At 46.6% G+C, this 144,179-nt stretch overlaps 3 protein-coding genes and 1 pseudogene across 3 annotated transcripts in view; 2 read left to right on the top strand and 2 right to left on the bottom strand.

Moving 5' to 3' along the window:
• Positions 1–6,146: 6,146 nt before the first annotated feature.
• LOC146208274 (sodium-dependent nutrient amino acid transporter 1-like) lies at positions 6,147–48,452 on the top strand. Its single transcript, XM_084592428.1, has 18 exons — positions 6,147–6,184; positions 6,252–6,289; positions 11,211–11,524; positions 23,438–23,503; positions 25,267–25,417; positions 25,916–26,047; positions 27,213–27,376; positions 30,544–30,602; positions 31,997–32,129; positions 34,064–34,198; positions 39,891–39,994; positions 41,392–41,525; positions 42,374–42,489; positions 43,264–43,392; positions 44,365–44,464; positions 45,131–45,231; positions 46,037–46,195; positions 48,258–48,452. The coding sequence occupies exons 3-18, from the start codon at positions 11,501–11,503 to the stop codon at positions 48,441–48,443; spliced, it is 1,893 nt and encodes a 630-aa protein (XP_084448554.1). The 5' UTR covers positions 6,147–6,184; positions 6,252–6,289; positions 11,211–11,500; the 3' UTR covers positions 48,444–48,452.
• A 5,974-nt stretch (positions 48,453–54,426) lies between these two features.
• On the bottom strand, positions 54,427–65,266 carry LOC146208275 (uncharacterized). Its single transcript, XM_084578276.1, has 8 exons — positions 65,154–65,266; positions 64,440–64,556; positions 61,195–61,275; positions 61,047–61,154; positions 59,987–60,164; positions 58,026–58,193; positions 55,438–55,572; positions 54,427–54,585 (listed from the first exon to the last, which is right to left on the bottom strand). The coding sequence occupies exons 1-8, from the start codon at positions 65,264–65,266 to the stop codon at positions 54,427–54,429; spliced, it is 1,059 nt and encodes a 352-aa protein (XP_084434402.1).
• Positions 65,267–74,009: 8,743 nt separating this feature from the next.
• LOC146208276 (uncharacterized) lies at positions 74,010–85,604 on the bottom strand (annotated as a pseudogene).
• A 22,306-nt stretch (positions 85,605–107,910) lies between these two features.
• The window catches only part of LOC146208277 (uncharacterized), a 419,325-nt gene continuing 383,056 nt past the window's right edge, over positions 107,911–144,179 (top strand). Inside the window, exon 1 of the mRNA XM_084592449.1 lies at positions 107,911–108,423. The gene's annotated coding sequence lies outside the window, so the exon portion shown is untranslated. The remainder of the gene's footprint in view (positions 108,424–144,179) is intronic.

Below are 144,179 nucleotides of genomic sequence, written 5' to 3' on the forward strand. Positions count from 1 at the left end.
TAATGTCAAAAAAAGTTTACAGAATATAGGCATTAATATTCCCCCTTTTAATAATAATAATAATTGGTTCACAGGAAGGGAAAGGCGCAGTATCTGTCACACTTATTCTGTGGACACCTGAACCGCGCCGTAAGGGAAGGGATGAAGGTGGGAGTGAAAGCGGAAAGAGAGAAATGAGAGCCATAGTGGAGGGCTCCGGAGTAATTTTGACCACTTGGGGTGGTCGAAATTACTCCGTAGCCTTCCACTACGGCTCCCATTTCTCTCTTTCCACTTTCACTAGTTTTCGTGCAAGCGCCATGCTCTTCAGATAAAGTATTGCAAAGTTATACCTGTTGCACGCAGTAAAGAATAGCGTTTTCTCTATCCTTCTTTTCTTCGATCTTGTTCGGTACGTGTGGCTCAATGCTAAAGGTGCCTGCTTTACTCAACGGTGGTGGTAGTGGTGGTGGTAGTGGTTATTTATTGTATATACAAAAGGAAAGAAAAGATGTTTGCCAGCGCCGGTATCTGTTATCTGAAGCACCTGAACTGGGGCGGCGGAAATAAAGGGATAGCGAGGAAAGGGTAGAGGAAATCAAAGAGGTGACCGATAGGGAGAAAGAAAAGGGTAGGTAAAAATAAACGAAATATATACACTATGGCACAGTATACAGTAGTTTGCTTGAGGCCCACCCGCAACACAAGAACCAGTTTTGTTATATTTTATTGCTCCTAGCACTTTCATGCACATCCATTTATGATCAGGATAAAGCTACAGATGATATTAATTTGCGTCTTTAATACCAAAATATTGACGTAATAATAATAACACATACTATTCCTAGTACGTGGCCAGCCCTTATGCTTAAGGTTCTGCACACCAATTAACTGGTCTTTGAATTGCCACGCCCTTTTTGCTCCTTTCGGATTCATGTTCTTGTTTCTCTCAGAATCGGGATCTTGATGAGCCCTGTAGCTATACTAGCTGCAGTTGGCGAATACCCATTCCTGAGTGCTTGTACGTAAGCTTTGCTTCACTATGTTTCCCTTTTGTTTTCTGCGTAGTTCTGCTTTGGTTATTTTTCTGTGCTCTTTCGAAACCTGGTCCTCATAATCAGTGGTCAGTGCAGGAGTGTGTTAATATTATTCAATGGTATTGACTCCCGATGGTAGTTTTTATTTGCCGTTCCTGGTTGGTGGCCACATTCGCTAGCCTAGGGAAAGTTGCCCCAAGGACTAGCCATATTTCAATGCGGAGTTACGTATACGGCTTGACTGAGACGCTAATGTTCACGCCGACATAGGCTCTTTCTGTATAAACGCACATGATCTTGGTGCACATGGCGAGGCGTGTTGAATGCGTGCGTGGTCTTGATGAACAAACCACAAGGGCAATGAACACGTACAGGGGCAACCTCGCTGCTCGGCCGCCACACGCTCACAACGTTTGCGGGCCGCGGAGTGACAGATTGCGGCCGACAGCGGCAACTCTTCCGGAAGTAAACGCAATCGCTATGCTATGCGACTACGTTGGTTTTTCCTACTCCCCTTTCGGCGGCGCTCTTCTATTGTATGGTGACCCACAAATGTCGCGCCTTCTATTCGCGAAGCCATTGTAGCTACTAGGGCGGCCAGATTCGTCATACACGCGGTGGCCTATCCCGCCCCCAGGCCACCAAAGGTCGCCACACGTCTGAAGTGTATGTGCGCGCTCTTTGTGATGCCTTGCTTACAGGAAACAAGGATGCACGAAAGTAAATGCGGCTTGACGATAATCAGGTCAGACTCGGCTACCCGTAAAACTGAGGGCTATACGCATGACCTGTTTATCCGGTATTCAGAAGATCGCCTTATGCTTTTGTTTCCAGTGCGGCAATTAATACATCGAGGGAGCCTTTGGGTGTTTTTAGGCTGTTGTTCAGTTTTTAGTTGCATTCAGGTAACGACAAAAAAAAAACAAACGAAGACTGTCTTCTGGCCAATGAACTTTTTACGTTTGAAGTAGAGCGCATAAAGGGTAAGTCCTGTTCAGTTCATCTTCTATCACACAAATGATTCACCATATTCAGATGATGACTCATATGAGAATCTTGAAGTATGGCGTCCGCACTTAGAGCAGTTGGAATTTGTAAAACAGGTGTTCATTAGTACCAAAGCAGGCTAGGATGCTAGGCAAACTGCCACAATTGGAGCATTTCCCCTCGATTGAGAAGGAATTATACCAAACGGTGGACTTCAAGGTGAGGTCCTCATCACACGTGGTCCTCATCACTCTTCTTCACGGTGGTGTCCATCAATTATATTGCTTACGCGAGAAGTTTCGCTGTCGATCATGGTTTCTCTCAAGACCATTATTTCTGACATCAACGATCTACATGGAGGTTCGTTACGTTGTCGTAGCCGGTGCGAACGCAATTGATTCTCATTCGTATGCGAAGAGAAGGAATATTACGCGAAGCGCACACAACCTGTTTGGTCGTAAAAACACCGAAGTAGCCTAATTTCAAGAAAAAACATGTCGGAAAAGATGTGAACAATATTTTGTATCGGGATTTTGATGCTACCCTCTGTCCAGCATTGTGGTGTCGTAACATTTCACTTCTCATTCAGCATCCATCTGCTTGTCAAATCGGAGGCTAGTTCGCGATATGGATTTGAACCGACGACATGCCTCGGACCTGGCTGAAGCTACCTGCGCGCTAAGACGTGACGAGGACGAAGCAGTCGCGCTCGCGTGAGGTGTGCTCGAGCTGGCTCTGGTCTGGGCGATTAAAGCTCGGTCATTCTATGATCCCCCTCTACATCTACGACTGCACTTTGTCTGGTCTGTGAAATCTGGTGGAGGTGGCTCCCTAGGTATTCTCGGCTGATGCTCCATCTAAGATAGTCGAAGCCCAAGTCCGGTGTCTCTTGTGAGAACACCCGTTCATCTTGTCAGCCACAACCTCCGCGGCTTGTCCCCGGAATCGGGACTCTTGCCTCAAGAGAGTGCATCCTTGTCTGTTCCCACGGCACCAAGGTCAGACAGCGCCCCGTGCATTTCTGCTTCTTTTGTGAGCCTGCACAATCCCCGGATCTCAAAGCCCTTTCACTCCGGATGCTCGGAAGACGCCCAAGACTGGCTTGATCAGTTCGAGCGCGTCGCGCGTTTCAACGGCTGAGACGACAGTGATAAGATCCGGAAAGTCTACTTCAGCTTAGAAGATGCCGCTTGGATCTGGTATTAAAACTGTGAGGCGAGTCTTCCGACGTGGCAGGATTTTCGTCGCCAGCTGTTGGAGACTTACACCAACAGCGACCTACGCGAACGGACTGAGTGTGCATTGAGCACTTGCATTCAGCTAACAAATGAGAACGTTGCGATGTAAATTGAAGAAGTAACACAAATCGGCAACCGAGCCGACCTCCGGGTACCTCGGATTTACGCGAACACTTACCAGAGCACGGGGGAATTACTATTGGTCCAAGCTTGCCTCACGTGTGAAGCAACACGTTCGGGCCTGCCGTGAGCGCCAGCGTAGGAAGACGCCGCCTCTGAAACCGCCTGGCATGTTGCAGTCTATCATGTCTCCTAAAACAGCATTTGAACAAGTCGGCATGGACATTCTCGAACCATTTTGTTGTAGTTGTTGTAGTTTTGTTAACCTGTCATGGAGGGTGCCACGGGTGGCCCCTGTATGTGTATATATTGCCGCGATTAATCTATTAAAGAGGCTTCTTCGTTCGGCTACTGGCGTCGTGTCTGCTTAGCTGGCTGCATGTTCCACTGTGCGTGTGCCATCCGGCAATAGAACAGATGGCGACGAGGATAAACAGGAATGGGGGCCGATAAGCTACAAGATGAGCCTGCTTCGGCCACCGGAATTCCTGCCAGCGCCGGGAAGGCCAGCCGTTCCATGGAAGCAGTGGCGAAGGATGTTTGAAAATTATCTGCTGGCCTCGGGGGAAAAACGGCCACTCTACTGCTCGTCGGGAAGCCCTCTTGCTGCATTGCTTGGGCGTGGAAGGGCAGCGCATTTTCTACGCATTTTTGAAAGAACTATCATAAGCCTCAGCAGAAAACCGCAAGACTAGGAAGCGGCCGATAAGACAAGTACCAAGCAGGATGAATTTGACATCGCCATGGCAAAGCTCGAAGATTATTTCGTTGCCGCTACTAATGTCGTCGTTGAGCGACGATGGTTCCGCCAGCGTGCTCAGATGCCAGGTGAATCCGCGGATTCGTTCGTCACAGCTCTTCGAGAGCTTTCTATTACATGTGCCTTCGGTACGCAAGTGGAAAAAATTATTCGGGACCAGCTTGTAGAAAAGACGGGCCGCCACCAAGTACGAGACCGACTGCTGCTAGAAGGTTCTGCTCTGACGTTGCAACGGGCGCTCGACATTGCAAGAACAATGAAAACGACAGAACAGCATTCCCTGCAACTAACTCCACGTACAGATGTTCACGTAAATTAGCGTCATGCATCACCCAGCTGTGCCACGAAAGCGTTCTGCAGTCTGGAGAGAAGCGGCAGGCCTGCCAACAGCCTATTCTACAGTTAGTTTCCGCTGTGGCTCCCCGCGAAACATTGCAAGTTCTTCAACGTGCAGAGCTAGAACTAAGAGTTGCAACAAATGTGGTAAGTTCGGTCATTTCAAACGTATGTGCAGAAATTTGGGAGAGCCCAGGCAGTCCCTGGCTATTCGAGAAGCCACCGCCGAAGATGACATTGGAGTTATGACAGTTCAACTTAGGCCAATCCATACAACATGAATACAGGTGGACGTGCAAGTGCACGCTGTCACTATTTCACTTTTAGTGGACATCGGCTCGGCGGTCTCAATTTTGTCTGCAACTACATTCGAGAAGCTGAAGTTTTCGGCTTCGTTGCAACCATCTACAGCCACCCTCTTCGATTTTGCACGCAATCACATTGTTTTGCGGGGATGTTTCGTCACTCCCGTTGTATTCTGCGACTGCAAGGCAAATGTGCTCTTCCACGTCGTATCTAAAGGAATGAACATTCTTTTAGACGCCATCTTCGCCCTGCAACTAGAAATCGACGGCAGGTGCGTAAACTACATGAAACCTTCGTATGTGCCTCAGGGCACTGCCAGCGAATTGCACGCCAACTTCGCACACTTGTTCGATGGGAAGCTCGGGCTGGCTGAGAATTTCATTCACAAAGTGCGAGTTCGTGAAGGTGCAGCTCCAGTTGTTGCGAAGTTGCGACGATTGACGTTAGCAGTGATAGACCAAGTGTCCGAAGAACTAAACCGTCTTGAACGTGAGGGTAGCATTGAAAAATTTGACAACTCTGAATTGCTATCGCCGCTTGTCATTGTGCGAAAAAAGGACGGGTCAATACGCTTATGTATTGTATTGCGCAAGCCCAACAAGGCAATTGTCGTCGACAAGTTTCCGCTGCCCCACACAGAAAAGCTCCTGAATAAGCTGCATGGTGCAAAATATTTTTCGAGATTGCATTTAGCTACAGCGTACCACCAAGTTCCGTTGAGCCCAGAAAGCCGAGATTTAACAGCGTTTATTACGGACCGAGGATTTCACCGATTCCGACGTGTATGTTTCGGCCTTGCTTCAGCACCAGCAGCGTTTCAAAAAATGATGACTACGATTTTGCAATTGTACAGAAATACCTTCTGCTGCGTAGATGACATCATCGTTTTTGGCAGCTCACTTGACGAGCATAAGGCAAACCTCATGCAAGTTTCGCAGTGAATCAGTGATAACGGGCTGAAGTCAAAAGTGCATTTTCAGTGTGAGCGAACTTCCATTCCTCGGTCATCTCGTGAATGATAAGAGAGTGCGACCTCTGCAGAGCAACATTGATGCCATTCAGAACGCACCTGCGCCGACGGACAAGGCAACGTTACGTTATTTCCTTGGAATAAGGGGCTATCGCGCGAAGTTCATTCCGCGACACGCCGAGATGGTCGAACTTCTTCGCGAGTTGGTGCGGGAAAATTCCAAGTTCCAGTGCGATTCGAGGTGCCAAACTTGTTCTGATGAAGTCGGTCGTTTTTTTTGTTTGTCAGATGCTTGCAGCTGTTTGATCCTGCCCTTGAGACCATCGTTACAACTGATGCGTCCGGAATTGGCCTCAGAGCAGTACTGCAGCAGCGGCGGGATCAAGAAGTGGTGTTTCTGTTGCTTTCGCTTTCGGAAAAGAAGCCTTTGGCTGGCGAGCTGGAAGCCTTGGTATGCGTATTGGCCTGCGTACATTGGCGTGTGCATCTGTTAAGCCGTTCGTTTATTTTATTCGCAGATCACCAGGCTCTGGTAACTCTGCTGTCAACAAAAGGGGTGGGTCGCAGACCTTTCACAATTGCAAGATGACATGCCTGGCTGCTCGATTGCAACTACACAGTAGAATTTCAGAAGGGCAGTGAAAACGTTGTGGCGGATGCGCGGTCACGAATGCCCAATTCTGCTTTCGTGGGACACATGGAGCCGGAATGGTCTGATGACGCAGTGTGCATTGTTTCGTAGTGAATAATTAACTCATGAAGAGCTCGTTGCTTAAACTTCATAGGATCAAATACTGCAGGACGTCATGCAGTGGACTACCTCACCATGACCTCCGAGTAAGAATCTAAGATTGGTGCACACCCTTTTCATCGCATCCGAGATGAGCTGTCTGTCGCTGGAGGGATTCTTCTTCGTTGCGAGCAGTTTGTTGTGCCAGCGGCGCTAACTGAGGGCCTCCTGGTAGCAGCTCATGAGTCGCACGCAGGTATTTCCAGCACGAAACAACGGTTGCATGAAAAGTACTGGTGGCCAGGAATGAACAGACAGGTGGGCATTTGATTCAGTCTTGAGCTGTTTGACAGTCTGTGGACAAATTGGCACGACCAGTAGTGCCCCCGTCACAGCCGGTGGAGTTCCCTTTGTGTGCGTGGAAGAAAATAGGCATTAATATTGTTGGCCGATTTGCGTATGCACCCGCAGATAACCTGTTTGCCTACCAAGTTACTTTGTTGGGCGAGTTGGTAAACCTCCATTATTAATTTAAACAGCGCGTGTCTTCTTGTTCGCGCTGTTTAAATTAGTAACCGTTTTGCCATTCCACTAATCGACTACTTTAGCAAGTGGCCCAAAGCCTGCTTCACGGCTAACATCACGTCATTCAGCGTTGTGTCATTTCTACGCAGTGTATTCAGCAGGGAAGGGTATACCCCGAAGAACTTTGGACCGATCTTGGGCCTCGGTTCACATCAACGAGTTTGAAGAATTCCTGGAAGAACGAGGTATAAAGCGTACTTTTTCCGCTGTCTATGATCCACAAGCGAATGGACAGATCGAACGGTTTAACCATGTGCTTAAGGATTATGTCCAGGTTTTTTTGCAGGAAAAACGGCCCCTAAGGGTTGCCATCACTGAGTACCTTGGAATATATCGGTGCACCCCACACGCCACAACAGGCGAAAAACCTGCCCTGCTTCTGCATGGTCGTCACCCAAGAACTAAGCTGGATTTAGTCGGAGCTCCGGGTGCCCAGTTTTTTCAGAGGCCAGACATAGAGTTACAAGCGTTGCGTCACAGAGTGGCCGAACACCAGCAGTCAAGCAAACAGCACACGGCTGGGCGACGAGTTGCCAAGCATGTTGCGCTTCACCCAGGCCAACGAGTACGGGTCAAGTTGCCAGGGCACATTCTCAAAGGTGCTGTTAGGTATTCCTAGCCCCTCACTGTTGTTAAGCAGTGGCACCAAGACACCTATGAACTGGAAGATGGCCGCAGGTGGAACCGAGAGCGTTTAGTTCTGCCCGCTGGTGTCGACAGCTTTCAATTCGGCGCTACCTGGAACTACCTTCAGCCACCTCAGATGACAACGCGACAGTCTATGACATAAAGCACAACAGTTGAAGTATCACCAGCGAGAACGGAACCATCGGCAATTTCGCTATGATCAACGCTAGAGCGAAGGCAACTTGCGTGGTTCGCAGACTATAGTGTGTGATTTTGACGATGTGAAGCAGTCAAATGAGCCACCATCCTGATTCATTGTTTTTGAAGGGGGGGGGGGGGTGTTGTAGTTGTTGTAGTTTTGTTAGCCTGTCATGGAGGGTGCCACGGATGGCCCCTGTATGTGTATATATTGCCGCGACTAAACTATTAAAGGGGCTTCTTCTTCGTTCGGCTGCTGACGGCGTGTCTGCTTAGCTGGCTGCATGTTCCGCTGTGCGTGTGCCATCCGGCGATACAACATATTTCCTATGTCGTCCGGAGAAAACATGGGGATAGCGGTTGCGACAGTTTACCCCTCCGGAGTGGCGCAGTGGTTAGGGCGCTCGACTACTGTGCCCGAGGACGCGGGATCGAATCCCGGCCTCGGCGGCCGCTTTTCGATGGAGGCGAAAAGCTAGGCGCCCGTGTGCTGTGCGATGTCAGTGCACGTTAAAGAACCCCAGGTGGTCGAAATTTCCGGAGTCCTCCACTACGGCGTCTCTCATAGCCTGAGTTGCTTTGGGACGTTAAACCCCAAAACCAAACCAAACCAAACCAGATAATTTGACGCGTTACGCCGAAACGCAGGCTCTCCCTCAAGGAACAGCGTTTGAAGTTGCGCACTTCTTTAGGCGGGCAACTGTGCTCCGACGCGGAACTCCGTCCGTCGTCATTACAGATATGGGCAAGGCATTCACAGCTCAACTTGTCCATGGCATCTTCGAGCTGAGTCACACCAGCCATCCAATTACGACAGCATGCCATGCCCAAAAAATGGGCTCACAGAAGGGCTGAAAAAACACTGGCCGACATGATTCGATGTACTACATGTACATGGATGTGGAGCTCAAGAAGTGGGACCAATACTCCCTTACGTCCCATTCGCGTACATCACCGCGACTCAAGAAACAACCCGTTTTACACCATTCCAACTAGTCTACGGAAGAGCAGTGCGAATGATGCTGTACACCATGCTCCCGTGCGCCTTGACACGAGACGCGGGCTCCTTCGTCGAAGAAGCCGAGCAAACTCGCTAGCTTGCTCGCTTGCACACCAGAGCTCAACAAGGCACGGACTCTAAACGTACAACCTGCACCATTGGGAAGTTACCTACAATGCAGATGACTTTGTTGGGTGTGGGCCACCGTCCGCGTAAACTCATTATCAGCCAAACTACTTCACCGATATTTCGAAACTTATGAACCGCTCCGTCGTGTTGGCAATGTGAAACTGTGGCTTTTGGTCGTCCGAAATTACGAACCGACTTTTTGCATGTGATGCGACTGAAGTGTGCTTTTTGCGTGACAGCAATGACGCTTCACTTTAAACTGTGTTTGGTTTCTCCGTTTAATTTTATTTTTGTTTTTATAATTTTCTCCGTGCTTTTCCTTTGTACGCGCAATATGCAGCGGTAGTTCCTTTTGATTTTCTAGATTTTCGCGGGAGACTGCTGCCACGGAACTGGCTCGAGCTACCAGCGCTAAGCCGTAACGAGGACGAAGCGGTCGCGCTCGTGTGAGGTGTGCTCGAGCTGACTTTGGTTTGGGTGATTAAATCTCGGCCGTTCTACGGTCCGCCCCTACATCTACGACTGCGCTTCGCCTGGTCTGTGAAATCTCGTGGAGGTGGCTCCCTGGGTATTCTCGCTTCGTCTGGTCTATGACAATATGTACCCACAACTCTATATATGCCGTTCGTTCTAAGTTTAGGTGTCCACCAAGAAATGGAGAAGGTACTGCGGCTTCCTTTCCCCCCAAGAAACATACCCACTAAAGACGTTAGGACTTTGCAAACTCTGTGCCACTCTTTTGATGACAAAAATTTGCGAAACCAAAGGCGCTGTTGAAGCGCTGTCGCGTCTACTCTTAAGGTGAAGTATAAAGTGGTGGCGGTAGGGTTTATTAAATAATTAAACAAAAAAGAAGGAACCTAATGATACCAGCTGCCGCGGCAGTAGCTAATATATTGGCAGTTTCGATGGAGGCGGAACTGAGTGGCGCCCATGTGCTGTGCGATGTCAGTGCACTTGCAGGTCTTGCACAAGAAGGAAAGTAATTGCATCCGTCAGGTATTTACGATATTAAGCAAACAGGAGCTGGATTATGCCGATAAGGTTCGCTCAGAGTAACCTTCCTGTCGTAACAGTATATATACTTCGCACATTCTTCCGCAGCGCTGAAAGCAAAGGTATCGCCGATAATGTTTGGTTAAAGCGCAAAGAATATTGCAACGAGGCTCATGGCAATAGGCGAGGAACTCCGCTGCTCAGCGTCACATGCGCAAAGACAAAGCGACAATGAAGGAAAGCAAAACTGGGCCAAATCTCACATTCTCTCGTTGTGACGCGACGAACGACAGGAGAAGGAGTGAGCGATAGAGAAAGGAAGCAGGATGAGAAAGGGAAGAACCACGTGGCGAAAGCGAGAACGGTGTAGGGCAGCTCCTTAAGCCTGCACCGACGCTACAGGTTGCTTTGCCAGCCGGCGGTGGCAACGATACAGCGGGGGCGCGCGAACGCGCTAAGCGGATAGAGCGGCCTACATTAAACCTTCGTCCAATGGAGAGAAGGTACGGTGATCCAGACAACCGCGTCTGGGGAGAAAAAAAGAAAACGATAAAGAAATGCGGAGAAGGCAGACTCGAGAGAAAATGACTCTTCCTATTGTTTGAGGGCAGAACTTCGTCCAGAGAAAGGAGAGAATAAGAAGTCTATGCAATGAGGATGGGAAGAGAGGGTTGAAGAGAGAAAGAGGGAGTCAGAACGCATGAACGCTACTCTAAACACCACTGGCTTTCTACCGCTATTGCATTCGAACTTCCAGTAGTCACGTGGGATGAACAAAAACGAAGTAGCGAGTGTTTCCCTCTTCCTTCGCTAACCCACTCTCTTCCTCGCCTCCTCGGCAGATCCGTGCGGCGCGGCGGCATCGCGAAAAACACCGCAGAACCTGTCCGCAAGCCAACGATCAACGCCGTGGCAGCGCGTCGGCACGCAAGGCCGCTCAAAGCTGACGGTGTGCGCGCCGCTCGCGGCCCCCATACGTTATCCTTCTTGGCCACAAGGTCTGAATGCGGCCGCCGCTCACTTTTCAATCGCCGTACAGCCATCACCTTCGATCGTGCGCGCGTGCCCGACGACTACTGTTCACAGCGGCCGCTCATCTTCGCGTCTGTATCGCTGTATTATAGGACGCCTTTTGCCGATATCGCTAAGAGGTGACAGTGTTCGTGTGTTACCTTGTAAATTATACCGGCAAAAGACCCCTCTTTTTTGCAGAGCGGAACTGATGCGGGTGTGATAAAGTGCCGAGATAACGCTATCGACGACCGGTGTGTCGGGTGCGACCCGACAGTTCAGAGGCACGACAATGGGTTCCCCCCTATCGATGTGGTCACCTAGCTAGACCATGGCTGTTTAAATATTGGCTAGGGGCAAAGTGAGCCCGTATCGCCTTTCAGCGGAGGATTCCTGCGCGCCTCTGCTGCAATCGGAATAAGACACGGCAACGCAGCGGGAGGCGGACGTCTCGATTGGAAGCCGGGAGATCTGTGCTCGAAGCCGTCGAGATGCGAGACAAGTGGGAACTGCAGGTAAGATACACTCTTTCTTTTTCTTTAAGATATCCTACTGTTTTTACTGACGCGCTGAAACGCAAAAAGACTTATGCAGATGAGATGCGATATTTTGTTTTTTCTGTGTATGTGTTTTTTGTGTGTGTCTATAATCGATGCGTTCAGGTAACTCTCGTATCATATAAAGGAGAATGGTCAATTCGCCTCTTAAAAATAGTTTTGGTATTTCTTTAGTGAATTGAAGCCGTCTTGTTTGCATTGACTCTGCAGGAACGGTATTAAAGAAAGTAAAACTTTCGCTTGTAGCAAACTTAGAGAGAAAATATTACTCCGAATGTTTATAACGTTTTGTCAGACTTCATGTGCTGCTTTTAATGAAGTAGGCTTGATATGTCTCTTGAATTCTCTTCATTTCAATAATATCCCACTTGAGCATACCTCATACGAAAAACTGCTTGAATATTTCCTACTCAGTGACACTCCATTATGAAAGTAAAAATTCTACATGGTGATTTTATTTTGCACGTGAATAATTATGTATGTGGTTTTATTTTTGTTTTTGTGGCGAATACTTGTCATGTGCTTATGTAGTTTTCTGTGATACAAGTATTGTCGTTTTTCTAAGTATTGTGTACTACTTTTGCTGCCAAAGTAAACGGCTGGGTGCCTGTGGCCTTGTCAAGCTGCCTAAGAGGCAGCTTTTACTGTAGGCATCCTGCCACCATGTACTTTGCGGTGGTGAAAAAAAGTTAGTATTATTATTATTATTATGTATGATGACACTGAGTACAAAAATTCTTCGGATGGACTTGGGAAAAGGGTGACAAGTCGGGAAGGTTGCTCTGTAATGTGATGAAAGCAGGAACAGAGCTTTAAACTCAAATGAGGGCAAACGACCGCGCTAACTTACTTTCACTCCTGTTCGCGTCAAGAATCACCAGACAAAGACGAGACGTCAATATTCTCCGACAGATGTATGGCGAGATCTACATTATGTAAAGAGAAATATGAAAATTATTCTTGGTAATGTTCGCGAGCTGTGAAAGAGCGGGAAGAAATAGATTGGAGGCAGACCCCCGTCGTATTTTGACATCGCACAACGAAAGGAAAATAAATTCTACATTTGCGGCAATCGGTAAATCAGCGTTTCTGCGAGTTTTGTTTGCTCACCAAAAAAGGTCTCTTTCCCAGAAGACACATTCGGGGTCTTTGTATACGAACACGCACGAGTTCCTTTCGACCACACGAGTTGCGGGCGGCGCACGTCCGATTTTGGTCGATTTCCTATGGTCTCAAAGCAGAAAGGTAAGAAGAGAGCGTGAAGAATCGGGCAAAACCTGTTATGCTCGAGAAGTGAAGCGTAGCACAATCCTTCATCTCCTTCATTTTCTTGTTCTACTCATCTTCTAGTTGAGCCATCTTGGAATTGGCAATTTTCTTGCGTTTTCACAGAAGAGGGATCTCGATTCTTTCGTTTCCGCAAAGAAGACTATGGTGTCGTCCGGAAATGAGACCATTTGTTCGAAAAACAAGCCTTGCAGATTAAGTAACAGATTTTCGCGAAGCGTCTGTTAATAATGGTCTGCTGTCTTTATTGTGTTTTTTGGCGATTTCGAGTCTGTCGTCTACGTTAGTCTTTTCGCTGTTCTGATTTGTTTCGTGCTTTTTTCCCTGAAGGCAGGGCAATAGAACGTTCACTACCTTTTTTTTTTTTTTATGTTCGCGGCTATCTGGGGTAATATACGACAAGCGACCGAAGATAACTTGACTTCTAATTTTTGCTGGTATAAATGGCTTGACTTCGTGAAACTACCACGTGGCCTGCAACTGATCTTTCCTGTAGTCTGCTGGAGGCTGATTCTTCCACAGAAGGCCGCTGACCGTGGCATTAGAATTTTTAACATCAGCATAATTCAAGTCACATTTGCACACTTAAGTGTCATGTAGGCCATCCATGCATAATCGCGTCGATTTGCGTCGATATGCCTCGCCCAGTCCCCTACAGAACCCAACCCACCGAAATCTCTCAAAAGGCGTCGGTACTCACCCCAGCATTAGGTCGGCAATGCAGACCGATTCTTAGTATTGTTGCAGGGTCAGAGCAGCGAACACGTGAAATAGTATTCACGAGAAAATAACATCAAATTACATCACGCACGCAACATGCCATACCCCATTCTATACCATTTACACTGACATAGGCGACAAATGGCGCTGGCTTGCCGCGCGGTCACATACCTCAGTTGCACTTGCAAAAGAATCATAATTCTGATCCTAAGGGCGATCCAGTCACGAAAAAACCGGGCTTATGCGCGATGGTAATGATAGAGCATCGTATGCAACCCCGCAAAGCTTCCAAGAAGACGTCTGAACTCCTTCCAGTAATACAAAATGATTATCGCCCACTGACACTGCACGCAATATACATTGTAAGGGAACACGCACTAAATTTGATCGGTGGGAAAAGAGCAGGTATATAAGTATACAGCAGTCACGTAACTCACCATACCATGCTGCACACTGCACAGTGTTGCGGAACTGGCGTATAGTAGTGGTTGTTATATGAAAACATTCACCTAGAGAAATGGCCGTTTGTTTTGTGATTGCTCCTATAAAAGCACACGGTTCACAAACTTGTTCCGTGCAGAGGGCGATAGGAATGGAGTGTTTTCCAGGTTGGGCTTACGCTGGCTCTATAGCTCCCCCAAAGCTGCGCGCTTTTTCTCCGCGCAGAGAGAAGAAGTACATGTATCCAATCTGCGCTCGTGAGCTGCCTTTTTTATTTTTTATTATTCGTCGGTTTGTTTCGACGAGCGTCCATTCATGAACAGAGGGTAGGTAACCTGAAGGTCAGCTTTTCGGTGCACGTGTGAAATTGCGTAATTACACGGTGCGCGCTGCGGGAGAGTCGTACACTTGAGGATGGAACGTCTGCGCCCTGCGGGGGTTTTTACGCACGCTCCGCGGTGGTTTGTCGACGCAGGATACCTTGCGCTCGCTATGGCCAATTGAAGGTCGCACGTGTGAAGGGGGAGTGCCTCCATCATCCGGTCAGCAACATCCGGAAAACCCGTTCTTGCGCTTATGACGCGCCACTCGCAGGAAGGAAGCGCTCGAGAAAGAGAAGAAATACACACGAAAACAACAATAGAGGAAAGAGATGACACAAAAACCTTCAGAATTTAGAAATAAATGTGAAATCCGGTTAGCATCGGACGCATGACATGAGAAGGCTCGGGCATAGCGCTGTCTCGGTTGACGGTCTGTGTCTTTCTTGAGTCGCAGTCCTCGTGTGACTAGTTGGTCCGAAGTTGGACACTTGTTAAAAGCTGAGGTAATGCGGCGTTTTGTGGTTAGGATAATTAAATGGTCAATGCTTGAAGTGGGCCGTAAAGTACGATTGTCCAGAATTACTCAACAAGCGTAAGCTACCTGGGGTGGACTTCATAGAGAAAAACAAGCCTTACAGAGGAAGTCCACCTAAGACCCTCTGAAACCGAGATTCCTTCCGAGGAAGCAATATATTGACAGCTATAGCATATGACAAAACTTCCAGTTTTCTTTCTTTCTTTTTTTTTTTTTTGCCTTCATTGCTGATGACTACACTCCCGCAACTTCCGCTTCAGTGCTCGTGTTTGTCTTTTTTGGCTCCCGTGGTAGTATACACCTATTGCCCAAAGCAGGCGGGAACCTGAGTACCTACTTACATTTCGTTAATAATTTTACACTCCTGATTCAAACACGAAGCATATTTTCTCACCTAAATTCGTTTACCTATTAGTGCAACAGACATTGAACACATAGCAGCTGATAGAGAGAGAGAGAGAGAGAGAGAGAGAGAGAGAGAGAGAGAGAGAGAGAGAGAGAGAGAGAGAGAGAGAGAGAGAGAGAGAGAGAGAGAGAGAGAGAGAGAGAGAGAGAAAGTGCCAGTATATGTATTTGCCAGGGTTTTCTTATCCACATTTTTCAACGCAGTCAGGCGGGCTATACCGGGATGAATAGGATCGAGCGCATTATTAAGTAAATTTGATGCGTGGTGCTTCTCCCTGTGTGCTGTTGTGAGATGTTATTTTCTTGTATCTGCACGTAATTAAAAGCAAGGAAAACGGGAGACAGTCTCCAATGAACATAATCATTCGGACGGTAGTGACGAGGTGGCCTTGGAGTGGAGTGTATACTATGCAGGGGTGTGGCTGGGGTGGGGTGGGGCTGTTTCCGTGTCAGAACACCCCCAAAAGTTTCTGAGCGCTGAATTATCCTCTCGCTTTTTCGGCATTTTTGACGCTGTTTTTATACTTACACACACCGCGGCGTATAACCCCCACGAAAAACATATCTGGCTACGCCACTGATATCATATCGTACCATACCATACCGTACCATACCATACAATACCATAACACCAGCAGAGTTCCTCACAGCACTTGAGCGGTTTCCTCCATTTGTATGACCTTAGTAGAATGCGGACACCTGATTCTATGTTCAAACGCAGCACGCCAACTTTTTTGCATCCCATTAATGACCTAATTGCTTGGCTTTTCGTAGCTTCTACGTAGTTGAAAAAGAGCATCCGATTCCTGCTACCATGGCCAGTGCCTGCCTTTCTGTTGCACTACAGAGACTTGTCTGTGCACTAGAAGAAGTAACCAATACAATAAAGAGAATAGTAGCAGCGCAGAACAATCAAATGTTCCGAGTGTAACGAAGAACGAAGAAAGCATAAAAAGCAATGAAAAAGCGGAAACAAAGCTGAGGAGGATCAGGTACCTGCAGCTTTGTTGAAAGACGGTGAAGATGTCGTGATGGAAAACCTGGCCGCTCTACATACGCAATGCCTCATGATATCGAGAGTACCGAAACCAAGAAAATCGCTAACATTGTCTTTATATGGAAGAAAGGGGTCGCCAATTAAGGACATCAAAAATCCCAGACCGCTTACTAAGATACTAACTAATGGAATAAAGGCGACCTTAGATTTCAATCAATCAAAGAATCGGGCTGGATTTCGTAAAGGTTACCCGACAATACATCATATCCACATTGCCAACCAGGTGACAGGAAAAGGCTCGGTATGTAACCAACCCTTATACATAGCATTCATAGATAACGTAAGAGAGTTTGACTGGTGTAGAAACCTCAGCAGTCATGCAGGCACATTTAAATAATGTCCACCACTCACATCGTCCAAACAGCTTCCGTCACTGAGACGCAAACTAAAATAACCACCACACATCTGCAGCTGCCACGAATCGCGTTCACTCCCAATAGACCTAACGGCGAGTCCGGTTTGTAAGTTTTAACTTTAGAAAATTCATCAAGACAAGCCTTCTTTCAATCGTTTATCATCTTAGCCAACCTGGTCAGCTGCAGTTCATTACATAACACGATAGCTTTTGCTCTACTAGATTTCTTCTTAACAGGCACAAAATTCTTCTTAAGTGCCTGGGTCGCCTTCTCTTCATATAGGCCAACCGAAACAACTACGAAGCCCCCCTTCTTTGTCCGTTTGAAAAAGACGAAGGTTGTTCCTTTAAAAAAAAAAAAAAAAAAAAATCACAACTTGTAGAATGCGTTCCATCTGTATGAAGTCCATTTTTCGAGGAGCCTGTTTTTCATACTGTTAAAACTCACAAACCGGACTCGCCGCTTAGATGTATTGGGAGTGAACGTGATTCGTGGCAGCTGCAGATATGTGTAGGTTTTTTTTTAGTTTGTGCCTTAGTGACGGAGGTCGTTTGAACGATGTGAGTGGTGGATCTTGGTCTTGTATTCGTTGCTTGGGTGCTATAGCTTGGATGTGATAGTTGCAAACATTTATTGCTGACCAGAAATATCTGCTTGAGAAAGAAGAGGTCTGCTAGTGTGATGTATACTTGGGAGTAGAGAAGGAAGTTGGGCCTGGGTGTAAAAGAGGAAGTTCGGGCGGTTCCGTTTTGTATTACAGATGGTAGTGTGCGATTGGCCGATCCCCCTCTGTAGGTATGTGTCATAAGTTATTTGGACAACAGCAACAACAACAATAGTGTGCGCCTTTGGTGTGTTTCTCTCTCAGTGTTCGTCTACGTTGCGCCGCAGTTCTGGGTCACATGATCTCTCCAGCACTCTCCACCGCTCGCTTAATGGAAGTATTCAGAGACCTAAAATGAGAACAGTTATTGATAAGGGTTGATGGGAAAGAACTCAGTAATTTGTTATTCGGTGATGATATCGACTGGCTAGGTAGACGCCGCTGATTCTGATTGCGAAAGGGAAATAACTAGGGGAGTCAGATTAAAATGCAGCGTATTTGGCAAGTACTGAGAGATCATGACTAGCATCTTACCGCTATTCCTCTAGAGGAAAGTTTATAGCAGCTGTATCTTACCGGTGCATAGGGCAGAAACGTAGAGGCTAATGAACAGGGTTGTACTTAAAATGAAGATAGCGCAAAGAGCTATGCAGCGAAATGTGGTAGGTTGTGAAGTTGTGAAGTTGCGAGATAGGAAGAGCTCAGAGTTGGTCCGAGAAATAAATCGAATTAATAACATTCTAGTTGAAATTATGAAGAAGTAGGCGTGGGCAGGACATGTAATGCGAAGAGAGGATAACCAATGGTCGCTAAGGGTAACAAATTGGGTTCCAGGGAAAGGCAGGCGTAGCAAGGGGCGCCAGAAAGTTAGGTGGGCGCATGAGATTATGAAGTTTCCGGGGGTCAAGTGGATGCAGCTGGCACAAGGCTGGGTTACTCGGAGAAACATAAGAAAGCAATTTGCCTTGCTATCAAAATTTGCTGATAACAAAAACTTATTACATTACAATTACAGCCCAGGAGCACTTCAGTCACATTTAAATTGCTTTCTAGCTACACATTAAATTAAGCACACATGTCGCAAGCACTAGAATTATTGCTCATTTGTTTATTACCTCGTAAATGAGCTGCAAAGCGGGCGTCATAAATTTTCGCCGCTCAAGTCAAAGAGTGCCACAAAACAGCCGCTCTACTGACGTAAACGAGGGCGACCGTAATCATGAAATCCGTAAAACTGCTGACTTTATTCTTCAGCTCGGGTGGTGAAGTTTATCGTTCGCTATTTCTTGCTGCCCCGCCCATTTTGCTTCACAGATTTTAGAGCCCGTGTCACTTTCCCGGGCTGCGGGCATGTTGTCGCTGCTCGCCTTGCGAATATGCCCGGTCGCATTAACGCGAACAAGCTACCTTGCTGTTGCTCCATTTACTTGCCCCTGAGCCAAGTAGGCCGACATAACTTGCCTGTCATGAGGACACTGTCGTCCACTTTGCCCTTGAGCTTAAAATAAGTCTTCAAGATCGTTTTCCGTAAATCTCCTGACTGCCTTTATCGTGTTCCAGTCGAACTTACTGCGAGTGCTGTGGCATGTGCGATATGAAGAAGTCGAGGGAGAACTCGCTCCAGTGCTCGTAGTGTTTCTGTATCGTGCGCTATTCAATTGTCATGGAGTGCTCTTGGCAGCCGAGCCTATGGCACATCGATGCGTGTGAGAGTAATCAGCGATGGAAGGTACCTGGCTGCCAATTCCTTAAAAACATCTCTTATTCGTTCGTCCGTGTGTGCTGCTTCGCTTGTCTGCCGACTTCGAAGGCACTCAACCCGGCAAACGTGAAGATGGAGATTGGCCGACACTATTAGGAGCAGCGGAGCAGTTTAAAGAAAATTGTTGTAGTAATTAAATGACCTTCCTGTGAATTGGCGGCCTGAACATAATTTATTGCTGTTCACTTGTTAGCTGAGAAAATAAAAGATCATCGATGAAAGTAATTTAATTAATATAGTTTGTTTACGCAAAATTAACTCATGTATGAAGCGCAGATCCCTGACCTTAACCATGGTATACGTACGTGGCCATACCTTCAACCTTCTCAAGTCATATATGTGCTCGCGATCCCAATATGTTGTTATCAATAATTCTCGTTCCGACGTGCTACAAATCTCGAATGGCGTGCCACAGGGCAGTCTTCTGGGTCCTATACTCCTTAACGTATACACTAATGATATTGTTAATATTAGCAACGAGATAAAATGTATTATTTACGCCGACGACACCAGCTTATTCTGCTCCTCTGCTGATATTATTCATCTAACGGATTCTGCTAACAAAGTACTCGCTTCTCTGGAGGAATGGTCGCGCTTAAATTCTTTGACGGTAAACAAAGGTAAAACAAAGGATATTTCATGCTAAGGGCAAGCTAGTAGGGAATGCGCCACCTATACTTTTCGGCGGCTCAAGAGTCGAATATGTCCAATCATTCACATCCCTTGGCATAGATCTTATACCCACAATGCCATGGGATACTGAGATAAACAAGGTCTGCACTAAGCTTTCTAAATTCATAGGTATTATCTCTCGTAATAAATATATTCTACCGACGAAAACTAAACTTTACCTCTACTGTGCATTATTTTTCTCCTACTTAGGATACTGCTATTTGGTGTGGGGAAATATTACTTTGTCCAATTTGCAAAAGCTTTTTTGTTCTGCAGGAGAAAATGCTACGCGTTATAACAAATTCCTCCTATGACGCCCCAACCCGTCTCATACGGAAGAAATACAAAATAATTCCAGTCCTTAATCTGTTCGTGTACAGGTTTGCTTGTTTTTATAAAAAGCATACCGCAGGAAATGACCCATTTTTGTCCCGCATTGCACAGCTGGTGCCACACAACACGCCCTATGCTACAAGAAGCCCTGAAATATTTGAGGTGCACAGGTGTAGAACAAACTATGGTTTTGATATGTTAAAATATATACTGCCAATGTGTTTGAACAGTTTTCTTTATAGCAACATGAACAAAATGACTTCTTCTTTCCTCCGACAAATGTTCACTGATTAGGTTGTATTGATAAGAAATGCATCTGTCGACCATTCATATTTTTACTTTTTCCTTGTCATTGTATAATTTTTCTTCTGTTTCAAAGCACTGCCTCATTTTGTAAAGCGTGAATTGTTCATTTTATACGCAAAAACTGCCGCTGCTGTTCATTGTCGACTTTACGGGTGGCGAGGCCCGTCAAGCGGTCATTGCGAACTGCTTTTTTTTTCGTCACCCGCGCTTTTTGTACGACAAAAGCGGAATAAACATTCATTCATTCATTCAATGAAAAGTATCAAGTGCCAAAGTATGAACAGTGAGAAAGCATGCAAAGTATGCCAGTAAACAAATGCGAATTCTTGGCATGGTAATCGATGTCAAGAAATGGGCGTGGGCAAGGCACGTAATGGGAACGAAAGGCAACTACTAGTTGTCAAAGATAGCAGATGAATTCCAAGAGAACTCAAGCATAGCGGTGGGCGCCAAAAAGTTCGGTGAGCGGATGGAATTATGAATTTGCGGTGATTATGCAGACACTGCTGGGACAGGACTGTTTTGATTGGAGAAATGGGGGCGACGTTCGCCCTGCAGTGGGTGTGGTCAGTGTAATATGTTTCTGGGGAAACTCTACCGATAAGATGATAGTTTAGCCTACGAACACGCTTCATTTCACGTCTAGAGGCCTTCCTCCAATGCATGCAGAAAATATCGCTGTTGGCCAAAAGTCATTGCAACGGCAGGCCGTTCTACTGCTTTCTCGCCTCGTAGAGCCAGAACTGCTTTCGATGATCGGTCACCGTGTTCGAACTAGCACCATCCACTGTTTCAAGCTAGAGTAATCTCTACTAAACAGGTTATAGTGCGAAAGCACGGGCTTTTCTTTCTTCTTGCTTGTTTTAACTTGGTGTAATTCCCGTTACTGCCAGAATACCTACTGATACAAACTTTCTGTGCCGTAGTGCGCTGCAGTTTCAGCTGTACATGTACAGTCGAGCGCGATTGAATGTTATCGCGCGAGCGTCGACTGGGAACATCACACTCTCTTTTGGTTGGCGAACTTCAGAGCAGCTGGGGAGACTGGCGCTTTGGAACCGGGCTTAGTTTGAATTACCAGAGCGAGGGCGCGGGGTTGTGGCCTCACGCGACGGCACGAACAAAAAAAAAAAGGTCAGGCAAGATTCTTGGTCGGGTGTGGTGAGCGTATAGGCGCTTTCGCACTAAAGGTTGTCCTGCCTTTACGGAAACCAGTTTTCCTTCCATTCATATCTTGTAGTGGACTAGCTATGGAGCGTAAAACTAGAGGCAGTGCCTGACGTCATCTGCTCCAGCGCGCCGCGCCTGTCTTACTGTGGCACGGTTGTGAAGAGCTGCGAGACAAGACAACATTGTGAAGGAGATAGCTGATTAAGCCACTAAGTAATTGGCTGTCGCGAACGTAGAATGCACTGTGGTCGCACATCATGAGTTTATTTATTTATACACACAGTCGGTCCAATACCGATGAAAAAAGGAGTTTATTGCAAACAATAATTTAAACGCAGGCCAGTGGGAGCACATTTAGTGATGTCATCTATATTTACTACTGCCTTAAATATGCGGAAAGAAAGGATTTAAAGTGCTCCCTAGATTGTGCATTGATAACTTGGTTTGGAAGACTTTTTCCAGTCAGATATTCAGAAAAATCGCCCTGTTCGATGCGTTTATTATAGTTTGGTTGGTTAAAAAGATTGGCCGTGGTTAACCACAGTTGAACGAGTTAGGCGAGTGATAGGTTGATTTTGCAGGATTCTTAGTTTCTACTTGTTGGGATTTTTTCAAAGATATATGACCTAACTTTGTCGTGTAAAGTTTAATTTCTAAGCGAAATTACCTAATGATAGTAATTAAAACCTGGAATTTAATGCGATCGTACTCATATAAGCTATCCAATGATATGTTACTTGACGCTTCAGTGCAAGGTTAAACTTTGGTAGCAAATTGCAATCAACCAAATAATCGTAATTAATACCTATAGTTACTCCAATGTATGCCTATACTCGATATAAGCTATCTAATGATACGAGACATGATATAGCGTAAAGCAAATTATCAATTAGTATTTAGGTGTAGTTCATTGCGCCGCGTATATTTACTAAAGATCAATTATGCTAAGCATAAGCTATGGACTCGAAGGTTCTACAGTTTGATATTGCGGTTAGTTGAAGGTCAAACGGATGCAGTCCGCCTGTGCTCTGCTTTTGTATTGGGTAGAGCTCTCGGTCCAAAAGGCTTAATGTCCCAAGGCCACTCCGGCTATGAGGGATGTCGCAGTGGAGGATTCCGGAAATTTCGACCACCTAGGCTTCATTAACCTGCATTGACATCGCACAGCACACGTGCGCATACCCTTCTGCCTCCATTGAAAAGTGGCCGCCGCTGCCGGGATTAGGCACAGTAGTCCAGCGCCCTTAACCGCTGAACAGCGGGAAAATGCATATTTATTATGCTTGTTATGACGTACGAGTGTCTTTGCTTGGTTTATGAATTGTTTCTTCGCGTGTTCTAAACTATATATTACTTAAATGTAGAAAATTCTTTTTTTTTTTTATTATTTCGTCGGTGAGAAAGGGGATGAGTACAGCGGTCATAGCGGGGGGATTTTACGACGAGGTCGATAAACTGGGCTGCTTATCATTCGACACTTTAAAAAGATTGTAAGAATTTGTGCCCTCTTTGCTGACTAAAGCTATGCTATAGCATAACTATAGATAAGCGAGCAACCTGAAACACGTGTCTTGTCTCACGTGATTAGTGCGAGCAAGGGTGAAGTGCAAGCCTTAATCTTCTGGGAATTGCGGGGGCGGAAAATAACTGACGCTATGATTCTTTGTTAAAGGGCTTTCAAGGTGTGAAGTGCCGCTTTGTCGGCATCACAGATAACGGTGATAGACGCTATCATTCACCTTAGAGCTCTTATTTGCCCCCCTTTTTTTTGGGGGGGGGGGGGGGGGGGGGGGGCTAAAGCTATCTCGAAATCAGCGAGGACAATGCATAAAAAAAATGTAACGTTCTATTTGCATGCCGTGTTATAAGATACGAGCCAAGCGAATATTTTTGCACGCAGGAGCTTCCGCCTCCATACCAGGAAAAGACAAGCGAGAATGGAGTCGCACTCGGATTGCATTCAACGGTAAGGCGACTCCTTCGGTTCTCCTGGGAAGCGAAGTTGTGTAATAATACGACATTGCAGAATACTTGGTGAAGCGTTCGCGAAATCATCCAAGAATATTCAGAAAAGGCAAAAAAAAGAAAAAGAAAAAGAAACCGTGCATGCCTAGTGTGCATGTACAAGAGACATTGCACTCCACTTACCTTTACTTAGCGCCGGGAGCCCCCCCCCCCCCCCCCCCCTCTTCCTCACCCTTTGTGTGTATGTGTGTGTGTGTTAAAATTGTCGAATTCGAATTCTTGTTTCTACCATAAAAAAGAGCATTTTGTGCTTTAAAGTTTTAGCTTAGGTGTGTCGCTTGTTTTCGGGTTCATTTATATTATAGTACACTTTCTTTTTGCGATGCTCTTGGATTATTCATTGGTATTATAGGTTGTAATTTCTTGCCCATTGAATCATAATTACATTATTCCCTTTCTGCAGCTATTAGATTAATCGAATATAAGTAAATATCTCTAAAAACTGGAATTTACTAGTAAAACTGTTAACCAACAAACAAAAGTGTTTTCGCCAATAGCTTTCAGAATGTTTCGCATTGCGTTCCTGCGTGCTTGTGTGCGTTTGTGACGAAAGAAAATTTGCTGCCCCCATGCTCTCTATAACAGCGTGCAGCAATAATATCCCCACCTGAACTGCTTAGCAGTGGAGGAAGTACGGTACAAAGGCGAGGAAGAAGCTGAACTGTCAAAAACTTTTCCAGGCGGGAGGCAGAGCGACTTGCAGACTGCACTTATGAAAAAGTTGTCCTTGCCCAGTTCTCAGTATTTCATGTCGCTTCTTCTTGTAATTCAGGTCGTTTTGTTCGAGGAGCGTTTCAGAATGGATCAGCCCTACATGTGGACACTGGTGAAAGGAAGTGTTTTATCGCAGTTCTGGGAATCACATTGTTACTCAGCATTTGCTCGTTGCTTAGAAAGCACTCCGTTAACTTATCAGTGTTCATGACATGTGCGCGAAACCGGAAGGGCTTTGCTGTCCTTATCAGTGATAGCGATAACCGATATCACTAAAACGCTTGAGTGCAGTGACATCTGTTTGTCTTATTGGCGTTTTATGGGGAGCACAAAAATAAATAAAAACATAATGGAACATCATAGGACACAGGATACTAGGCAGACTTGTCCAATTAACAGCCTCCAAAGAAAGAATTCACTATGATTTGTTAGTCATAATTTTAGGAAAGGATAAGACATGTGATATCTTGCTGCGAATTTGACCATGTAAAAATAGAAAAGCAAAGGGAAAGGTGGGAAAGGCCGTTGCCGCCATTTTTTCAAAGCTAGACTACAAGTGCAGAAAGATGTGAGTGTTCACTGTTTTTTCAATGGTGTCGCATAAAACAATATCGAAAAGAACAAGACTATACAGCTGACACCAAAAGTTTATGGAATGCGTGTGGTTTTGAAAAAAAAAAAAAAGAATTAGTGCGGCCAGACGGCCAAGACGCCTGCCACTGACACATACAGACCATGCGTACGAATTCTTCACGCCTGGTGCGCCGGCTAGGAAGTATTCGCTTTTCCTCATACCATTTGTATTATCATCAGCAACGGTCAAAGTTTCGTGAGGTAGCTTCATCAACTGTACAGAAGCTCCATATTCACGTTAGTAGCGCTGGGAGTCGTTTCTGGCGGTGTTCTATTTTTTTTTTTTTTTCGTTTCCTCTACTCTTTGTCTTGACTGCTCCTTTGAGAGCGCATTGACCGACGCTTTCATTCCGTCAGCCCACAGACGAGGAGTCACCTCCGCCCGGCTCGACGCACAATAGAAAACAATGGAACAAAGGCATGCAGTTCTTCCTGTCCTGCCTGTCCATCTCTATCGGACTGGGCAACGTGTGGAGGTTCCCCACGCTTGCCTACCAGAACGGAGGAGGTAAACAGCACTTCGTTGCGCTGCTATGATTGAACCCTTACTTTTATCCTGTGCTCACATTCGGTGTCAAGTCCGTTTGCTTTCGCTTCCTATACGCGCATTGTATTGGGTTACGTTTTACATCATAGCATTGCTTTCACTAGCGTGTTTAGAAACCAGGGGAGATAATTAGGAATTCATCCAAAGAAAAAAAGTGACTGGCTTTTCCGAAAAGCATTTCAGCCTCTACAGAAACGATGGAGAATAGCTGCTGGGCGGGCGCTGACTGTGCAAACTCTATGCCTTCACTGCCGCTTGTAGCTTGTTTTACACACTCTGATTTTTCCTACGTGCTCAGTGATACGTCATCCAAAAGGGCGGCCAGATACTCAGTTTCGTGTAAAGCGGTATATACTAATGTAATTTGCGCCCTATGGTCACTTTAACAAGAACGTGTCAGATGTGAGAACCGCTCCGGAGGTTTACATGAACTCATTTTGGGATATTTATATCTTCCAGGAGCCTTCTTGATTCCATACTTTATTGTCCTGTTCCTAATCGGCAAGCCTGTTTACTTCATGGAGCTCGCCATCGGCCAATTTGTTGGGAAGAGTCATGTCAAGGTGTGGAAGTGCGTACCAGGTCTAAAAGGTGAGCAAAGCTTCAGCTATTCTAGGATAGAAGAAGTGTTACAACAGCAGCAAAAAAAAAAAAATGTTTAGGCTTGCCACTAGGGCCTTCGCTCTGGTTTGAAACTTTACACAACAGAATAAAATTAAGTGGCCAAAACAGAGAATTCAGATGATGTAATAATTCGTGAGAGGACCGACAGATCAGGACCGCGAACATTTTTGTTTTTAATTCCGGCGTGATTTTTTAAAGACGCTTCGGAGAAATTCGTGTTTCCTATTGCTTTCTACAAATCAAAGAATATGCAGACCACGTGCACTTCGTTTTATTAGCATGCCCTCGCAGTTTTTCTCAATAAAGCGCTTTTTATTTCAGGCTCTCTGTTCTGCGCTGATGTCTTTTGCTTTGACTTCATTGTAAAATGTTTTTTGGGCCAGTTTCCAGTAGCACTTACTGTTATAGTAGCCATCTGCCTTGGTCAATTTGGTCGTGTTGGATGAGCTAGCGGTATTGTTCGCATCCTATGTAAATACACTGAAGACAACGTGACCAATATTCACTGGCAACCTTTCTCCGAATTTCTAATGCACACGCGAGTGGGTATATCTAATCATTTGTTTTATAAGATAAATGAATATTCAAGGTCAGGGACAGGTCTAACATAGTCTTGTGCAGTGTATTCTACGTGATGAAACGACAACCGATATTTGTTTCGATATCTCATTTAGGCCTGGGTTTCGACGTCCCGATGTGGCTCAGGCTATGAGAGACGCCGTAGTGGAGGACTCCGGAAATTTCGACCATCTAGGACTCTTTAACGTGCACTGACATCGCACAGCACACGGGTGCTTAACTTGTCGCCTCCACCGAAAAGCGGCTTCCGAGGCCAGGATTCGATCCCGCATCTTTGGGTACAGTAGTGCGCCACCCTGGTGGGAATATCTCGTTTAGAAAGCAACACCTGTGTGAATATTAGCTTTACGTCATTCAAATGGTGGAAAGAACACATATGTCCTGTTTTATTTTTCAGACTGTAGTTGTAAGTTGTTGAGGTTTCTTAAGGTCTTGGCAAAGGCTTCACGCTTCGCCTTGGTGTGTTGGTTTCCGGAGCGAGATGATCAAGCCTTCAAATATTTACAGTTATTGTGCGGTAGAGTAGTACCACATTGGTCTGCCCTCTCCGCAGGAATTGGAGTGGCGCAGTTGTTCTCCACGTTCTACGTCACCGTGTCGTACAATTACATCATGGCGCTGTGCCTGTTCTACCTGTTTGCGTCATGGCAAAGCTATCTGCCCTGGACTCGCTGCGATCCCGAGTGGAGCGACGCCACGTGCGTTGACGCAACTATGGTAAGTGGGCGAACAACAAAAGGAAGATGATGTCTGAATACAAGAGGAGCTCAGAGAGTCTTTGTGTCAGCTACACTCTCAATCTGATTCCACATACGTTCCGGTTTTAAGTTGAACTTTTTAAACGTTCCACTTATAACTGGAACGTGAGTGAAACCAGGTTAAGCGTGTAGTTCATTATCTTGTTGGTACACTAGCTTTTTATAGTGCGTGCAATGATTTGAGGTGGAAAGGCAGTTTTCTTGGAAGGGCGTCAAACTATTGCAATATACGGGTGTGCAAATTCTGGGCAGAAACTACGCTATCAATTTGATACTGTGGGTGCACCAAAGTTAAAACGGAACGAGTGTCTATGGACGAATTACTTCACTTCCTTCGGCAGGGTTTCCAGATCTTCTAGGAAGAAAATCGAGAGAAGAATCTTAAAAGAAGCCAAGAAGTCGCCAGCTGAGAATACATTAATTTAATCGCCAGAAAAGTCGCCACGGTACGAGAGTGTAAAATAGTGAAACTTCAGTTTGCTGTGATACCTGCAAGAATGTATGGTAAGCGGACGTGTAGTGCTATTCCGAAACTATAAAACACCCCCCACTTCGCGTGCTCATGATGTGGGCACCTTCTATTATATTGTTACGTATATGCCACCGAAGAGGACGACGATAGAAAATAAAGGGAGAGACGACGAAGCTGAAGAAACCGTTGGCGCTTGCCTGAACACCTGCTGTGTTCTGCTCTGCTGTGCTGTGAACACTTGCTCATCACCTGCTGTGGTTTCCTGTGCTAGCCTTCTGCCCCGTATCAATATGTCCGTTTGGCCAGTCCAATGTAGGAGTTGAGCCAGGCTGGTTTCGGACTAGGTTATGTGAAGACTCGTACGTTCACACATCGCGAAACGCGCAGCCGGTCTGGAAATCAAGAGGAACCGGGTGCATGGTAGCTCGCAGGTAGTCCGGATGTGGAGAGAGATATACGGAGAGCAGCACAACTATTGGCGTTATTTTGTCACCCCACGAAAGGAGATATATCTTGAAATTATGGGAGAAAAAAAAAAGAACCTAACTTTTTTTCCCGATCTTATATCCTGTGGAAAAACAAGAATGGATGCAAAAGTGTTATCACGTATTCAGCTCAAACATTTACTAAAAGGATTAGTTGGTCCTTGTTTTTCGCGGATGAAAAATGACCAGAAACGAAAAGCCTTGACCAGATAATATATCATAAATCCTATTATGCAGCAAACAGGTGAACTAAAATAAAAGGACAAACCACGTACGTCAGCATCTTTAACTCAGGCTTAGATGTTACTTTTAATTTTTTTTTGCTCCATTTCATGCTGAAGCTCAAATGTAGAGGTTGTGGCGCCCATCCGGCGCAATGCGAACTTAAATCATGAGGGTAGCGACAAGCACTTCGTTTTACATTCTTTTCCGGCGTCACTATTTTTCAGTGTCTTACAATCTCGCTATCTTCCACAATCTGCATTAACACTGACACACCTTCTCGTCACTTGTAATCTTGAAAATCTGGGACAAGCAGCTTCTGCAAAGTTAAAGCACAGATAAAAATGGCCACACAAGACGAGGGCTGATTTTTCAAGAATCGATTCAGACCTATAGAGCTTATTTACGTGACGTCACTGCAGCTTTACTGGAATGGTTGGTTGGTTGGTTCATAGGAAGGGAAAGGCGCAGTATCTGTCACACTTGCTCTGTGGACACCTGAACCGCGCCGTAAGGGAAGGGATGAAGGTGGGAGTGAAAGTGGATATAGAGAAAGGGGGCCGTAGTGGAGGGCCACGGAGTAATTTCGATCACCTGGGGATCTTTAACGTGCGCTGACATCGCACAGCACACGGGCGCCACTTCGTTTCGCCTCCATCGAAACGCAGCCGCCGAGGCCGGGATTCGATCCCGGGAACTCCGGCACAATAGTCGGGCGTCTTACCACTGCACTGGAATAAAAAAATTTAAAAATTGGTTCACTGGAAGGGAAAGGCGCAGTAACTCTCTCACTCGTTTTCTGTGGACACCTGAACCGCGCCGTGAGGGAAAGAGAAAGGTGGGAGTGAAAGTGGAAAGAGAGAAAGAGGAGCCGTAGTGGAGGGCTACGGAGTAATTTCGACCACCTGGGGATCTTTAACGTGCGCTGACATCGCACAGCACACGGACGCCTCTTCGTTTCGCCGCCATCGAAACGCAGCCGCCGAGGTTGGGTTCGAGCCCGGGAATTCCGGACAGTAGTCGGGCGTCTTACCACTGTGCCACCCCGGCGGGTGGAAACCATGGCACGCACAACGCAACATCGGAGAGGGGGAAAGAGAGAGAGGGCCTACGGAGAATCATGAAACGGCGTCGGTGAAATCCGAGCTCTGGTTGGAAGGTGTTCCAAACGGCGTTTCAATTGTGTCCGACAAATGAACGGCGCGCAGTAGGAAGTACGCCGGTAGACCGGCGCCGACGCTTCGGGTACATTTTTTTGTGGGATTTTAGTTTCGAACCGCCCAACGTTATGGCGTCTCCACAATATAGAGTTGCCACAACTGCCGCCAGCTAAACCTGATAGTGAATAGGGTCTATGCACTCCTAACTTGCAGCCCTTTTCTGAATAGATGCCGAGAAATCCACTTCTGTGCAGTTTTCTATTCGGCGCCTGTGCTTTTGTGTTTGACATGCTCCATCTCAACATGTCATTTCGTATCAGACTCCCTTGGTTATTAGACGCTGCAGATTAGTTTGTACTAAGCTGTAAATATTATGCGCGTCGAAGTTGACGAACTCTTTGTGAACAGACAGTTAGCTGAAGCCGGTTGGCTAAATTTAACTGTGTGATTATTTGTGGCTTGCCGCGTCATATTAATCCTGCCTTTCTGAATGATCTGTTCGATATTTCGTGCTCCTCCAGTGTAAGGGCGTGAATAAAGATTTCTATAAGGCACAGTATTGACATTAAACTGATGAAACGACTACTCATTAGAGCGAATAACTGACAGGCACAAGGCTCACCAGATGTTTAGGATCAGTGCAACCCCATGCTTTTCGTTTGAAGATCTTTTCGTCGTTGAGTCGATCAGAGACTAACGTTATCCAAAATGTCCCAAATTATACGGCATTGTTCTTTTTGTTGCCGCTTTTGTGAACGGAGACCTGTAACGTTCTTTTTCTTTACAGAATTTGTCAGTCACGACCAACGTGACGAGTGCCTCATCAGCACCGGAGCAATACTTTCAGTACGTATACGATAAGGTAACTTGAGTTGTTTCTTTCAGAAGAAATGTCCAAGTTACATTTTCATTTCGTGAATAAGCGTTGTTATCGCTCACGATGGTCAAATTTAGCGTTGCTGACGAGAAGGCAACCGCGTCCGCCACTCCTAGTAGCCGGATTAAAATAGTTCATGGTCCATGTTCATTTCTTTCTTTTAGCGATGGACTGTTTTGAATATATGTCAGGTACTGCTATATGAAATGAACTTCTAGTCTAGGTCTAAGTCCTAATCCTAACGGCTTAAGACCTGATAAAGTTAACGAACCAAGCATTGCGCCAAGGTACAATAAAAGCTAAATAAGTGAGTTTTAGGCTATTTCACCAATTTTGTTAGATTCCTATCATACGACTCCTCGTGCCGGAACTAGTTCTGTTTTTAGAGGTGTGAAAGAAAACTGCAGCCGTACTAAGTCTTCCAATGGAAGCGCTTTTGAACTTAATTGCATTTGCTGGACAGAAAAAAAAAAAAAAAAAGAATCGTGCAATACGCAAAATCATTCTACAAGCGCAGGGCGTGCAAGCTTAGAGAAAGATAAGTTCAGAGCTGCTCAGGGAATTCTTTTTTTGGCAAACCACAGACGATTATTCATTTCACATGTCATTTCTGCTCTGGCACGTGACTTGTGGATATCATGGTTTATGTAAAAATAAATTTATAAACTTTGCAAAACAAAACTGAATCACTCTACATAATCGCAATGTTACGAGGTAGTGTTTAGAATCCTTTTGAACTTCCAGAGTGCGAATATCGTTATAATTTTAATCCGTATAAATTTTAACGTCGAAAATTTGGAGCAAGACTACTATAAGAAAGACGAACGACCGAGCACTCGTCCCGTCTGTTTGAACTAACCACTCCAATCTTCAATCATGGACCCAATGAGGCGTTGTGGAAATGATAAAAAAAAAAACGCAGAAATTTAACGCGGCTAAGACTAGTATAGCGTGCAAAAAATAACAAAAAAAAAACACATTTTGACGCAGTTTATCTTGATATATAACGTAGATGTAAATGGCAATGCCGCCGTCTTCGTTGTCATTGTCGCCTGACGCACGTGTGAAGGGCAGTGATGTATGTTGTCCTAATTGCCATGAGTGACGCAGATATAAAGCCTCACTTTACCCACGCTTGCGTGGCCTATAGAGGCAGGTTGTCTCCTTCGGCGATCTAAGAGTCTTGGAACGCTAGATTATCTGACCCTCCAATCTTTATAGGGAAGCCCCAGTTAACAGTGCATGCCCGCTAGATCTGGTTAAACCTGTCGACGTAGGGTTTTCGCGTTAAATGTTATGTAACTAAACGTGTTTCTTTCTTAATTTGCTTCAATACTCAGTTCGGCCTCAAACTTCGTTGCAGAAAGTATGTTCTTCGCGACTCCGGAGGCTTCACGCTGCCCTCGGCGCTAGACTGGCGGATGGCGCTGTGTTGCCTCCTTGCCTGGACCTGCGAGGCACTCTCCACGTACAAGGGCATCCGCTCGGTGGGCAAGGTGAGACGAAAACGCCGCACTGATCGAACCTCCTGACTTAAAAAATAATAGCTTACACTGACTAACAACTGATTGTTTTATTCAGAGCACCCTGTTTAAGTACAAGTAGCCAAGTCTGATAAATCAGAAAGGCAAAAGGACGGTAAAACAAGACAATAAATTCTATACGATGAAACAAGAAACTCGTGTTGTTGTTGTTGTTTTTTTATATGGCGATGGATGGAGTGCTAACGCATGCCGGACCTAGATTTGCAATCTGTGAAGCCTCAATGATCTCTCAGGTGACCGTACCTTTGTGATATGCTACAGCTTCACACTTTTCGACCAGTGGATGGCAAGCACAATTACGGCAATTAATCCCGATATTGCGAGCAGCATTTTTATATTATTGCAGTGTTCCCTTAACGACATGTCGTTAAGAAGGCTATTCTGACCAACATAGTATTTGCCACAGGATAGAGGGAGAGAGTCGACAATGTTGCCGTTGCAGGATACAAACTTGTTTCGGTGCTTCTACGTGCAGACGGGGACAGTATATACACACATGTTTACACGTGCGCACATGCTGCCCAGTCGCAACGGAGCCTGAATACAACGTCCATTCCCGCTTTTTCCCCCAATCCTTTTCAAATTGCCAGTCACGGCATTAAGGTACTGAATGACCGCCACATTTATTTCACTGATATAAGAGGAAGCGCTACTTTTTAAGTTTTTTAACATGCCCTCAACTGCAGAAGCGAGAAGATTTATGGAATATAACCAGAAACAGAATTTTTCGAAACCTTGTTTGCCTATTATCGGTCACAGTTTTTCAATCCTGGCTGACAGGCTCAGTGCTTCTGGTGTTGCACGATGTTGAAAGACGTGCAAAAAGTACTTCATTAACCTACAAGTCTGCATATAGCGCAGCTCTGATTTTGTTCTTACTATCACATTTAATGAGCGAGAGGTGTTGATCCTTTGGCCACATTTTCTACGTTGCCGATTTGCTCACTAGTAATATTAACCCATTAGTAATAATAATAATGTTAGTATTCAAGACTATTAATATCATGGTCTCCGCGCGTCGTCTGGGTTCCCTGTGCTCGGCTACCCCTGAGAATGAGCACGCTCACGCGCTTTCCTGCCTGCAATAGAACGATAGGTTGTCTCGGCAACAGTTCGGCCTCTGCGTAAATTGCGGAGCATGCATTAGGTACGCACTTCTAACAGGCAAAATATTTACGCGGGAGTCGCGAGGACATCCGCTTGTAGCCTCTTCCGCCGCATACTCACTCGAGAGGAAACGGGCATATATCAGCACTGCAGTTTCAAGCATATTCCTGTCTACTGGGAATCAACATGCTCTTCACTCTCCAGCGACACCCCTCAAGCATGCAGCTTATTTACAGGCGCACCGACACAGAAATTTGAATAGAGCTCATTTGAAAGTACCCGCAGATCATGGCTAGCAGCTTAACGGTATTCCTCAAGAGGAAAGTAATCCCCTATGGGACAGAAACGTAGAGGCCTAATAAAAGAGGCCAACTTAAATTGAAGATTACACAGAGTCGTGAAGAATAAAATGGTAGCAGTAACATTACGAGACAAGAAGCGTGCCGAATGGGCAAGGTGATAACTTCGAATGAATGATATTCCAATGGAAATTATGATAAAGAAATGGGCATAGGGAAGCTGATGTATTGCTGAGGGAGGATAATCGGCTGTCACTAGAGTAGCAAATTTAATTCCTGTTGAAGGTAAGCATGGAGGCAAAACATAAGGTGGACGGATGAGATTAGGAAGTTTCTGAAGGTCAAGCGAGTGCAGTTTGCAGAGGACCGGGTTAATTGAAACGGTACTGGAGGGATATGTAGTCAAGCTGATGATGAGGATGACCCCAAAATATTTTTCTCTTCATCTTTCTTTCTCTCCCGCATTTTTTCTTGCGAAAGGTGGTGTACCTGACGTCGACGATGCCGTACGTTGTTATGATCTCGTTGCTCATCATCACCTGCCTCCAAGATGGGGCCTTCAACGGCATCAAGGCATTCTTCGTACCGCACTGGGAGAAGATCTGGGAAATTGAGGTATGATTGCGTCTGCTCTCAAAATATTGTGACGACACGAAAATGATGTTATGTATTCATTCTTTGCCATGAACCAGCGACATTCCATCGTGACATCCTTCGCCGAGGAGTGTCATGCTTGAAAAAAAAAAGAAAAGAAGAAACTTTGCGTTGCGGTAATATAGTCTTTAAAAGAACATTTCATCATCATCATCATCATCATCATCATCATCATCATCATCATCATCATCATCATCATCAGCCTGATTATACCCACTGCAGGGCGAAGGCCTCTCCCATATTTCTCCACTTAACCCGGTTCTGTGCTAGCTGCATCCACTTGATCCGTGCGAACTTCTTAATCTCATCCGCCCACCTAACTTTCTGCCGCCCCCTGCTACGCTTTCCTTCCCTTGGAATCCAGTTTGTTACCCTCAGCGACCATCGGTTATCCTCTCTTCGCACTACATGCCCTGCCCATGTCCATTTCTTCTTAATTTCTACCAGAATGTCGGTAACTTGAGTTATTTCTCTGACCCACTCTGCACGCTTTCTATCTCTTCATCATCATCATCATCATCATCATCATCAGCCTGATTATACCCACTGCAGGGCGAAGGCCTCTCCCATATTTCTCCACTTAACCCGGTTCTGTGCTAGCTGCATCCACTTGACCCCTGCGAACTTCTTAATCTCATCCGCCCACCTAACTTTCTGCCTCCCCCTGCTACGCTTTCCTTCCCTTGGAATCCAGTTTGTTACCCTCAGCGACCATCGGTTATCCTCTCTTCGCACTACATGTCCTGCCCATGTCCATTTCTTCTTCTTAATTTCCACTAGAATGTCATTAACTTGAGTTATTTCTCTGACCCACTCTGCACGCTTTCTATCTCTTAATGTTACCCCTACCATTTTTCGTTCCATAGCCCTCTGGGTTGTCCTCAACTTAAGTAGAACTCTCTTGGTTAGCCTCCACGTTTCAGCCCCATAGGTGAGTACAGGCAAGATACAACTGTTGTACACTTTCCTCTTGAGCGATACCGGTAAGCTGCTAGTCATAATCTGCGAGTGCTTGCCAAATGCGCTCCATCCCAATCTTATTCTTCTTGATATTTCCTTTTCATGGTCTGGATCTGCGGTTACTACCTGTCCTAAGTAGACATATTCGACTACTATTTCCAGTATTTCGCTACCTAATGTAAACTGCTGTTCCTTCCCGAGGCTGTTGAACATTACCTTAGTCTTCTGCATATTGATTTTCAAGCCTACCATTCTACTTTTTCTGTCTAGGTCATCAATCATTATTTGCAGTTCATCCCCCGAGTTGCTTAGCAAGGCAATGTCATCTGCAAATCGCAGATTACTGAGGTATTCTCCATCTACCCTTATCCCTAACTGCTCCCATTCCAAGTCTCTGAATACTTCCTCTAAACAAGCTGTGAATAGTAATGGGGAGATTGTGTCTCCTTGCCTAACACCTTTCTTTATGGGAATTTTATTGCTTTCTTTATGTAGAACTATGGTTGCTGTGCAGCCACTATATATATCTTCCAGCACTTTCACGTACGGCTCGTCTACCCCCTGATTTCGCAATGCCTGCATCACCGCCGAGGTTTCAACTGAGTCAAATGCTTTTTCGTAATCAATGAATGCTATGTATAAGGGCTGGTTATATTCCGAACATTTTTCTATCACCTGATTGATGGTATGGATATGATCGATAGTTGAGTACCGTTTCCGAAACCCTGCTTGATCCTTTGCTTGATTGCAGTCTAAGGTTGTCCTGATTCTATTGGCGATTACCTTAGTAAATACCTTATACGTAACAGACAGTAAGCTGATTGGTCTCTAATTTTTAAGGTCCTTAGAGTCCCCTGTCTTGTGAATGAGGATAATGTTTGCATTCTTCCATGCTTCCGGTACCGTCGATGACACCAGGCACTGCGTATACAGGGTGGCCAGTTTTTCTAGCACGATATCCCCCCCGTCCTTCAGCAAATCTGTAGTTATCTGATCCTCTCCAGCTGATTTCCCCCTTTTCATAGTTTCTAGTGCTTTCTTGACCTCGTCCTTCGTCACTGGTGGAACGTCTGAGTGTTTTTCGCTACCGCCAATCTCACTACGGTCCTGACTACTTTGGCTACTGTAGAGATCTGTATAGAACTCCTCGGCTACTTTGACTATCTTGTCCATATTAGTGATGACGTTGCCCGCCTTGTCCCTTATCGCATGCATCTGGTTTTTGCCTATGCCCAATTTCTTCTTTGCCGCTTTAAGGCTTCCCCCGTTCTTTACAGCATGCTCAATTTTCTCCATGTTATACTTCCTTATATCGGCCACCTTGCGCTTATTGATTAGCTTTGATATCTCGGCCAATTCGATCTGGTCTGTTGGATTGGAAGCTTTCATACTCTGCCGTTTCTTAATCAAATCTTTCGTCTCCTTAGACAGCTTACCGGTATTCTCTTTAACTATCCTACCGCCTACTTCTACTGCGCACTCAGTAATGATATCTCTGAAATTATTGTTCATTGCCTCTAGGGTAATGTCGCCATCCTCAGTTAGAGCTGAAAACCTATTCTGTAGCGAGATTCTGAACTCTTCTGCCCTCCCCCTCACCGCTAATTCGTTGATGGGTTTCTTTCTTACTAATCTATTGCGTTCCTTCTTCAGATTTAGGCTAATTCGGGACCTCACCATCCTATGGTCACTACATCGAACTTTCCCGATTACCTCTACATCCTGCACAATGGCGGGGGTTGAACACATTATGAAGTCGATTTCATTTTTAGTCTCTCCGTTAGGACTTTTCCATGTCCATTTCCGGTTCTTCCGTTTCCTGAAGAAGGTATTCATGATTCGTAAGTTATTGCGCTCTGCAAACTCAACTAGTAACTCCCCCCTGCTATTCCTAGAACCAATGCCATAGTCACCTACTGCCTTGTCTCCTGCCTGTTTTTTCCCTACCTTGGCATTGAAGTCGCCAATTAGTACAGTATACTGCGTCTTTACTTTTCGCATTGCCGATTCTACATCTTCATAGAAGCTTTCAACTGCCTGGTCATCATAACTACACGTAGGTGCATAGGCCTGTACAACCTTCAGTTTATACCGCTTATTAAGCGTAATTACGATGCCTGCAACCCTCTCATTAATGCTATAGAATTCATCTATATTACCCGCTATATACTTATTGACAAGAAAACCTACCCCTAGTTGTCGCCTCTCTGGTAAACCTCGATAACACAGTACATGCCCATCCTTCAATACAGTATATGCCTCATTCGGCCTCCTAACCTCACTAAGCCCTATGACATCCCATTTCATGCCCTCTAGTTCCTCTAACAGCACTGCTAAACTAGCTTCACTAGCAAGGGTTCTAGCGTTAAACGTTGCCAGGGTCAGTTTCCAATGGCGGCCTGTCCAGCGGAGCCAGGCTTTCTTAGCACCCCCTGCTGCGTCACAGGTCTGACCGCCGCCGTGGTCAGTTGTTCCGCAGCCGCTGGTGACTGAGGGCCAGGGTTTTATGGAGCTTATCATAGGAGGTTGTGGCCAATTACTGCACCAGGGTGGCCAACTCCTGTTCTGGTGAGGGAGTGCGTTGCCGGAGGTGTTCACCGGCATCAGGTCGCACCCCAAACCTGTATATGCAATTCCATCGACACGCGGATTTTTTTTTTTTTTTCTATCTCTTAATGTTACCCCTAACATTTTTCGTTCCATAGCCCTCTGGGTTGTCCTCAACTTAAGTAGAACTCTCTTGGTTATCCTCCACGTTTCAGCCCCATAGGTGAGTACAGGTAAGATGCAACTGTTATATACTTTCCTATTTAGCGATACCGGTAAGCTGCTAGTCATAATCTGCGAGTGCTTGCCAAATGCACTCCATCCCAATCTTATTCTTCTTGTTATTTCCTTTTCATGGTCCGGATCTGCGGTTACTACCTGTCCTAAGTAGACATATTCGCCTACTACTTCCAGTATTTCGCTACCTAATGTAAACTGCTGTTCCTTCCCGAGGCTGTTGAACATTACCTTAGTCTTCTGCATATTGATTTTCAAGCCTACCTTTCTACTTTTTCTGTCTAGGTCATCAATCATTATTTGCAGTTCATCCCCCGAGTTGCTTAGCAAGGCAATGCGTGTCATCAGCAAATCGCAGATTACTGAAGTATTCTCCATCTACCCTTATCCCTAACTGCTCCCATTCCAAGTCTCTGAATACTTCCTCTAAACAAGCTGTGAATAGTACTGGGGAGATTGTATCTCCTTGCCTAACACCGTTCTTTATGGGAATTTTGTTACTTTCTTTATGCAGAACTACGGTTGCTGTGCAGCCACTATATATATCTTCCAGCACTTTCACGTACGGCTCGTCTACCCGCTGGTTTCGCAATGCCTGCATCACCGCCGAGGTTTCAACTGAGTCAAATGCTTTTTCGTAATCAATGAATGCTATGTATAAGGGCTGGTTATATTCCGAGTATTTTTCTATCACCTGATTGATGGTATGGATATGATCGATAGTAGAGTACCGTTTCCGAAACCCTGCTTGATCCTTTGCTTGATTGCAGTCTAAGGTTGTCCTGATTCTATTAGCGATTACCTTAGTAAATACCTTATACCTAACAGACAGTAAGCTGATTGGTCTGTGATTTTTAAGGTATAACTGTATAAAGAACAGTTACAGCTGGCCATCTGACGCACGGTCAAAACAGGATCGTGTTCTTAACAGCGGTACCGGTTCCTTGCGAGAAGCCTCCTAGGTGTTAAAAAAATGTACGCTAGAGCAATCTAATTCTGTTTACTTTTAGTCGCCTGGGGCTTCACCAATCACCTGGAAGATGCGTGCGTTCCTGCAGTAACGTCGAACCATACATATAGCTATCGACAACTCATATCGTAATTTTTCGATATGCGCATCGCCCGAGGGCTCTTCTTCCCAGAGGAGATAATCAAACTTCTCAAAATTGAACATCCCGATATAAACTTCAAAAGAAAGGCTGCGTATGAAGCAGTCATCTGTCCGTACATGATAACTAATGCAGTTGACTGGAACGTCTGCTTTGAGGATTGAATGGCGATTCGTTCTCTGGTCATGCCTGAGTATAGGATCTGCATGTTTCCGATTCCATTTTATATTTTAGCCTTTAACGAAGCTGGCTTGCACACTAACAAGCGTTATTTCCAGTATAATGCATTCAAATCGACACTTTAATTATTTCCGAAAGGCATGTGTTTTGCCTAATGAGGCTATGTTCGGGACAAAGCCATACAATGCTTGTTCCTTAATTAGTATTGATTCTGTGCCTATTCCCGGACATGTTTTTCCACGGCAGAGAAGGCGTGGATTTATTGCTGATAAAATTGAAATAAACCTTATTGTAGACACTTCAACTACAAATCATTTTAAGCTCGTGTCGTCGACTACACCGAGAAGGGTTCAATGTTATGTATTTAAAGGCTGCTTGGCATGGCCTCAGAGATCGGTGACATAGAAACGCCATTAATGCAATGGAATTCTAAGCTACGTATAAATTAGTTTTCAGGGTTGTTTCTATATATAAAAGTATTTTTTTTTCTGCGTAAGAGGGCCTTTGTAGTCATAAGGTCTTAATCTATCGATGCAGGCAAAGGTCAGTTTGTCCTAAGTGTATCTTAGACCGCAAGAAACTCATTCGATAGCCTCAACCTTATTGCTTTTTATTCTCAGGTGTGGTTCAAGGCTTGCGAACAGTCGTTTTTCTCCCTCACCACGGCATTCGGGCATCTGATAATGTACGCTAGCTACAACGACTTCAGACACCAAGTGGGAAGGTAAGCTTCATGCTCGTTATCGCCTTCCTACCCAAAGCGTCGTCGCAGTCGATGCTTATAAATGCCATAGCGCTGCGACGCAAAATGCTCCATGTTTGTCTTGTAGAACAGGCCACTATGCGTCCCTCTGTCGAACACGACGTCCTGTTTCGTATGAAGCGGGATAATTTTCTTTCACAATACTTAAAAGGAATGCTGAGAGTAACGCCTTCCACCTCTTGTCGGTGAGGGAAAGATATTTTTCGTTCTTCTCTGCAGGTTTTCTGCAGTGGAAGGCAATTTAGAGCTGAAAATACTAAATTTATACTAGGAACATTTGTCTCCCTCAAATTGACTCGGACTCATGTCTCCAAGGCCGAAAGACTCCATAGTCACCGTTTGGAAGGGAATGTAGGCGTGGCGTAGCTTGAGAGCGATGTGCAATAAAAATCATTTCGACGTCCCCTCAGTCTGCGTTTGGAAATGACCAGGGGTGAGTATGCTGATATTTCTTTTTTTTTTTCTTTCCCATGTTTACAGAAGTTGCTTTCCGACAATGTAACTTAGGCATGTTAGTCTATTGATCAGTTCAGTTCAGTCGTTCAGTCGTGTCCGACTCTCCGTCACCCAATGGACCATATCACGCCACGCTTTCTGGTCTCTCACTATCTTCCTAACATCACATAACTTCATCTGCAGCGCCTCGAGGATGCCATCTAACCATTGCGTTCGCTGCCTACCCCTTCTCCGGCGACCCTCAACCTTTCCCAACATCAAATCTTTCTCCAGCGACTCCTCTCTTCTCATCAGATGACCAAAGTAGCTAAGCTCTAACTTTAGAATATTGATATAAGCTAACAATTAGTCGTCCCCAGTGGCACCCTGAACCAAAATGGATCGGACAAGCGGAAGCTGCTGTACAGTTTATGTGAACAGAACACGGACACGTGCAATTGTGTTTTCAAATTTGATGCTATTTTTACTCCACAGTGTTGCTTGGACGAATTGATATTCTTTTAGAAAGAGGTGATATTCGAAATTGTCAACCGAAGCCATTCAAATAGCGCCGTTTCTTGACGGAGTTTTAAAAGAATACTTCAGCTAAGTCGACATTTTTTGATGAATGGTGCGGAGTTTCTTTTTAAAGTTTACTTTAAGTGTAGGAATACAAGTTATAGTAGGAATACAAGTTATCTCTAAACGATACTCTGAGACTCCGAGTGCCCACTACACGCCAAGGCGACTCTAGGTAACCTCCAAAACAAACTCCCGTGGTTTCTAGGGTGATCCGTCAGCCTTTTCAAGGGTGACTAAGTTCGCCACAAAGCACACTCATAGTCTGATAGGCCTTACGGGAAGTCAACATTCCGCTCCCCTTTCCCTTACATTCTCGTTCGTTTTGGTGTCTCTTGCAATAGGGATGCCTTCTTCATCAGCATCGCGGATACCATGACCAGCATCTTGGCAGGCTGCGTTGTCTTCGCCACCCTGGGGTCTCTGGCTCACGACCTCAACACCGATGATATCTCGCAAGTGCTCAAGGGCGAGTCTGGTGAGGGCCATTAACTCTATTTAAAAGTGTTCAGGCCAATATTTATTTGTGAAAAAGAAATCACCACAAAAGTTCCATTAAACATGTAAACAACATTCTCAAGCATGATAGAGTGGTTTTTTTGCTTTTGCGTCGTCGCCTACATTATGCACCTATTCTCTCCACTTATTTAGGTTGTCGTGCTTGCTAATCGTTCTTCATATTGTGTGCATAACTCTCGTACTGTGAAGAAGTCCAATTCACATGTGTCAGCAGATTTAGAGTAAGTCGGCCTATACTTATAGGGGTTGCAAGCACCAAACATGCATTGTGAAGAACGACAGAAATATATTTTGCCCTTGAATTTAGGGCACCAAGGGTAGCCTAATCTGCGAGAGGTCTTGAGACTGCCACCAATGCGATATTACATCATACGCAAGTGCCTCAATGGTTAAAATTCACATCGTTGTCATTTTGTGAAATCGAAATAACGATGCAGGAACCTGACGTTATCCAGGTTCTCTATACCCTCGACATTTAGACAGCACCGAACTTATAATCTGTCATCATCATAGCTTCGCATGAGGAATTCTCAGTTCTTTGCTATTCTTATACTTAATGTTATGCGTCCAGCAGACATCCAAACATTAATCAGCTGTAGTAAGAGCAGCTCGCAATATTCTTCAGTTCTTCGAGGCTGTAGCTGAATTCGTGTTTTGTTCTTCCATTTATTGGAAATATTTTTGAAGAGCAATAATGACACATTTATGCGTAAATTTCTTTATCAGTGCTCACAGATAATGTGAGATATCTTTCTTGTCACATGCCTTCATGTTATTTTTCGTGTTTACCTTTTTGCATGTTGGCAGATCTGGGCCTGGCCTTCGTGACGTATCCAGAGGCATTAAGCCGAATCTCATTCGTGCCTCAGCTGTGGTCCGTCCTCTTCTTCCTCATGCTTTTCCTCCTTGGACTTGGCACAGGCGTGAGTATGTTCGCAGAATAGCAAGGGCAGTTTAACCTCATAATGAACCGCAAAACTCGGATTCTAAATCGGGGATAAACATGAGGCTGATTACTGGAAATAAGCAGATAGTGTCGCTGCGTATCAGACTGGCATGCAATCGCTCATTGATCATTGATGATGTTCTACAATATTTTATTTCGTAGTCATATTGTATCTTCAAACCCTTCCTCCAGTTTACCTGCTTGCCACGACTAACAGGAGAATCTGTTAAATTGCAAATTTCGTACGAGTTAATATTATATATGACGCTGAGTTTTGACATATTGGGCCAAAGGCGAGTTTCTGCTCTATCCCCAGAGAGTTCTAGGAGTAGCGCCAAGATTTTGAACCTGAAGCCTTGTTGAGCAATAACTAGCTTAGACTGCGTGCCTATTTCTGCGTGTTTTATATGGGAGTCATTACTTATTACTATCCATCCAAACGAAGCTGTACAGCTACAAAAGAAATCTATACAGCTTACAAGAAGCAGTTTAGGAAACATTATTCCTGGTCCGGGGTTCGAACCTGGCACACGACTTGTTCTGGGCAGTGGCTCTACGAACTGAGCTAACGGGGACAGTTAGCGTAAGTAAGATGATATCAAATAGGCTCAAGGCATATCAGATATGTAGTAAAGGAGTAATTATACTCATTAATTGCTCGTTGATCGTCTTTTATGTCTATTCGTTATAACAATAATGGAACGAAGATAATATTTGTCACCTATATGCCTTCCTTACAATATGTTTCCAGGTCGGTGACGTGCAGGCCGTGACAACGGTGCTGACCGATCAGTTTCCCGGCCTGGCGAAATGGAGGAGCCATATATCGATCCTGTTCTGCGCCATATGCTTTGGAACGGGCCTCATCCTCTGTACCGACGTACGTCACACTCAGTTACAACAGTGGAGGAATTTTTTTTTTTCAAAACTTTAGTGCATAGAGATGTTAGTATTTTAGTTTAGAGGCACTTACCGCCGCCACCGGCAAAAGAAGTACATAAGGTTCGTTTCCTTTACCTTCGCACCAGTGTCCTACTTTGAATTTCAATGAATTATTGTATCGCAGTTCAAACACTGTATAGCTAAATTGTATATGTAGAGTTGATTATTATTATTTACTCTTTCTTTCTTTCACAAATTTTGCCAGACTTTACGTTCCACCTTTTCCTCCAATTATGTGCCGTACACATAGCAGCATGTTGGTGGACCTGACAGACATTATTATTGCTGTTTATTTTTTCCAGTAAGTGGTATATTTCTTATCGCTAGGCCTACGGAGACTATCATGCTCTACTACGTTGCAATGTATCCGGATGTGTGCCGAATTCGCGGCTAATTTACCAACATTTTGAACATTGTGTTATGGCGCAATCTGCTCGGCTCGCTCCGCTCAAACTTCCGTAACAATCGTACACGAACTGAACCACGTTTTTCTTTTTTTTTTTTTTGCATGAAGGCTGCAATGTTATACATTATCTCTGACGAAAACCTATACGTGTATCCTTAACCGTACATACACCTTTCGTTGTGTTCTAAATTAATCCTTCCTCTTTCACGCTGGCTCCTGACCAAAACAGGATTTGACATAATTAGCAATACGAGCTGACGAGTAGCACACACTTCATTATAGATAAGAGCGTCGATGGCTGAAAAGATAACCGCTGGAGTATCCTTGGGGTACAGAAATGTGATAATTTTCGTGGTAGAAGTGCATAATACACATGAATGGCATTTAATTCATAAGAAAACGAGTGTTTTCTCTCGCCTTTCGCAAATCCTCGTAGGCTTAATTTAATCGAGACCCTAACAGAGCTTCTGTGACTTCTTCCTTGTTTTACTTTCTTTCCACCAGAGCGGGAATGCGATGCGTCTTCTGTTTGACAACTACGGCGTTGGCCAAGCTGTCTTCTTGTACGCTATTTTTGAAGTTGTGGGCCTGATGTGGATCTATGGTGAGTGAAACACTCCTGGCGAGCAATATTGTTTCCTCAGAAGCCTCTAATTTGGCGTAGATGAGTGTGAAATCCTACTATTACGCTGTTAAGCTAAACTAGGTGAACATTCCTGAATGAAGTGTGTCCCAACGACTACTGAAAATTTGGATTGAAATTCCGCACTCGGGGAGTTGGTATATATGTTTGCCTGCATTAGAAAAAAAGTACGCTACAAAACAGAACGAACAGAAAAGACACATTTCACTTAATAAATCTTTCTTTGTTCTTTCTGTCTTTTTAGGATGTGCTTTGAAAAGCAAGAGCGTGAAAATTTGAATCAGGCAGAGAAAAAACCGAATCAAAAGAATACCGGAGTCTAAGAGTAAATCTGCAAAGCTGAACGCAATGAAATCCAGAAAATTGTGTGAGGACAACGCTATGGGCTATTAAGCAGACACAATCTAGTGAATGGCTTCAGATTGACCGTTTAAGCAATTTTCTTCGAAATGCAGTCACAGCGGCTTTAATTCAAGCCATCATCTCGGGTTCGGGAACCGAACGCTGTTGCCACTGAATGAGTACCTTACATAGGAGAACAAATCACCTTCCAGCTTTTAAAGAAAACTCTACTTGAGTTAAATTGTTCAAGACTGTCTTTAAATTAGATTCATGTTTTCGCTTCAGGTATCAGGAACGTTATCAGGGACTTTGAGTACATGCTCAACGGCAAGATTTCGTGGTACTGGAAGATCACCTGGGGATTCATCACGCCAGTATCTCTCATCGTAAGAAGAGCACCTATTATTTTTAATTGATAATACTTGAGTTACAAAGTTCTGATGCTGCAGAAACTCACACCTTATTCCAGGAAACAGCGATCGTTGAGAACTACGAAAAACAATACGTCGAATTATCCGAAAAAGCTTCTGTGATCTCAGACAGTAATATCGATAAAGAGAAACTGAAGTTTCCTATTGTCAGAAACTGCAAGTTTTGCGATGCTTACTGTTGTCAACTTCATCTTGAATGCCAGAATTTTCCGTCCTGCCAGTAGCTGTAATGAAGACTTACTATTTAATCCATGTTTATGCGTACAGCGCTTGTAAAATACCTGCCAATGTCGTCTATATGGGAAAAGGCCGCAAGGGTGTTTGGAAGATCTGGTACCCCCTTACCTGGCCAAATAACTCCATAAACATAGGAACCAGACCGCAGTTTCTTTATTGATAACAACAAAATGTGCTACTTTTGGTGGATCGTGTAACGAGCCTTATAGCAGAAAGATAGTCATTTAGACAATTTGGTGTGGAGTCACCGTGAATCTGCCAGCGCAAAGGACAGCGACGTGAAAAAACCGAGCCCTGTTTTATACAATCTTTATAGCGCCGTTGCATTTCGTGTCACATTTTATGCAAAGCAATAGACCGATGCTCAGCAAAGTGCACCGTTCAGTGCATTTGCAGAACGATCACAGGGGCAGGAATTGCTGCTCTGTTTATTTTTTTAAGAGTTTTTGATGATTCGCTCTGATATAAACAGCGATTTGGCGACTGTGCAATAGTGAAACATGTGGACATCCATCCGTCGCAGGCCATCTTCATCTATGGCAACGCCACCGAGGGAAGTGCATCTAGTCTGCCGCCACTGGGCCAGACCATCGGCTGGGTCCTCGCGGCCATCGCTATTGGACAAGTGCCACTGTGGATGGCCATTACTTTTGCCAAAGCACCGGGCGCTACGGTTCTCGAGGTGCGCATTTACTGCGGGGCATGTTTTGCTCTGCATAACACTCGGTGCGGGTGCATAAAACGGTCATCTCAACATACTATCGTCGTCCTCAGTAGGCTAAGGCGGATAGACGTGTGACTTGCTTATCGAACAAACTATCTCTAAAATTCGCTGAGAACTTGAAATGAACTAGTATTTTTTCCTTCTTTCTTTAACGATATTTATTGCCTGAGGGCATCAGTACGGTATGAGATGAGAAATGAGATAATGATTAAAGGAATGGAAAAAGGAAAAAGTCCAAGAGTGAGCGATGATGTGGTCCCTGAGTCCAAGCGAGATACGAGGCAGGATTGTTGGCTGAAAGTCCAGCTATCGTCAAGTGCCGGATACGTGTTGGTTTCAAAGCTGGGCAGACCCACAGCAAATGGTGAATGTCGGCTTCAACATTTTCGTCTTTAAATATCGGACTACCTGGGCGGGGATATAAGTATTGAAAATGAGACAACATCCGAGTGACAGCTGGTGTGAGGGCAACCCCTATCCGGATCCTCCTGAGCGCAACCTCCTCTGCACGCGTGAGACCGCGGGGGAGGGGTACCGCACACGGAGGGACAAGAGCACGTGTGCGGCGCCGGAGGTGTTCCTTCCTTGATAAAAGGAGGGTAGCGTCGTCCACATCAAGGAGCCGTGGTAATGATAAATCTTGGGTCACAAGACGAGTCGCTAAATCAGCTTGACTTTGTGAAGGCAGAAGGTCCAGTGGGACCCACTCAATACGTAATGACTGCGGGACGCGCGCCGCAAGCTGGTGAATGTCTTGACATATTTTTGGGCAACGGCTGACACGTCGGAGTAAACGTACCGCTTGAAGTGCGTCAGTGTAGTAATGGTGGCCACGGAGCCGAGCGCCTCCTAAACTGCCACGAGCTCGGCGCAGAAAGATGTAGGTTGTTCCGAAAGTTTAAACGTAGATGTCTGATTCAGGCTAGGTCTCAACGTACAGTAGATTGATGTTTTTGCTTCACAGCATTGTATGCTTGCTTCCGCGTACATTACAATGGATCCTTGAGGCAGGTGAGCATCTTGCTCTTGAAATATCATTTTCTCCGACCTTGCCGTCGTGGCGCAGCGGTTAAGGTGCTCGACTGCTGTACCCAAGGACGCGGGATCGAATCCTGGCCGCGGTGGTCTCTTTTCGATGGAGGCAAAAAGCAAGGCACCCATGTGCTGTTCGATCTCAGTGCACATTAAAGAGGCTCAGGTGGTCGAAATTTCCGGAGTTATTCACTACAGCACCTCTCATAGCCGGAGTCGCTTTGGGATGTTAAACCCAATAAACCATACTAAATATTTATCCATGATGGAGGGTTTATGTGTACAAATGTTTCCAGTGTTGGTAAATGCTGCGCCGACTGTGTAGGTCTGCCATAAGGGTTTGGATATAATTACGTCTTTTTGAGAAGGCAATAATTAGTTTTTTTCCCTTTCCTTCCTTCTCCAGTGTTATATAGATATAAAATATAGTGTTCATACTACCATATATTGAATATAGAAGATCTGGCTTGTCGTAATGCATATGTCTCACATTAGCTAGAGAACGTGATATGATACGAGGCAAACATATAGCATTGAAGGAGCTTAAGGGTGGACACTCTGTGGTCTGCTGAACGAGATAAAGGGTCAAAGAATATTTTCGTTGACAAACATGTGGGGTACAGAAGGGGGAAGGAAGCCACATGGTGCAATATTCAATGCAATAACTTTGATTCATTGCACAAGCTTTTCCAGGATATTAATAGGCCAGGTATTTGAGTGCATATTTGATGGCCGAGTTAATGATAGAACTGTGATGCAATAAATTGTTTTCAATACGTTTTAACGTATCCTAAACAGTAATGCAAGGTAACTTCTTGTTAAAGTGTTCTGCGTCTCGACTCCGCCCATGCCATATAACTGTGAGCAATCCTCGTAAATTATACTTGTTCTACATTGAGGATTACGTTGTGATTTCCGACGATTCTATACTAAAACATCTCTTTATAAACAATTTTTATGGCGCGCCTTTTTCTTGCTTTGTTTCCAGAAATTGAAAGCAACCTTTTCACCCACCGAGAACTATGGCCCTCGGGACCCTATGGTTCGTAGCGAATGGAACTTGTGGAAACAACAGCAGAGATCAAACAAGCTGTCGCTTGGAGCGCCTTCTCCGCCTGCCTATGCGTTGAATGGCCAAGTCAATCCAACATTCACGCCAGACAACAGTGCTTAGAACATTCACCTGAGTCCTTCTCTAGTGTTGGTGCCAGGTATTAGACTCGCTGAACATGAACTTTGGCCTCCGCTTCGAGAATGGGTGGATGCCAGTTTGTCTGAAGACTATCTACTTAGAATCAGCAAGCGATTTGCTTACAGCTATGTGCTGCCACTAGTGAGACTTGAAGAGGCATGTCGCTGGCTTACCCAAGGAACTCTGAGTCTGCGCTCTGCCACTGTGCGGTTCATACTGCAGCATTCTCGGACTCGGCAAAAGAACTACTTAATCATCTGGCTAACGGAACATGAACGAAACGTCGATAAGTGTTGTGTTGAAGCAAAGGCTTGTGGCAGCGGTGCAGCCGACAAATAGGGTTGTGCTGACCTTCAAGTGTGTTTTTAACTAAAAAAAAGGGACATTTTAATGTGGTTTTAAATAAGAGTATGCTCTCGCATCGTCTTGAGTTTTTGCCTCCTGAACTGATCGTGCAGCAGAAATCTGTGATAAAACTTCAGGGAACAAGTGATGATCTTTGTTTCCTTAAGTGCTGCCGCGACCACAAGACGACATTGAGTTGAGGCAAGATGAGAAGAAACAAGAGAATTTGAATAAACAGTCCTGCTTATCGTCTCGTCAGGTTTATGCTTTTTGTCATGGTAATGCAGCTTCCATTTAAGCGAAAATCAGCTCTTTAACGCGACATTAGGAGCCTCGTAAGGGAAAGTATCCGGCTCGCAAGGTCACAAAATTCGCTGATGTCAAGACAACGATGATGTCACGTGGTCTCGTGACTTCACCAGATTGAATTACATAATTTTTAAATCACTGCTCACCCCGCCGGGGTGGCGCAGTGATTTCGGCTCTCGACTACTGTTCCCAAGGAAGCGGGATCGAATCCCGGCCTCGGCGGCAGCTTTTCAATGGAGGCGAAAAGCCAGGCGCCCGTGTGCTGTGCGATGTTAGTGCACGTTTAAGAACCCCAGGTGGTCAAAATTTCCGGAGTCCTCCACTACGGCGTCTCTCATAGCCTGAGTCGCTTTGCGGCGTTAAACCCCACAAAACAAACAAACGAATCATTACTTGCTGTGTTACGTTGTAAAGTATAGTCGTGCTGTGTTACATATTGACTTAATGACTGCATAATTATAGCTGTCAGTGGCACCGTTGTGGTATGGCTTCAAACAGGGTGTGCGAGAGTGTCGGCGTGTTCGATTTCACATCTCGCTCTTCTGTATGAAAGGAGCTGCTTCTTACTCGGACATTTCATGTGGTATCATGACGTCATGCGATCGGCCGACCAATCTGTTCCTAGTCGTGTCACATGCCGGCTACCACCTGCCAGAGACAATCTCATGCTTTTCGTGTCTTGGATGGCGACGCTGCCACCGGCTCTTAAGCTAATGGAACATGTGATGTTTTCGCATTAAATAAAAGCTCACTTCATGGCCGCGAACGAGTTTAGAGACCGCGGTCGCCCGGACCGATTTGTTTACAAAGTACAAATAACTAATGTGGGCGGCAAGGTTGGGCCACGCATCAAAAGTGCAGAACCAGTTCGGTGGACAGCCATTTTCTGATAAAGTTTCTTTCGCTGAAACGTCATTCGGATAAAACGACTTCTGTGATGAACAGGAGCTTCAGGTTGCTTTCCAACATGCGTTGTCTTTTTTAGGAGCTGCGGACTCCGAGGAGGTAATAAATAAAATAATGCTAAAGGATCCATAATCAGGTACAGTAACCCCAAGGTATCGTTCAGTGTATTAATTGAGGACAAATTTGTTCTTTGCAGCACGTGCCAAAAAAAGAAAGTTCATGAAGTAATGTTCAATGGTTTCAGACAGATCGCACAGACGACAATCCACAGAAGACGCAAATATACATTTAAATGTAGCAATGTGCTAATAGGTGGAGGTTCGGTATGCACTTTATAGAAAAGCATTTTGGTACAAGAAGGAATATAGGCCTTCTGCGCCCTCGCGATCGTTACACTTAACACCAAATTATACAGAACTATGCATGGCAATGAGTACGTTACTTTATTGTTGGCGTCCAGATTCCCTAGCTAGCCTAAACGTCTCATCTGGCCCGTATAGCATGTTCAAGAAAAGGTATAAGGATTCATTGAACCGGACTGTCAAAACCCACATCGAAGTATAAACTTCGGCATAAATCCTAGTAAAGAGGGGTAAATCTGAAAAAATGTGAGAACACTACTAAGTTTTCTCGAGAATGCTCTATTAATCGGATGGAACAACCACGACAAAAGGGGGACGGGTGATGTCTCACGTACAGGTGCGCTTAGCCCAATCCCATTGCGTAAACAGGCATGAAGAGGTTAGTAAACCGCATGAGCGCGACTTTGAATTGCCAAAAAAAAAACGTCGCAAATATTTGATGAAAAGGCTAGATCGCTAGCGCAGTTAATTCCTTAGGCATAAAATTTTTGTTACCACCAGAAAGTTCTTGCAGATCTAGGCTCGACCAGAAATTTAACGCCAGTGAAGGGCAAAATGTTTAAGTATATCGTTCAACTATCGGAACCTTCTCGCTCCTGCAATTCGCGCGCGACTTAAACGCAGGAATCGGAATACCAAGATATTAAAAAAAAAGATTGGGTGCAGTCATTTTGCCCGACCCTATCCTGTGTCTGAGGACCGTGCTATTTCTGCAATTTTGCGTTAGCCTCGCCCGCTCATCCAATAGAGCACTGTCGTTCTGCACATGCGCACTTTAGGACCAGTATTTTCTATGCCCCGAGCCGATACGGTCCCCTGTTTCATATCTGTTTCATATATCCCTATGGACGGCATTACTTATTCGTTATGAAAGGTCTCATGACATTGCGGTGGTTGCGCCGCCTGTCGCCCGCGGTGTGAAACGCTGGTCGGGCTGCCGACGCCCTGTCTTCTGGCTTTCATCCGCAGTAGAGCTTGTGCTATCGATATTCACAAAACGTCAAAGCTCTTGCTTCACGTAATATCTGAACTAAACTAGTTTGCGTGGCCCTGCATACCAAATAGTAGCAGCTGCTATTGCTCACGTAGGGAGAGTATTTGACCGTCACAACTGATATGCCTTGCATCTTGCCGAAGAAAGCTGTCCTGCCGACAGAAATACGTTTGATAGACAGGCTATTCAGCGAAAGCTTGTACGAACGTCCTGGGCTGCTTGTGAAATTTATTTATCTATTTAAAAATACTGCAGACAGCAGCGCTGCCCAAGCAGGAGAGGGGTTACGTGTTCTGCAATCATATTTTCATTGGTGCATTCAACAATAAATTGAAGCAAACGGTTCTACTGATGTGTTGCGAGGAGGAAGTATGAATTCTGGTAAAGTTTGGTCCTGGCGAAATATGGGCTTAGTGCTTTGGAGTGGTGCAGTCTACTAGATCTCTGGGGTGCAGCAAAAATATAGGTATCACGTGACAAACCAGACATTGTTATACAGCATGTGAAATAATTTCAGCCTAGAGACCTGACGGTGTACTTTAAGGGGTTCTAGCTTAATCTGACTCAGCATGTTAGAGACCGAAGATGTTGAACAGTAATCAGAAAAAATAAATCTGGCTTAAAGACGCCGGATGTGCTCTAGTTTGATAATATCCTTATTACAACACGGGTCCCAAACTAGTGAGGCATACTCGAGAACTGGTCTGACTAGAGAGCGGTATGCTTCGTTTGACGCCAAGAGTAGCGCCTTTTAATTTTCGGCCCTACCACGTGCGCCACTGATTTATGGTGCTGCGGGTGGTGCTTAGACCTTATAGAGTGGGTATTTCGAAAGGGGGTGTCTTTTGGCCCAACGTCCCAATTTATTGAGTGACGGCACCCAGGGCCTTTCCTTAAGGGACCTCTACCAAGGGTCTTGGCTTGGTGTGCGTACAGCAACAGCAGTCACGTGATAGTATTCTCTTCAAGGTCCATAAATAAAGCTGCGTAAGATCTACCTCGGTGCAAACATCGAAGCTAACAGTTTTTCATTACAATCCAGAAATTCTGCATTAACCCTTCAATTGATTTCACTGGATTAGGGCACCTGAGCAGTCAGTCTTTTTGTAGTTACATTTAGCTAAGACACCTTATATGACTAGACATGCATGCATAAAGCCAGACAAAGAGAGTCCAGTGAGGGAGGGAGACTAAAATATTTATTCAGATAAAGAGAAAAATTGGCAAAATATATAGGCTCCCTTGGTTCAGGGCCCTGGTGCTAAGTGCATTGACTCTTCACTGGGAGATGTAGGTCACCCAGCTTAGCAGTGAAGCTACCCAGGACTCATTTGAGCAAAATGAACATTTGAGAATATTCGGAGGATGCTCGCAGGCCCACGCTATGTTGCTTACGGAGGGGAACTCCGGGCAGTGGACCTGTGGTCGCCAAAGGGGACGATCGTAGCTCACCTGATTCCGAATGCGGACAGCCAGCACTCGCCAAGCGCACTCAGGTCCTTGCTAAGGTAAGCAGCGAGGACGGCGCGTGAACACTTTTAAAAGAAAACGAGGGCAATTTTGTATAATACTTTGTGGTAAGCTAGATCTGATAGTTAGGGACATTGTGACTCTGTGGTCGCTTGTCCGGCAGCATAATACGCGTTTATTGATGAGATATTTGGATAAGGAGTTCGAAAAGTCTTTCCCGTCGTTCTGGTTCGATTTCGACAACCTCTGATGACCAATTCATAGAAAATGACGCAATTTATGCTTCCATGATTGCTTCAGCAAGCGGCGCGGACTAGGAACAGCCGAATGAAGGCTACCACCCTTCGGGTATTGCAGCATCCAGAATTAGGTGTCGCTTCGTTGGCAGTAAATTTGCTGTAGGGATAACGCTCCTAATTTTGACACCTTGGTTCTCGCGCAAATTAACACCGCATGAACATCAACGAATTCGGTTCCGCAGAGCGTGCGACGCTTTTTGGAATTTCATGACGCGATTGTGGCCTCTCAACGCAAAGAATATCCGAGCGCTGACGAGTCATCAGTGTCATCTGCGAGCGCAGAAACTGGTTTGACAGTTATCATCGCCGAGGCACCATTACCACTGATGAGTAGACATCCACACAGGCATTTTAAAATTTTGTAAGGACAGTTCTTGTAGCACTGGTTATGAAAACCAGTGCGTAGCACCGGCAGATTCACCGCTATAGTTCTTGCACAGGAAACAAACGTATTCCGATACGCTGCCTGCAAAAAGCGCTCCGAAAAGCGCATAACAGTAGCCAGTGTTATGCGCTGCAACTTCCTGTGCGCATGGGGTGCAAAACAGTTTGTGCGCGGTAACTGATAGCCGTCCACAACACAGACAACACTTATCAGCGCACAATTCACAAAGCTCAATGCGAAAGGTCTCCAGTTGTGTTTGCAATGTCCGTCATGACACATATGGCGCAGATTAAGAATTAAAAAGAATAAAATAGCGCCGGGAAGCGTCGAACCTAAGTGATAGAAACTGTCAAACAAAGAAGCAGTCTGCAGCTATACAGGTGCGAACACGCGCACACACGCACGCGCACACACACACACACACACACACACACACACACACACACACACACACACACACACACACACACACACACACACACACACACACACACACACACACACACACACACACACACACACACACACACACACACACACACACACACACACACACACACACACACACACACACACACACACACACACACACACACACACACACACACACACACACACACACACACACACACACACACACACACACACACACACACACACACACACACACACACACACACACACACGCAAAATAACGTTGCACATTTTTGCAAGAAGGCATTGCAACGACTATACATAGATCAGGAAACTGCAATGAAACTTGGTCAAGGATAAAATATCTGTCACCTCACTGAGAGTTCACATATTCGAACGCAAAAAGATCAGTCTCATGCTACGAAAAATGATGTAAAACAATATGGAGGAAATAAACAATGCAAGTAACACCTAGGCGGCGTCATAAGCCTGCGCTGTCCTGTCCGTGGCATTGTATAAGGGCGCTCATGGCTTGCGACTTCTGCAGATCTTCGGCCTGGAAAACGGTAAGGCCGATGCTGTTCATGGAGATGAATACGGCCGCCACGGCTACGCACTTGATCAAGACGCCGTACGTCACCTGTGAAAGAAACAACGTTGTAGAATCAGGTTTCGTGAAAATTTGGGCGTTGTCAGCGGTTTTAGGGGCAAATGTAAACATTGTAAACGCTACGAATAAAATCGTGCTACCTCCAATAAAGATAAATGAAAGTACTAGAGATTACCCTATTTTGAACAGTAAGGTGCGGCTTCGGGTGGCCCCAAGATCACTTCAGTCGAAAAAGAGCAGGCCAAGAGTTCATTCTCCATTGCTTGGGCAAACTGATCAGACATTCTGCATTCAGCCCTACACCGTAACAAATGCTGGCTGTATACGCTGATTAAAACGGGGGGGAGAAAGATAAGCATTGGCAGAATTTCCGCTTTAAAACGATTCATCTATATTCAGCGTAGGTCCTACCAACTTCTTTTTTAACCAGTGCCTCTTTAACCGCTTAATTCCCTAGAAGACGGCACGGTCAGATAGCCATGTAACGCAGACAGGCTTGTGTTTTTTTTTTTTTTTGTTTTTTTTTGCTCCAGCAAAACGAGGATGCTCGTGTGTCTAGCTCTGCTATGAATCAATATAACGCCTAGCTTTGATCTCCATGCGAACATAACACAGACGTCGTTTTAGTGCAAAATGTTTGGTTTTATTTGTGGGGCTTAACGCCCCGAAGCGACTGAGGCTATGAGAGACGCCGTAGTGGAGGACTCCGCAAATTTCGACCATGCACCTGGGCTCGTAACGTGCGCTGATATCGCACAGCACATGGGTGCCTTGCTTTTCGCCTCCATCGAAAAGCGACCGGGAGCGGTGCAAAAGAAATGCAACAGGTTCACCGCGGCGAAAGGCAACACTCCTGCTATTCTGATCTCGGTGGATCCTCACCATCTGGGCGCTATTGGCGCGGGTGTACTCCCGCATGACGAGCAGTGGAAGGGACACCGGCAGCACGACGTTGATAGACGCTGCCAGGCTAACCGGGACCACATAGAACGATACAGGGGTTTCAGTCATCACGGCCTGCGTAATTCACAGAAAACACAGACCTCTTTCGTTCCGCTGCTTTGAAATATCGCTTGCACTTAATGTCACCCTGCGTAGCAGTTGGAGTTGAAGATATATTACTTTTTTTCGTGCAATATTCAGCAAGTAGCCATCAAGTAATACCGGAAAAGGAAGTTTCTAGGAAAACCCTGGGATTTACATCTTTCTTCATTTTGGCCCGATAGCCTCGCATATCTCAGCGACAAAGAAACGCTGGAGCTGCGTATCCCATATGTTGTTTCATATGTCGTGGTAAAGTGATCTCTTCGGTTTTAATTCTATAGTTCGATTGCAAGCTTCCTGGCGGATGGCAGAGCATTTCCGCTTCCTGTAAACGTAAACCAGGGGTCTCAAACCCGCAGCCTGAGGACTTCTGTGGTGCGGCCCGCTGGCGCCAAATATGTCGGTCTTCGTCTTGGAAGTACGTGCCACCTTCACGAGTCCCCTTCGCCATATGTTTACTAGCTAAAACCAACCTAAAGGGTTTGTCTCAAGACTATGTGTGTGTGTGTTTTTTTTTTTTTTTTCAGAAATAAAAAGAGGCACTGGTGGCCGTTAATCTGCGTGAACCTTCAAAGGACGTCGGCTGTGTTACATTTGGGTCGCGAGTGCCGGGGTAGCGTAGTGTCTAGCGTCGTAACAACGGCACGTCAAAGTAGTCTCTGTCCCAGCGGAGTCGGCCGCTGCTTTAAATAGGTTTTCCCGTTCACAGGGAAAGGGTAAACCCTCACAGGAAAGGGAGAGCCAAACATGTTGGTTCACGACGAATGACTCAATCGCAGATGGTCCGACCTCATCTCCTCCACCTCCTGCAGACGGGCGAGGACGGCGCCCTCTCTCACGAGCTCCAGGCTTGGCCGGCGTTTGCCCACACACACGCACGCACACACATTTGGCACGTGGCAGGAACACGTCGAGTCTTGCCCGCGGGAGGAAGCGTTGCGCGGCCGATGAACGGCGTCGAAATGGCCGATCCGCTCGCGGTTCTGCCTGTTGCTATGCGGTGGCCGCGTCAGCTGTCCCACTTCTCGGTGGAGAAACGTAACAGCTGCCTTCTAAAACGAGGCACCGAAGCAGCCTCACTATTATCTATTAATCGACATTTCATAAGGCAAGTCACTGTGATATTGACCGTTGTACCATTTCCTTAGCTCTCTCTATGCCATCTTGGTATAGTGACCATGCGGAATTTATGCAGAGAGGAGTACGAGCCGCTATTCTTTTTCACTAAGAATGGCAGAATGCGGTCTGGGAACGGCACGTTTTATTTTTACATAATAGATATTTATTTGCCTATTTTCTTAATGATTGTAATTTCGTTTGCATTGTTATATTTGCCATCCTTTGGCCCCTGGCGCTCCGAAGGTGAAATTTTCTCGACGCGGCTCGCATAGCAGTACGAGTTTGGGACCCCTGATGTATGATGCTGTTACGTTATATATATGTGAACAATGTACGACTGCTGTTGTGGTTGACACTGTCGCATCAGAACTTGTGATACAACGTCTATAATGGTCTCCTTCGATTCGTCCACGACAACAGTACGCAAAGTGTGCGTGTTAAATTCAACTGCGTTGAACTGCATGTAAAGTCGTGAGCAAAAGTCGGAAGCTTCTGCCAGTCGGAAGCTTCTGACAGCCTTTGCCAAAAGTGTAGAGTCCAAAAGGTATGCTTTTGAGCCATGTAGTGACGCTAATTTTACCTTAAGGGAAGTCCTTCCCGATTGAGAGGGTAGGACAATAATCTCTCTGCCATCAATAGATTCGGAACACTGGAAATGAATTACAAGGCTTACGAATATTTATGAGAAAACCCCAAGATGGAGTAGATTCCTGGTCCCTGGACCAGGACGAATTTTATTGCGAAAGCAATCCTACTCGCGCTTTCAAGCCATCGCGTAACCCGGCCGCAGTTACGTCTTACCCACGTGACGCTGTGGCATCACACCCCACATGACTCACGGGCTGGCAGGAGCTACCAACGTGGGTCTCTCGTTTCACATGGGATGGTTATGTCAGAATGAGCCTGCTAGGACCCTGTCATTCACGTTACCCCTATAGGCCACTAATGCATGTTCATATGGGTTGGTTAAAGCGGCGCTTTATATGTGGGCTGAGGAAGAAGAAAAAGAGAAGAAAAAGAACGCTCGGTCACCCGCAGCTAATGCTTTCGCTCAATTTTGGTTCAGCAACGTTGAACCCTTGTGATTTTTTCTTTAACTATGAAGCTCTGAGAAAAGCTGTATAGCTTTCCTTTGTTGTCGTATGGCTGCGCTTGGGTGGATGTCAGTGTGTAATTACTCCCTTATAAGCCTCACGAAGCGGCTCAGAAGCAGACCCTACACTTTTGGCAAAGACTGTACGTGGCATGAGCGCTACGTTCAGCTTTTATTTAACGAGCCCGAAATCGAGTAAAACAGTGAAGCTTACCACGCGGACCACTCTGCTCGCCATGGATCGAACGACGGATTCGCCGACCAGCAGCTCCGACAGGACGGCGGCCACGCTGACCGAGATGAACTGGCTGGACTTAGAGGACCGTTGTGCCCAGAATTGGTCGTCCAGCTTGGCCAGACCCTGCTCCACCAGGCGATAGTCCTAAGCCATCACAGAGCGCAATCACGGAAACTTGAGAACCAACTTCACTGCTCACATTTCTGTTGAGGTTATGGTACGGTATATAATGCCTTGGGTCCTGAAGATTATGTTTATGTTCTGAAACGTGCAGCTACGCTGTTTGCCAGACTGGTGTGTTCGAGTTCACTAGCACCAAAATGTTTCCGCAGGAACTATAGGATTACATACCGCGAGTTTAAGCTGTACAAGTGCAATAGCCACTCCTCTGTAGCGGGGGTCTGTTAATGTTAAAATACCCTATGAGCACTAAGCAGTAGAGAGACCCTAAATGAAAGGATACAAAGCCAGATAGGTTAACCGTTTGTTAAGATCTGATTTTCTTGGGAATTCACAGAAGCGCCTCTGCAGCCCCTTCAGAACGTTCAGCTCTAATTTGGCGGTATATTTCAAACGTTCACCTGTCGTGTAGATGCACTGATGCTGAGGAGCTATCATCGGCAGCAGGTCTCTTAATCAGTCTTATCAAGCAAAGAAAAGCAGATGTTAGTGTTGTGCTCAGTGCTACATGATGGGATAGGCAACGGAAAAACATGTTGTACGAAATGCGATAAAAACATTAATTCAGTAGAAGTAGAAGTGATAGTACATTCATTGCAGTGTTCGAATGTCAAGTTGTATTTAGAGTGAGGTGACGGCCATCTGTGATCATCACTAAAACAGACCTAATATAGAGTAAAGCATGAAGCGAAAACTATGTAGTAACATTTAGGCTATGTTATGTCACTAATGCACTTGTAAAACGAGTGCCCTGTTAATTTATAATCTGCAATCGAATTCAAACCAACACGTTGGATGACAAGAGCATAAAAGTTCTTTGAGTTCGTGCTTACACAAAGGTCTCAAAAACAGAAACTTCGTTGGAGAAGCAATTTTCTTGTTTCGTTTAACTTTACGATGGTGTCTAATCGTCAAGGTCACAAAAAGATGATTTTACCATTGCTGAGAAAAATTGCAATGTGGAGGTAATGGGACAGGCTGTGATCGATATTCATACCAATACGTGGTGTGAGAGGCCGGCATAAAAACTCATTGATTTTGCGATAACTCACAGATCCTTAACAGAGGAACTTGATTGGAGAAGTGATTCTCATCCCCTTTAAAGCCACCTAGCTTTCTTCCGATGACATAACAATGTGACTATTCGACCCCTCTTTAACATTTGCAGATAGTCACGTTCACTCACACCAATGCTTTATTTTCAGATATACGTGCGATTGAGGTGAAATAAATGCACTTATGGCTCTTTTTACAATGCATATCAAAGCTTTTGTTGGAAAAATGGCTGCAACATGGCTTTTAAATTAAGAATACCTAGCTCGAGAAAAATAACTACACCATCTGAATAGCCTCGCTGCCTGTGTGGACCATGATTTGCATCCACTGTTCCACAGTAATCGGATGCCATATATTAAGGATCCACTTGAAATGGGTGCACATTGTTTTATTTCATACGAGGCACCGTCAGCGTGACGGCCTAATCACATATACCACAACATAGCCAGTCCTTCTTTGCACTCAGCACAAGCACAAATGAGCCACTCGCTGCGCCATACCAATCCTGAGGTGCAGTTAGCAATGAGTTACTGGTCCGGTCGCTTCCAACTTACGTTTGAAAGCCGGCCGCAACTACGTCACTGAAAAATAATGACCGTAAACCACATGGATTCAAAAACAAAACAAAAAATAAATGCGGGTAATGAACTTCTATAAACAACAGCCCCGGATTTACTGCGGCTAAAGCAGAAGTGTTGTACCTCTACTGTCCTGGAGAGCGCCATCACTGAGCCCAGCATGAGGATGATGCTCCACGGCATGCGCGAGCTGAGAGAGCGCCAGTTGAGAACGCGATGCGACCAGCTGCGCCGCCATAGGGACCCGGGCGCTACGCTCAGCGTCAGCACGGTGATGGCCAGAGGTGGGACCTCCAGGGCCCTGCATGCGTGCGAAGGCACCTCTGTGACGGTTTCCTATTAAATTTGAGGGAGCGTCAGCATTACAGAACATGTGGCACTTGTGCTGTGGCTTTCACCGTTATTGGCTTCGGCCAGCAGTATTGCTGCCCGACTCACTCATTTCTTGTCAGGGCAACTGTGTGGCTGGTATCCTAGCTATGTTGCTATTTTTTTAATGCGAAAGCATTACTTCGCTATGTTCACAGATTTCTGTCCGCAGAACGTGTCCGCAGCAGTTGTGAGCAATTGAGAACCGATAGAGGGTGACGTAATGCTGTGTCGAAAAAAATAATTAAGCCAATAAGTTACTTAGGTAAATAATTAGAAGAACTGGTTCACAGGAAAGGTAAGGCGCAATATCTGTCACACTTGTTCTGTGGAAACCTGAACCGCACCGTACAGGAAGGGAGGAAGGTGGAAGTGAAAGTACCAAAGACTAAAATGGCTAAACAGGAAGTGAATTAATGTGACGTCAAGGATATGACGTCACGCAACGGAAAGTATTGCTGAAACACGGCATAGGAATGGCTTGGCGCGCAATTTGAAAGTACCAAAGACTAAAATGAGTAAATAAGAAGTGAATTCAGCAACTAGAAGCAACCAGAAGCAACCAACAGCAGCATCCGTGCTTTTGCATTACTCAAATGCAGATTCTGCAAAGGAAACCCTGGTTGGCACAAGCCCAAATATTGGGAGGCTCGGGCTAATGGATAGTGCGCGGCGGTTGGCGCGAGCCTGTAAAATCTGGGGACACGTGTCGACCTGGCCTTCTTCAACGTAACCGAAGTGGGCATATTACAAAAAGGCAACATCGCGCGAATACCATCGCATGCATGGCTCAAGGCTCCCTAAATGTACCCACCATCCAGGATGCTGTGAGCTGTACGCACTGGAAGCGACAGGGATCCCCACAAGCCAGTAGAAAGCAAGGGCTTCGCGAACCCCGCAAATTTCAGTTCCATGCATTATACTTTGTAACGTGGAAAGGAATAACAAACCAGCAAACTCACGTGTGCCTCCTCATGTTCCGGTGACGCATCCGAGCGCTCCTGGACAAGTCTACGTGCGTTTGCTCGTCCATTTCGTCGTCACTGGAGAGAAAAGAAAGCAGGAGGTTGCTGGAAGACGCAGCGCCGCTTACATATCAGTTTTAAATATATTTTCACGTAATTGTTTTCAAGCCTTCATCGATCATGTGATGGCTGAACGTGCTCAAGGAATTTTTTAAAGGTTAATACTTATATAGGGCTAATCTCTAGACCTTAACTCATAAGTGTGCATTAAAAGTTCCAAAATTAGTACCACTGGTTTTTTCTACTTCGTTATAACACCCGATTCGCTTAGCGCAGTCAACGGCGAACGCGTTTTCTTATTCATGCACCTGTATATAATCACTGCTGCCTCTATAGTTGACGATTTATCTAAATTTGTGAAATTCCCTGGGTGGTCCACTTGAGGAGCTAAATATATATTATTTAATACCCCGGCACCTCCACTAAATCTACAAGAAGGACGTGGAGGCCGGCGTCGAGGTCGGCGTCGAGGTCGGCGAGGGAGAGGGGCGATCAAGACCAACACGATCTGCGCGATGGCAATTCGTAGTCCACCACCGGGCCTGCTGACCTGCTGGCCACAGCGCTGGCGACGAAGCCGATGACAAGGACGACGAGAGCGACTCCACGACGATGATGACCCCCCCTCCCCTCCCAACATCCCATCTCCCCTTCCCCCCGGACACCAAGAGTGCCGCCGCGAATTAAGACCGGCATAACCCGTGTCCGGTATCCTCCCCCCCCCCCCCCCCCCCCCGAGAATAACCCAAAGACCCCAACCAACCAACTGCTTCTTCTTCATCAGTGTCCAGCGAAGGGGTCCATATACTTCTTCAAAATTTATTTATACATACTGGATACCCTTGTCATTGTAGAAACAGGATAAGCATATGCATATAAGAGTGTGAAAATGCGGAAAACGCATTCTTTTTTTAACTGTAAGTTAGCTTTGAACCCTTCTCAGTGCTTAACCCCTGCCTTCACCCAACAAACACGACATAATCCCATTCATTTACTAATACTGGTTTTGTTACTAACCAGTGTTACTAAACTGAGACAACGCCATAACATTATTCCAATCGGGTATTGTCCGTTGAAAAACTAAAATAATAATAAGTCAGCTTTCGCAAAACCAGTATTAGTAAATGAATGGGATTATGTCGTGTTTGTTGGGTGAAGACAGGGGTTAAGCACTGAGAAGGGTTCAAAGCTAACTTACAGTTCAAAAAAGAATGCATGCTTTAAAGTCAAGAAGATGTTTTGCGCGTTTAAATTGATTCAATATTATTCGCCGCTAGCTCATTGGGGAAATTTGCGATTTTAAACTGTTTCAAAGTTTACCGACCAGCTATTCTCTGAACTCTGATTTTATTAACGTTGTGTTTTCTAAATGGATCCCAGACTACAGATTCATATTCGCGCTTTGGCCTTATGTACGCGTTATATGTCAATAGTTTCATGTGACAGAATACATAGGTTTCTAAACACGAAAAAACATTGTTATCTATGTGAAAATTCCAGGAAAGATCGCTATTATTGTTACACCTAGATACTTGTGCCTATTAACTTGCTTTAGTGGCCAGCCAAGAATATACACATAATTTAATGGATTCGTTTTATGTGCTATTTGGAACGAAAGTGTTCTTTTAAGTGCTAGCAAAGAAAACGAACTCACTGCGCTGCATGAAGCACATTTGTCAGACTCAGGTCAAGTTCATTTTGATTCCCAGTATGCATAATTTGACAACATAGCGCGCACCGATCAGCACAAACAAATCGTACATGTGTTGCTGGGGCAACCACTTTAAAAATATCTCGTACATAGAGCCGAAAAAGCAAAGTCCTCAAAGACAATTCGTTAGAGAACAACACACGGGGCTAGGAGACAACTGGAGCTGCACCCATCAACTGAAACGAAATGTATTAAATTGCTTAATTATTCTACAATCCATCATGCTACAATGTTCAGAAGATTAATAATATTTTAGTGATTGATTACGTTTTTCCTTATGTTCTTTATCAAATTCTTTGCAGAAATGCAGCAATATGGCGTCTGTTTGACCACTAATATCTAGTGCATTAGCCAAGGTATGTACTATTCTAACTACGTGTGCCACTATCAATTAGTGTTCTTCAAGAAAAGTATTCATATGTTCTGCAATAATGTGTTCCAACACCATACAACATATAGAAGTTAAAAAAATCAGACGTAATCTAGTATAAATGATCATTCGAGTTTTTTAAGGACGAAGACAAATTGAGCGCTCTTCCATTCCTTCGGAAGTTTTGGTTTGGTCTAGTTTGCGGGATTTTAAGCCCCAAACAGACTCGGGCTATAAGAGACGTCGTAGTGGAGTGCTCCGGAAATTTCGACCACCTGGAGTTTTTCGACGCGCCCTGACATCGCACAGAACACGGGTGTCTTGCTTTCTGCCTCTATTGAAGAGCGGCCGCCGCAACCGGGATTCGATCCCACATCCTTGACTATAAGAGTCGAGCGCCCTCACCTCTGCACCACCGCGGCGTGGCTATTCGGAAGGTTTGATGAAAACAATTATTTTCTATGGATTACTAATAGAAACTTCGCAATGAGTTCGGAATATCGCCGCAAAAAAAACGTTCGATAAATTACCAAGGAGCAGCAGATGTTTTAGGTAACAGAAAAAAAAAAAAAAAGAATACGAGTGGTACTCGGATAAAGCGTAGGTACAGCGTAGTGAGCTTTTGCAAAATATTGCGAGACTTCTCGTGCTGCGGATCCCCGGTGCATACGCAATTAACGATAATGTAATGATGCTTAGTTAGATGGCTTCTTGCTGTTCGTGGATGCCTTTAGAGCACGCACGTGCGTCCACTGGAGGGGTCAAACGTTAACCTGTAGAAAGCCCCTGAAAAATACAAGGAAAGCAGCAGCAGCTGCAGAAAGACGCCGACCCAATGCCGCAAATACAAGCTTCGGCTGAAGTAGTGAGTAAGTGCTATTTATTGAGTAATTATGTGCGGAATTAATCTCTTCTATATTCAGTGGATTTGCAGTTCTGCCACTTTTCTTCCTCGTAAATGTTCACAAAGCATGGCATGCAGCTTGAAAGCTTTAGGGTCACTGGCCCGCATAAAGATCGGGTAATGGTTTCCCAGCTTCCAATCTGCGCAATTACAATTAATTTTTTGGAACCATGGATAATATAGAAGCAAGGGCTCACCATCTGACGAGTATGGAACAGTAGATTGAAGTCCAGCACACGATGCAGCAGACCAGAGCCACGGGCAATGAAACGGAAAACCAGCTCCACCAGTTCACCAGGCAGTCTTCGTCATGGCTGGGGGTATCGAGAAGTTATGCATCGCCCGAGACCACAGAAGTCGGCTTCATATATTTGTTTGCTTGCTTCAGACCGCTAGGGGTGCGTATACAACCCAGTGCTCTTCAAAGCACAGCTTTCTGGGACACCGTTTAAATGGGAAGGAATTGTGAAATGTAGCTACACACGCATATGTTTACAAGAGACCGTGTAAGCTTCCGACGTTTAGCAAAAATTCCAAGGACGCAATTAGGTCTGCTTATTTGCAGTATTACTGTTGCAGTTTTACACGCGGCGTGACTTGCTACGGTGATAGAACCGTACTTTCGTGCCTGGACCAAGGAGGGTGATCTTCTCGCATGCTAGTTCTATTGACTAATGACGGTGACATGTCTTTTTTGTCAAGTGTCAATGCGGATGACTTTTCTAGTCACACTTACTGCTCACAAGAAGCATAAGGCAAGCAATGCTTCCTCGTCAAAAGTTTGCGTTTAACGATTTTGCTGACTACCTAGCAATAAAAGTGGATTATAAAACCAAACCGCTGGATTTTTAAATAATTACGAGGAAACTATTGCGTGGCCCCGCTGTTAAGAGAAGGTTTCATCCAGTTACCAGTCGAGGGTGACGAAAACCGCGTTCCGCACGGGCATGGTGCTAAAGCTTGCGATGTTCCCAAATATGGCGGTGTAGGCGGCACCGGCAATGAACGCTGGCCGCGCTGCCATCGTAAGGCTGCAAGGTATGTATAGGCACCTTGAACGTATATAGCCACAAATAATCAAAATGAGCTTATAAGTGAGCATGGTCGAGTGCAGGACATGCAAGCAAGTCATATGAATATACTTGAACCAAGAAAGTAGGGTAAAAATCTTTTTAAAGATTAGGCTTGTAGGGGGCACACATCATTTCCCTCTTTTATTTGGGGCCCTGTAGTGCCATGTTCACATCGTTCAAGCACTAGAGACTTACGCTCGCACGCGCAGAGATGATGTCTGTGGCTCGGCTCCGTTGAAGTCTGCAACGATTGAATATTCCTCGTTAATGGATAGCAGGTACGTGTCTTTTTTACAGCTACGAAATTAAGCGGGTTCGAAGGTTTTCCTCTCAGGACGCGAACGTTTATCCTACACTCCTAATTTCAGTTCCACATAAATGCCGGCGTTTCCACATACGTTCCAGACAAATCACTTCTTCCAGATGATTTATCTGGAACCAGACGCTATCAGGATGCTCTATGTGGAACGCTACACTTATGTCGCGTCTCTGTACCGCTTTTTATCTGGAACGAGCTTGTATTAACTGGGACATACTCTATTTTAATGGAACAGACGTTTTCCCGACTTCAGCGCATTCCACGTATCCATGACATGTTCGAAAAAAACATTGCGGCGTTATAGATAAAAGCCAGTGCTGCCGAAATAGAAGCAGTTGACTCCATTGCAAAATTTCCAGTTGTTTTCCCTCACAGCCGTTGGTACCATATGAAATTTGGACCAAACGCCAATTAGTGCCCACTCGTCCAAGTAAAAGAGCAAACACAATTGGAAACTTTTTTCATTTGGAATTAGCTGTCGTTTTTCGACTGGCTGGTTTCTGCAGAACACTAAATATGGTTACTCTTACACGGCGTACTGCATACATTCGATTAATAGTTTGAAAAGTTTTATTACTGGCTTCGACTGCTTAATTTAACTACATTCGTCATCTTCCGATATTATTACCAGAAAACAAGCAATGTTGTGATGATTCCATGTCGAAGAAGGGCATGTAAATATATATGATCCAAAGAGAATTGAGGTACAAAATATTCGTGTACATAATCGCATACAAAAGCGAAAGGGTGTTAAAAGTGAGGAGTTCATATGACTAGCTAAAAAAGAGGTCTTGCCGTTTGACTTTATCGCGCTTGAAATTTGTCTTGTTGAAAAACACAAAAACTATTGTTTACAATTCTTTTTTCCACTAAGCTATTCCTACTTTAAGGCACAACAACCGCTGCTAACATTACCAATATACACATTACACAAAATATCCGTGCGCATACCTTTACATGCTGACTGTGACGAACGCAGGAGGACAATATTTGCGAACCTGACCTTGGTCCCAGTTGCTAGTCTGTATAATTATGTTCAGGCATCATTCTATCAGACAGAGATGAAGAAGAAAAACCTGGCCCTTAACTAAAGTAAATTACAGCTGTGAAATTACGTCACATCGCTGATAACGCAGGGAAAGCAAAACCATGGTAGGTACCATACACACGAACTAATACGGTCGCTAGATGATACAGTACCCTTTACCAAATGTAATAAAATTTGACCATCTCACACCTTCTAAAAACGTACTCAACTTCTAATCAGCCTAGAGTGATCTTTTTTACTTGCAAATTATTCCACTTTCAAGACTGCACTCTTCAAAACATAAACATAAAAATGTCCCGCCGGGGTGGCGCAGTAGTTACGATGCCCGACTACTGTTCCCAAGGACGCGGGATCGAATCCCGGCCTCGGCGGCAGCTTTTCGGTGGAGGCGAAAAGCAAGGCGTCCGTGTGCTGTGCGATGTCAGCGCACGTTAAAGAACCCCAGGTGGTCGAAATTCCCGGAGTCCTCCACTACGGCGTCTCTCATAGCCTGAGTTGCTTTGAGACGTTAAACCCCACATACCAACCAACCAACCATAAAAATGTACATGGTAACTGTATTTTCCGCACTCCTTTCTGCTTGTTTACCATCATTGCACTGTGTTTTCTTGCTTCAATATATCTTTTCTTTTTCTACATTAGGTGAAAGTGAACTTGTTTATTTTTTTATTTATTTATTAGAACCTCAAGGGCCCCAGATGGGACATTGCGTGGGGGGTGGGCACTTGAACGGTGGTTAAGAATGGTTTTTGTAAGGTGATTACAAAAGATGATGAGGCTTCTTCGATGGCAGTATTGAAATGAGCAGGGTCGAAGATTAGGGCAAGGCTGCTGGGAATGTCATTCCAGTCGCGAGCTGTGTACACGAAAAAAGACTTGTGGAATGTAGTAGTGCGGGCACAATGCGGGATGATGCTGTTAGAAAAACATTTGGAATTTCAGGTGGCAAAGTTTTGGGGGTGCCGGTTGGATGAGCTGGCTGTCATGAGGTGAACTATGAAAAAAACTTGTGATAAAGGCAGAGGCCTGAAATTTGGCTATGGGAAGCGAGAGAAGGAAGTTGAAGTTGAAGCTTTAATGCGGATATGCTGAGAAAATTTGCGCGAGGTCAAATTTCGGAGGTTCAGGAGGCAAAGGTTTGGGGGTGGGCCACCCACATTTGGAAGTCACCATTCAATTGCCGATATTAGATTTAGGTCGGGCACTATTTTTGGTCAAATTCGGATGAATTTCGGATTTCCAGGCAGCCGAATTTTGAGGACGCGGGAAAACACTCTCTGAAGACATGTTCCACGGACAGTTTCTGCATACATGGTCTGTTATACTCACTAAATAAAATAATGAAGGCCCGCATCATTGCATAGGTGCCGCTAATTTCACCACTTGGGGTCGGTATATATGCGCGCGGACACCGTATGGAGCCATAGCATCTGCGCTCAGCTCCGAGCGCGCTGCCGGAGACAACGCAGCACACCGGTGCCCTTTATATTTCGCCTCTATATGCAAGCGCGACTGGTACGGTTGGGTTCGAACATTGATTGGTATTCCGGTTGAGACACTCCGTGAGTTGGGTACGATGCCTTCAATATCACATTCGTAGCGGCGGCGATCTTTGTCCGCATCGATGAAGGCAAGCCGCCGCGTGCATGGGGTGGAAATGAAGCCCTCCATTTTACAGGCCAAGTTGCTTTATTGCTGACCCTCATGAGCCAAACCAAATAAACTTAATTGGCGTGAAAACGCCGGCGAGAACATGCGAGTTCTCTATTCCGCAAATTCCAGCTGACAATGCTGAGCGAACTAACGCTTGTGAGCAAGTTTCTGCAACCTTGTCACCTTACCTATCGTACCTACGTGAGTGAGCATCCGCTTCGAAAAAGTTCGTCACGACCCTAGCCACAGAAAGTTCATGCTAAAATGCAGTATACCTGCAATTGTCAGGCAAACATGGCCGTGCGCTTCCTTCCGTGACGCCGATACCCAGCCTCGCCGAAGATTGCAAGATAGCGAACGAAACTCGAAATTCAACAGTTCACACGCAGTAGGCGTAACCAGGAGCACACGGCGACCCGTTTACGCGGGGGACAACGAAAGCGGCGCGAAGCGCTTCATCACGAAAACCCGTGGGCACGTTTCCCAATGGCCACGAATCAGAGCGCCGTATCAGCCATACGACTTCGTTTCGTTGCGCTCCTCAGTGCTGTTCATTTCTTATCGCACCTAAACCAGCCGAAAGCTCACTGGTTTCGAAGCTCCAATTAAAGGGACTATAGCGTCTGTGACACTTTCTACGGTCGGTATTCTAGTTCACTATAGTCGCGGATAATCGATGTCAGAAGCGAATCAAGAACACGCAAGGTTTGTGCCGCCAAGACACCCTGAAGACGGCCTAGTGCCTAGGGAAGTGCTGACTGCTTGAAAACGTTGCGCTTCGTTTGAAATCATGACGGCTCGTCACGAACAGATAGTACCGCTTCCCTATAGCTCGCGCACCTCGCGCATATTCATGATATTCTGTGGATTGAACGTTGGCCTTTCTTTTTGCTCGTTATTCCAAACTTTTTCGCAAAAGCAGCTCTTTAGGAAGCGCAGTCTCTGCTGTAAGCAAAGAACTGAAGGCTGCTGGAGGCGCACGTTCTATTCTTGTCGAGGAGGCCGCTTTTCGATGGAGGAAAACATCGTGTCTCCCGTGTGCTGCGCGAAGTCAGTTAAAGCCACACATGGTCTAAATTTCCCGCGATGTCCACAAAGGCATCCCTGATAGCTTGTGCCGCGTTGCTGTGTTAATCCCTATAAGACAACAAGAACACCAATTTGTGCAATCATATTACATCTACTATTAGGCCCATTTCACTCTAATTAATTTGCTATTGGGTCTGTAGAATTAAACTTGTACCCTGTTGGGATCCCAATCTATTTTTGAATTGGTTATGTACCACTCAAGTACAACTCGCCACCTTAGCATATATCTCCTTGGTAACTACTGATGTTAGTCGATAAGTAATAATATTTGTGTGCATGTGGTTGTGGTTCTGAACATTTTCTCGTCACAGCCTGCCATTCTAACACCATTCTTCCAAGAATGGATTGTTCAGTTGTGGTAAAAGATATGTGGGCAGCAAAAAGGCCGCTGCACTGAAAGACAATGCATGTGGCTTCAAACGCACCGCGAATCTTGTGACCAATGCAACATTGCCCTTGGGATGGTGTAATTTATGAGGGCACTCGCCTGTGACGCATGGAACTTTAACAGGTGAGGGAAGTAATTTTTAAGCGAAAACTTGTTCGGCCCAAAAGCAACTGGCATTGTAGCTGCAGGTGTCGACAAAGCTTGTCGGAAATAACCACTGTGTTGAAAAATAATTGTAACTTAGTAATTTGTCGTTGTATTGATTAATGGTTGATTGTTGTGTGATATGCAATAACGATTTAATGAAATCATTATAATTAATTCATTAATTAAGGAAATGAAAATGTTAACAAATTGAAAAGGTTGTTCAAATGTGTCAAAATGCCCAAAATGAAAAGCCGATGATTGATGATGGTAATCAAGAATATTTAGACTCTCTGACTGATAAATAACATAATTAAAAATTTGAAAAAAAGGTATTCAATGTTGTCAAAGTGATCAAAATGAAAAGCCAATACTTAATAATGCCAAACAATAAAATTGAGAGTGCTTAAATGATCAATTATTTGCTATAGTTGAAGAAATTAAAACTTTAAAAAGAGGGATCAAAAGTTTTAATATGCTCACAATGAAAAGCCAATGCTTGATTATGCTAATTAAGAAATCAATCAATCAATCAATCAATCAATCAAAATTTTATTTGTTCTCTCAAGGAGAAAAGGGGGTAACGGGTAAAAGCCGCTTAGATGCGGCTTGACAAAGCCCGGCCCCCTCTATGTACAGCAGCAGTACTGGCATAATACATAAAACGTCATACCGAATTTGTACACTACACTTCATATCCAGATACCAACATATTACAGAACAGAAACACTGCACCAGAAAAGAATGAATTCAAAATACATTGGAACGATAGTCATTATAAGCGTAATAAGAAAAAAAAACATTCGGTTTGAAATAAAGTTCAGCTTCAAAATACCGGAAATATTGGGCATTAATTCTGAAAAGTCTGAAAGCATCACATCGAAATAAGCGTGATATAATGTTGGCATAAAAAAAAGGTAAAAAAAGGGCAATACTCAAGAAATCACAAGATGCTGCTCAAGGAAATGTACATGAATTTGCCGTACTGGCATCAGTGCTGGGTTTATATCGATAAGCGCTAGGGTACTTAGAATAACAGCAGCATGATAAGAAATGGACTGGCGACCATATATAATCTGTACGGCAAAGAGGCAACACATACACGTCATTTTGACGTGTATTGTAAATGCAATGCACCTGTGAAGGTTTATGAAATTCAGGATGCTGCGATTACGTGCCAAAACTGACGAGCGATATGTACATGCTTGTCGGAAAGGGTAAATGAATTCAATGGGGAGAAGTTTATAGTGGAAGAAATAATAAGATGTATAGGTATGGCAAGGAATATTTGCAATGGCACGCAAGGCGCGCTTCTGGTAGACTTTTAATTTCACTGTATTTTCTTTTGATGTAGCTTATCAGATTAAATGACAGTAGTTAAGTGTCGATAAAAATAGTGCGTTATAAATTAGACGCTTAAAATTTGTGGGTAAGAAGTCTAACGATAAAAATATTTCATGAAATAAAAATATGCGCACATTACAGTGCAAACATCATTTCAAGGCTTATTCCTGGTGTCATCTCTTGGTTCTTGCAATTCGCGGAGATCTCGAACATATATGATTGCAATCGTCCGACGTTTTACTCATATTTTTTTTTATATATTTCACATGCAAGCATTTGTAGCCTGACTAAAATGTTTATGTCTGCATAGCTTTTAGTGAAGTGCACCATTTGTGCAGCTTTCATTATTTCGAACTCGAGTGCCTCACTATACATAACGATTGTGGTTCCTAATGTTTGTGCACTTTGGTTTTGCAACTCAGACTTTCTCAAAAACTTGTTTCTAAAAACTATTATTTGACCTTACGCAGGGTGAATAATCTGATTTGAAAAGTAAAATAAAGAGGCAACAGCCGCCAATGTTTCGGAATGTTTCGAAATGTGTAATGTTTTCGAAATGTGTAAAACAATGGAAAGCCAATTTTTTTCTTTTAATTAAAGGAAGTACCCGACGTGGAGGAATGGCTTGTAAAGGTCACACAAGCAGGCGATCAAAACACCATTCAGGTCCTTGCTGTAAGCATAGATATGCGAAAGTTTAATTTTTGTTCTAAATTTCCGTTCTATAAGATTTTATGCGAGCCTGTACATCAACAGTGTACTTAGCCTGCGCGTTTCTCTCCTGTTTTGGCCTGTTTATTTAATTTTCCAAGTCATTGAACCATGGGCTCTCAGTACTGAAAAACCATCGCCCCAAAAATATTCTCTCATTTCTTGCCCTGCTCGTCCGCCCTCAACCACAGTTCCTCCTTTTAAGGCGACATCTACATAAACCCTTCCAGTGATGATTGTCATGTCCAGCTGAAGAGAAGTCAGGTCTAAATGTTGGCTTTCGAACTGAGGCTCACTTTAAAACATTGTTTGCTTTTCTTGGATACTGTGTACTATCTTCTGCTGAACGTTCTACCTGATCCACATAATTCTAAATATTTTACTCTGCTATTTATGAAACCCATGCACATTTCGTTGCTGTGGCTGCAAGTACTTCAGCAACAGTAGCTAACATAAGACGATTTTGAGCAGATGTGGGGATCACGTAAGCACTAAACACTATACATCTCAGTATCCAAACAATGTCGACGGTGGCAACGTTTCTTACATGTACAAGAGCTCTTGTAATGCAGTTAATTGCTGCCTAAGACTGAATCAGTATCAGTGTCCAGTGTCCACAGCACACCAAAAAACTGCAGTGTGATTGAACTCAACTGCCAAGCACGTTTGGCTCCCCTGTTAGGCAGCGATATCGAGCATCAATCGAGAAAATCAGCCAAGAAGTTGGACACTCCCGCCGGGCAGCGACATCGAGCAGTAAAGCCATCGAATAGCGCAGCCACCAAGCAAGTTGGGCAACTCTACCGGGCTACGATGTCGAGGAGAAAAGCCACCAGATAGGTTGAAACAACATCGTCCAGGACATGTGGAACGGTGTTCCAGTTACACATATGTTCCACATAAAACATTTACAATTTAACGGGAACGTTGTTCCGGGATGAATATGGGAGAGGCCTTCGCCCTGCAGTAGGTATAGTCAGGTTGAGGATGATGATGATGATTGTTATTATTATTATGATGATGATGATGATGGAGTTCTGCGCTTATCTTCTCTGTTCTTTTGGACAACTTTGTTTATGAATTACGCTAAGTATGTTAAAGGTAACTGAAAATTATCGGCCTAAATATATGCATGTTTTATTTATATTCATTATTTTTAGCTTTTCAGGGTAGTGTAGATGTTTTTTTTATAAAATTTCACAAATCGGCTCAAGAAGCAAAAGTTTCCTACTTTGCAGACCTAATTATTTCAAAAAAGGTTTATGACAGAGCAGCAATAATTCCACACAAAGTTGTCAGCATAGTTATGTATTAAACAGCTAAAGTTTATATTTATATAATGTTGCAATATAGTGATACGATCGCGCTAATTTAAAGAAAGCAGCGAATATTGAAAACGTCTTAGTAAAGTAAAAAATAAGCAGTTTCATCATCATCGCCATCATCCTCGAGTTCCTCGAGCTTCGCGGTTGAGGTGTCCACAGAAAACAATTGAAACAGTTACCGCGCTTTTCACTTCCTTTAAATCAATCGGATAAAATACAGAATAAAGAAAAGGAAGAGGGAGAGAAAGATGCTCGCCGCAGCAGCCGTCGCCCACCACCGAAGCGGTGGCGGGTGCAATGACAGCCTACAACAGATACAAATTCGTTGGCAGGCTAACCCCCGCCGCAAGCGGCAGTGAACTACCTATCCCAGCCCCATCAAGGCAACACCACCTAGACCTGCCACCCTTCCCTCACCCCGCGAGATATGTTCTTGTCTAAAAAAATCTGATTGATTTATTGGAGGGAAAGGCGCGGTAACTGTTTCACTTGTTTTCTGGGGACACCTCATCCTTGCCGTAAGGGAAGAGAGGAAGGTGGGAGTGAAAGTGGAAATAGAGAAAGAGGAGCCGTAGTGGAGGGCTACGAAGTAATTTCGACCACCTGTTGTGGTGATGAACTCTTTTACTGCGCCCAAAAACAGGGGACCTGTTAAAGGACCGGTTGCGCTGACTTAGAGGAGGTCGGCGGGGATCCTTTGGGATGCCGCGGCCTCCACCGCGCGCTGGATAAGCCAGCGTTGGTCTGCTGGCTCGGAAGTACGCAGGAGAGACTCCCACGTCTCTGGGGTGTTTGAGTTGTCTTTGTTGTAATGTGTACAAGTCCACACCATGTGCAATAGTGTGGCCGGAGTTGAGCAGTGTTCACACATGGGGACTATCTGATCCGGAAACATCCTGCTGCATAAGAGGGTGTGTGGGAAGCTGCCAGTTTGTAGTTTGCGCCATTGGACGGCCTCGCGTCTTGTCAGATCGCGGTGTGTGGGAAGATATGTGAACCTTTGGAGTCGGTAGTGCTGGAGTATGTCCGTGTAAGTGGTGAGTAGAGAAGCGCGTGAGATATTAGTGTCAGCGGAAGCAGGGTGGCTGATCATACTCTCGGCTCGGCAGCTGAGATCTCGAGCGAGAGTGTGTGCCTGGGCGTTTCCGCTGAGCGACTCGTGGGCTGGAGCCCAAAGAAGTAAGCGAGATGTGGAAGAGGGTGCTGTAGAACGTAGAATGTGTAACGCCTGGCAAGAGATACGGCCAGCATCGTGATTGCGAATAGCCTGTTGAGAGTAACTCATGACGACTTTGATATTAGGGTCGGCTAGCGCTAGCGCAATGGCAACCTCCTCAGCTGCGGTGACTGTTTCTGCATTGCGAATGCTGCAGGCTGTGTACCAGCTGCGGTGAGGGGCGAGAGCTACCGCCACCATCGCTGGCCTCGATGGATGGTAAGAGGCGTCCGTACACGTGACGTCCGGACGTCCGCTGAAGCGTTTCTCGAATTGACGAGCCCGGTCGGCCCGTCTCTCGGCGTGTTGTTCCGGGTGCATCCGTTTGGGAATGAGAGGAATGCGGAGATTTAGACGATATTCCGGTGTAAGTTCAACGTAACTTGGGGCCGATCGGGCTGATCTCGGCGGGGAGATCCCAACTTGCTGCAGTACCGCTCGGCCAGCGCGTGTGAGTGAGAGCTGCTCATACTGGGCGGTGAGGGTTGCCTCGATTAGTTCGCTCACGGTATTGGAGATTCCGAGAGCCATGAGATTATGGGTAGCTGTGGACATGGGAAGACCTAGGGCCGTCTTGTATGCTTTTCGAAGTGACGCCTCTAGCCGTTCGCTTTCGGCACGAGTGAGACGTAAGTAGGGTCCAGAGTAGGTGATGCGGGAGCAGATGAAAGCTTGAACGAGGCGCAGGAGGTTGGACTCTCGCATGTCATGATGCTTGTTGGAGACTCTCTTAAGGAGGCGTCGGAGCTGTACAACCGACTGGTCGATGCGTTGGATCGTGATGTTGCTGCCGTTGGCCTGTAGATGCAAGCCCAAGATCCTGGTGTTGCCTGTTCGAGGAATCGGGTTTCCTTGCACCTGGAGGTTGATATCAGGAAGTATCTTTGAAGGGCGTCGTCCCGGGAAGGGATGATGATACACTCGGACTTTGTCGCCGAGCAAGTGAGGCCAACTGCACTTAGATAATCTCCAATCCGTTCGATCGCGATCTGTAAAGTCTCTTCAATCTGGCCGTCACTGCCGCGCGTTGCTTTTTAACGTCGACCACCTGGGGATCATTAACGTGGGCTGGCATCGCACAGCACATGGACGCCTCTTTGTTTCGCAAAAGCAGCCGCCGATGTTCTTGTCTGGCATTCTTGCCATCTGCAATCCCACACTTAAACGTGCGCCAATGAACGTCACGCGAAAGGAGCGATGGTGTACAGTCTTTGTCAAAAAAGTAGAGGCCAGGGGGTCTGCTTCTGAGCCACTTCGTGCGGCTTGTAATGAATTTATGATGTTCCAAATCCCATGAGAATAAGATTTTTTTTGTCCTACCCTCACCTATGGTAAGAACCTCCACTAATGCAAAATCAGCTCCACTACACGGCTCAGAAGTAGACCTCACGGACTCTACACTTTCGACAAAGGCTGTACGACCCAATTCACACTTGCCGGAGAACGTGTGACAGATACTGCGTCTTTCCTTTCCTGCAAACCAATTATAATTATATGTAACACTGCAACGAACACCGATAAGAGGCTAACGATGAGAAGCAAATGATAGGAGAGGAATGGCAGGCATTCGCCATTCTCCTCTTAAGAGACATCTAAGAGACACTAATTTTTTGTTCTTTCTTCTCTGTCAGCACGAGGCAGCGGGGTTTGTTCAGCTACAGAGCCATTAGCAGGCCCGAGCATTTTCTTTTCCTTCTTCCTACAGTCGCAACAACTGATATTGCGCAGCACACTGACTCATGTCCGCGCGGACGCCTACGTTTGGAATATACTCAAATCCGCAGCTGGCCAACACCATCTAGATTAGAGCTGGTCTGCTTCACGTTCTTGAGACTTAATACGCTGCACAGGCCTCCTCCCGCTGCAGGCCGTTGTCGCGGAGCCGGGACTTACTCGAGGGAAATCTCGCGATGCTGCGGTCTTCTGAGCGACACGCGATGCTTGAGGCGTTGGCCATACAAGATTTTACCCGATGCAATTACCATAGCATTCGGTATTATCGCCATTTATTTCTGTTTCTAGGATAGCAACTGTGCGCTCTATCACAATAGCAACTTCACAAATGATTTATAGACAATTTTCACACCGGAACTTATCAAATTTCTAGTATGTTGCGAGCTTGACGTGGCACATTTTCCCGAGTTCACGAATGTAACAATGAGGCAAATTGCGTTTGCTAGAGGCTATGTTCGCACTCCGTAAATATTTGTGGGTTGGATAATTATCATCAGCCTGACTCTACCCACTACAGGGCGAAGGCCTTTACCAAATGTCTCCAATTAACGCGGTCTTGTGCTAGCCTCAATCACTTGACCCCTGCGAACTTCCGCCCAGCCAACTTTCTGCCGACCCCTGCTATGCTTTCCTTCCCTTGGAATCCAGTTTGTAACGCTAAGCGACCGTCGGTTATCTTTGATTTCCACTAGAATGTCAGAGTTATTTCTCTGACCCACTCTGCCCGCTTCCTATCTCAATTTTTTTAATTGGTTCACAGGAAAGGAAAGGCGAAGTATCTTTCGCACATGTTTCTTTGGACACCTGAACTGCGCCGTAAGGGAAGGGAGGAAGGTGGGATTGAAAGTGGAAAGCGAGAAAGAAGAGCCGTAGCTGAAGGCTACAGAGTAATTTCGACCACCTGGGGATCTTTAACTTGCGCTGACATCGCACAGCACACGGACGCCTCTTGGTTTCGCCTCCATCGAAACGCAGCCGCCGCGGTCGGGATCGAATACGTGTACTCCGGCACAGTAGTCGGGCGTCACCACTGCACCACCCCGGTGGGGCTCTCTTAATTTTGCCCCTACCATTTTTCGACCATTTTTGTTCCATAGCCCTCTACGGTGTCCTCAACTTAAGAACCCTCTTCGTTAGCCTCCACGTTTCAGCCCCATAGTTGAGTAAAGGTAAGATGTAACTGGTTGTATCAGTTCAGTTCAGTATTTCAGTCGTGTCCGACTCTTCGTGACTCTATGGACCATACCACGCCATGATTTTCCGTCTCTCACTATCTTATGATTTCGGTCTCTCACCACATAACTTAATCTCCAGCGCCTTGAGGATGCCATCTAACCATCACGATCGCTGTCTACCCCTTCTCCGGTGACCCTCAACCTTTCCCAACATCAAATCGTTCTCCAGAGACTCCTCTCTTCTCATCAGAGGACCAAAGTAGCTTAGCTTTAACTTTAGAATTTTACTCACCAATGAGCAGTCAGGGTTTATGGTCGACAAAATCGACTGATTTCATCTTCTGGCCGTCCAAGGAACTCTCAAGAGTCTCCGCCAGCACCACAATTCAAACGCGTCAATTAATTCTTCGGCGGTCAGCGTTCTTCACAGTCCAACTCTCGCATCCATACATCACAACTTGAAAGACCGTAGCACGAGTTATACGAATCTTGGTTGGCAGTGTAATGTCTCTGCTCTTTACAAGGCGGTCAAGGCTAGCCATGTCTCTCTCTCCCAGAAGCAGGCGTCTCCTAATTTCATGACTGCAGTCTCCTTCCGGAGTAATCTTGTAGCCCAAAAAGAGAAAATCTGTCACAGCTTCCACTTCTTGCCCCTTGATGCTCCAGGACTTGATAGGGAACGATGCCATGATCTTTGTCTTTTTAATGTTCAGTTTAAGCCCAAACTTCTCACTGTCTTCTTGTACGCGCATCAGAAATCTCTTCAGTTCCACTTCACTTTCTGCCATTAAAGTAGTATCATCCGCATATCTAAGGTTGTTGTTACGTTTCCCAGCAATCTTCACTCCAGCTAAAGACTCGTCCAGACCGGCCTTCCTGACGATGCACTCAGCATATAGGTTAAATAGGCAGGGTGACAGTATGCAGCCTTGTTTTATTCCTTTCTCAATCGGAAACCAATCAGTAAGACCATGCCCAGTTCTGAGTGGGGCCTCTTGCCCTTCATACAGGTTCCTGAGGAGACAGATGAAGTGAATTGGAACTCCCATCTTTTCGAGAGTTTGCCACAATCTGCTGTGATCTAAGCAGTCAAACGCTTTCTTATAATCAATAAAGCAGAAGTAGATGGGTTTCTGGAACTCTCTTGCTTTTTCCATGATCCCGCGAAGGTTGGCAATCTGGTCTCTAATTCCTCTGCCCTTGCGAAACCCAGCTTGCATGCCCGGAAGCTTCCGATCCACATACTGCTGCAGCCTACCTTGGAGGATTTTCAACATCACCTTGCTAGCATGCGAAATAAGCGCGATCGTGCAGTAGTCGAAACTATCTTTGGCACTGCCTTTCTTTGGAATGGGCATGGACACTGACCTCCTCCAATCCTGTGGCCACTGCAGGGTTGTCCAAATTTGCTGACAGAACGTTAACAGCGTCGTCATGGTTGAGGTTTTGAAGCAACTCAGCTGGAATGCCATCTATTCCGCTAGCTTTGTTCTTAGCAAGGCTGGCTAAGGCCCATTCAACTTCACTCTTCAGGATGCTCGGCTCGATATCAGTAATCACAACCGTCTTATGTTGAGTTTGCACATACGGGTCCTTCTTGTACAGTTCTTCTATGTATTCCTGCCACCTCTTCTTTATCTCTGAGGCTTCAGTGAGGTTCCTGCCTCGTTTGTCCTTTATCACGCCCAGCTTAGCACAGAAGCTTCCCTGGATACCTTTGATTGTCTTATACAGAGCTCTTGTGTTCCTCAAGTGGCTGTTGTCCTCAACTGCTTGGCACTGTATGTTCAGGAAGGCATTCTTATCTCTTCTTGCTATTTTCTGAAAATCCGCATTGAGAACCTTGTATCTTTCTCTTTCACCCATAATTTTTGCCATCCTCCTTTCCTCAGCTATTTTCAAAACCTCTTCAGATAACCAGTTTGCTTTCTTGCATTTCTTTCGCTTTGGAACTACCTTAGTAGCAACTTCTTGTATTATATCACAAACATCAGTCCACATCTGTTCAGGCTCTCTGTCTTCTAGATCTAATTCTTGAAATCGATTCCTCACTTCCACAGCATATTCTGATGGAATTTGATCCAGATCATACCTGAAAGGCCTGCGTTTTCCTCAATCGATGCTTAAATTTGGCAACAAGAAGCTGATGATCGGTGCCACAATCGGCCCCAGGCCTTGTTTTTACTGCTTGTATAGCGCTTCTCCATCTCTGTCTGCAAAGAATATAATCAATCTGATTCCTGTACAGACCGTCCGGTGAAGTCCATGTGTACAGGCGCCTCTTGTGCTGTTGAAAATGAGTATTCGCTATGGTCAGGTTGTTTTCTTGACAAAACTCTACTAGCCTCTGCCCAGCTTCATTTGGCTCACCAAGACCGAACTTGCCTGTAATTCCGGATATTTTTTCACTCCCCACGTTAGCATTCCAGTATGCTATGAGAAAAAGGACGTCTGATGATGGAGTGCGGTCTAAAAGGCATTGCAGGTCAGCATAAAATCTCTCAACGTCAGCTTCTTCAGCAGTAGTGGTTGGTGCATAGACTTGGATAACTGTTATGTTGAAAGGGTGACCTTGGATCAAAAGTAAAATCATTCGGTCGTTTTTTGGGGGTTGTATACTTTCCTCTTGAGCGATACCGGTAAGCGGCTAGTCATAATCTGCGAGTGCTTGCCATGTACGCTCCATGCCAATTTTATTCCTTTTGTTATTTCCTTTCCATGGTCCGGATCTGCGGTTGCTACCTGTCCTAAGTAGACATTTTCGCCTACTACTTCCAGTGCTTCGTATACCTAACGTAAACTGCTGTTCCTTCCCGAGGCAGTTGAACATTACCTTAGTCTTCTGCATATTGATTTTCAAGCCTACCTTTCTATTTTTCCTGTCTAGGTCGCAAATGTCTTAGGTCACTGAGCACTCGGCACATCGGGCGGGCCTCCGCAATAGCTCTGCGTCCAGGCAACTGTTCACAATGCACGCACAGTGGCACACTGTGCACGCACACTGGCACACTGTACAAAACAGTGTGCCAGTGCGTGCATTGTGAACAGTTGCCTGGACGCAGAGCTATTGCGGAGGCCCACCCGATGTGCCGAGTGCTCAGTGACCTAAGACATTTGCGGGTGGGCCTCAAGCTAACTACTGTATACTGTACAGCCGTGCACCTTATCAACCCCATCCATTTCAAGAAAACGATCGAAACCATAATTTTTTAACTGTCATGTCCATCCCTAATGTAAAGCCCCGGCCTTTGAGGTACAATAAATAAATAAAGTGTATATATTTCTTTTATTTTTACCTACCCTTTTCTTTCTCCCTGTCGCTCAGCTCTGATTTCCTCTACCTTTTCCTCGCTATCCCTTAATTTCCGCCGCCCCAGTTCAGGTGCTTCAAATATCAGATAGCAGATACCGGGGCTGGCAAACATCTTTTCTTTCCTTTTGTATACACTACAAATAGCCACTACCACCACCACCACCACCAATCAATCTTCGCAGTTCATCTCCTGAGTTACTTAGCAAGGCAATGTCACCAAATCGCAGATTATTGAGGTATTCTCCATCGACCCTTGTCCCTAAGTGCTCCCATTCCAAGTCTGAATACTTCCTCTAAGCAAGCTGTGAATAGTATTGAGGAGATCATGTCTCCTTGCCTAACACCTTTCTTTATAGGAATTTTGTTACTTTCTTTATGCAGAACTATGGTTGCTGTGCAGCCGCTATATATATCGTACAGCGCTTTCACGTAGGGCTCATCTACATCCTGATTTCGCAATGCCTGCATCACTGCCTAGGTCTCTACTGAGTGAAATACTTTTTCGTAATTTCTGAATGCTGTGTATAAGGGCTGGTCATATTTCGAGTATTTTTATATCACCTGGTTGATGGTATGAATATGATCGATAGTATGATCCTTTGCTTGATTGCAGTCTAAGGTAGCCCTGATTCTATTAGCGCTTACCTTAGTAAATACCTTATTCGTAACAGGCAGTACGCTGATTTGTCCGTAATTTTTCAGGTCCTTAGCGTCCCCTTTCTTATGAATTAAGATAATCTTTGCGTTCTTCCATGGTTCCGGCACCGTCGATGACACCAGGCACGGCGTATACAGGGTGGCCAGTTTTTCTAGCACGATATCTCCCCCGTCCTTCAATATATCTATAGTTATCTGATCCTCTCCAGCTGCTTTCCCCTTTTTAATAGTTTCATTTGCTTTCTCAACCTCGTCCTTCGTCACTGGCAGAAAGTCTGACTGCCTTTTCCTATGGCATATCTCATTAGTCATTACGGTCCTGGCTACTTTGGCTACTGTAGAGATCAGTATAAAACTCCTCGGCTACTTTGACTATCTTTTCTATATTCGTGATGACATTTCCCGCCTTGTCCCTTAGCGCATACATCTGATTTTTGCCTATGCCCAATTTCTTCTTCATCGCTTTAAGACTCCTCCCGTTCTATATAGCATGCTCAATTTCCTCCGTGTTATACTTCCTTATATCGGCAAATTTGAGCTTATTGATTAGCTTTGATATCTCTGCAAATGCTATCTGGCCTGTTGGATTGGAAGCTTTCATACTGTGGCGTTTGTTAATCAAATCGTTCTTCCTAAACATATTCCCAATCCTCTCTAACTATCCTACCGCCTACTTCTACAGCGCACTCAGTAATTATATCTCTGAAATTATTGTTCATTGATTTTAGGCTAATTTCGTGATCCTCTGTTAGTGCTGAATATCTATTCTGTAGCGATATTCTGAACTCTTCTGCCCTACCCCTCACCGCTAATTCGTTGATGAACTTCTTTCTTACTAATCTGTTTCGTTTCCTCTTCAGATTTAGACTAAATCGAGACCTTACCATCATGTGGTCACTGCATCGCACATTCCCGATTACCTCTACATCTTGCATAATTGCGGGGTTAGAACACATTATGAAGCCAATTTCATTTTAAGTCTCCTCGTTAACACTTTTCCATGTCCCCTTCCTGTTCTTCCGTTTGCTGAAGAAGGTGTTAAAGATTCTGAAGTTATTGCGCTCTGCCAACTCTACTGGTAACTCCCCCCTGCTTTTCCTACAGAGCCTGTGCCATAGTCACCCATTGCCTGGTTTCTTGACTGCTTTTTCCCTACCTTGGCATTGAAGTCGCCCAGTAGTACAGTATACTGCGTCTTTATTTTCCGCATTGCCGATTCTACATCTTCGTAGAAGCTTTTAACTGCCTGGTCATCATGACTACATGTAGGTGCGTAAGCCTGTACAATCTTCAGTTTGTACCACTTATTCAGCTTAATTACGAAGCCTGCCACCCTCATTAATGCTATGGAATGCATCTATATTACTAGCTATAATGATTATTGACAAGGAAACCTGCTCCTAGTTCTTGCCTCTCCGGTAAACCTCGATAACACAGTACATGCCCATCCTTCAGTACAGTGTATATATATGCCTGATTCGGCCTCCTAACCTCAGTAAGCTCTATGCCATCCCATTTCATACCCTTTAGTTCCTCTAACAGCACTGCTAAACTAGCTTCACTAGCTAGGGTTCTAACGTTAAACGTTGCCAGGGTCAGTTTCCAATGGCGGCCTGTCCAGCGGAGCCAAGCACCCCCTGCTGCGTCAAAGGTCGGACCGCCGCCGTGGTCAGTTGTTCCGCAGCCGCTGGTGACTGAGGGGTGAGGGCTGGGGTTTTATGGGATTAATCATGAAACCTTTTGCGGCCAATTGCTGCACCTGGATGGCCAGCTCCTGTTCTGCTGAGGGAGTGCGTTGCCGGAGGCGTTCACAGGCATCAGATCGCACCCCAACTCCATCGACACGTGGGGGAATGGGGAGGGTGGCTTATCCTGGTCCTGATGGGGCTGGAAAAGGTAGGTTACCGCCGCTTGCGGCGGGCGCTAGCCTGCCACCGAATTTTTTTCTGTTGGGGGCCGTCATTGCACCCACCCCCGCTTCGGTGGTGAACGACGGCGGTTGCGACGCGCGTCTTTCTCTCCCTCTTCTTTAACCTTTCTTCTCTATTTTCTCTTCTGTATGCACGAGGCGGTGGTGGTAAAAGCATTTAATGCCAATGATATGAATAGTGGGGGCGAAGCCCCCTACATGGCACTTGGGTGCTCCCTCACTGTGAGGAGGGCACCCTTACAAAGCGAAGGATAGCCCTTGGAGCGCTATCCTTCTCATAGCACTGGAGATGATCCGGCGCTGGTCTTGAGCAGAAGTGCTGGTCAGTAGTTTCCCAGTAAGACTCCGCCGCGGTCGGTGATGGGGGATGAGGGAAGGTGGGGCATGTGAGGAGGGTGTGTAGGAAATCTCCTGGTTTGCCGCAAAGTTTGCATGAGGGTGGAAATTGGTCTGGGTATCTGGCATGTAGTAGTATGGGGTATGGAGCAGTGCGAGTTTGTAGTCGTCGCCAGTGTGCGGCCTGCGCTATGGTAAGGGCCGGGGCTGGGGGTGCGTATTCTCTTCGTTTGTCCCGGTAATGTGAGAGAATATCGCGGAAGGAGAGCAGATGCTCCTCGGCCTGTAGAAGGGGCTCATCTCCTCCTGCCCGGAATGTGAGACCTCGGGCTAGAGAATGAGCCTCTTCGTTGCCAGGGAGGCCGGCATGTGCTGGCGTCCAGATAAGGGTTACAGGGTGCCGGGGCTGCCAGAAGCGTAGTAAGCGAGCAGCGGTGCGAGATATATACCCATTGGCATAGTTGAGAATGGTAGATTTTGAGTAAGAGATAATTATGTTGGCAGATGTAGAGGTCAGAGCAAGCGCGATGGCTGCCTCTTCTGCTTCTATGGCCGAATTAGTGATGATGTTGAGCTGGAGGTTAGAAGTTTTGCTTGATTGTCGGCTACCGCCAGGGCCATACGGTTGTCTGACGTATATTCCGCTGCGTCCACATAGACCACCTCATGGTCCTCGCTATACTGTTTGTGGAGGGCCCAAGCCCTTGCTATTCTGCGGTTCTCATCTCGCTCAGGGTGCATGTTCTTGGGGAGGGGGGTATATTGAGGTTAGAGCGGAAGATAGAAGAAAGGGGGACACCCTTGGTAGGGTGTGTAATTGGGTTTAGGTTTAATTTGGATAATAGAGCGCGGCCAGCCTCTCAGTTCGATAGACGGTATATTTGTGCCGTAAAGGTGGCTTCTGTAAGTTCCTCAAAGGTGTTGTGGACACCGAGTTTGAGAAGCCGATCGTTGGATGTGCTAGGGGGAAGGCGTCGAGCCATCTTCGTGCAACTCCGCAGGAGCGCGTTTACCCGGTCTCTCTCCTTCTGTCGGAGGGGTAGGTATGGAAGGGCATATACGGTGCGGCTTATGATGTAAGCCTGGGTGAGGCGAAGGGTGTTCCGCTCGCGTAGGCCAGCCCGGCAGTTCGCTATGCGGCGAATCAGTCGGGTGGCCTGTTGAGCGTGTGTTTGGAGAGCCTTTATGACTTCTCCGTGCGCGCCATGGGAGTGGAGCATTAGCCCTAGCACTCGGATTTTGGATACTAGTGGGATGGAATGGGTACCTAGTGTGAGGGAGATGGGAGGATTGACGTTGTCCTGTTGCTTGGGGCGGTAGAGAAAGAGCTCTAATTTTGAAGGGGAGCAGGTCAGGCCACGCTCCCGTACGTATGTGTCGATGGTAGTTAGTGCCAATTGTAGGTGCTCTTCTATTTCGGCGTCACTGCCGTGGTTTGTCCAGACAGTGACGTCGTCGGCGTAGAGGCTGAAATGGATGTCGGGGATTTGAGCTAGTTTTTGGGGTAGGTGAAGAAGTGCTATATTGAATAAAATAGGGGAGAGGACGGTACCCTGGGGCGTACCTCGTGCTCCCAGCGTGATGCTTGGGAGGCGGTGGTCGCCGAAGGTAAGTGTGGCTGTGCGGTGGCTGAGGAAATCTCGGATGTAGTTGTACATCCTGGCGCCGACTCCCAGGGTTCTAAGGTTCTGTAGAATAGCTGAGTGCGTAACGTTATCGAATGCCTTAGTGAGGTCCACACCTAGGATAGCTTTGGGGTCGTAGGTTTGGGAGTCGAGAATGTGCTGTTTTAGCTGTAGAAAGACGTCCTGTGTGGAAAGCCCAGGACGAAATTCAAACCTACAAGTGGGCATAAGCTTGTTGCCTTCTAGGTACTGGCACAGCCTAGTCTGGAGTACATGCTCCATGAGCTTTCCAACAGAAGAAGTGATGGAGATGGGTCTGAGGCTAGAGGTGAGCCACTACAGAGCCAGTATTAGGCCCGTGCATTTTCTTTTCCTTCTTTCTACAGCCACAACAACAACAACACCGACACGCGGAGGTTTTTTTCTTATCCGGTGGAGAATTGCGCGGCACCGGGATTCGAACCCCTGTCTTTTTACATACGAGGCATACGTTTATACCACTTCGCCACCGCTACTTTTTTTTTCTTTATTGCATGAATTGGTACAAATACATCAGTAAAAGATCATGGTTGCCATGCTCCTTGGCTGACAATCGTGTCTAACGGACTTTTATTACCACAAGTTCGCCCATCAGACTCAAGACCTCCTCCGCAGCGTCTTGCTGCTTCATAATTTCTTTTAGTTTATACACTTGTTCAACAAAATAATCACATACAGATCGTGCATCGACATCACAGTGTCTATAAGCCATCCTACTCCTCCAAATACTGTGAAGGCCCAATAGCATGATGTCATACTGAAAATCATCATTAACAGTTGTCAAGTACCGAATTCCACGTGGCGTCAATGGCAGGTCTTTTTTAAGTGTCCTTTGTAACACATCCCAGTAAAACACCGCATCCCAACAATCCAGGAAAACGTGCTCAACTGTTTAAGTTTCCTACATAGTAGACAGTTTGAGCCCCAAGGTACAAAAAGGCCCTTTTCTTCCATCCATGTTTTGACTGGGAGGGTTCCTGTATGCAATTTAAAAAAGAATGTTTTTACGCCCGGTGCAACAGTCATGTTTTTAACTCGCTTGAGCACGTCTTTCCCTGGGCCTTCACAGTATAAGGTTCTGTACAATGGAGCTGGGAACAATTGTGAAATAAGATCCTTGTACAGCCGCTTAGGTGGTACCGTCGCTAAATACTCTACAGAGTACCGCACGCGCAAAAACCTGAACGACCACATCACTTCTCGCAGGAAGCGTGACACAGTGTATCCCCGAGCAGAGCATGAAGAGACTACAAACTCTGGAATTGCACTGGACAGCATGATTTGCATAAAGGTTCTCAGGAATGCATCTTTTTGGTCACGTAGGAAACAAAACCTTAAAACCATCTGCCACACATATAGATGCATTAGAGACAACCCTCAGTCTTTAACTCGCCGAAAGGGATTATCTCTGTTAATTCGTTCCCAGTTGGACGACCAAATGAAGACCGCAAATACACGATGGAACCTTATATATTGATTCGAGCACAATACAATACTTGAAGTAAATACATTATTCTTGCCACCAAATAGGTATTGCATACAGTCGCACGGGCGAAAATAGGTTACGTCCCATCCATCCTTTCGTCCTTTCCCGTATTTATTCCGCTTTTTCATTCCAGTAATTCGTATTTTCCCCGTATTTGTCCAATGGGACTCCCAAATAAACTCCGGGCTTTGTAGCCCATCTTACTCCACAGAAACTTTCCGGTTCCCCTTCCCATTCCTCGTGCCAGACTCCGAGACTTTTCTTTAAATGAACAGCCCTACCAGTCTGCCTGCAATACCTTTGTGTTACTTTAAAAGCTTCCGAAACGCTTTCGCGGTCTTCACAAAAAAGCCACTTCGCCACCGCTGCACTGCGGGATGCAGACCAAGTTCTAAACAAAAAGGCGGTCTAATCCTCGCTACGCCACGGCTGGTGTCGAGGGCGACATGACAATGCGGCAAAACGCGTTTGCTGGGCTCCTCCATCTGCATTGTGACCAAAAGTGGAACTGAGCATATTGCAGGGATGTGTGGAATGCAGACTAAGTTGTAAAGAAAAAAAATTACAAGGTCTTAGATGTCTCTGAATAGGAGAATGGCGAAAGCCTACTCTTCCTTTTCTATCATTTGCCTCTTATAGACACTATTATTATTATTATTATTATTATTATTATTATTATTATTATTATTATTATTATTATTATTATTATTATTATTATTATTATTATTATTATTATTTTTTTTTTTTTTTTTCTTTTTTTCCAAGATGGCGCCCAGTAAGGACGCATGTGCGCTGTGCTCCCGCCCGTTTTTTGGCAAGCAGCAGTTTTTACGATGTGCCGACTGTGCGAAACGTGTTCACACGAAGTGCGTCACCTGGGCGGATGACGAGCTGCAACTTCTGAAGTCCGGCTCTCGGCCATTCTTGTGTAATTTGTGTGCGTCGTCGTCGTCTGACGGTGTTAGTCTTAGCGACGGTGGTGCTAGAGTCCCTGGTGCCCCGCTCCTGCCCAGCCACCCGACCGGTTTTCCCCCTTCAGCCGCGACCGGCGAACATGGCGGTGAGTTTGCCTCGCTACGGGCTCTCCTCCTCGACGCGCTTGAGGGAATCTCTTTTCTGAGCGATGAGGTTGCCCAGCTACGGGAAGAGAACGAGCGCCTTCGTGTAGAGAACTCGCGGGCTTTCGTACAACAAGCCGAGGTTATCGCCTCTTTACGTGCCGATGTTCGCGGCCTACGCCAGGAGCTTGTGCGGTGCGCTGCTTCGCAGTGTGAGCGTCCTCTCGTCGAGCGTCCTCTCGTTGTCTCCGTGGGCAATCCTACCCGTGAGGAGCAGCCATCTGTGGACTACTCCGCCGCTCTTCATCGAGGGATGACTCCTGGAGATATTCCCTGTTCATCTTCTGCCTCTGCTTCTCGCCGTGCGGTTGACTTACCCAGTGAGATGAAGAAGCACCGAAGTCGAGCCATTACTGGCGCATCGAGCTCATCTGTCCTGAACGTTGCCATTTACCAAAAGAAGCGTCCGAAGACTATTTTCGTCTCTAAACTCAGTCCCGATACTACATCGGTAGACCTTACCAACCATCTAAAATCAGTGAATATTACTCCCATTTCCTGCCGGCAGCTGAAAACAAGGTACGACTCCTACTCGTCCTTCCATATTGAAGTTGATGAAGAATCCTACAGTAAGCTTGTTGAGCCTTCGATGTGGCCGATGGGTTGCATATACAAGGACTTTCGTGGGAAGCTTTACAACGATATGCTTCATCCCTCTGAACTGACGCAAAATTGCAGTGGCCCCTAATTTGGATATCTATTATCAAAACGCCCGAGGTCTTCGGACTAAGGGATCAGAATTTTTTTCTAGCGTCTTGTCCTCTTGTTATACCGCTGTTGTGGTTACCGAAACCTGGCTGTCAAGTGATATTCCTTCCAATGATTTCTTTCCAAATAATTACTCTGTTTTTCGTAGCGACCGCCCTGAAACAGGTCCCAAATCAAGAGGAGGTGGAGTGCTCATTGCTATTGACAGTTTTGTGAAGTGTGTTCGACGTTCCGATCTGGAAACTGTTGAAGAATGTGTGTGGCTCGAGCTCACTTTAAATCGACATGAAAAACTTTTACTTGCAGCTTTCTACATTCCTCCGAATCTACCTCCTTCAGCCTATGATGATGTTCTGCTCTCAATCGAACATGTTATAACCTGTCATAGCAAACACAAACTTCTTATTTTAGGTGATTTTAATACTCCTGGTATCAACTGGAACTCACTTATTTCTTCTCACAACAATCATTACATATTAAGTAAGTGTAACGCTCTACTTGATTTCATAGCCTTTAACTCTTTGCAGCAACACAATTTCATTGAAAACTGTTGCGGTAATATTCTTGACATCTGTCTATCGAATTTTGAAAGTGTTCGAGTCTCGAGTTCGGACATACCGCTGACTCGCTGTGACAAATTTCACCCTCCGCTTCTAGTTACTACTGCTGTCTCTGCCTCACCTTCTACTAACTCAGATCGGGTGGGGAATTCGCCCCGTTTCGCGTATGCACGTGGTGATTATGTCGGTCTTTTCAATTTCTTCTCTTCCGTCGACTGGTCCCTTTTAAATGACATTAATGATTCAGATGGACAAGTCAGTCGCTTTACAGAAATAGTTCTTGATGGTATGCGTCGGTACATACCTTTGCATACTCCTACGCGTAGGAAGTTCCCTTCCTGGTTTTCAAGGGAACTAATAACGGCGTTAAAGCTCAAGGAACGGGCCCATCGTAAAGCGAAACGCCCTGGGTTTCACAATTGGGCAGATGAGTTTCGCCGTGTGCGTTCTCTTTGCAAACGCTTATACAAGCGGGACTACGACTCCTATCTTGAGTCTTTAGAGAGGTATGCCTCAAATCGTCCTAGTCAGTTCTGGCGTTACGTTCGCAAGCGTTCCATTAAATCAGATTTAAGTATCAGCTTAGTTGACTCTCAGGGTTCGGAAATTCGGGATGTTGCCGACAGTTTTGCACAACATTTTTCCTCCGTTTACAAACATCCACATTGTGATTCCGTTTGCCTCCCATCTGGTGCACTATCTAATTCCATTCTCTTTGACGAGGAGTTGATAACTGAGAGTCTTAAGCGTCTGAGACCATCTTTGTCTCCTGGACCTGATGGCATTCCAGCTGCCATAATAAAAGCCTTCAGTTATATCTTCGTACCAGTACTGACTGCCATATTTAATAACTGTTTAAAAAATGCTGCCTTTCCTCGCGTGTGGAAAATGGCACGCGTGTTTCCTGTCTTCAAGTCTGGAAACAAAACTGATGTTTCCAATTATCGTCCGATTTCTCTTCTATGTGCAACCTCTAAGCTTTTCGAATTAGCTTTGCACAGCGTACTTTCCTTCCATCTCAAACATATCATAGTACCGAATCAACATGGCTTCATGTCGGGTCGCTCTACTTCCACCAACCTAGTCACGTTTATGACGTATGCCTCTGCAGCAGTCCTTCAGAGGGGTCAGGTTGACACTGTGTACTGTGATATGAGCAAAGCTTTCGACGTTGTTACTCACTCACTACTTCTTGAAAAACTTCTACTCTCTGGCGTTGAAGTCTCACTCGTAGCCCTCCTACGCAACTATCTCCTTGATCGCTTCTGCTTTGTCAGTGTCAATGGACAGACTTCTTTCGTTTACCCTGCAACGAGTGGAGTTCCTCAAGGTTCAGTACTAGGCCAGCTTCTCTTCTCCGTTTTTATTAATGATGTTTCCTCGGCGATAAAGAACTCCTCGTTTCTTCTTTATGCTGATGATATAAAAATATTCAAGGTAATACATTCTTTTCAAGATTGCGTGTTGTTGCAATCGGACATATCTGCTTTTTCTGATTGGTGTGCGATGAATCGACTTACCCTCAATTCTTCCAAAACTAGGGTTGTGTCCTTTACTCGTAAAACACATAGCTTTCTCTACCATTATTCTGTCAATTCTGTGCTGTTGGATAGGGTTGATGAAATTAATGACCTTGGTGTACTTTTTGACCGCACCCTCAGCTTCTCCTCTCACACTAAACGCATTGCTCAGCGGGCTATGCGCACACTCGGATTCGTTTGCAGACTTTCGAGAGAGTTCCATACTCCACTTCCGTTCCTAAAACTGTACCTGTCCATATGCCTCCCGGTCTTGGAGTATGCGTCGGTTGTTTGGAATGGCACTTGCAAATCGAACTTGGACAAGGTTGACAGAGTACAAAAAAAATTTTTACGGATATTTCATTATCGCTTTCCTTTCGCAACTTCCCCCTCTCGCTCCACCAGGAGCGCCCAACTGAATCTTCCTTCCCTTCACTGCCGTCGTATCAGACTTGATATCATATTTCTGTACAAACTCCTTCATGGCCACATTATGTGCCCTCAGCTCTTAGAGTACATCCTACTGCGCGTTCCGCGAAAGAGCATGAGGGAATTCAGACCATTTCAGGTTTCTCCTCTTCATTCCCACTCCCCTCTGGACAGGATGCAGTGGTTATTTAACTCTTTTTGTCCTCACCTTGACATCTTCCAAAACTCGCTCTGTTCATTTACATTGGATGTTCGTAGCGTTGTATTCTAAATAGTACTTTATCACATATAACTCCCACTTTCTAGCCTTAAATTGTATTTACTTCACTTTTTGCTTTTTCTCCTGTTCAATGCTGTCTGTATCTTGAACTACTTTTTATCCGTTTCTTGCTTATATTTCAACTTTAAACTTTATATTCGAATCTTACTGTCCCTTGTTCAATTTTACTTCTTTATTGTATTATTCTGTATTTCTAGCCTGTGTTTTAAGTACCATGCACTTGTTGCGCCTGGAATGGTTGTTTATTTTATGTATATTTCTATATTACTATAATCAATGTCAGTCATCTGTTTTTTTTTTTCTCTTCTACCTACCGTTCTTTTTTTTTTCTTTATTTCCTGGTGTGCTAAAAAATTCTCTCACTGTGTATATAAGTGATGATACTCATTGTTTGCTTAATTTCCGTGATACTTTTCGTCTCAGTTTCATTTCATGTATTATTTATTTCTTTTTTTTTGTGTTCTCTCTGTGTGTGTAAACATGTTTGTGCTTTTTCATTTTTTTTTTTTGTGCTGCAGCACAAAGACCACATGGTTGTTCCTGCGCACATTAAATAAAGATTGATTGATTGATTGATTGATTATTATTGATTATTGATTATTATTATTATTATTATTATTATTATTATTATTATTATTATTATTATTATTATTATTATTATTATTATTATTATTATTATTATTATTATTATTATCATCATCATCCCTTGAAGACCCCTGGAAGGAGGCATTATATAACGTGAGGGAAAACATCAAAATAACGCAAATTGTCATTACTATACAATCGCTATCAGTCACATCAGAGCAGGATACAAGAGAAAACATGTTAAGGAAACCTGCAGATAGGCGTTGACGTTCACAAAAGGACAGCGAAATTGTAATGAGCGAACATAAAAATAATTCACTTCAGGTTTTCAGGTACCTATGATGTCAGTAACCACCGGAAATTACCTGGATCGCGTTCTGCAAGAATGCATTCTGGTAATGAATTCAATTCTTCAATGGCGACTGTTAGAAATGACTTGTTGAATGCATTAGTGGAGCCGTGCAAGCGGAGAATGCTCATGGCGATGAAAAGACGGTGTCACCTGATAATAATTAGAGGATTATTAACGATGCGCCCTTAATGGTGCGTACACTCCCAGACATCCTTAGAGTGTGGGGGGGTATAGCGTGTCCGGTCACGAAGGAGATGCCCTCGACTTGCATCACAAGCTCAGCCAGAATTCAACTACATTGTAGTGACAGAAGGGGGTGGCCGTTTGGTGCCCAGCTTTCGCCGGTTCAAGCCAGAGTAAGGGTCAAAGTCAGAAGTAACGAACAAATACGAACTTTATGGCAGCAAGAGAAGATACAGAGAAATTCACACGAAAACTTGAAGTGCACAGATGATAGGTTCACAGAAAGGCAACGCTAAGCATGTAACTAAAGACACATTCAATAACAAAAAGGCTTTACAACACAGAACAATACACGAGAGAGTCAAATAAACAAACACCAAACTGTTCGCCGGGCACTGTTGCAGACCGACGCCTCGAGTCACGATGTGGCCGCCATGTGAGACGAGCACCGCTCCCTCGCCGGTCTGTGGGCTTGCCAGCAGCGGATGATCCCCGGGAGTGTGGACCGGGGGGCCAGTGCCATGGCCCTACGTGACCTGGACACATGCGCGTAATGTGAGGGCCGTGCGGTGGCCCAGGGCTCTTGAAGGGTCCAAACTCGCTCGTGAAATAAAGTTTTTTCCTCCTCCTCCTCCTCCTCGAGCAGTAGCTCTTGCAAACAAGCCACAATACTAGCTCGCACACTGACTGTTGTTGTAGTTGTGGCTGTAGGAAGAAGGAAAAGCAAATGCACGGGCCTGCTATCGGCTCTGTAGCTGAGCCACCTCCGCTGCCTCGTGCGGACAGAAGAGGGAGAGAAAGACGCGCGCTGCAACAACGGCCGTCGTCCACCATCACCGAAGCGGTGGCGGGTGCAATGACGGCCTACAACAGATAAAAATTCGGTGGCTGGCTAGCCCCCGACGCGAGCGGCGTTGGCCCACCGTCCTAACTTCGTATGGCCAGGAACTGCCACAAGGACCTGTGACTCGCTCAAGCGACGCGACCTCGATAAATAGGGCGCGCCACATCTGTCTGTTCCAGCGCCCCGAAGCTGACCCGCACATACACTTAGCTTCGCTTGTTGAAGCGTTCCCTTTTCTCCCGCCGAGACCGCGCGTCGTCATTGGTTAGGCCCGGTCGAACCTTCTCGAGATTCGAGGCGACTCGCATCTTCCGGCCTGATGAGTCACCGTCATCGCCGAAGGATGAGAGGGAGGGTGAAGCCGATGCATGTAAGGCCACGCGATCTCCTCGCGCGGTGGAGGCAGGCATTTCTCGAAAGTCGTCGAACCTTCGATGTGGCACCGCGCGGGCTTCGCGCCGCGCTGGCTTAATAAATTAATAATTGGTTCACAGGAAGGGAAAGGCACAGTATCTGTCACACATGCTTCTGTGGATACCTGAAGCACGCCGTAAGAGAAGGGAGGATGGTTTGAGTGAAAGTGGATAGAGAGAAAGAGGAGCCGTAGTGGAGGGCAATGTGCGCCGATTTCGTGACAGACGGCGAGAAGGTCGGAGGGGTGGAAGCAGAAGAGAGTCCCGAAGTGAAGGAAAACAGTAATAAAGTTTATGGAAAAAAGACAAACGGGCGACTTTCCGCCTGTGTACCAGAACTCGATGTCGAGAGATAATTTTATGCTGCCAACGCTGGAGTAGGTGTCATAATCCGATGAAATAAAACGGGCTGCGCGGTTTTGGGTTCCCAATTTGAGAGGCAAATTCTTGTTTAGTTCGGACGAAATTGTTTTAGGCTAAGCTGCGGATGAAAGCTGGATAGAGACTGAGGTGCTGCCGTCTGATAAACCCGAGGGATTTCGATGCCTCGACTGCAAGCTTCGTGATGAGTTCGGACCACATGAGTTTGCTGATGACAAGAACTCCAAGGTACCTGTATATATTATTCCACTTGGGAAAGGTTGGTTGAGTGCAATGAATATCTCCAGTTAAGGGTAGTGTGCTTGCGTGTTACTTGCATGTATTTGCACTTCGATACGCTGAGCTCCATTAGCCATGTGGAACAGCAGTCTTCGATTTGGTTTAAGTCATTTTGATGTAACAGCTGATCATTATTGGTGGTTATACGGCTGTACAAGACGCAGTCATCTGCGAAAAGACGAATGAACGATGAAATGCCGGCAGGAAGATCATTTATGAAGATTAAGAACAGAAATGGGCATAGCACCGAGCCTTGTGGTACACCATAGAGAACTTCATGTTGTAGGAAAAATATCAGCATCGATAGCAGTGAATTGACGGTGACCGGTTAGGAAACAACGAATCCATGTAACTATTAGAGGATCAAGACACTATCTTGAAAGTTTTGCTAAAAGGCGCAGATGGGGTACACGATCGAAAGCGTTCAAAAATTCCAGATATATGACGTCAGACTGAATGACGAATCCAAATTTAGGTGAAGATTGGTAGTGAAACGGAAAAGTTGGGTTTCGCATGGATAATCGAATCTGTAGCCGTGCTGGTTTGGAAAAAAAAGCTGTTGGAATCAAGGTGAGATGCTACTTGTGAGTATATGATGTGCTCTAGTAATTTGCAGGCAGTGCATGTTAATGAAATCGGTCAGGAGATGGAATGATCGGTAGTTGGAAGGATAGTTAGAAGGATCGGATTTAAGAGCGCGCCTCGCGGCGATCGTCGGTTCTCGACGAAGCTACGGTAGGGATAGCAGGCAGGCCCCGGCTTGGACGAAGTCGTGCCAAGAGAGCTAGGAGCTCGTGTTTCAGTTAACGCGCCTGCTCGAGGAGCAGTGAGTAGCGGGTCTTTCGTCAAGTGTAGTCGCCTGTCTTGTCTATTGTAAATAACCGTTGTGTCTTGGAACAGGAAAGGCACAGCAGCCGTGCAACCGCCGGGACTCCGGTTTATTGTGATCAGGCCGCACAATCCGCTGGCCAACAAATGCCCGCGCAACATAGATTACAGCGCGTTTATATCAAGATACAAAGAGAAGGGGAGGAGCGGCGCCTTTACGTCGACACATTGCCAAGAGTTAGCTGTTTGCTTATGAAACAAACACACAATAAATTTTCTGTGCTTGGTATTTTTGTTATAAAAAGTGAAGTTTGGCCTTGTTACTGTAAGTTCGTCGCCTTTCGCCAAGCTAACCGTCGCCCGCCAAACCGACGAGCACCTCGAAGAAGTGCAGAAGAACAGAACTGAAGAAGAACAGATCGAACCTGATTTTACCGAGAATAATGAAAGAATAGGCTGTGATGATGGTGATTGTGGCGAGTGTGCGGGTGGCTCGAAAGGAAGTGAAGTGTGGCCGCGTGCGGGGCGGGCCAGTGCGCGTGAGTTTGTTCCGGCAAGCGAACGGGTCGGACGCTCCTGGGCGTCGCTGGCGGCGGAGTTCATCGTCCTGGGCCTGGCGTTCAAGGCCGGCTCGCCAGCACCTGTCGGGCACCTGGTCCGAGGTCTGGTACTGCCCAGCGCTTCGCCATCCGGCGAACAGCTTGCGGAGACAGCTCAACCGCTCCAGCGTGCCTGGCCGCCGCACTTGTGCTGCCGCACTGGTGCCGCACTTTGCAGTACCCGGGCGTGACGCGGTACCCCGCGGTACACCGCAGTACCCCGGACTGTGAAGCAGACGCCGGATACAGACGCCGGAGCGTGGCCTGCCGCGCTACCGAGTCCTCGGGCGACTGGAAGTCCCAAACCAGAAGTAGGACGGTTTTGTGTTGGGACATATCCTATTGGGATAAGCTAGGCTGTATGCATGTCTGTGCCAGTTACGTTAATTGGTCAAGAAAAGAAAAGCGTCCGTGTGTCTGTGAACCTGCTCTGCTACCTGCCCAGAGCTCCTGAACGGACCTGGGCCCATATATAACATCACAATTTGGCGAGCCTGCCAGGATCCTAGAAATTAGTAGATTCAAGGAACTAATCATTCAGAGAGAGGGCAGAGAGTCGAGGACGGGTTCACACGCATCGCGACGTTTGAGCAAAGATGGACCTAGAGCGTCTAGCCGCGTTGGGCGCTCAGCTGGGTTTCTCAGGCTCCGAGCTGAGAGACTGGATAGATAAGGAACGCGCGGAGCAAAGGGCCGAACTTGCTGCTGAAAGAGAGCAAAGTCGCATAGCCGCGGAGAGAGAGAAAGAAATCTTGGAATTGAAACTCAGACTCCAAGAAGGAGCGAGGAGCAACACGACAGATGATATCGAGCCCATAGTGTCAGCGCCACAAGTACAGCTTTTCAACCCTCAAAAACTGCTACCCCTATTTGACGAGCGACGAGATGACCTGCATGCCTATTTGCAACGGTTTGAGCGTGTGGCAGTGGGACAGGACTGGCCTCAAGATAAATGGGCGATGGCCGTAAGTATGTGCCTAACTGGGGAAGCCTTGACCGTGATCGGCAGGATGTCAGCTGCAGATTCATTAGATTATCAAAAGGTCAAAAAGGCTCTTCTGCAGCGCTTTAAATTCACGGCTCAAGGTTACCATCAGAAATTTCGAAAAGCTCGAGCAGAAGATGGCGAGACGGGAAGGCAGTTAGCCGCCAGGCTTTCGGGTTACTTCGACCATTGGATCGAAATGGCGAGTGTTCCCAAGACATTTGAAGACCTGCGCGATCATGTGATCGGTGAACAGTTCCTGCGGTGTTGCCACCCGAAACTCGTTGTGTTTCTGAAAGAACGGGAGTGCAAGACACTCGACATCATGGCAGACGCAACCGATCGATACTTGGAAGCTCAGAACTATTCGAACATCGGTAAAGTCCCTGACGAAGAGAAACCTCATATCAAGAGTTCCGTCAGCCTGCCGAATAAACCCCAGTTGCGGTGTATGTTATGCAATCGTCCAGGACATCGGGCTTCCGATTGCCGCACGTCCACTAGACCGGTGCTCAAGTGCAACTCGTGTGGAAAGGTCGGACACAAGGCCGAAAACTGCAGGAATCGACACCAAGAGGAAGAACAGAGTGCCGCATGCTCTGCAATTCAGGCTCCCAAACGTGCTGATCATCTTGACTGGCATACGGCCCGGAGCCCATCCGACTCTAGCAGTTGGGCGCAGGTCAGTAAAGACGCACCTCAGAATTCAACAGGAAGAATGCCCATTGTAGAAGGGTTTGTGATGGGGAAACAAGTGTGCGTGCTTCGAGACACTGGTAGTAATGTCGTTATTGTCCGCCGGGGTTTGGTCCCAAAGAACTGCTTCACAGGGCAGACCGAGAGGATAGTACTTGTCAATGGTACGGTAACCCAGTTACCGGTGGCAAGAGTACCAGTGGACACGCCATATTTCAAAGGCGAGGTGACCGCGCTTTGCATGAAGCGGCCCTTGTATGATCTCGTGCTTGGGAATATACCAGGTGTCAGGGCCCCAGATGATCCCATACACGACTGGATGACCTCAAGCAGCCTAGAGCTTCATACCTCGCAAGATTCCCGAGAACAGGAGCGACCTGTGAATTTTAGACGATGTGTTGCAGCCTTGGCCAAGCCAACAGAAAAGAAAACACCGCTGTGCGTGCCACCCATTCTTCTGTGTGACATGACAAAGGACCAGTTAGCAGAAGAGCAGCAGAAAGATGTATCCTTAAAACGGCTCTTCCTTAAGGTAGATAAGGAATTCCGATCAGGTAAAGGTAATTCGTACCATTTTTGTGAAGAAGAGGATATTCTTTATCGATATTACTGTATGACATCGGGAAGGATCTTCAAGCAGGTTGTTGTTCCACAAAAACTCCGGCAATCAGTCTTACAAATAGCACATGAAAGTATTATGGCCGGACATCAAGGGATCAGACGTACTACTGATCGTATACTTCAGGACTTTTATTGGCCTGACATACATGGAGATGTTAAACGATTCGTTAAGTCATGTGATAAGTGTCAGAGAACAACACCGAAAGGCAAAGTTGGCATTGCCCCTTTAGGCAACATGCCACTGATTACCACTCCTTTCGAACGAGTGGCCGTCGATCTCATAGGACCTTTCTCACCTACGTCTGATAAAGGAAACCGATATGTGCTCACCTTGATTGACTTTGCAACACGGTACCCAGACGCCGTCGCCCTTCCAGCTATTGATGCTGTGCATGTTGCTGAAGCGCTCGTTGAGATGTTTTCCCGCATTGGCATACCGAAAGAAATGGTGACCGATCAAGGAGCCACGTTCACCTCAGAGCTCATGAGTGAAGTTGGTCGTCTTCTTTCCATCAAGCTTCTGAAGACATCACCTTACCATGCCATGGGAAATGGTCTTGTGGAGAAGTTCAATGGAACATTGAAAACTATGCTGAAGAGGATGTGCCAAGAAAAACCTAGGTCTTGGGATCGGTATTTGGCACCGTTACTGTTTGCATACCGAGAAGTTCCACAAGCAAGCCTTGGGTTTTCTCCTTTTGAGTTGATTTACGGCCGTCATGTGCGAGGACCACTAACAGTACTGAAGGAGCTCTGGACCAATCAGCATATCGATGGAGATACTCGGTCAACGTACACCTACCTCGTCGAGCTCAGAAACCGTTTGGAGGATACGTGCCAGATTGCTCACGAACAACTAGCACGAGCACGTCAGAAACAAACTTTATTATAACCGGAAAAGTCGGCCCAGAAAATTGTTACCAGGGGACAAGGTTCTGATTTTGTTACCTACTGAATCCAATAAGCTGCTCATGCAGTGGAAAGGTCCATACGATGTGATAGACCGTAGAAACGATGTGGACTACATCGTGGACCTAGGACATAAAAGGAAAATTTTTCACATTAACATGTTGAAGAAGTACGAAGAACGAAACCCTCCGACTATTCATCCAGTCTCAGCAGCTGCTGAACTCGACTCCACCTCTTCGTACAGACGCATCCACCATAAGTCTCGGAGCAGTACTCTTGCAAACGGGCAACAATAGTATTTTACATCCAGTTGCCTACGCTAGTCGCAATCTGCTGCCCCGAGAAACACGCTATTCAACGATTGAGCGAGAATGTCTAGCTCTTGTCTGGGCAGTGCAGAAGTTTCATATTTATGTGTATGGCAAACATTTCACCATCCAATCTGATCACCAGCCGCTCCAGTACCTGCAATCCGCGAAGCATATGAACAATCGAGTGTTGCGGTGGAGTTTATTCCTCCAGGAATACAACTTCAGCATAGACTACATAAAAGGGAGCGATAACGTTGGTGCTGATTACATGAGCCGTGTGTGAAAGGTGTAGTAGTGTGTTTTGCTGACTGGAACGGGATTTAGAAAAAAAAAAAAACGAACTCGTGTGTTGCATTGTGGATTGTGAATGGTGTGTGGATTGTGACGAATTTTTGTGTGTTTCTGCTTTGTGGTTATTTGTGTAGTTTGTGCACTTATTTCCCGCCACGTCTCCCCCCTCCCGGCGCCAGAACAGTTGCAAGAAACTGTCTTGGAACGGGGGGAGGTTGTGATGATGGTGATTGTGGCGAGTGTGCGGGTGGCTCGAAAGGAAGTGAAGTGTGGCCGCGTGCGGGGCGGGCCAGTGCGCGTGAGTTTGTTCCGGCAAGCGAACGGGTCGGACGCTCCTGGGCGTCGCTAGCGGCGGAGTTCATCGTCCTGGGCCTGGCGTTCAAGGCCGGCTCGCCAGCACCTGTCGGACACCTGGTCCGAGGTCTGGTACTGCCCAGCGCTTCGCCATCCGGCGAACAGCTTGCGGAGACAGCTCAACCGCTCCAGCGTGCCTGGCCGCCGCACTTGTGCTGCCGCACTGGTGCCGCACTTTGCAGTACCCGGGCGTGACGCGGTACCCCGCGGTACACCGCAGTACCCCGGACTGTGAAGCAGACGCCGGATACAGACGCCGGAGCGTGGCCTGCCGCGCTACCGAGTCCTCGGGCGACTGGAAGTCCCAAACCAGAAGTAGGACGGTTTTGTGTTGGGACATATCCTATTGGGATAAGCTAGGCTGTATGCATGTCTGTGCCAGTTACGTTAATTGGTCAAGAAAAGAAAAGCGTCCGTGTGTCTGTGAACCTGCTCTGCTACCTGCCCAGAGCTCCTGAACGGACCTGGGCCCATATATAACATCACATAGGCCCATTCAAGGAAGCTGACGCAAGATTGTCCGCAAATTCGTTCATTGAAATATCACAATGGCCTGGAACCCACACAAGCCTGATTTCACGGATATCAGACGGCGCGTTATCGTAAAACTGCCGACGCTAATAAGATGCAATCGAAGAAGTCAGTGCAGTGAAAACTGAAGAAGCGTCTGTCACCGCAATAACTTTCCAGCGCTGTGCTCAAAACAAACTTTTCTGATGGCTAATACAACTGCTAAACATTTCGCAATTAAAATTGAAGTATAATCAGGTAGGCAGAGTGAGGAGTTCCAATCAAATTTGTACAAGAAATCCCAATCCCTGCGTTTTTCCTTACGCTATGCAGCATCAACATATGATGGAAAATGCTGAAATTGATAATCGAAAATGGAGACCAAGGTAGACACTTGACAAATAATTGACATGGTAGGGATAATCTCATTATAGGCCAAGTTAAACTTAGATATAGACGAGAACTGGCTTGAGAAAGACAACACAGATCTACTAACAACGGATATACGAGCAACTGCGCATGTACTATCATGAGCAGAAAAATTGGCAGTGGCTTAGCTCTGGTATGCCTGGATATACGTAGCGTAAAGCGTAAAGCGCTCTGAGAAGTTTGTCTTCCGGGTCTCTCTCGCGGCCGTTCTCGGAAAGCGTCTTATCGTGACTGTACATCGCGCGCCCCTTGTCGAACACAACCAGCATTTCATTGAACGCATTAAAGTTCACCGGCGTTCTATAATTCGTCTACAGGAAGGAAAGGCGCAGTATCTGTCGTTTGCGGAATCCCGCTGTCAATCTCACTGTAGACAAGGGGAATTATGAAGAGCGTCTCGCAATCTGGGATGGAGGCTCGATTCCCCGGTAAAAGACAAGGTTTAATAACTTTTTTTGATATAGATTCAATGCTGATTACGCAAAGAGAGAGAAGACTTAATTTACACCAACATGGACCTCGGGGCAGGGGCTCAGCCAAGGGGAGGGTCTCCTTGCCGGCTCTCCTGCGCCGTGGCCGCAGAGGTCTCGAAGTAAGCCTCCTCCGCCAGGCGTAGGACGATCTTTTTGTTCATCCGCATTCGGGCTGCGGATGTAGGACTCTCAGGTAATTTAATCAAGGGAATTAGTCTCTTTAGCTCCCGGAGAATCGGGGCATTGCGAGATTGGACAATTTTGACTCAGAGGTGCGTTGCAGAAATTGCAAGCCTCTGGGTCGCCTGTCAACTCTTTATGCAGAGTAACATGAGGAAAGAAACTATTGGCCTGAATGTTTCGCTAGGCCCTGCATTCGGAGGGTATTAGGGACCTATCTGGTGGTGGATAGATCCTTCTGTTTAGTCTGGGAGTCTCAGAGAGCTTCTTTTAGATGATGAGGGGGTCTTAGTCACCGGGTAGCGGGGTCTCTATGGCCGCTCAGGTGAATACATCTCGAGCGAGGCGATGGGCAGCCTCATTGCCTGGCAAACCCTCGTTAGCTGGAACCCAGATGACTGAAACTTCCCGGTTTAGCGCGTGCTTTCTCAGTAGACTGGCCGCCTGCTTGGAAATTAGGCCTTTGCCGAAGTTCCTAACAGCCGCCTTATTATCTGAAAGGATAGTTTTGGCTTTAGTGCCTGTACATGCTAGCGCTATCGCAGCCTCTTCAGCTATTAAAGCGTTACGCGTATTAATGGACTCAATTACATTCTGGGAGTAGTTCCCATCTACCACTGCTATGACCGCGGCCCCTTCTAGCCCGCAGGCAGCATCGTCAATAGGCTGATTCCTCAAGAGAGTCGTTTATTAATTTGCTTTGAATAAATTTTGCTCTATGCTGTCTTCGTTCCTTGTCATGAATCGGGTGCATATTCTTGGGGATCGATGCAATTTTGAATAGTTTCCGCGTCTCAAGCTCCAGGAGTTCAGTGACATAGGGTGGCTCATCTGACTGAAGCTGTAGTTCTTGTGGTATTTTTCGGCCCACTACAGTGGAATTGAGCCGCCAAATATGGGCCTCCCTGACCGCTTTAGCAATCTCTTTCCAGGTATTATGCGTTCCCATAGCTAGAAGCTTCTCTGTCGACGAGTTGGGGGGGATGCCTAAAGCCCTTTTGAATGACGTTCCGATCATTTTCTCTAACATCTCTGTTTCACCAGGATTGAGATTGAGAAAGGGGGTGGCATAAGCTATCCTGCTGATTACAAAGGCACGAAGAAGTTTTATTAGACAGTGTTCTCTGAGGCCTTTTCTCCTGAGAGAGGTTAGCCTGAATATCCCCGTTACTTGGTCGACAGGCGTCTGAAGCTTTTTCAGGATGGTGGTGTTTTTCCTATTCTGCTGTAGGAAATACCCCAGGATCCTAATTGTGCTGACTCTAGGTACCTTGCTTCCTCCCACTTATACCTCCACTGTTTTGTGTAGGTGCGGTAGGTGGGATTCTCTGATTAGTTGTGCTTTGCTGCACATATAGAACAGTTCAGATTTGTGAGGAGAGCAAGATAACCCTCTATCTTAAGGCGTAGTTCTCAACTATATACGCCGCTTCCTGCTGCCTATGCGATATATCGGCTCTGGAGCCTCCATCTGTCCAGATTGTTATATCGTCTGCATAGATAGGATAGGACGAGAGATCTTTCATTGCAAAATTGAAGAGTACCCCGGAGAGGACAGATCCCTGGGGCGTTCCTCTGCCCCCGGTACTGATGGGCTCGGACCTAAGTCCCACGAAGCTAACTTCAGTTTTCCTGCAGGTGAGGAAATCTTTGACATAGTTGAAGCACTTGCTTCTCGCTCCAGCCCAGTTGAGGCCTTCGAGAGCCGCTCTGTGCTCAACATTATCAAACGCCTTAGTGAGATCAAGTTCCAGGAGGGCTCTATATGATGCATCGTCCTCGGGAACGTCCATGATGTCGTGCTTTAATCTGATCATGACATCCTGTGCGCTTAATCCCGGCCTGTACCCTACCATCTCCACTGGCCAGAGTTCCTTGGTTTCCATATGCCTAGAGATTCTGAGTTGCCCCACTTTTTCTATGAGCTTTACCAGACAAGAGGTGAGAGATATGGGCCTCATGTTGGATAGTTCAAGTTTCTTGCCCGGTTTAGCAATAAGCACCAGTCTGGAGATTTTCCAGTCCTCTGGGATTTCGGCCCCTTCCAATATTTTATTCCTTACTTCGCAAAGGAAGTCTAAAGAGTCTTCATCCAGATTTTTAAGCATAGTGTTTGATATTGTCTGGCCCTGGAGCAGATCTCTTTTTGAGATTCTGCAGGACCGCCCTAATTTCTGCCAATTCAATTGGATCATATATGGTCTTATTCTCGGGCCTGGTATAGCAAGGTAGAGGGGGGTCGGGATCTTGACATACATATGTTGTCCTGATTGCATCTAGCAGCTCCTCGTTTCTCTCTTGGAGCTTATGCTTGATCTTAATCTCGTCTAGTCTGGTCCGTCTTTCAGTGTTATTTGGGATAGATGAGGTAGCGGAGGATAGCCCAGGTCTTGGGAAGGCTCATGTTGAAGCTCATCTCATCACACACATCGGTCCAGCTCCTTTCAGACTGCTTGGCTGCATACCGCTATATTTCCTTATTGAGGTTAGCAATCCCTCTTCTAAGATTTCTGTTCCATTTTTTTAGTTTTCCACCTTCCCTCATATTCTCTCTTGGATTTAAGGAAATGTAGGAGGTGTTTGTCTGATTTTGGTACTTGGAGATTCGTCGCCTGTTCTTCCGCGGCCTCCTTTATATGCCGATTAAATTCTTGTTGCGACTTAGTCAGGGAAGACCAGGACTTATTACCTGCAGCCCCTCTGATGCACTTAAATTTATTCCAATCTATTATTTTGGCTCGTAACACGGTATCCCGAAGATTCAATCTGAGCCGAATTTTTATGACCATATGATCGCTGCCGCAGTTCTTTCCCGTGTTGCACCATTCAACTGGGCCGCGCCTGTGAGTTAGTGTGAAATCGGGCGTGGTGTCTTTACAGACACTGTTACCTATGCGCAGGGTGTCGCCGCATACGTTATTAGACACAGCCCATTGGACAATATTAATTCAAGCAGGCCCTCCCCTTCCGGCATTGTGCATCAGATCCCCATTCCTGGTATTTAGCATTAAAGTCCCCGCAGATTAGAAGTGGTTCGCAGCCGGCGACCTTTAGTGCTTTTTTGAACAAGAGCGAGAATTTCGCATTGATTTGGCTCGGTGGGCTGTATACATTGAGCACAAAGAGATTCTCTTTATTATTATTTCCTGAATTGACTTCAATCAAAACTGCTTCAATGTCCCCATCAACCTCGTGTTGAGTAACCGCCGTATTGTGCTCTACCAGAGTAGCCGCCCGAGCCGAGTCCTCTAGCGAGCTGCGGAAACACTTGTGTCCATTGAGGCCAACATTTCTGGCGTTAGTCTCAAGGGTAGTTCGACTGTATTATCTGCTGAAGGACCCCTCTTTTTCATACGAATCCCCTGCAGTTCCACGGCAGATTACGCCATCTTTCCTCCTCGAATTATTGTGTCCCCTGGCCATTTTACCAGCCGTTGTTGGTAGCGATTATGCCTGCGGCGAGAAGGGTTTGCTCCATTCTATTTAGGCTGCCCTCTACGTGTAGCATTCTAACTTGCAGATTTTCCTGCCTATAGTTGGACCTCTCCATTAGTTCCTTAAGAGACCTTATGTCTACGGCAAGTTTGTAGAGATGCGTGTCCTTAGGCTAGGCCTTCTTTCTACTGAGGGACCCACGTTCGCGTTCCGGTTCGTTTTCACTCTCGGATGGGAAAAGTTCCCCCATCTCACGATTTTCTAGCTTGATCAATCCTTTCCTCAACTCTGCATTTTATTGCTCAATTTTCTCTAATTTCTGCACGAGTGCCTGATTCTCCCTGATTAGTCTATTTTACTTTCAAGACTCCCTTGGTCAGTTACCTGCGTGCCCTTACCTCCTCCCAAGGTACTTTTCCGCTTGAGGCCCCATGGCTCCGCCGGGTCACGTATGAGTGATCCGAGATTCGCCCTGGCTTGCTGTGGTGTTTTGCGTGGTCGGTCTTCTGCTCCGGGGCTAAGTTCCGGCCCGGATGTAGCGTCCACCTTTCCCCGGTATGGCGATCTTGACTGCTGGCCCTGGACTGGTGGCAGACTTGGAGCGGCTGCGGGAGCGGGAGATAGAGCATGCCTCCTTAGTTCTGATGGTCTCGAACTTGTTCTTTAGAGGAATGTGCCCCTGCTTAGGGGCGGTATCTTGTTTTCTCAGTTTTTATTTTTTTCACAGAGTTTCTTTTTGACTATGTATGGGGTCCTGTAGATCTTAATGCAGCTTTTGTCCCCAAGGGGGTGCTGCCCCTGACAGAGTGCACATTTGGGGGTGCACGTATGATCCGATAGGGGATTTTTAACCCCGCATCCTCGGCATTTGCGCGTCTCGGGATTTGGGCAGACGTATGCCCTATGCCCGAATTTCCCGTATGTGGCGCACACCTGGCTTCTAGTTGGCAGCTTCGAATTTGGCGGCTCTGGCGCATGCACATAACGGGTGGCCAAGACTCGCGCGGAACTCGGCTCTGACCCGCGTAGTGTAGCTTTACGCTACAAAAGTGGTATACTCCACGCGACTGGTGCCGGAGCAACGGAAAACTGCATCGCAATGCCATCTACTGGTAGCATCTGGGATCGAAGCAGCCAATGGAGGCCTTTTATTATGTGCAGGCATGTAGTTTATCTCATTTCAATGTTTCGTGCTTCAGCACACGATCTTGTGGCTCTCTTTTTATTTTGTGTCTCCTTCCTTTCCATGCGCGTTCGAGGCATGGCATGAGAGCCGGCGTATACGATAAAATGCCCGCGCGCATGTGGCCAACTTCTCGTAGCAGAAGCGCATTTTTAGAACGATATCCGTGACGAACAACAATTTGTGTTACGATTACTATTTCGTCGCGACCGATTACTATCTCGCCGCGAACGCGCGTGCAAACAAAGACACAAAATGAAAAGAGCGTCACCAGATCGCCGCCGCTGCGGCACTGCTCGGCACTTTTGTGAGCTGAACCACGAAACGTTGAATCGAGCCAAGCGACATGCCTGCACATATTAAAGGGCTCCCATTAGCTGTCGTGATCCCAGATGCCGCCTGTAGTTAGCATTGTCATGAAGTTTTCCGTAGAGTCACTGGAAAAATTTACCGCGTCTTTACTGTCTTTACTGCGTCTCACAGTGGCGCCAGCGGACGGCATTCTTAACAATATACGCACACGTTCCTGCGACCTTCGCAGACATGCTATTTCACACTTCATCACTATATAATGTTGTAACACATGTAACACCACTTCACTACGCATACAACACGAGTTGATCCAAATAGCCGGCGATTTACAGGAGCAGGCGCCCTGAAGTGTTCGCCGGTTGACCCACACATTTCATCTTTTCCCATCGATTGCGGACTAAAGTAATAAAGTTAGTGGCCACATAATCACTGGTGATACTGGTCTGAATAAACATGCCAAAATTTTTCAGTTTTCCTACTTTAAAAACATGTTAGAAGACTTCGAATGCCGTCACTCGCCGTTCAGACGGCGGCTGGGTCCGGCGGTTTGGAAGGAAAATGGCGCCCGCGGGCACCTTTGCGGTACTCTGAAAATTTTCCAGTGACTAGTTTTCCGTAGAGTCACTCACAGTGACTCTAGTTTTCCGTAGTGTTACTGTCCGTTGCTCCGGCATCCGCCGCGTGGAGTGTACTATTTTTGCTCACGCTAATACCGTTCTTCGGCGTCAGTAATAAAAGTTGGCCCAGAACTATGAGGGGCATTTCGCAGACAAGTATTAACCTACCGCCAAGCCCACAGCATGCGCGACAATGACATTATAATCTGCAAAAAAAAAAAAAAAAAAAGAAAAGAAAAGAACGCTGTAGCGCTTTTTTGGTCTCTTCATTTTCAGTCTTGGTCTCTCGGGCGACCAGGTATAGACGCCTGCCATGCCGAGCAAAACTAGGCCCATTTGTGTCCGCCTCTAGAGAGATAAAGCTACGCAAATTCATCGCTGCTAATACTAACTTTTCGGAAGCTTCCACGATGATTGCACATAATTCGAGCTGTAGTGTTATGTGCCTCTGAGCCATCGCCAAGCCTCGTGAACCGCGAACGACGACAGTTTGCGTTTCGACGTTCGACTTCGACGGCGATGCCTGCCGGCTGCTTGGTCATCCTTGTAGCGCCTCGTTAGCAGCAGCAGCCAGCCACTTGTCCTCTTGAACAGGGTGCTAGCCCAGGAAATGCTGCGCAGCGAGAGGCTGGCTGGGGTGTTCGCATCGGAAGTCGCGCGATTCCCAAGGACGGGAGGTGGTTCTTCGCCAGCAACTGTTCTTGACATCTCGCCCAAAGCCCAGAGACCTAGTGGCACACTTCCTTCCGTTTGTTCCTCGGACGGGAAAGGAGCACTTTTTTCCTCATCAAAAGCTGCTGCAATGACACTTGAAGACCCAGCTCCGGCGACGCAAGATTGTCATAAGCCGCGCCGAGTACACGTTCATGATGCGTTCCTGTAATGCGTCTTCAGCAAGCCTGACACGATGCCGCAGTTTGCCGGCAGGTCAACAGACTCATCCGCTGTGTGACTGAACCACTGGCAACCCTCGTTCCGGGGCGTGTGGTGATTGTGTTCAATGCGACTGCTGTGAAAGGGAAAGTGATCGGCCGGGGTTAAAAACCATGTTGTGTGCGTGATCAGCTGACATAGAAGGTTTCCAACGCCAACCGCTTCAGCATGCGACAGTCACATCTCTGGTTACTGTCACGTTTATTCAGTGACCGCGACTAATTCCAGACCGTGCCTTACGGCGTCGTCTTCCAACCGGTAAGCTAGTCGCTGACTCCATTTTCCTGCATGGCTACCTCTTCGGGCATCCTTATACCTTGTCCAGGACTTCAGCCCTGCTGAACGTTGTGTATTGGGAGGAAATTAGCTCAGTCGAGGGAAAATTGCAAATATCGCATGTCTGGATGGCAACCTGTGCCGTCGCAGTCGAAGAAAAAGCTCGCCTTGCATGCAGACTGGCTGGTTGTGGATTCTGAAACGAAAGACGTGAAGTTTAAACTTCTCTGGCTTCCCGTACGCTTCGTTAATGGCTTGATACGTGAGGCGTCACCTTCATTTAAAAGAGAAACTAGCAATTTGCCACTTACATTCTGTATGCTAAACTGCCAGTCTTTCGCGTTGTGATTCGGATATCATCATCTTTTTAAACGATCCTTCCGAGTGCAAGTCTGTCCAAAATATAGAGAACACAGACACTAGATGTATAAACGGGTAATAGTATTTACACTATTATGCATGGTTTCTTTTTTGTTTTGTTTTTTACCCTCTCTGAGCTGAAATGCGACAGCACCAGTGCTGGTGTCCCTTCCGCAATATAGTTGTATTACTAAAGCAGAGTACGCCTAACATATACAGCAGTAGGTAACACTGCGCTGTGTCTGCGTTACTCCTCTTACCAATCACAGCAGCAAACGAAATCGGCCTTTTAATCAGACTTTATCAAACAAGCAAAGTATATTAAATATCTCGAGCTTTTCATTTCGTCACGAAAACTTTTCTAAATTTTGTTAGAGAAAAGGATTGACAACGGAAAAAATACATGGCGTTTATCCAGCCACCTGTTACATGCTTTTGGCTCGGGAGTTTGATATTGCAAATTTTCGATTGCAGCTTATCTCCTTTTCGAGATACGTATATATACGCCCACGGAGGCGTCACCGCACCGTCATCTATCGTGGGCGCCTGCAAGAGTTTTGGGCCGGACGGCTACCTTTGCATTGGCCAAGTGATGACCTGTACCTGACTAGTAAACGGCTGGTTATCGCGCAAGCGCTGCAGCCATGCCACTACGTCAAAACCGTCGGATACGGTAGAACTGGTCTACCGTCAGTTACGATATCAAACGAGGACCTATTTTCCTTACTGTAACCCCCCCTTATCCCTTGCTACCTTACGATCAGACGGTGAACGAGAAATAAATTACCTAGTCATCTCGAGCAATTAACTCCCCGCGTGAGATACACGGTTTAAGCGAGAAACAGCGGCTCAAGAACGTATCACGAATTGCCTCTGAGCGCGTTTCCGGTAGCTTTTTGATCGTCTCTGCCTAAACGCTTTGTGGGTTTCTCAAAATGGCCCTCTCCTGTGACGAGCGAAATGAATGACATCTCACCTGCGGGCGGGCGGAAATGTGCCATTCTAGTCGGATACAGGTCAAGAAAAAAGCGGCATCCAGCTATCAAAGGATCCCCCTCCAACCAATATAGCAGCCGAGCTATACCATGACGTCACGGCCGGCCGCCCTGCACCTACGAGTAGCGCTTAGAACCTGGTTTCTTCGAGTGAGTCAGTGCTGGCAAATAGTTCCTAAATGCTTCGTGAGTTCCAACAAAAATACCTTTACTCAACTCGATCGATAGTCGTTTGCTCATCAGAGCACAACAGGTAAAACGACGAATTCTGATGGTGAATTTCAGCACTGCCGAGTTCTTACGAAACCGCTTCGTTGTTCGGCGCTTAACTGCATCTGTTTTCCGCCATGGAGCCCTACGAGGTGACATCGCTGGCGACACCCAACAAAAAATGACCGAAAAAGATACTGGAGCACAATCTATCTCCTTTTCCCTCATCATGGTCACTGATCAAGCTGGTTGCACCGCAGCAGGAAAGCTTTACAGAAAGTTTTAATCGATTGTTTGACCACGCACCTCTAAAACGTTGTATGTGCATTGTTTCTTTAAAGCACCCCTTAAATTCTCGCGGATTTTCGTGTATGCTGATGACTCCCAGAAATGGTTGACTCCTCCCCCCCCCCCCCCCCTCCCGCCACACTTTGAAATTCATACCCCGTCCCCATTCCATTTAATCGGAAAGCTGCTACTTTAATAGCGTTAACACGCCCAATTCATCTGAATTCCAGGTAGTTTACCTTTAACTACCGTTTGTTTCCTAACCCGGTCTGGTCTCTTCTTGTTTCTTACTATTGCACCTATCATTGTCCTCTCTTTAACTCGTTGTACTGACGTAAAATTAATGACGAGTAGTTTCGTTAGGTTTCAATTTTTTGTCCCATAAGAAAGTACTGGCAAGAAAACTTCTACGAGTTTTCTTTTTGCAGCATAGACAGCTATTCTTTAGCAGAAAACGCATGTCAAATGCATTTCACCCTATGCTTATTCTCCTAGTCATTTTACTTCATAAATTAAGCGTCTAAGGGAACCCTAAAACAGATATATTCCATGGCCGCGGCTGAGTCACCCGCGTTGCTTATCGAAGGATGTTGCTCCTCCAAGTCGTTTTGCATTACTTCACATCTTTGAACATTATTACTTTTTTTGTGTTTTATATCGTTATTCACTCTCGTGCTTCTGCTTTTCTGTGTGCCATTCATTAATTTGTAAGAACGCCATCTGAAGGCACAGTGGATCGGAGACTGGGTGGTGTACTTTTCATCGTGTTTTCAAGCCTCACTTTTTTTTTTTTTTTTTCGCGGTTTCGTGAGTTTCTCAATTCTATATTGCGGGCTTGCGGCTCACCATTCTCACTAGACTAAGTGATCATAGTATGACGGGTCTTGCCCCAGGTGGACTGAGTCACCATTGCAGTATATGTCTCGAAAACTGATTTTCTATGTTGCACAAAAGGAGTGTTACCCAAGACAGTGGGCTTCGGACATAACAAACACGTGGCTCCTATTGAATGATATCTAGGGTGTGCAGCAGGCTTGTATTCTGGCACTGTTCACTTTGGTCCACGCCGACTGGTTAGAACTTGGAACCCTTAAGGAGGGGCACGACACAAGTGATATATTTTATACCTCCACATCATATCTGGTAACTGCCCGACTGTTTTTCAGTGTTGCAAAGTAAAACTGAAATTTAAAGAAAATGTGTTTGCTACATGACCTTATGATTTATTCTGAAAGCAGAAACAGGCAGCTGTGTTTGAAGGAGGGTAGATGGGCGTATCTACACAACTATAATTGTATAGCGCGACCTCAGATGGTAGCGGTAGCATCAGCCGTTCCTTTTTTTTTTTCTTTTTTTTTTTTTTAGTGAAAGAAACGTGTCTAGACTGAGTCATCTTCACCTGTATATGTTGATTTAATTTCCAAAATATGAGCTCCTTACCGTAGTCGTGTAGCCCATTCGGGTCTGAAGTGGGCGCCGGCTGATGGGAGAAATGTGACGAGAAACGGCCTTCTTTCGTTGTCACTTGTATGCCTTGGGAAGATCGCTACCACACGAGGGTTTTCACGTTATATTTGTGCTGCTTAAGAACCTTATTATAAGTTCACGTCATTTGTTTTCCAAGAGCAGTTGATAATAGTCCACAGAAGATATAATCTGCTTTCAAAATAGTCACCGAGTTTCTTTACAAGCTCATTGCTTTTTCTGGAGTAAGAAGTGGGATAGCTTTCATGGACCCGCAAGAGGATCAGGAAGAGCGCATAAAATGATTTCCACTACTCGTATTATAACAGAGAGACAAAAAAGTTGTCGCGGTTCAAAACGCATATTTTAAAAATGCGCGGATGTAATGTAGCGCTCCCTACTGAGTAAAAGTAAAGACATACGTAGAACGTTTACTTTTGTTGTTGAGAGAGGGCGCTGTAATCGCAAAAACAAAAAGCACCCCGACTGCCAGGTTAATGCGGGTATATTGAAATCGTTTTGACTTCACCTTTCCTAATCGTTTACGCTTACATCAGTCGTTTGTAACACGCATGCGGCCGCATCTGAAGGGTGATGCAGCCGAAAGTAGGTTTACGTTAGACCTTATTCTGTGGCCTGATTCAGAGTGAGTCCGTTGACTTGTATGCTCTCGAAATAGTTGTCAAGATGCAGTACACTCGTGCCCGTGTCACTTATGTCACTCGGAACTTTTGGGCAATGCTGTAAATTCTTTTTTTTTTTAACCTTTTATAGGTTTAATGTTACAACAGAGAGAGAGCAAACAATTGAAGGGGGCATGAGGGGCTCGTTATTATAGAATTTAAAGGAGCCAACAGTCTACGAGTCGAAGGCAAACGTTGGAGATATTTTTGCTTTGTTGTTGGTATTGAAAAGAATTAGTCGCATGATGATTTTAGCGATAAAGAATATTAAATGCAAAGCGGAGGGAATAACAATGCGCCGATGGTGGGTGGGGCTCGTTGTTTTTACTTCCGCTTTGCATTTAATAGTCTTTACCCCTAAAATCATCATAAGACTAATTAATGTCAATACCAACAACACAACATCAAAAAAATATCCCCAACGTTTGCCTCCTACTCGTACACTATTGGCTCCTTTAAATTCAACAGAGCGTAAGCTAACGTACGTTGCGCGTTAGCTGCAGATCTCTTAACAATATAAAGATCGTGATTATTCTTCGTTGCCCGAGGAATGCATTTTTTTCGTGTATGAAAAACTGCCGCGCACGTAGCACCCGATTCAAAGTAGAAAAAGAAATAAAGAGTTTAAATCGAGGCCACTGAAGATTTATTGTCCGCGGAGACGTCGCGGCGGCACCGCGTTTGCGTCTGCAGGTCCCCTGTTTACGCGTCGCAAACGCTGTACGCGGCTCTGGATGCGGGAAATTCTCGAATGTGTTTATGCCGCCGGGTGCGTCACATCAGCGGAGGCTCAAAGGTGGCCGCCGCTCGTTAGTCATCTCTTAACTGACAGTAAATGCTGCACGAGATACTCGCAGGAATCCGCGCGGTGTTCAAACGTGATTTAAAAGGGAAAGAAAGAATGGTTTAGAGTGCAACCCTGACGTTTACAACCTTGTCTGAGGTGAAGGCTGTAATTGTTGTGAGAAAACAGTGTGTCGAGAAAGTAACACATAGGCGAAGGGCCATGCCGGCGGCTTCACTTTTTAGGCCCTATAGTCTTTGCTCGACGTTTTCAATTTGCCCTGTTAGCTAAGCGACAATTGCATCAGGAGGTTATAAATATTTCTTTTTATCTTTATAACCTTCTTGCTGGGACACAGTGCGCATAACTACGGTTTGTAACATAAGCCACGCGCTGTCCAGCCCTGCATACTTAAATGTTGAAGGTGAGGCACTCTCATCGTAATTTTGATGTCACAAAGGAAGCCTTCCTTCCTATATATAGCCTTCCATCCCATATATATATATATGTATGTATTCCCCATGCTCGAGTTCTTAAGATATTAGAAGATAGCAGTTGCAATGACCGTCAAAATCTTCTTGCTCCTTTTTTTACCTTATTTGAATTGAGTTATATAAAACTTAATGAGCAACGAATACACTCCGCGCTTCAGAATTGCTACGCTCAGACATCACCATATGCCCTCAGGACCTGGTCCCGTGACAGCAACAAGGAAAGGAAAGAATCCGATTTAAGTGTGATGGCGTGTGAGCTGGCGGGGGTAGGGAGCGTGGAATGTAGAAAGTTAAACAGAAGAAACGGCAAGCCGTGTCCCCACAGCGTTGATGTCTCGCGACACATGTGCTCCGATAGCATTGCCATTGTTACCGCTTCAAGTAACAAGAGTCGGATGGGGCAAAAGCAAACAGTTTAAGAGGCGTTTCATTCCGACACGCGCGCAAGACATTCCGAGCGAGCTTCGCCACGAATCATGAGCCTCTTGTCCCTGGCGCATGATTCATTTTCCAAGCGCTCTCCGGTGGCAGTGAACTTCGGCGGGCCAACATTCGCTCGCGTCAAGTATCTTGGCACGTTCGCTCGTCTCTTTCGTCCGTTACGTGTGTCAGGACTCGTCGATCGGAAGCCTGTCAGCTGCGAGGCCCGACTCTATCTGGCCGCTCCATTATCCACAATAGCCCATAAAATGAGCCCATAACGAAGAAGGAAATTATAAATATATACGCGAAACTGCTGATGCAGTTGTTGAGGAAATGCATTGTAGCGGTGTGCAATGTGCCTGCTTTTCAAGGACGAATCGAATACAAGTATAGATTAAGTTTGCTGTCTACTCTATAACGAATAGTGTTGGCAAAAAACAAACAAAAAAAAAGAAAATCTTCCAGCACGAATTGATTAAGAATCGATAGACCAGATGAGTATCCGCTGCTACTGCGAATATTCGCGCAGAGGAAATAATTTTGCGAAACAGCGATGCAGTAGTGGTAGCTGCTATTTGGTGCTGTAACTTATGTAGCTGCATACTATATTGATGTCAAAAGGCACAGCAGTGATCTCCACTAGCGGGTACACAACATGAAGTCAGTCCATTCATTATTCTTAGGGCCATCATGTTGTACACATAGGCAGCTAACTGTCTCAATTGATGACGACGTCGAATAACCCATAGCACGCGATATCTCGTAGGTATGACGGACGAGGGCTGAGCGTCACGGCCCTATTCGTCTCCACCGAATCGCCGACCCCTAACTGCCCCCTCACGAAGCGACCCATAAATTAGTTTTTGCTCAGATCTCTCTGTTCATTTGAGTTGCGGAGATCACCATACGATTCAAGTGTAAACAAACTGGCGCTCTGATTGATGAATTTCGTTTATCAAACAAAGGGATATCATTTGAATTCGCGAACTTTCCCTACTAGCCGCCTTTGAATTTCGTTCAAGTGCTGTTTCGTTGGATGTACATAGAAGGGCGGAGGAGCAGCGACGGGTGTGTTGAGTCGGACAGCGGCTAATCTTGCCGCTGTTTTTAAGATGTAACTGCAAATACAGAAGGCACTTTATTAGGGTTAAACAACCACAGATCTTCGGATGTTTGCCAGCTCACAATCGGCCATCTCGAAATCTGCTTGGATGTCGGCGCTTTAGTACCTGAGAATACGAGAAGAAAAAAAAAAAAAGCGCCAGGACAAGCATGCGCTGTATCACGCACTGGCTCATTTTAAATGCCACATGTAGTGCCTTTGCCACTTCACGTTCGGACCTTTACTGAGCATGGATTGGCGCAATGTCGCCCTACTATGCGTAAGATTCCTCACTCTTCTCCAAAATTTGTATGCGACCGACGCTTACAGTGCCGACCATCAATACGTGTAAAAAGAACGAGAAGCTGTTCTTTTTTTTTTTTTTCGCTCAGAGGCGCCAGGATACAGGTTGGCAAACCGCACCAGAAACATAAGTATATTTACTCCGTCACGAAGGTCCTCTAAACGAGGGTATTGAAGATGAGCCGGTAAACGTGAAAAAAGTCGAGATTTGCGGCAAGCTCCGTGCCCGTATGAAGGCATGCAGATCATCGACGTATAAATCCGATCGAAAAATCGGATTTATACATCGATGACCTGCATGCCTACGTGTCACGTGTTCGGGAAGAAGCATTAATGCATGAATGCCTTCTGCGGCCTGCACGAAGGTAATGGAGACGTGCTGTTCGTGCGTCGTGCTTCAGATCTCACTTGTATACGAATACAGGTTACATCTCGCCCGGATAGAAATAAAATCACCGATACGTTTGGAAACATATCGACAGACATGTTCATTTGCTTGGGCCTGACTCTGTTGTAGTTCTAAAGAACGCATCATTAGTTTATTAAGATGCATGCTCAAGCCAGCTAACACTACCAAACATTCTTTAAGGAATCCGGTCAGCCGCGTACACTAAGAACCTGCACCGCGCGACCGCCTCCAGTCACGACACTGGTGGCATATACGCTGCGGCGTGCACAGAACGTCATTCATCGAATGACGCGGACGAGTTCTGCGATTGAGCTGACGTGGGAACATCACGCATGTCGAGCAACCGACCAGACGCTCACGTGGTCGGGCTCTGTGTGACAGGGGAAGGGTATAAGGTTACCCCCATTGTCCTCCATGCGCGTCTCTTCATTTATATATATATATATATATATATATATATATATATATATATATATATATATATATATATGTTCGTGCCATTCCCATGTATGCTTCTCTGCAAACAAAAGCATGGGAATGCCGCGCAGCGCGAACCCCTCGGCAAAGACGCGCCTTTCGCCGGCCGACCACTCAGAAACACTACGCGCATCCGGTACGCGTACAATACGCGCGGAATGAATCGGCTGAACAGACTCCATTCACACAGAATCACGAGCGAGGATGGGAAGAGATGCCGGAGAAGAGAAATCAGCCATAAAAGGGATCCGGCTTTTCCTCCTCGGCACCGCGAACGCGGGAGACGGGAGATATCACACTATCGCACTTCCTCGAGCTCACGTTGGAGGGGAAGAGAATCAGATCCCGTGAGATACCTTGCGAGTTTCTCGGACACTGCCTGTGTCCGTGCGTGCGACCGCTGGAGAAACGGATGATACGGCGCGATATATGGCGCGAGATGATCGTCTCACGTATAGTTGTGTGCGAGGAGGTGTCCATATATATAGGTATGTGCACACAATGGAGAGCTAACTGGCCCGACCCAAAAATTCCACGCTGGACGTATGGAAGGAAAAAGAGCGCCGGTGAGGACACCCGGATGTCCAGGACGGGCATAAAATTACAGCGCCGATATCCGGCCCCTATTTTTCGCTATTACGCCCTCACCCCCTCCATCACACGCAAGTGCGCACGCACGCACTCACGCAAGAGTGCGGACGAGGAGGGAACCCCGTGAGTCGAAGGACAGAGAGATGAAAAAACGTGGCACATTTCTCGCGGAATCTCCAATTTCCACGGGCCATTTCCGCCATCCTTTTGTCGTCCACGCTATCCAGTTATGGCTTGAAGAATGGTGGCTGTCTTGAGCGTTTTGTTGAATGAAACCAAGTATACATGCGTAGTTGTGAAAGTGACAGCTGCAGGAGTCAGCTAATCGCATCTACAATTCTCTGAATTCGCCATATAGCATATGCCTGCTACTTATTCGTACATAATAATTAGGGCCCTGTGGTTGACCGGCCGCAGAGCGTTGATCATTCGTGGAAGCGTAAGGGTGCCATGACAAATGGATTGGTTAGACGAAGAACCCGTTGCTGACCACACGAAAGTCCAGCGTGACAGGTATGTCACAAAGCGCGGAGAATGCCTCTCACGGGAATCCGGTCAGCGATGTTGGGGACAGCGGTGTTTGGAAAACCACGGGCTATGAATTGCAATCACCAAAGCATCTTGCCGCAGTGAGGATCGAACAAGATTTTTCTGCAGTATGCTATTTTAGGGGCTCGACTGAGGAACCCAAGGGCACGCGGTTTAAGTTCCGGCCACGGCGGTCTCTTTTCGATGGAGGCGAAAGGCAAGGCCTGTGTACTGCGCGACGTTAAATAACTATAGATGGTCGAAATTAACCGAGCTCTCCATTGCGGCGTCCCACAAAGCAAGAGTCCCTTTGGCACATTAAAAGAAAGTAATTTTTTTCCTATAATTTACACGTGCGATCATATCATTATGGAGCACTTAAAAAACGGTCGCTTTTCAGGACACGTCAAACGGCGTTGACAAAAGTGCAAAGCTCGTACATCTTCTCGTGAACAAAAGAGACCCCGCGCTCAATCCTAGTTCGGCACTTTGCCTTACGACATGTGTACGCCGAGCCCGGCGATGCACTAACTCGTGTCGACACTGCGGCGCACTTTATGCAGGTCTCAACCCCAGGAGTGCATCGTTATGGTAATGCAGTGCGGCACGGTTCCGAACTCGGCGGTGAGAAAGGGGGGTAGTGCTCACGAATCACGATAATACAGACTGCAAAAACTACGTGTACGTGTTTGTGTGGGAAAGCTGCTCGAATCGGCACGAAAACGCCGCTCCGCAAGGGAAACACGAAGCGCCCATTACGACGGCTGTCGGAGCGTGACGGCTGGTGGCGAGCTTCTATTGCGGCACTGTATCCAGCTGCGGAGCACAATCGGCTCCCATCGGGGAGATGGGCCCGGGGAAGATGGAGCGGAACGGTTTGTGTGCCTTAACAACACAGAATAAAAAGCGACTCTAGTGCCGCTCGGACGAACAGCCGGAACTCACGCGTTGGACGAGTGCCGCCTCCACCGTCCTTGTCCGATTTCTGCAACACAACGCAGACTTCACCCCTGAGACTCGAATACCGAGAAGGCAGGCAAAATGCGTTTGCTCAGTGGGGCAAAAATCTTGCGCAGATACCACACGTTTGTAATCTTGGGATGCTAAAGCTTTATGACGAAATATTTCATTCTATATTTAAACCTATAGTTGCCGGAATGATGTACCCTCTTTGTCAAAAGTTTACACTCCAGGAGGTCTGGTTCTAATTTGTGTAGCATGCACTCCTTTAGCATTCGTGGAAGTTCTTCCCGCTTGAAAGGGTAGCAACGTTGGGAATGTGTTACGAATTTATGAGCCGCATGGTGTGGCTCAGGAGCAAACTCGCTGGGCTCTAAACTTTTGACAAAGACTGTACAGTTCAACTCTTTCTTTGCGACAATCTTCCAGACTTAAACCACGTCCCAGTAGGCTGACGCCACTGTATTTAAAGCTACCATCGCTGTTATGCTGAATATACTGAATGCTTGTCTCGGTTTTTGTTATTTCAACGTACGTACCCTCTCTTCTCCCTAGTACATGGGTTCGGAAAGTAAAATAAATGTTTGAAGCTGGACCACACTAATATTTCTGTCCCCGACCCCACTTCTTTTTAATACCCTCATTACACGCTCGCTATACTCAGTTCATCTCTTTCCCTGCGACGTTTTCTTTAAGCGTTCATATCATAGAGTGTTCGCGTGAGTTGTCAGTGTGGCACCGATGTAGAATGTTTTTCGAAGCTTATCGTCGTTTATTGCTATATGTAATTTGAAAATATGAATGTGGGCCCTGGGAGATGAAAGAAAAGGCACGAAATTATGATTCCAGCAACTGCCACCCAGAAGTATACACAATCTGCAGTGCTTGCCTTTTCCTCAAGGGAAGAAAGGCAGGAGCCGATAGCGGGAATAAAAAATAAAAAAAAAGAGCATTGCAATGGAGAAAATGGAATAAGACACAATGGGCAGTGCAGAAATAAGCGCATTCAGGTACAAGAGCATAAGTCAGAAATAAAGGAAAGACAATGTCGCCACAAAGCAAGTCAGTATTCTTAATGTCAGAGTGGCGCACCTGTAAGAAGTCATTTTTGTGATTAAAAGAAAGAAAAATGTGTAATATCACAGTTAAATAAAGTAAGTGTTGAAAAGTAAAATATTCAAGAATGAAGAGGCCAAAAGATATTAGATGACAAAAATAAAGACGTATAGTCCTTATAGTCACGCAATATTTAGCTTTAGATTAACGGGCTGCTGACTGTATAACTTAATGGTGCATTCCGTCCTTTAGCTTACTGCTAGTGAAAAGGAAGAATACATTAATGCGTCATAGTGGAAATTAAGATCTGATAACAATTTGGTGTTTTTGTGAGCGCACCTCTTTTTGATGATCGACGATAGGTACTAGTCAATATCAAAATTTAGGCTCTCGCTCTAAAGTAGATAAAGGAACTGCAGACTTGGAAAATCACTTAGAAAATGAAACGTGGTTAGTTCTGTGCCTTATTTGGCAACCACGTTGTCCATCATCGCACGTGCGGGAGCAAAGCTAAGCTTGATTGTTCGGGGCAGAAAACATGAGAGGGACAGAATGCCTGTTCGCTATTTTCTTGAGATGGTATGAAACCTTATGAAGGTAGGGCAGCACCACATGCCTGAACGCTACGCCAACCTCTGACTTGGCGTCCTAAACTGCAGGATCTTCGTTTTTGAATCAGGGCCTCGGCAACTGCTGTTAAGAGCGGGAATGAAAAGCCTGCTGTAAGAAGCCGAAGCATCTGATTGTCAATATTTGCCTGCATTTTACAAATACACGAATTTCTGAGAGCCGATTTCCTGCATGAGGACGCTATTCCCCTTTTTACTATTTTTGAATGTGCAGGCTTGAACAGAAGGAGTCCTTTTTCTGCGCGGGGTTGGTATTCCCAACAAACATGGCGTTGAACGAACTGTAAAACATTCCTGTGGGGTAACTAGCCACTGAAATATATTCCTTAGCCGTGTTACTTAAAATCATTTAAAACAATCCTGGTAGGAAGAGTCAGACTTTAAAACCACTCAATAGTCGCCACCATACCTAAAAGCTTTCTTGACCTTTCTTGCTGAAAACATCCTATAAATTAAGGTCCGGTCAATACAATACAATTATGTTGATACGTGGCAGAAGGCTAGTTCAGGAAACCACAACAGGTAATGACAGACGTAATTGTTCTGGCAACCACTAACCGGTGCTTCAGCTTCGTCGTCTCTCACTCTAGTACACCGTCGTCCTCTTCAGTGGTATATACGTAACGATATCACAGAGAGCTGGAGCAACACAAGACCCATTGAAGCTGACATTCCGTTGTGAAAACGGACGACCATTAAAAAGAGTAAAAGGGATCTTAAGGCAACATTCCAGAAGATTTATAAAGTTCCTCACATCAAGTCCGGCAGCATTCGGGAATGCATGTGACACTATTTTCTTCAATGCATGCTTTGTCAAAATTCAATAGTTCATTCACGCTACGGCACTAAGCTGAAAAAAAAAAAAAAAAGAAAATCTGTGTCAATTGATAAAACATATACCCGATCATTTTTCAGCAAAAACTGCAATACTTCATCACATTTCTTGGTCCTGAAGGGGTCATTCATCACTAGTAATTTCAATTTCTTCCGAAAGAATTGGCTTACACAGTGTTGCCAACACACAGATTCATTGACAGTGATGAGAAAGGTATGTTTTTTTTTTTTTTTTTTTTTTTTAATGTGTTTTAGCCAGACTTGGAAGGCTGACTTGTCTCTAAAGCTCCGAGCGAAATAGTCTAGTCTCTTGACGTGGGCCAATGACGGTGACACTGAACCAAAGAAGGTACACATATCTGCTGGGGCGAGTGAGAACCCGTACAGTCGTGCTCGGCAATTGACATGGATGATATGACTGAGGAAGGCGTTGATGACAAGAAGAATATTGAGCACGCAAAATGAGGGCCCACAGAACTAGAGAGGAACTGAAATAAAATTTCGGTTGATCCTAGTTGGTTCATGATTTTCCTAATTTAACTATTTTCAGTGAACCTGGGTGTTGGCAGCATTGTGTAAGCCAATTCTTGCATAAGAAATTGCAATTACTAGTGATGAATGACCCGTTCAGGACCAAGAAATCTAATGAAGGAGTGCAATTTTTGCTGAAAAAATGAGAAGATCGGGTATGTTTCGGGGACGTCGAAGGTTTATTCTACTCACTGCCGCAGCGTGAACTTTTGAATCCTGTAAAAGCATGCATTGAAGAAAATGGTGTCACTGCAATTTGGAGCCGGATTTGCTGTGGTGAACTTTTTAAATATTTTGAGATGTTAACTCAAGGTCAATTTTATGACCAGCCGTTTTTACAACGGAATGACGTTTTCATTAGGTATTGTGTTGCTCCAGACCTGTGTTATATTTTTAGCTTGTATTGACCAGACATTAGACCACGCTCTTAAAACAAGAAAGGTCAAAAACGTTTTAGGTACATTGACGACTATTTAATGGTTTTAAAGTCTGACTCTTCCTACCAGGATACGATTAATCTTGTTTTAAATGATTTTAAGCAACACGGACAAGATCTACATTTTACTCGTGAGTTACCCTACAGGAATGTTTTTCAGTTCTTGGACCTTAAGCTCCGGGTCTTTGAACGCCATGCTTGTTTGGAATACCAACCACGCGCAAAAAAAAAAAAAAAAAAAAAAAAAAAAAAACTCCTTTTATTCAAGCTTGCGCGTTCAAAAAGTCGTAAAAAGGGGAATAGTGCCTTCATGCATGGAATACGCTCTTAAAAAACTGTGATGCATACAGTGCGGGCAAGTTTTGAAAGCTGAACCGGCTTTTGGCAGCAGGTTTTCCTTAACAGCTGTTGCCGGGGCCCTGATTCAAAAGCTAAAAACCAGAACGCCAAGTCAGAGGCTTGCTCCTGAACGTGAAGCATTCAGGCCTGTGGTGCTAAGGCTTCGCACCATCTCAAGAAAACAGTAAATAGGCATTCTGTCCCTCTGGCGTTTTCTGCTCCGAACATGCTATCTAAACTTTGCTCCCGCACGTGTGGTGATGGACGACGTGGTTGCCAAGTCAGGCATAGAACTAACTACCCATGTTTCATGCGGCCATTAGAGTGGGATATGCTATCCCACTTTGTTGTGGGAAGACTTACGTCGGGCAGACTGGCCGCTGTATTATCGGGCGACTCAGGGAGCCTGCGCTAAATGTTAAAAACAAAGATGACAAAGGCCCCATCTCGTGTCTCATATCCTTACTTGCAGATCTGCAGCGATATTTGAGATATCGATTATTGACAGAAGCAAATATGAACACGCGCGGTTGGCATATCAAGAAAAAAGCTGAAGACTGAAGACTATATTATAGCGACACTTCTCTTTCTTTGTACGAAGCCGAATATAAGTTTCTGTGCTCGCGATCGACGTTGTTTAAGTGGACCAGATGACATGTGAGTTTCTTGTCGGCTTGCACAAGGGTAGCCTGACGTCTATACATGCGTTGTTGCCAGGAAGAATAAAGTAGTTGTTAGGGTTGTTAGCGCCTGTCTTTGTCTCTTCTCCGTGGTTCGTCTACTGTTTGCACTCATCCGTTACCTTAGGAAAAGATTTAATACGGGGACGGAGAACAGTACCGAAACTGCCCCTCCCCCCCCCCCTCTCCCTCCTTCTACCTTCAAGCGAGGAATTTAACACAAGAAAATCATGCTGAACCCAAATTTATATAGAAACGTAAGGTCCAGATGATATATGGTACATATGGTTGAAATGCGACCACCTCCTGTAATAGGCCCCTCCGAGGCATAAATCTGTCCACGCCGCCGTCGAACTGATAGTTTATACTGAGATACGTGGTTGGTTGGTTTGGTTAGTGGGGTTTAACGTCCCAAAGCAACTCAGACTATGAGAGACGCCGTAGTGGAGGACTCCGGAGATTTCGACCACCTGGGGTTCTTTAACGTGCACTGGCATCGCGCAGCACACGGACGCCTTGCTTTTCGCCTCCATCGAAAGGTTGCCGCCGAGGCCAGGATTCGATCCCGCGTCCTTGGGAGCAGTAGTCGAGCGCCGTAACCACTGCGCCACCCCGGCGGGGGATGAAGATAGTAATAGGGAGCACTAAAAAATGTGCGGTTCACTAATTCGTCAATTACAAGGACCACACTGTCGGTGTGTCACGCATAAATGCACTGCAGTAAAGTTCTCTCCTATTTCATATATAACTACGAATGAGGCCTATGCCAAAGCGCTCCACTTGCTACGTGTTCTCATTCTGGTCTGATGTGCATGAACCGCTTTTGACGCGAAGGAAAATCGCAAAAAATCCTTTGAGTGACGTGACCGCTGTAAGAAATATAATAGGCTTGAAAGAGAAGTGACAGCGAAAATAATTTATTGGGTGTAACTCTTGTAAACCTGTATAGATACAATGTGATAGCTCTGTTTGACTTGGTTAAGCTTGTGAAGCTTTCATGTGAAGGTCAAAGGCCAAGGTTACAGGTCAAAGTTTGTGGGTAACTGGTTAACGCAACGCTTAGCGGCCTATATACGTATACCTTAAACCGAGCTGTTGCCTTCAATGTCGAATTTCCGCACATGACCTTAGCGAAATCTAACTTAATAGAGCTCTCGTTGTAAAACTGCTCTGAACAAATCATCGGGGCATCTGGATCACTTTGAATAGCCGGCACCGACAACACAAGTGGTAAGAGCAAATTAAGCGCATGTGTTCCTCCGCATTAAGGAGAGTCTTGGCTTGGAGCTTGACACGGACGCTTGGTGTTCGCATCAGCTCCTCCAATTTTCGACCGTGAGTGCGGAATTCTTGACTGTTCATGTTTCGAATAGCCGCAATCGACGCATGAAGGTGTTAAGCACCTGTCCACCCTCTCTTCGGGTCCGTCTTCCCGAATTTGCTGATAAACTTTGAGATTGCTCTGGGAGCCGGCCACCGCCACATTAGGCCAGGGCCTAACCCTTCACTCCCCCGACTTCACGGCCCACCAACAGCGGCATGGTGCGCACTGAAGATGGGGCTACTGATACTGCATCAAGATGGGACCGGGCCATGGAGGCTCGACGTATGGCTCACCCCGATGTCCTCTCTGCCCAGCAAGCCCCCACGAGCTCGACTCATCAGCCCCCGGCCGGCACAGCCACACCAACGCAGCCTACGCAAGGCAAGTCTTCCACCGTTCTAAAGCGTCCGCCACCGTTGCCCAAGCTCCCGACACGAGACCTTAAAATCGTGTTCCGCCCCGGTGGAGGCCTCGACCTAAGTAAACACAACGGGGGCTATATACTGTCTCTAGTCACCAGCGCTCTGCAGCTACCGATAGACGCAGTGCGAACACAAGACGCCATCCGAATCAACCCCAGGCACAATTCATTCACTATCAGCACGCCAGCCGAAGACCGTGCCCGCAGATATGTACAACTAGAATCTATAAAGATAATCGACCAAGTCTACCCAATGAAAACGTATATCGCTCCTCCGGACAACGCCATTCGAGGCATCCTTTATAATGCTATCTAGAAGAAATTTTTACAGAGCTAAAAACGTTCAACCAAAGCCCCTCCTATCTCATCACCGATGCACGCCGACTCGGCCACACCAAATCAATTCTGGTCACCTTCATAAATACCGAATCAGTACCTAAACAGCTGCGCTTCTATGGAGCGGTCTACCACTGCCATCCATTCATCGCCAAAGCAGAAGCCTGCTTCAACTGCCGTCGTCCGGGACATCGCAGCGACGTGTGCACGGCACCCAAAAAGGACTTATGCCAACGATGTGGGGAGACTCATGTACCGACCGACCCTCCAACGTGTCCACCCCAGTGCATTCTATGCGGCGGCCCCCATTTTACGGGCTCCCGCGATTGCTCGGAGCGATTCAACAGACCGGGCAACAAGAGACTGACACGCTCGATAGCTGGTGCAGACGCCGAGCAAACAACCCGGCAATCCCGAAGCAAGCACCGGACGAGTTCCACTAACCGCGTCCGCTCCAGGTCCGCCGCGTCCGCCGCTTCGACCAACGCCAGGAACCGCTCGCCATCTTTCCCGCCCCTGACCGACCAGCCTCCGCCGGAAAATAAGGTGAGCTGGGGCCCACGATCTTCCTCCCTTGTCCGAGAAAATAAGCAACTTAAAGAAAAGCTAGAAACTCAGGGCAAGCAAATTCAACAACAGAATGATCAAATAAAAAAACTCAATGATCATATTGAAAAGCTCACTCAGCAAATGCAAACGCTAATTCACAGGCTCTCCCCCGCAGAGGGAATGGAAAGTTCTTGCACTCCCCTCCCAGGTCATTCCACCCCACTTCCGCCTTCTCCTCCCACATGCAACAACACAGCATCTACTACTAAAACTCATACACCCGCCAAACGGAAGGCACCTCACCAAGACATTCCTACAGTGGTCGACTCCCAAAAGCCTGATCTGGTCGCCTCCATAGCTTTACTCGAAGAGAAGCTTGCGGAAAAATTTGAATCTATGACCACCAGCACGAACGCATGGGCAGCTGGAGTAGACGCGCGGATAGCGATGCTCGAGCAGCAGATGCAGCAGCAACAGATCCAGATTCAAACTGCTCTAGAAAAGCTACTCTCTACCACAGTATCTCAAATGATCCCACCCGAATCTCAGCCCCAAAATGGCAGGACGTCGACAGGACATTAAGGTGTGGCAGTGGAACTGCAGAGGCTTTCGTTCCAAGCGTAGTAATCTGCAGCTCTACATTCAGTCCCTTCCGGCCGATGAAACACCAGCGGTAATCGCACTGCAGGAAACAAACTCCCCTGTAAAACTGCTCAATTACACTCCTCATACACCAACAAACTGTCCTCAGTACAGAGTGGCGACGCTGGTTCACCGCAACTACACAGCAACTGATCACAACATGGACGTTGCAGATATCGACTTCCATTTGATAGAGCTGCTTCCCAAAGAGCGGAAAGGAACGAGTCTATTCATTCTGAATATCTACAGCCCCCCGAAAGGGAAAACTGCTCCTCTAATGGCGGCCATGAAAAAAGCCCTTCAGATCAGCGCTAACCAACCATTGATAGTGGCAGGAGACTTTAATGCCCGCCATATCACATGGGGATACAAAACGACTTGCAGTAAAGGCGCCCGACTCTGGACACTTCTCCAAAATGAGGGCATAACCCTTGTCAATGATACACAACAGCACACGCGCATCGGCAACAGTGTACAGAACAACACCACCCCCGATCTTACACTCACGAAAAACATAACACAATGCTATTGGACAAACACGCAAACCTCTCTTGGTAGCGATCACTATATAATTGAGACCTCTTTCTCACTATCCTCCATAACCCCCCGTGTAAAGAGGAAACTCAAAATCACCAACTGGGATCGCTTTCGCGATCTTCGTACCGCGGCCCCGAAGCAGATAGACCACCTTACAAATTGGCTGGCTAACCTCAACAAGGACGTGAACATGGCCACGTCGGAAATGCCGTGCACACAAACCTCGGAGGTGATTGACAGCCGATTACTCCACATGTGAGAAGCTTACTCGAGCTTACAGAAGCGATGGCTTAAAAACAAACACAATCGCGCCCTGAAGCTACGCATCTCCGCTCCCATAAGGGAAATGGAGACGCACGCGGCACAGCTCAGTCACCAGCAATGGGGTCAAGTATGCGACCGCCTTGCTGGAAACCTAGGACTTAAGGACACGTGGCGGTTGCTACGATGCCTTCTTGAACCCGATCACGCCAAGAATGTACAGCAGAAAAATGTGACGCGTCTTATCCATGGCATAGACATGGACAACGACAACATTATTCAATCCTTAAAAGATACATACCTCACAACCACACCGAAGACACCCTTACCACAGTACCTTGGAACCCAAAACCATGAGCTAGACGAAGACATCACAAAGTATGAAGTCAGAGCAGCCATGCTCCAACTCCGCACTACGTCTGCTCCAGGAGCCGATCAGGTCACGAACAGAACACTTAGAAACCTCGAAGAAAACTCCATCCAGGCAATAACAGAACTCTTTAACAAACACTGGCAAGAGGGAACACTTCCCTCAGAGTGGACGCACGCTCAGGTTACCTTTATACCTAAACCCGGCAAACCGCTCACTCTTTCAAACCTTAGGCCCATTTCGCTAACTTCATGTCTTGGTAAACTTTTTGAACACGTTGTCTTGAATCGGCTACATACACACATGCAAACCCGCGACCTTTTTCCTCACACAATGCTGGGTTTCCGCAGCCACCTATGCACCCAAGATGTCATGCTACAGATATCAGAAGAAATTCTCCATCCCCGACACTGCAAACGCACAAGAGCATTGCTGGCTCTAGACTTGCAAAAGGCATTTGACAATGTCTATCACTCCTCTATATTGGATGCACTATCCACTCTGAATGTGGGAAACCGAACACATGCTTACATTTCAGCCTTTCTCCGGGATCGCACAGCAGAAATTCGGTTCGGTCCCCTAAAATCCCCCACTTTTACCCTCGGTAATAGAGGCACCCCGCAGGGATCAGTCCTTTCCCCTTTTTTATTTAACATCACACTCATCCCCATGGCTAAAAAGCTGTCACAGATTCCAAACCTCTCCCATTCTCTATATGCAGATGATATCACCCTGTGGACCACCACTGGGAATGTAGGTAGCATGGAAGAAACTCTTCAGGAGGGGGCAGACATGGTGTCAAGATGCGCAGCTTCAATAGGCCTTGCATGTTCCTCCACCAAATCCGAGCTCCTGATACTCCACCCAAGCCCGCGGAAACACCACCAACCCCCTATGCTCATCACCGTAGATGGTCAGCCAGTACCACAAGTTCACAAACTTCGAATACTAGGTATGTTCATACAAGACAACGGCCTTAACACGGATACACTCTCCAGACTGACTAACACAACACATCAGATCACCCGCCTAATCAAACGTATAGCCAACAAGCACTGTGGAATGCGCGAGCATGACCTCAGACGCTTAGTACAGGCATTTATTATAAGCCGCATTCTCTACTCGATTCCGTATTTATATCTAACAAAAACAGAGACAGACAAGGTGGATGCTCTCATCAGACACGCTTATAAGGCAGCTCTCGGCTTACCTAAGCGCACCCCAACCTATCGACTGTTAGGCATGGGCGTTCATAACACCCTCAGCGAACTGGTGGAAGCCCACCGCATCGCCCAACTAGGACGGCTCTCCACTACCCCAACTGGTCGCCACATTCTTTCCTTTCTCCAACTTAGACCGTTAGGTCCCCCTCCAGTAGAAACTTATGCAGTTCCAAAGACAGTCCGCGATCACCTCACTGTCCACCCACTTCCGAAAAACATGCATCCCCTTCATAACCAGGCCAGACGAAAAGCGAGAGCACGTTCCCTACACAGAGCACATGCGAACGAACCCGACACGGTCTACGTGGACGCCGCAGAATATCCACACCGCTCAGCTTATGCGATATGCGCGGTATCCAGCCGCTTCGAACACATCACATCAGCCTCTATCATTACCCGAACGTCCGTAGAAGCGGAAGAATCCGCTATAGCCATCGCGATAGTCTCTTCCACTGCCACCCTTATCCTCAGCGATTCTAAAACTGAAATACAAAATTTCGCCCGAGGCCAGCTACATGCTGCCTCTCACAAAATCTTAACTACCAACGTTCAAACACCCCGACCAATAGACCTTGTCTGGGTACCAGCCCATTCGGGCAACCCCGGTAACGAAGCGGCCAATTCTGCTGCTCGAGCATACGTCGACCGAGCAACAGATACCGAGGACCTAGGCAGTGCCAGAGATCGGCTGATCACCTACAACGACATTACACTACACTACCGGTCTGAAAGACTTCACTACCCTCCCCCACACCCCTCCTTAACTAAACCACAACAAATAACATGGAGACACCTTCAAGCCCGCACCTTTCCCTCCCCAGCACTGCTGGCACTCTTCTCCCCCTCTACTCATCAGTCCGAATGTTCCCTCTGCGAGGCCCCGAGAGCTACATTCGAACATATTATGTTCAGATGCCCGGAGTTTCAACCACCGGCCGAATGGCGCCTTACGGACAACGAGGCTTGGGAGATCGCGGTCTCCAGCTCAGAACCGGCTCCACAAAGGAGACTGGTCGACTGGACTGAAGCGGTCGCCGTCAGGCACTGCCTGCTGGCCACCACCCGTGATCAGGAGCCGGCCCAGCCCTTGTAACGAGTATTTCGCGGCTCCACTAAATAAAGTTTTTCACCACCACCACCTCCGCATTAAGTCAAGTAAGCTGATGATTGCGTCAGCGAGTTTCTAAATTACACCAGCGTTGACCCCGATCTTTCGCCGTCTTAATAATAAGAATTGGTTCACAGGAAGGGAAAGGCGCAGTATCCGTCCACTTGTGTCCGCGGACACCTGAACCGCACCATGAGGGAAGGGAGGAATGTGGGAGTGAAGGTGGAAAGAGAGAAAGAGGAGCCGTAGTGGAGGGCTGCGGAGTAATTTCGACCACCTGGGGATCTTTAACGTGCGCTGACATCGCACAGCACACGGACGCATCTTCGTTTCGCCTTCATCGAAACGCCGCCGCCGAGGTCGGGTTCTAACCCGGGTACTCCGGCACAGTAGTCGGGCGTCTTACCACTGCACCACCCCGGCGGGGCTCTTTCGCCGTCTTCTGTTGTCATTTTATTCTCAATAGCGTTTCTGCAAGCACGATGCCTTCACGTCTACAATGAGCGTTTGACTACTTCTCAGTTGCAGTAGCAGCCTCTCCCCTGATAGGGCTGGGGCAGGTAGGTCACCGCCGCTTGTGGCGGGGGCTAGTTTGTCCCCGAATTTTTATCTGTTGTAAGCCGTCATTGCACCCGCCACCGCTTCGGTGGTAGACGATGGCTGTTGTTGCGGCGCGCATCTTTCTCTTCCTCTTCCTTTTTTTTCTTCTCTATTTTTCTTCTGTCTGCTCGAGGCAGCGGTTCGAACAATGTTCGAACCCGACCTCGGCGGCTGCGTTTCGATGGAGGCGAAACGAAGAGGCGTCGTGTGCTGTGCGATGTCAGCGCACGTTAAAGATCCCCAGGTGGTCGAAATTACTCCGTAGCCCTCCACTACGGCTCCTCTTTCCCTCTCTTTCCACTTTCACTCCCACCTTCCTCCCTTCCCTTACAGCGCGGTTGTGGTGTCCACAGAAAACAAGTGAGACAGTTACCCCGCCTTTCCCTTCCTATAAATAAATAAATAAATAAATAGATAAATAAATAAATAAATAAATCAGGCAGCGGAAGTGGCTCAGCTACAGAGCCAGTAGCAGGCCCGTGCATTTTCTTTTCCTTCTTCCTACAGCCACAACAACTACATGACGGGCGCAATAGTGAAAATAAAGGCAGTTGACGATTCCGATGAAAACAGCACAAAAACAATTAGAGATAATCCCGGAAGGTCGCAGATCTCAAGCGCTGTGATGCGTCATTCCCTCTTCTCTCTGTCGTCGTTTTCAGGCTTTTCCTTAACCATGAATGCTAACCAGAGCGTTGGGCGAAGTAACCCATAATGGGATTAAGCGTCCCGCAATTGGATTAAGTCTTTACTAGAATGGTTTGTGGTGCTTAACGTCCCAAAGCGACTCAGGTTATGAGAGACGCTCTTTACTAGGATTGAGCCCAGTATGTCGAGATCAGAAGTCCAACAGAACGCTACTGGGGCACTGCGGCGGGGTGAGAGCTATACAAGCCTAACTCTCTCTGCTTACGACTTTCATGTTGAACCTCAGAGAACCCTAGTACAGCCACCAAATCCCATTAAAAGCTCTCTCCTTTCTCATTCCATTCACTGTGCACTGTCGGCTCCTCATCGCCAAGTAGCGAGTAGCTGTTGCGCGCGCATGCTCAGGTCGGCAGGCGCTCACTGAAGGGCAAGGGCAGACAGTGTGGGTTCGGCAAGAGGCGAGAAAACACGTCCTGCCGTCGACTGCGCCGTGAGAATGCAGGCAAGTGCGACCGAGGCGCATTCATCCAGAACGCAGCAACATCAGGCAGCTGCCGCAGCAGCCGCCGCTCTAAACGACTTGGCACCATTACCACCGCTCTTGTGACCGGTGGGAAACGAAAATCGCGCGCGACTACCATGTGCGCTAAGTTGCCGCGGTGCTCGCACAACGTGTGTACACTGCCGACACTGCCTGACCAGAGCTGGACACACGGAAAGAAAGAAAAGCAGAAAAGGAAAGAAACGAAACGAATAAAAAGGTGCGCGCGGCGGTCACGCATGCTTAGCAGCTCAGCGCAGCCCGCAACGCCTGTCTTCGCTGTCTCGGCGCATCAAACAAGAAAGGAACCGCCGCTCGCGTTAGTCCAGAAAAATGACAAAGGAAAGAACCCCCGCCTCTCTCCTTGCGCAACACTTCTTCTCTCCTCTCCACCTGCTCTTCCACCGAACCTCTCTCGCCACCCTTCAGGGAAGAGGAGGGTGTGGGAGTCTGGACGGACGAATGCGCACATAAATGCGGCGGCGCGCGCGGAATAGAAGAATAGAAAGAGAATTCTTCGTAAATAACCACCTGCGGGCCGCGGCCTGTTCGGAGAAGCGAATATAACTTCCTCCCTGCCTCCGTTCCATCCCCGCTTTGTGTCACCTCCTTCCAAACTCACCTAAAGCAACTCACCGGTCCCGCGGCACCGTCCGCCGGTCTTTCCGACCGTACTCTCCCCGCCTCCGCCACCAGCCGCTCCGTGAAAAGCGGCGCTACGGGAACGAGTCAGAAACGCCACGCAGTTCTTCCCTCGCTTCTGGCTAAAGCAAACGCGGCGGCGGCAATCACCAGGGGCGCGAGGGCCGTCATTACGACGTGGCCGCAACTCGGACGACGAGGCTGGTTGCGCGCGCTCTTGCATTCGGTCGGTCTTCGCTACCACAGACGGCATGCGGCGGCGGCAGCGGTGGTAGGATAGTGGAGTCAGGGGAAAAAAAGGCCCTCTGCAGACTGTGGCGCGGAGGATGATTATGTGGACGTTGGCACCGCAGGCAGGCGGGCGGCTGGCTGAATGGTTGGCGTCGTCGTCGGCGTCTCCGCTGTCTCTTCGTTCCTCCCGGAAAAAGAGAGACACGCCCGCGCCGCCGCTGCGAAGCCTCAGTGATAAACGCCCGCCGCCTGCCGCCGAAAGGATTCCGCCGCAGTCGTCGCTGTCCTTGGAGATTTATTTTTCTTTGCATCGTTTCCTTTTCTATGGCCATCCAGTTGCCTTCAAAAGAGCCTTGTCAGCATTGCTCGTGGATGTGTGAGCTTGTCTTCAGACGCTCAAAAATAAAACAGGCACTAGTGAGGCATGAAAACATGCCTAGTGACGCATTTTCTTTTTTCTGAGTAAACAAAGTGCGGAATGTGGGGAGAAAGATGCAACCTTTGGAAGGAACCTTTTGGAAGGCATTGAGAGCGTAGCCCTATGCTGGCTTCCGGCTACGCTTATTCGCTTTGAAGTAACAGAACGAGTAACGTTGCAGAACGCTCTATGTAAGAAGGAGTGAGGGGGAATCCAAAGAAACGGTAGAAAGAAATTGGCCATAGCTCAGCCAGTCCAGGATATAGGTAGCGAAATTATCTGTGCCTGACGCTGGGCTGGCTACTCCTCTCCAATCGAATAATTCTATTCAATCCAGTCTAATTTAATTAAATCCAAACCAATCCAGTCTATTCAAGTACAGTTGATTCCACTGAACAAATCATGTCCAGTGCAATCCAAACCTGTCCAATCGGGTCCAATCCAATCCAGTCCAATCTAATGTAGTCCAATCCAATCCGGTCCAATGTGAGTACAGGCTCGCCCGAAATGCGCCGCCGACTAGCCTATTATCATCACTACTATCATCCTAGCCATATCTTCTTCTGGTTGTTTCTTGATTGCCAGATGGCGCGGTGAGCGCGCGGCGTTCTCCAGCTGCGGCGGTTGCCAGGCAACGGCTCTGTACCTCCCGCCACACGAAACTCCTCGTTCGTGGCCAATGTAGCTTTCGCTACAAAGAAAAAAAACCGTGCAATCCGTGCTGCACAGACGCAATCCAGAAGCAATCCGTGCTGCAAAGACGCAGGATTCCTGTGCCGGAGTTCCCAGGTTCGAACCCGACCACGGCGGCTGCGTTTCGATGGAGGCGAAACGAAGTGCTGTGCGATGTCAGCGCACGTTAAAGATCCCCAGGTGGTCGAAATTACCCCGTAGCCTTCCACTACGGCTCCCCTTTCGCTCTGTTCACTTTCACTCCCCCCTTCCTCCTTCCCTTACGCCGCGGTTCAGGTGTCCACAGAGTAAGTGTGACAGATACTGCGCCTTTCTCTTCCTGTGAACCAGTTATTATTATTATTCAAGATCCGAGTGGCCACTGCTTTTTTTGCAGGACCAGGTTCACGTGCCTGTGAAAACTTTTCGTTTGTTTGGTTTGTAGGGTTTAAAGTCCCAGAACTACTCAGGCTATGAGAGACATCGTAGTGGAGGAGTCCGGAGATTTGGACAGCCTGGGGTTGTTTAACGTGCACTGACATCGCACAACACATTGATGCCACATCGCTTCGCCTCCATCGAATCGCAGCCCCCGGCGGTCGGGTTCGAACCCGAGAACTCCGGACGGTAGCCGAGCGTCGTAACCACTGCGCCACCACGGAGAGGCTGTTCAGAAAGCTTCTAGTCACTTCAATGCTTACGATAATTTCTCAAAATGATTGCAGTAAGCTTTCAGGGAGAGGTGCATTTCCGACTGCAGTTTACTGGAGCGCTTCTCACCGCGGTTATATAGAAGCAGTGAAGTGCCCGTTTATTTCGCGTCCTTGTTCCACTGCACGCGTGCAAGTAGCGACTAATCCGTGAACGAGCGGACCTTGACCCTTCGGCGCTACGCTGTTTCAGGTGAGGGTTTCCTTCCGGTAGTCATATCCGTGGCGCGTACGAGGGGGCTTTTTGCGGAGTGGCGACGCATGTAGCTAGTTTGCTAAGCTAACCACCACGGCACAAATTAGCCTCATTACTGCACTTCGCGTGTGGTAGCAAACTGACCGCGCGACACTAGAGACGCGTAATACGCGCGCTCACTTGAGGTATGCGTCATTCACGTATAGGAAAAATAAATTAACCCCCCCCCCCCCCCCCTCTTCCCCTCTCCCTACCTAAAAAAGCCTTGCGTGGTAACCTAGCACCTTTCTTGCTGGCGGAGGCGCCTGGACGTTCCAGAGCCGTGCTACACCGATTCGTGAATAGGAAAAGAAAAGAGTGCAAGGAAGGAAGGGAAAGGCAGGGAGGGGGGGGGGGACACACGTCAGCCGATCAATCAGCGCGCCAGTCAGTCCGGCACCTGACGATGAACCCCCATTACGCGACAGAAAGAAGAGGAGCGTCGGGTAAAGGGGCCCGCCTGCTGCCGCGTGCATGGAAAAGCTTTGAGAGTGAGGAGGAAGGGGAGAGGAGGCAATGCCAAACAGGTGCCACGAGATGTAGAAGAAAATAAAGGGCGGCGAACTGCGTCTCTACGCCCCTGCCCCGCAGCGGGCTCCATTTTTCCTAAACATCGGGCCGACGGACGTCGGTGCTACTCCGTCACTCCGGTTGGCGGTTGACGACTGCCATTAGGGAAGCGGCGAGGTTGGGGGGAGGCAGGATGACGGTGGTTCTTGGCGCCGTCTTCGACACCACCTGCGCTGCGTTTTAGGTCCCGCTCTGATCTTATGTAAGCCCGCCCCAGTGTTCCTAGGCGCCGATGCCCTCGTAGATTACAACCTTGGCACAGTGGAATCTGACCCTGCCGAAAATTTGAACCTCTGGAGAGTGGCCCACGCATTCCTAAACACAGAAATTGAATGACATTCCTGGAGCCTTCCGGTTTGCGTAGCGGAAGGTTGATTTGAGCACCCTTTGCTCGATTACTTTGCTTCAGTTCACCAGTCACTAGCCTGCCAGCCCTTTACGCTGTGGGCACAGAAATCACGAACCTCAATTCCTCGGCTGCACTTCGTGATTTCGGTGCCTTTCTTTCGCAACAAAACCAAAGAAAATTGAGCTTTTGGTGTCGGTTGTCGCTAAAGGCATTCTGGAAGCGAGAAAATCAAGAACCTTTCATGCACGGGTATTTTTGAAGCGGAAGCTTCACTATGGCAACCAGCTCTAGCCTTCAGCGTCAGTGGGGGCCTGAAAGAGCGCCAACTGGGGCCTCTCCTTTCATGTAGGAGGGTGCCATTAGAATCAGCCTGCCATGGCATTTGAATTCACGTTACCCTTATGCCATCGCTCCTTTGATATGGGAGGATTACATCAGAACCAACCTGCCAGAACGCTTTGAATTCACGTTAATCCTAAGACACACAGGCACGTCCATACTACTTGGTTGAAGCGTGACTTTATATGGGTGCTGGTAGCTTACGCTCTCGCGTCATACCCTTAAAGGCTGAGCTTAAGTATCCCTATGTAGCACCCTACATATACAGGGCGTCATAGCAGAATAATGTCGCAGGCTAATGAAACTGCGCTTCCATTCAGGTTTAACCCGAGCTAAACCACAGCTAAGTTTTAGCGACGAGTACATTAGGCGAGGGATGAAGAAGCAGATATCAGTCGGCCTTCGTTTGCACCGCACCTGACATACTTAGCTTCAACAATTAAGGGCCGCTTTTTATCCGTTGCATGAAACCTATACACAAATTGTAGCATTTGGCTTCAGATGAAAGGACGCTGCCCAAATAAAGACCGATATGACAGATATTTTGCATTTCTCTTGGTCCTTAGGAAACAGACCTGCTTGCAAAGCTTGGGACCTGTCTGTGATCTTTCTTACGCACCGTGGGTCTCCAGTCGTGCATGACTCCGAACATGTTCACTGAGCCCTCACTTGACAAGCATTTCGTAGCTCGGCACCATCTCCTTCCATCCACTGTACGTGTTTTAATGTGTGCACATCACGCACAAATACGCACGCGCATACACATGCACTCATGTATACATCGACGTAAGAGGACGTGGTCTCTCCCCTGTAGAAGCGGAAGGAGCCGCCATCGCACTCGCGCTTGCCCATTCAGCCATTGACGAAGCCATTACCGAAATTTGAACAGATTCTCAGGCGGCATACCGCCACTACCTAAACGGCGTGGCGACACCGGCCGCGCATCATATTCTTACCACCGCCACCTCTCTCGACCGAACGGTTAATCTAACGTGGATCACAGGGCATGCCTCGATCCCCGGTAATGAGCGCGTTCATGCGCTGGCTCGAGAACTCTTTACCCGAGCCCCGGATGATCAGGCACCCAACTCCGCGCAGGAGGCCGCATCGGTCCTTTCTACATACCACCAAATCACCACATTCTACAAACACAAGCGCATGACACTGCCACCACCCCACAGCACCTTGTCATCCTTATCCAGTGCTACATGGCGACAATTGCAGACGGATTGTTTCATTTCCCCCTACCGTCTCTCATGCCTTCACCCTGGCTTGCCCCCTCACTGCGACACCTGTGGCGAGCCAAAATCCTTACTTTTCCACTACCTGTGGGAATGTCCTTCCCCCCAGGCAGTGCCCCCCATCCCCCATCCCACCTTTTCTTCCTGGGAGGCTGCTTTGCGGACAGCTCAACCCGCCGGTCAGAAATGGCTGGTCGATCGGGCTCTATGCGAAGCAAAAGCCCGTGGACTCCTGGACTAGTAGGGGACCACCCTGGAAGACTTTTTTTTTTTATTAAATAAAGTTGCGAATTAGTGCTTCCAAGCAGGCTGCACATCGAAGAAAAATGTCAATCCATACGAAGCACCACCTTCAAATTCCAATAGTATTATAATTTTCTTCGATATGTGCAGGGTGCAACGGCGCTTCGAAGAGAACGACTACGTCCTCGCGTTATCACTGGGTAGTTATTCGAGAGATCGACTGAGGAAATTAACTCGCTTGCCCAGCAAGCCGTCACGGCGAAAGCGGAACTGTTGAGTAAATTTCGTGATGGTGACTCGAGTTGATAATGATGGCCAAGACTCGAAGGCTTTCTTCTTGCACCAGAAGTACCCCGTAAGAGAGGACCTTATGACGCTCCTCAACTGCCTGCGTGCGGTAGACGAAGCGCTTGACAAATGAGCTCAGTGTAAAATGCGTCGACGCTCTCTCCTGGCGTATACTTCGTTGGCAGGGTGTACGAAGTGGTCCGTACAGCGACGTGCGACATCAGAATAGGATACGTCCGAAGTAAGAGAGAAGGAACACAAGAGAGTCGAGACGTCGCGCCCCGGGATGCAGTAAAGCAGCAGGCGTACCTTTACATTTTCAGGCACCGCTGAAATGCCAGAAACGAAGGAGTAATCAGGGCTACCAAGAGGGCCATGATCCAGCGTCGGAGAAGTCGATGACCTCAGGTTGGCGCATAATAACTCCGCGCCACGATGCCTGGTCATTCGATTTGGCGTTTGATTCTGTCATAGTAAATGCCGCATCCGTGCTACCGTATAGTCTCCCTCGCGTTTCATGGTGGACGTCGCTTGGAGTGACTGGAGCTACACTGCTCCACGACGCCGTTACACCATTCCACATCTGACGCCAGGTTGACGGTGACGACAGGGAGACGACTCACTCGCACGAGTGACAGAAAACAAGTTCCCCTTTAATCAGATGTCAGACCAATCACATACATCATTCATATAGAGGACACTGTCGTCCAGGCCCGAGGTGGGAGGTCCTTTAGCGACCTCTACACCGGCGTGATCGAGGTGAACTCGGCCGAAAATTGTCCAGAATCGGGTCACTTGCGTCAAGTTGGTTATCCGTGTGATTCTGCGGTATTTCACTGGCCGTCATGGTAGCAGTCAGACCGATGACCGCCAAAACTCAGCGAAAAAAGAAAAAAAAAACTGATTTTCCATGGAGCCCATATGAGTCAGGCCTTCACCCCTTGCGCCCCCTGGCAGTCCTCCACTGCAAAGAACCACAAGAGAGAGAGAGAGAGAGTAAACTTTAATTGTTTAACGGAATAGCGTGAGTGGTTTCCTCAGTCCAGGATACCATTGGCCTGGGCTGTCTCCCGGGCCCTGGTGAGCAGGCTGCGCTGCTCAGAGAGACCCGCGTGGGCCATCTCTGCCTCCCACTCCGCTTGGCTGAGCACTCGAGCTTTATATTTTTCTAATTACTCTATGCAGTTCCATATCATGTGAAGCATGTCCGAGACTTCACCGCATGCAGTGCATGTGTTACTTTTGAATTTTTCAGGCCAGATTTCGTGGTACTTTGCTAGGTTTGGGAATGTCCTAGCCTGTATGTTCCTCCAGGTTACTGCCTCCTGTCTGCTGAGGTCTTTGTGCGGTTCTGCGTATCGTTTTCTTTCTAATTTGATTACTGTATCAGTTCCGCGTATGTGAGAAGGGTTGAAGGCTCTGGGGCAGCTGACGCAGGTGCCCGGAAAGTATGCCCTCGGGCTATCCTTTCGGCAGCCTCGTTGCCGTCGATTCCCTCGTGTGCCGGTATCCACATGATTATATGTGCTTCATGATGCCCGTCTTTTTTTCCTGCTCCATTATTCGGTGTGCCTGTTTGCATACGCGCCCCAGGAGGAAGGCACAACAGGCCTTTTGGGAATCGCTCAGTATTATGTGTTTTCTACCTTTGCTGCCGGCGTGTTTAACTGCAAGGTCAGTGTGGCTATAAATATATACTGCGCTTTATATTCAAAACATCCGACCGCGTGAAGTGTAACCTTGTGGGCCACCTAGGTATCGCAGCGCCTTGACCTTTGACTGTACTGCGCCAGCTAGGTCTAACCGCTCGTCGCTGTGTGCCGTGCCCGTGGTCCCTCATAAAAAAACCAGCCTGCCATGACGATTAAATTCACGTTACCCCTGGCTAGTTTCTTCGAGCTGTTATCCTTTTACCTTAGTTCCACTTTCGTTTGTTGGCAAGGCAGCACGTACATCCAGAAGTCAGGGGTATGCATTGGGTCGCAGGTCGCTCCTGTGCTCAGCGACATTTTTCTGTCTAAAGTTGACACCGCATTGAAGCCAGGTTTGGATGCCTTCGGTATAGTATCGTTTCGCTACGTTGATGACTACCTTATTTTCTTGGATAATGATGGTTTCGATAGTTTGGCGCAAGATGTGTTACAAATGTTCAAAGAGCAAGGTCAGGGCCTGTCTTTTACGTATGAGTTTCCTAAAGATCACCATATACAGTTTCTGGATTTGGACCTGTGCTTTGAAGACAATCACGTGTGTTGGAGCTACAGCCCCAGGTCAGGGAAGCCTCTGCTTAGCTTTGAATCGGACCACTCGAGGTTGGTAAAGGATGGGTTGGCGGTCGCATGCATCAAGTCCACATTACGTAAAACTTGCCATCACCGTGTTGAAGATGCATTTTCACAACAAATTTCGAAGTTGTTGGCGGCAGGCTTTCCAACTGTCCATCTCGCTCGTCTGTCAGAACGTGTTTTAACACTGTCGAGGAAGAGCAAAACTGGGCAGGGTGATGTTGGTGTGGCGACGCTGCGAAAGAAGGTGGCTGCTATACTTTACCTCCACGGCGTTTCTCACCGACTTAAGAAACTGGTGGCAAGGTACGACGTTGACGTTGTATTTACAGCGAGAAACAAGATAGGAGCCTTGTGCGCCAGAGTTAGAAAGGGGCTCGACAGTGTAGCTCGTGATAGTTTTTGTTGTGCAGTGTCACATAAGAAAAAGTTCACCACCTGCAGAAAGAATGTGGTCTACCGCGTTCCGCTCACTTGTGGCCGGTGCTACTACGGGCAGACAGGCAGATGTCTAAATGTGCGCCTGAGAGCACTCTAATTCTCTGGGAGGGAAGGCGAGTTCTAATCTGGCGCTACATGTGCAATCCCGAGAGTGTAAGTCGGAACATGACCCGTCCCTTTGTGCGCCTGATTTCAATAATACGGGTGTAGTTTACAGCAATGGTAATCAACTCTGCAGAGAGTTGGTTGAAGCATTTTACATTGCTAAAGCCGAGGACAAGTGTGTGGCTAAGGCGTCGGTTAGCCTTCATTGTAAGGAATTTGATCTATTAGAAAAGTCGTCGATTAGGCCTTGACTTTGAATTGGCTTTGAATTTTCTTCATCTTCTGCCCAATTGCCTGCCATTTCACCGGTTGGGTTGTGCGCGTGCTTTTCGGAAGGAGTATTCGTTGTTTTCTTCTGATCAATAAACATTCAGTTGCTAGTCAAGCCTTGTCCTGTCCTCTTCTTTCCTGTGTCTCGTCCTTTGGCTGGTTAAGTATGAACCACTGGCAGGAGCTGCCAACTCGGGTCGACCCTTTCATACGGGCTAGGGTGATATCAAAATCAGCCTGCCGGAACCGTTCGCATTCTCATTTCCCCTGCGACACGCAGGCATGTATGGGAATAATGTAGCAGGCAAAAGAAACTTCCGACGTTGCTTTCGAAATTCAAATAAGGTTAACCAGCGCTAAAGTACAAGTAATTTTTACCTTTAGGTGACCTTTGGCCTTGGGTTGGCCTTTCAAAGTTGGGGCTGAGGAGAGAGAAGGAGGTGGATCACGTGAATGATGTCACGTCGCGGATGGAAACAGCCAGGACGTCAGTCGATGGGTATAGGAACGAGGAGCCAAGTGCGTCTCAGCGCAGAGCCAGCCAGTGGCGACCATGCTTCGCTTAGCGCGTCGTACCGACTCCAGTTAAATTGGGCTAAGAAAACGTTCTAATATGCTTAACCATGATGTGAAGCTTTCTCTGAATACCATGTTTAACTATGCTTAGCTTCTGCGGTACTCTTTTGTCGCTTGTGTGAAGCATCGGCTTCCCTACACAACCGCACCTTTTTCTCCATTTTCTCTTTCACTTTCTTCTTCCTCTCTTCGCAGCGTGTTGGAGATGCCCACCGGGATGTTGATGATGATGATGAATAATTTTATTTACACCCATTAAGGAATCTTCCTCCCCTTTCAACAGACGGGGATCCATTGGGATTCAGCGGTGTCCAGTACCAGATTAATGATTTTCGTTTGGGTGTCTTTGTTCTGGCTGATCATTGCGTTTCTTTATTACACTGAGGACAGGAGATGTAAGGTGCTGTATATGGTCTCACTTCCCGGTGGGCACTCGAAATTCCTCTATATACAGACAGGAATTGCCCCGCCGGGGGGGTGCAGTGGTAAGACGCTCGACTACTGTCCGGAGTTCCCGGGTTCGAACCCGACCACGGCGGCTGCGTTTCGATGCAGCCGAAACGAAGTGGCGTCCGTGTGCTATGCGATGTCAGCGCACGTTAAAGATCCTAAGGTGGTCGAAATTATCCGTAGCCCTCCACTACGGCTCCCCTTTCTCTCTTTCCACCTTCACTCCCACCTTCCTCCCTTCCCTTACGGCGCGGTTCAAGTGTCCACATAGCAAGTGTGACAGATACTGCGCCTTTCCCTTCCTATGAACCAATTATTATTATTACAGACAGAAATGTGGAGTGCCCACTGGGAAGTGAGACCACTTAAGCACCTTACATCTCCTCGGTGTATATACAGAAACGCAGTAAATAAATTAAAAGGGTGCTGTGCTGTCACAATTTTCGGTGGACTCCTGGACCAGGCCTTAAGGTTAGGGAGGCGACTGTGCGTGTAAGAAGGAATTATTTAGAACTCTTGATTTTTTGTGCTAACACCGCACAGTACACGCATGTCTTTGCGTTTCACCTCCATCTAAACGTGGCCGCAGCGGTCGGGTTCGAACCCAGGTACTGTGATTCAGTGTTCGAGCGTCTAAACCACTCAGCCACCGCGGTGGATGAAATATTGCAGCATTTTCGGTATTGCATGTGCACTGCTTGTTTCTTTAGCACATTCTCGCTACTTGCCCTTCCCTTACGGCGCGGTTCAGGTGTCCACAGAGCAAGTGTGACAGATACTGCGCCTTTCCCTTCCTGTGAACCAATTATTATTGTTTATGTTAAGCACATGCTGTGGTACGTATACTTTAATGGCATAAAAATAATCGAGGGTAATAAAATAGCAGCTTTCTTGAATCGGTTCCCGGTGCGGCTCAGGTGTTCTCTTAGGGGAGGAAGTCACGACGCTACCATTTTCTTTAACCTTGCAAACGTTGCAGTCACCATTCTGAAGAAAATCCCGCATACAAGTGCAAAAAAAAGGAGATTGAAATGCACTCGCTATGGTTGCTACGCACATTCCCCGCGCAGAAGCGTTGTCGCTGACTATACGCACTCCTGCGACACAGTCGCTCTGACCTCGCCCAGAACATAAAGAGCTCATTCGATGGGCGCCTAAAGGGAACAACAACACAGAGCGCGGCCTTTGGCGTCGCCGTTAAAAGAGGCCCAGCATGTAGCCGCTGCTCACGCTCCTCCGTGGGCAGGCACACGCGAGCAGCTCAAGCACGCGAGCGAACAAACGGAACCGCGGAGGCGGCGGCGGCGACCTCGTGTTTTTCGCGTAGACGCGAACCGCTCGAAAAGAGTTACGACCCCATAAAGATACGACGGCCGGGATCGAACCGCGCAGGGCGCACGAGCTCCTTTTACGGCGCCGCAGTACCCGCATCCCATCCCTCTGCTAGCGAGGCATGCGTGCGAACGTTACACAAGAGACATGACGAGCAGCTCCCTACATGCCAGAGCTCGCGTCGAACAAGGGGCAGGCCGTCCGTCGATTCCGGGAACTTTTCTTGACCAGCGCACAGCAGGCATCCACATGTTTTATTCCTCTTTTTATTATTATTATTATTATTATTAGTCTTCTCCTCCAAAGGGCGCGTAGGTGTATTGTGTTTGCTTTCTGGAATGCTGAGCTTGCAAGACCTAGCCAAAGTGGGTTTGCCTGTAATGCCCGGTACACCCGCATTATAAAACATTTGGCGCGAGCCAGTGATGCGAAGAACATAATTTCTTTCCAACCTGGGCATGAACTGCTTGATGTTTATGCTGAACTGCGCAGTTTGTGTTCTCACGCCTGAAAGCTTACATAAATACAAAATTCCAGACCGCATGCGAAGGTGATGGTATTTGTAACAGATAATGTGCTCCGCAATATTGGCTGTCGATGTACCAGGAACAAGTGTGATCAGTGTACAAGGGCAATTAAAATCCCAGACTACGGTTGTCCAACGTGACGAGCAAATAGTGGTAGCTGCTTCTTATCATTTTCCCTCGACTGTTTACCCTCCAATGGACATGGGTTTCTGGACCGGCCCACCTTGGTCATCTGACTACTTAAAGCGCACAAGATACCTCGGTGTCGGTGCCATAATTGTAGGACTTGCTGTGATGGAGCAAAACAGAAAAAAAAAAAAAAAAAAAAAAAGGACGCCAACTTGGAACGAACATAAACGCGCTATGTGTACCCGTCTGGGTTGCCGTTGCCGCTAAGTTCAATTCACACGAGTCCAGGCCAAGGGCCCTTCATTTATTTACCAATTAAGACTCGTGTCTCTTACGTAGTGAAACTGAGGGCCTGGGCTCACGTGAAGCATGTCAGGATGACAGAATAATAATCCGGCCAATATGGGCACCAGCCCACCCCCACCCCCAGCTACAGGAGAATGAGGGAGTTCTCATAAACTTGCCCGCGATCCCATCTTCCGGGTAGGCTCTGACCCTGAATACACTGTAAGCAGGGACAGGCCAGTAAGTTACAAAAAGATTACTGAG

Source organism: Amblyomma maculatum, chromosome 1 (assembly GCF_055883805.1).
Source record: "Amblyomma maculatum isolate TAMU_Amacu chromosome 1, ASM5588380v1, whole genome shotgun sequence".
NCBI lineage: Eukaryota > Metazoa > Arthropoda > Arachnida > Ixodida > Ixodidae > Amblyomma > Amblyomma maculatum.

Bases quoted from the DNA above. Each gene is read 5' to 3' on its own strand.
- LOC146208274 (XM_084592428.1), top strand. From the start codon at position 11,501: ATGCGAGACAAGTGGGAACTGCAG. The intron at 27,377-30,543 runs GTAAGTGGGCGA...TTTTCTTTACAG, and splicing joins CGTGCGTTGACGCAACTATG to AATTTGTCAGTCACGACCAA. The intron at 34,199-39,890 runs GTATGATTGCGT...TTTTATTCTCAG, and splicing joins AGAAGATCTGGGAAATTGAG to GTGTGGTTCAAGGCTTGCGA.
- LOC146208275 (XM_084578276.1), bottom strand. From the start codon at position 65,266: ATGGCAGCGCGGCCAGCGTTCATTGCCGGTGCCGCCTACACCGCCATA. The intron at 61,276-64,439 runs GTGAGCCCTTGC...TTTTCTCTCCAG, and splicing joins TGTTCCATACTCGTCAGATG to TGACGACGAAATGGACGAGC. The intron at 54,586-55,437 runs GTGAGGATCCAC...TTTCTTTCACAG, and splicing joins GCGCCAATAGCGCCCAGATG to GTGACGTACGGCGTCTTGAT.